General features: G+C 41.3%; 3 protein-coding genes and 2 long non-coding RNA genes across 8 annotated transcripts; 2 read left to right on the top strand and 3 right to left on the bottom strand.

Moving 5' to 3' along the window:
- Positions 1 to 5616: 5616 nt before the first annotated feature.
- LOC146286408 (uncharacterized) lies at positions 5617 to 6331 on the bottom strand. The gene is made up of 2 exons (XR_014758464.1): positions 5916 to 6331; positions 5617 to 5697 (listed from the first exon to the last, which is right to left on the bottom strand). It is a non-coding gene; the product is annotated as an uncharacterized LOC146286408 (long non-coding RNA).
- Positions 6332 to 31206: 24875 nt separating this feature from the next.
- Positions 31207 to 33578, bottom strand: LOC146286407 (uncharacterized). Its single transcript, XR_014758516.1, has 3 exons — positions 32335 to 33578; positions 32101 to 32206; positions 31207 to 31872 (listed from the first exon to the last, which is right to left on the bottom strand). It is a non-coding gene; the product is annotated as an uncharacterized LOC146286407 (long non-coding RNA).
- Positions 33579 to 39412: 5834 nt separating this feature from the next.
- On the top strand, positions 39413 to 77768 carry enpp1 (ectonucleotide pyrophosphatase/phosphodiesterase 1). Its single transcript, XM_084700209.1, has 25 exons — positions 39413 to 39650; positions 41440 to 41515; positions 41850 to 41975; positions 43189 to 43314; positions 43899 to 43962; positions 44859 to 44956; positions 45065 to 45144; positions 45663 to 45782; positions 46729 to 46838; positions 47021 to 47086; positions 47176 to 47248; positions 47480 to 47588; positions 48565 to 48696; positions 48819 to 48850; positions 49035 to 49162; positions 49670 to 49739; positions 51047 to 51134; positions 51332 to 51516; positions 68753 to 68792; positions 68933 to 69090; positions 69522 to 69657; positions 69940 to 70014; positions 76414 to 76546; positions 76673 to 76808; positions 77157 to 77768. The coding sequence occupies exons 1-25, from the start codon at positions 39516 to 39518 to the stop codon at positions 77307 to 77309; spliced, it is 2649 nt and encodes an 882-aa protein (XP_084556335.1). The 5' UTR covers positions 39413 to 39515; the 3' UTR covers positions 77310 to 77768.
- Positions 77769 to 85848: 8080 nt separating this feature from the next.
- Positions 85849 to 108566, top strand: sytl3 (synaptotagmin-like 3). Of its 3 annotated transcripts, none has more exons than XM_084699586.1 (16): positions 85849 to 85898; positions 96041 to 96507; positions 96777 to 96992; positions 97230 to 97297; positions 103044 to 103095; positions 103205 to 103271; positions 103375 to 103447; positions 104001 to 104110; positions 104334 to 104444; positions 104658 to 104827; positions 104929 to 105031; positions 105367 to 105537; positions 105696 to 105801; positions 105900 to 106005; positions 107401 to 107606; positions 108019 to 108566. In XM_084699586.1, exons 2-16 carry the CDS (start codon positions 96383 to 96385, stop codon positions 108099 to 108101), a joined length of 1767 nt encoding a protein of 588 aa, XP_084555712.1. In that variant the 5' UTR covers positions 85849 to 85898; positions 96041 to 96382; the 3' UTR covers positions 108102 to 108566. The 3 variants fall into 3 exon arrangements, with proteins under 3 accessions (XP_084555712.1, XP_084555710.1, XP_084555711.1); XM_084699584.1 differs by lacking the exon at positions 85849 to 85898 and adding an exon at positions 94764 to 94912; XM_084699585.1 differs by lacking the exon at positions 85849 to 85898 and adding an exon at positions 95859 to 95945.
- Positions 108486 to 143239, bottom strand: ezrb (ezrin b). 2 transcript variants are annotated; one of them, XM_084699588.1, is made up of 14 exons: positions 143124 to 143239; positions 142107 to 142199; positions 138088 to 138171; positions 131690 to 131785; positions 123703 to 123977; positions 122912 to 122995; positions 122438 to 122584; positions 118404 to 118500; positions 113285 to 113448; positions 112330 to 112460; positions 111302 to 111462; positions 110364 to 110456; positions 109858 to 110100; positions 108486 to 109734 (listed from the first exon to the last, which is right to left on the bottom strand). In XM_084699588.1, the coding sequence occupies exons 2-14, from the start codon at positions 142116 to 142118 to the stop codon at positions 109570 to 109572; spliced, it is 1752 nt and encodes a 583-aa protein (XP_084555714.1). In that variant the 5' UTR covers positions 142119 to 142199; positions 143124 to 143239; the 3' UTR covers positions 108486 to 109569. The 2 variants fall into 2 exon arrangements, with proteins under 2 accessions (XP_084555714.1, XP_084555713.1); XM_084699587.1 differs by having other exon boundaries at positions 143080 to 143237.
- Positions 143240 to 144179: the final 940 nt, after the last annotated feature.

Genomic DNA, 144179 nt, shown 5'->3' with positions numbered 1-144179 from the left:
TTTGTAAATGTTGACTGGAGTTAATAGAATAAAAACGACCGGAAGACACGGGAACCTAACCGTAAATGCAATACCACCTACATCCACCAATGGTTGCTTCAAGCCGAGGGGCGAGGAGTGGGGGCGGGGGCTTGGAAATAACATTACATTAACGAAAAAACACATTAACTAAAAACGGAAATGGTTGGTACTGGTACTACACTTCGTCGCTGAATGGATTCAGTAACTAACAAAAAATAAGAAATTGATCGACAGAAGTACAAAATGCAATAGCCTGACAGAGTTACGTGCACTAGGAAATGTATTTGGGTATCGAAGCATGTAGCAAATAGTAGGCTACTTATGCAAAATCATAAATTGCGTGTTAAACGTAAAAATCGAAAGCCAAACAACCAGGGGCGCAAAAAGTGGGTATGCGCTATATGCGGCGCATAGGGGCGCCGCACCATGGGGGCGCCGAAGCAATGGTAAAAATTAATCAATTTAAAAATATTACATCTTTTTTTGGTATTTTCTATTTATAGCTGCTGTTGAGCGTTTCTGCATTTCCTCAATGTTATAAAACATTTTAGAACTGCTAGGGTAGGCGCCCTATCTCATAACATAGAATTTTGACATTGAGAGGGAGCGGGGGCGCCGTGAGCGCTGAGCGAGCAGTTACGAGTATTGAGTTGTCGTCTATGGAAAATGATGGACAAATCAAAACAGTTGTCGGGGGCTAAAAATAGAAAAAAGAAAGAGGGAAAAGGAGATGACATGTCAAGGGATGCAACAGTAGTAGTAAATAAGTGGATGGTTAAAGGCAACAGGTAGGATTTAAAGTGTGACGTTTGTGCTTGAAGGCTTGCAAATATTCATGTTAAGACTAGCTAGCGTTTGCTAACACTGGGAATGTAGCAGCCAAATTTGGGTTTAAGGTTAGTTTAGAATATGCAAAACCGAGGTTGCTGAGCTGAAAACCGGAAAATATATGGTAGCATGTACAATAAATGACAAGAATCTGGAAAGCTTATGCAATAATGTCGCGGGTCATAGGGTGTAAAGGTAATCATTGGGGGAGGGAGTGTTGGGTTGGATAATTGTCACCAGGTGCTGACTCCGGAGGGGGCGTGGTCGCTCGGCGCACAAGCCCAGAAAAGAGGGACGCCGCATGAAGATGGGGGCCGGTAGACGAAGCACGCCACCACACCTGTTGTAACGAGGACTGCGGGACGAAGGGACGTTTCCATCGAGTAAAGCTGGTGTAAAGCATATTAGTTGAGTGGCCTGTATTAACCAAGCTCTGCTTGTATTTTGCTAGTTCCAAAGAGCGACGCGCAGCAGACCGAACCACGTCGGAGGTTCCAGCTGTCGGCTTGGATTAAAGTGGACTGATCGACCCACGAACTGGTGTGGGAGTGCCGACCGGGTGCGGATTACACAGACGCATTATTGGTGACCGACTGCCGGTGCGGGGACAAGGACGCTGGGTCTGAGGTTGGAGGTTGTATCGCAATCGAACTATCAGCGCCATTGACTACCGGGGGGGGGGGGGGGGTATGAACTCAGGAAAGGGTTTCACTACTGGGTAGGGATTTGGGATCGGAATAAATTCTAACTGTGGCCTGACAGACCCCGGTGCCTGGCCTGCGGCCCACCCTGCGCAGAGAGCGTGAAGTGTGGACATTGGTGTTAACGTGTGCGCACGACAGCGGTGCCGTGATATATTCTAGTCTTCAATTGAGTGCTGTGAGCTCCTTAGTCTAGTCCTTGGGTGGGTGTGGCAGTTTGCAGTGCGATTTGAGAGTTTAAATGTGGACGCGCACTTTGTGGGCAGCAGGTGGCTAAGGGCTGCTCGGCTCCTTTGGGCTGGTTCCATCTCAAACCCCGGTCCTATTGTCACATTTGTGTCTACCCCAGTGTTGCATGCCGCCTGAAGTTTTACTGTGTCAATACCTTTTTATTATGAACTTGTTGTACCCAATAAAGTGTAGTGATTTTTGCTACTTCTGTGTGTTCATCTGAGAAGGTTGTTGAAATTACTTCTCGAAACCTTACCTCTCTGCGCGACAATAACTCTGGTTTACATCAATCATGCACAGTGTGCAATCATGCATAGATTTTCTACCAAACTTGGAGACTTGCAAATATTCATGTTAACAGACTGTTTTCAGACTAGCTAGTGTTTGCTAACTTGAGCTTAAGTGGGGTTGCTTACAGATGAAGTCTGATTAGTTCTAATGCCAAATCGAAATGATTTAACATGTTTTGTTATAGGCTAAGCTAATCTTGCCATTGCAAATGAAAAATGCATTTCTATATCAAAACCCTGCATGTGGGAAATATAAACAATTAGCCTATGTCTGACAGTGGGGACGTAGTAAACAAATCAGAACGCAAATTTAAACAATTCCTGCTTCCTTCAACTGCGTTTTAGCGTGCCCATTGGCTACTTATTTAAATATTGTGAAACATTTACAGCATATCTAAGATTATTTCATAGGAATGACCCTGATTAAAATAAACAGTAGTCATGAATAGTTTACACTAATGTTTCTTATTTCCAACCAAAACGTTCAAGTTCATGATAATGACAGTTACGTGGACCAGGATAGTTGTTTGGCTATTGATTTTTATGTTTAACACGCAATTTATGCTTTTGCATAAGTAGCCTACTGTTTCGATACCCAAATAAATGTCCTGGTGCACGACTCTGTCAGGCTATTCATAGATGCCACCAGGGACGGACTGGGAGTAAAAATAGGCCCTGGACTTTGATCCAGACCAGCCTACCAGAACCGGTCCCGTATACGTCACCACAGCGAGCGCCCTGCTAATGCATGCAAATTCTGTGCCTGATGTGATGCTGGGACTTCCACGCTTCATGCAAGCGCGCGTAGCGTGCGAGCGAATTATTTTGGCTGATTTGAGCGAAAAGTAGTTTTTTGAGCTTGATGTAAAACAAACAAACATAGGCTATAGCCTTTTGTGCAATTGGTAAAACATTGTCTAGTGAAGGTAATTACGTTTCCGTTTCTTAACCTGGTTTTCCATCTTCATATTGTCTCTATAGCTAACTTTCGATCTGTCAGTGTCGTTTATAAGCGGCACTAAGGGCTGCATAGACGTTCATTTGGAATAGACCAACCGGCCTGGGGGAAAGGGGGGCCGGCCAACCGTGTCGCTCAATCTTCATCCAACATTATTATTAATAGTAAATAAGTATGGGCCGGCGGGCCATTTGGGAAGCCCAAAAGTGTTTCGGCTTATCGGGAATTCTCCCGATGGCCAGTCCGCTACTGGATGTCACCTACGTCACTTCCAAACAGCCCACCGCCATATGCACCACCGATCTTCCCAGTATGGCCGCCCACACTGCCGATTTCAATGAGTGAGACAGAGATATGTCGAAAAAAAATCAATTTTAAGTTCCGGTCCTTAACCTATTTGTTACCCCTAGTTTTCTTTGGTTCCTTATCATCTGCACCAGGCTTGTCCCAATTGGCTTTCCATGACAGAGCTAACGCTAGCTATAAACATGTATCTTGTGCATAACCCTCCCCATACAGTGGGGATGGCTTGAAGGCTTTCAAGAGTATGGATGCTTATCAATATGCTGTGGCTGGATGGGTGAATGACGTGAAAGTGCGGAACATGGCCACCAAGGACTTATATTTAATCATGGGAAAGTTATTTATTATTTGAAATAAATCAAATGTATGTTTTTGGTGGTAGTTTACTATGTCTAGGTATGCGGGCGACGCTAGCACTCATCTTAGTGCCACTTAGCTCACTGCTAGCTGTCATTAACTTTGACAATGTTCTTTAATGTCAGATGCAGGGCTTGACATAAACTTTTCAGGCACTTACGTCCTATGCACAAAAGTCATTTGTCCGAAACCTTTAAATAGCCTGACCTAATGTAACGGGCAATACTAGCCTGGCTAACCGAGATCGCTTTCTCAGGCAAATGACGAATGAAACCGGCTTGGTTAAAGAGATCCAATATTCTGGCTAATTTCGGTAGGCTCGTATCTACCAAAAGCAGTCCTCCCTGACGTTTGTGGTGTAGAATGGAGTGAAATACAACATTGTGAACACTGCCAGTGACCGCCCGAGTCTGACTGAGGCTAACGTAAAATCCGAGGGACCAAGGCATGGCTGCCGCATACTCCTATGCGGGCGAAGCATTCTCACTCAAATTGCAAGACTTTCGTCACCCAAATCAAAATTCTGATGCGACAGATCAATGGGGAATCGCTTTCTCTCTTAAAGGCTGTCCTCCTCGACCTAAGCAGAATTCACCGAGATGAACTTCACCGAAACAGAGGGAAAAAGCAGGCATATTGCAGGATTTTCTAAGGCCGAGTAGGTAGGTAAGATGGCGGTGCAAAGCTACAGTGATGTCATCTGAATCAAATCAATTGCATTTTGTACTTATGTCGATCAATTTCTTATTTCTTGTTAGTTACTGCATCCATTCAGCGACAAACTGTATTACCAGTAACAACACTTTCCGTTTTGAATTAATGTAATGCGTTTCCCATTTGGGTGAGCGTACCTTTGTATCGGGGGGAGGTAAGCACAAAATCCTATTTGGGGGGATTTGACTAGTATTCGGGGGAGAGTTTTCATTTGGGTGATGCTTTCATGTTAGTGGGTGTCATTTGCACTTCAGGGCCACCGTACCTTTGTAATCTGGTGCACCACACTGTCAATGAGTGAGATTGGAGTGCAAAATCAGACATTTGGCACATTTTTATGGAAGGTAAATATCCAGTATTTAGCTAACATAATCCCTTTGATAACAAACTAGGTGAATTGCACTAGAATTTCGAATTGTAGAATCAGCGCAAATTTTGATTGCAATGCTATACAGCTTGTGTGAATGGGACGTTTTACAAGCTAGCCAACAACTAGCCAGGCTTATAGCTAGCAACAACTGTAGCTAGCGTTTTGGGCCATGTTCCTGTTCTCTGAATTGGCTTAGCAAATTAGTCCTGCCATTTGTTCTTTCTTCCTTCAAATTTTCATCCCTTTGGAATTGCGTTGCTGTTGTATTTCGCAGTAGTGGCCAATGCTCGACTCATTATAGAGTGAGTAGGCCTCTTTGTTGGTTTGGTTAAGGTTAGCCATGTAGCCTAATTTATTACTGATTTAGCCGTTATGTTTGACTTACTTTCTCATCACAGTTTGTTGAATGTGTTCATTCCAAAATACAGAATTTTTGTTTAAATCCTAGGTTTCATCATTGTGCCAAACAAAGAATGTTAAATTCACTCATATTTTGTGCTTTATTCTTTTATGCCAATGTGCATTTTTGCATTATGAAGGATTTTCTTTTACGATTTAATGGAAATCTTCCAGTGCATATAATAAAAATAAAAATAAATTAGACCCAATCACTGCAGTTGTCTTATGTTGTAGTTATTGCAGGGTGACATGTTAGTGAGGTGTTAACATGTTTTTCACTTAGAAATACTGGTCCAGATCACAGTTACTGTGGGATGACAAGGTAAAGCTTGAGTAATTAGTGAAAAGTTGATATGTTTTTCACTTAAAAATAATGGTCCATGTACTGTTTTCTCTACGTGTTGTGCTTCCTAGCGTCAACGTAGATTCAACAGCGAGCCAAACTCCTTTTTCAAGAGCCAGGAAAATGAGCCTCTTGCTCCTTTATTGACTATTAGTCATTGACAACATTGAAATGGAGTGAAACTACAAAATAAAAAGAGAAAGTAGAATAATGCTTAGTTATAAAATACATAGATAACTGATATTACTAGCTCTAAGCTAGAAAACATAACGTAACATATGCGACAGTAGTATTTAGCAATTGTAGCGAGTTTGACTACAACATCCAAATCATCATCAATGTTACAATATAACTCATTGTATTTAACTTAATGTACATATTACGATCGTTTAAAACTTACAGTCATTGCTTTCTTTAAGATTCACACAACGGATTGAAAATACATAAAGTTGTTATTTTGCTCTGTGACAGTTGATAGTTGCTATGTGAACGATGCCTGGTTTGTTTACATTTCAAACATACAAACATTCCAAACTTGCTTTCATATCAAACACATTACATCACGTGAACATACAAACGTTTCAAGTTAGATTAACCCAATACATAAAACACATTATGGACAGAATAAAAACATATTATGGGCAGAACATCCACATCGCTAGTAGTTCCTGAGGGATCACTTGAGTAATTAGTGAGGAGTTAACATGTTTGTCACTTTAAAATAATGGTCCACATCATCAGTAGTTCCTGCGGGATGACAATGTAACGCTTGAGTAGCTAATTAGTGAGGAGTTAACATGTTTGTCACTTTCAATTAATGGTCCACATCACTAGTAGTTCTTGCGGGATGACAAGGTAACGCTTGAGTAACTAGTGAGGATTTAACATGTAATATAAAAAGTCATTTAATTTTATATTTGACACACTAATCCAATCATGAACGTGTCACCATCACTTCCTAATTATTACACAAAATAAAAAAAAGATCATTATTTATATTATTCTATGATTAAGATTGAAATAAACAGCGAACATACGTCCATCCTTTGGTAAGAGTACTGTCACAATCTCAACCTGTAGCTAAAGTATTTGGAAAAGGGATCGGTCGGGATTTGATATTTTCGGAGCTGCAGAAAGAGGTACTAGTAGTCACATCAATATTGCCCGCATAATCATACAGTATGATCAAATATTGGGGGGGACGTGTGTTTTAACTTTAATATATTCATAAACTGGTTTCCACAAAAAAACCATTTGAGGCGCAGGCTTCTGAAATGTTATGACCATGTTAAGAGTAGTGCTGCCACTAACGACTATTTTTCTTTCGATTAATCTGTACACTATTTTATCGATTAGTCGATTAATCTAAACGATTCATTTTCCCCCCCAAAAAAAGAAAAAGTTTTTTTTTTACAATTTTTTTATAAAACATTTTTTTTAAACAAAACTGTAGGTTTAAACTATCAACTCCAACGTTAATTAAAATAATTAGATAAGGTACATAACATATCCCAACATACACGAACACACACCCCTTTTAAACCAAAAATTCCAAGGTGCTGGTTCTGGGCTGGTGCTTATGCCAGTTTGGTAATGATTAGATAGCGATATTCGCCAATTATCTAAGAACCAGGTAGTCTACATTTACCACACTCTAGAGCCGGAGTAGGGCTAATGTCTTTAAATCACTTCATATGCCTTCATTGTCCTAGCAAAGCGTCATGGTTACGGTTAACAAGTTAGCTAAAGAGCAAGAGCTAACCTAGAGAGCCATCTTATCGACCAACGTAGAATAAACCCTGATTCTAACCTACCTAAACATTTATTCAATGGAAACTCTAAGGTAGCAGGCAGACAACTTTATAGCTTTAATAATGCGTGTATTTAGCAGCTACAATGACAACATAGATTAAAAAGGCTATCCCTTATACACATGAATAGACAACACCAGACAACGGTGGTTTTGCCTTTTTTGCGCCTGTATGTTTTCTTTTCAGGTGCTCGTGCATAGCGCAAGTGCTGCTGTGATAAGCCATTGAAACTTTGCACAGTGTACAAACCACCTTATTGTTTGGTGATAGCGTTAAGTCGAAGTATTCCCATACTTTTGAAGCCTCGGGTATTTGAGGACTCGGGTTTCGGAACCAAGTCGGACTCTGCATCTGCCATGATAGCGTTGACTGGAGCCGACCAATGACTTGAGCCAACAACGACCAACGTCATGCAAGCACCAATTACGATGTGATATTGAAGAAGAACACTTGTTATAATGAATTGAAGCGTTTTTTGTATTTTTTATAATAATTGTTTTAAAAGATGCATCAATTTGAAATATTGATGTCGACGCATTTTCAGCGACGTCGACGAATCGCGGCAGCCCTAGTTAAGAGTTAAAAAACCAAATTATTCACTTTTGAGATGTTAGGCCGTGTTCACACTTGACTTATTTTTTCAGAAAAAAAGCACTGCCTTGAGCGCCTTTTTACATGCAACCTTTTGGGAAAAGGAAAAAGGCAGACACCTTTTTAAAAAGCGGCCTCCCTTTAAACATTTTCTCAACTTTTCAGAAAAGCGCTGGGTGACGTCAAGCGCCTTTCTGACAGCTGACCAATCAGGACGAGGAGAGTAGGTATGCGTTTACCTTCCCCAGTAACCTTCTACTAGGACTGGGCGATATGGGTAAAAAATTATCGATATATATACTTATATTTACATTCGATAACTTAAACAATAGACCACGAATCTGTAGTAGCTAAATAAGTCTCCTCCTCAACTTTTTCCCTACACTCAGCATAAGGTTTAGGCAGAGCAGTGTGAGAGAAATGTTTGCGGCCAGGGAGCACGTACCTGGGGTCAAGTAACTTAAGCTTTTTAAAACCTTGCTTTTTATCAATAGCCTACTTATCAATACCTTGGCGCAAACTCACACTTTCTGCATGTTCCAACGAGTGATTTTGCTTCAGGTGGTAAAAAAGGTTTCATATATATTAGTATTATAATTGGACCAAAACGCTGTTCTTATATGTCCAGAGACGTTATAAGAAATCCGCAAAACCGTTTGCGGAGGTCCGCAAACGATTTACAGACCTAGCAAGCGGTTGCCTTGGAGATGTTGACAACATGGCGTCTGCACCAGATTCGTCGTGTTTGATTTGGGATTTTCCTACGTGTTGTTATATTATATAAAAAAACAAATATATAGACTTTCGACAGATCTACCAACACCTTTGTAAGCAGAGATTTGTTAAAACGTTTGTTAACCGAGACCGTAGGTCGAGGTCAAGAAGTCCACATTTGCAGTTTGTCGTATTACCAGACTTGGTAACCACCTGTTTGTTTACTACACCAATTTGCACCAAACATTGCTCTTCTCTTTGTCGGATTTCAAAAAGCCAAACAACTTCCAAATAACTGAACAAGACTAACCCTTTTTATCAACAATTTCTTCATTGGAAGTTGGTCCCTCGCCATGGCTATTGCTGCCACTGTTTTCGGCAATAAGACAAATTTTCCGTGGTTAACATTAGCTACGTACTCCACTCGACGTGCTCAGTATATTTTAGTGAGCGTAGGCTATCATTTCTCCGCAACTTCCTGCTGCATCACAGAAATTAAATGGACTGTTGTTCCTAATTATTCTCTATCGACATTATCGATATTATTGAAAATGAATTAATGTTACGATATCTTTATCGACAAAGTCATTACTTCGATAGTTATTTTTATCGATTTATCGCCCAGCCCTACCTTCTACCTTAATTACCAGGATATGGCTCCTCAAACGCCAAAGCTAAAGCAAGTAATTGCATTTTATTCGCCATAGTAGCTAGCTATCAATAAGTAGGCCTAACTAACGGAAAATAACGTATATTAATGTATCGCTAGAATGTATGATTCCCGTTCAGGTTACAGAATTCTCAAGCTGAAAGCGCGCTCAGAGGGCGCTCAGAGGACGCGCTGAAGGCACCACAAAAAAAAAAAAAAGAAGTCAAGTGTGAACATGGCCTTACTTTTGTGATTAGTAATTAGGATTCCTCCGTAAGGAGGAAACCTATTGTTATTGGTGGTTTTATTATTTGTAATTCTTGTACCATGGGAGTCAATGGCAGCCCCTAGACCCCATCGACAACTTTTTGTGAAATTTGGCACACTCATTAAGGACAGTTTCTTCTATACCTACACCAAGTTTCATGTCTCCCATTAGACCACTCTAGCGCCACCAATGGGTCAAAGTTGGACTTGTGTTTACACACGCAACTTTTGAACCGTATGACTCATTTTCAAAAATGAGGTACCATTGGATTCCCTGGATCAAGCCGAGTTCAACGCACACCATGGCGTTAATTTCCGGTTATATAGATTTCCCGCCATTTCCGGTTTTATCAAAAACCTTTGAAAGCCTACTCCTCCTACAATTTTTGTCATATCTTCTTCAAAATCACCAGAGATGATCTTCAGACCAAGCCTCACAAAAGTTATCAAAGGAATTTTGATCCTCATAACCGTCTGTCCGGTACAGCCAATCAAATTCATCAGAAAAGCCGCCAAACAGGATGTGAAGTCATGTCTCAGCAAATCTTTGAGATATCAACACTAAACTTGGTAGATCGGAGGAAGACACTACAACATGTTACCATGTGCAAAGGCAAATTCATATCTCAAAAAATGATTGATATAAAGCAAATTGAACTTATCGCTAACGCTAAAATTATGCTTTACACATCAGCCATTCAAAAACTGATACTCTGATTCAATCACAAGTTCATATGAAAACTCTTGAGAATGTTCATAACACAAATCTGTGAAAAAGTTGACTGTAAGATGAAAGGTCGATTTTTGGTGAATATTTGAAACATGCTTGCTTGGCTAATTTCTAGGCAAATTTCCAATGAATGTCTCCCTTGCTCCTCCCCGCGCGTGCTCCAAAATCTCACACACACTCAGCCTTCCCTTGACACACGCGCGGCCAAGACGCACACGCAACATTTCAGGAGAGTGTGGGCTGACCAAGCCCCCACTCATTCCTTGGTCTTTAGCAAAGGCCCATGTGGCTCTTGATGGTATTGCATTTCCGATTTTGTATGCAATGGTAAAAAGGTCTCAAATCCTGAAACATTGATAGTGTAGGCCGAGAAACACTTTAACAAAAGCCCATGTGGATCTTGTTGGTATTGCATTTCCGATTTTGTATGCAATGGTAAAAAGTTATAAAAATCCTGAAACATTGATAGTATAGACCAAGAGTAACTACCACACCACAAATGGCCCACCATTACCCATAGGTGGCGCTACAGGCCACGCCAAAAAGCACAAATATACAAGGCTTTCTGGAATGGATAGGCTCACCAAGCCCCCTCCCTTCACTTATTGGCTTGAAAAAAAGGCCCATGTGGCTCTTGATGGTATTGCATTTCCAATTTTGTATGCAATGGTAAAAAGGTCTCAAAATCCTGAAACATAGATAGTATAGGCAAAGAAACACTTTAACAAAAAGCCCATGTGGATCTTGTTGGTATTGCTTTTCCGATTTTGTATACAATGGTAAAAAGTTATAAAAATCCTGAAACATTGATAGTATAGACCAAGAGTAACTACCACACCACAAATGGCCCACTATTACCCATAGGTCTTCCCTTGACACACGCGCGGGCTTGGCAAGACGCACACGCAACATTTCAGGAGAGTGTTCCTTGGTCTTTTGCAATGGCCATGTGGATCTTGATGGTATTGCATTTCAGATTTTGTTTGCCATGGTAAAAAGTTCTCCAAATCCTGAAACATTGATAGTAAAGGCCAAGAGTAACAACAACACTTTAACAAAAGCCCATGTGGATCTTGTTGGTATTGCATTTCCGATTTTGTATGCAATGGTAAAAAGTTAAAAACATCCTGAAACATTGATAGTATAGGCCAAGAGTAACTACCACACCACAAATGGCCCACCATTACCAATAGGTGTCGCTACAGGCCACGCCCTAAAGCACAAAGCACTTCACTTCTTGTGAAGATTAAAGCGCTTCACTTCTTGGCTTGAAATAAAGGCCCTTGTGGATCTTGATGTTATTGCATTTCAGATTTGGTATCCCATTGGAAATTCTGCAGCATTGATTTTTCTATACAGTTACAATTTGTCAAGAATATACATTTTTCAATGGTTCGCAATGCTTTACACGTAAGCCAGTCAAACAAGTTCATATGAAGACTCTTGAGAATGTTTAGTACACAAATCTGAGAAAAAGTTGACTCTAAGATGAAAGGTCGATTTTTGGTGAATCTTTGAAACATGCATGCTTGGCTAATTTCTAGGGAAATTTACAATGAAATGTGTCCCCTGCTCCTCCCCGCGCATGCTCCAAATTCTCAGACACTCATTCTTCCCTTGACACGCGCGGGCTTGGCAAGACACACACGCAACATATCAGGACTGTGTGGGCTGACCAAGCCCCCACTCATTCCTTGAATATCAGCATAGGCCCTTGAGGACCTTGGTGTCATTGCATTTCCTACTTTGTATGCAATAGTAAAAAGGTCTCCAAATCCTGACACATTGACAGTACAGGCCAAGAGTAACTACCACACTTTACCCAAAGCCCATGTGGATCCTGTTGGTATTGCATTTCCGATTTTATATGCAATGGTAAAAAGTTTTTAAAATCCTGAAACATTAATAGTATAGGCCAAGAGTAACTACCACACCACAAATGGCCCACCATTACCCATAGGTGGCGCTACAGGCCACGCCTTAATGCATAAAGATACAAGGCTTTCTGGAATGGATAAGCTCACCAAGCCCCCTTCCTTCACTTACTGGCTTGAAATAAAGGCCCTTGTGGATCTTGATGGTATTGCATTTCAGATTTGGTATGCCATTGGTAATTCTGCAGCATACATTTTTCTATACAGTTACAATTTGTCAAAAATAAACATTTTTCAATGGTTCGCAGTGTTTGGAGGAATCCGCCATTACTGCTTGCAGTTATATTTAATTGGTTATTCTTTCTTAATTGGTCATAGTTCACAAGTAGTTCTCAATGAGGATATATTTATTTAGTAATCATCAAATACCTACCAAGGAACTACCTTTGTACTAAATGTTATATTACTTACGTCTTAGTTAATCTCTCTAATATAGGTTTTATATTAGTTAATTTTATTAAGTCGGGCTTGTAATCAGAATGTTGCTGGATCAATTCCCCGCCGTGCCGAATGACGTTGTGTCCTTGGGCAATGCACTTCACCCTACTTGCCTCAGGGGGAATGTCCCTGTACTTCCTGTAAGTGGCTCTGGATAAGAGCGTCTGCTAAATGTAATGTAAATGTAATGTACTACCTATTACTTCCTGCATAGCTACTCGTTAACAACGGACCATTATTTTAGTGTTACCAAAGAATCTCCTGGCATACTGTGCTCTGTGAAGATAAATGACCCTTTAAGATTTGTACATGAGTAATTGTTTGTTGTTTGTGGTATTTGCTTTGAAGACAACATAAAAGGTCAGGGGTTAGAATAACTAAGGCTTATCTCGAGAGATGCGCCTCATGTTTTAGGTCAATTCTTTCTCTCCAAATTAAGCTAATGCAATTATTCATAAAACTTTGTTGTAACAGTTCTGTATGCACCAAATAAATAAAACGAGCCAGCTGCCTTGACCAGACAACCAGGCTAAAATTTGATTTGTTCTCGCCTTGAATCCTGTTTGGAATTATATCATAGACATAGTCGCAGGTGAGACCTATCATCCAAAACATAAACAAGGGGAGAAAAAGCAGCAGAGCTCTTGTAACCATCTGTCTCTTTCAATGTTCAGTGCAAATGGACACCATGTGTTAAGTCTCCAGCCTGACATGATGGACTATAGGCCCCAATACGGTCAGCGCTAAGATGGTGCTTTGTGACGTGGGAACAGCAGGCTGGTAGGGCCCTTTGGCCGAGGGAGGCTCAGATGTGAAAGTTCCCCCAGAGTTTATCACAACGGCCCCCATGCCAAAAACCCCAGTGATCCAGCAACTCGTAAGGCACTTTTCAGCTTTATGCTTATTTATTCTCCCTTTGCGACATTCCTTCCATGATCGAAACAATCTTTCCCAGGAGATGGTAAGTAAATGGACACCTCCCCCTCTCAGTATGTGGAGAGTGATTGCTGATTGCAACCTTCTCTCCCTCCTCTTCTTTAGACAGCCATTTAGGCTGAGTTATTAGTGCTCACTGGGACCAGTTGTATTCAGGCTGTCGAGGCCGTTTTAATGCAGTGGTGAAATACCATAGATCACACGGGTTACGTTTTTCTGGAAATTGAGTCTTTCCCTAAAAATGTCTTTGGAGATATCACAAAGGTTTACTCAGTAGTTTAAAACTCCTATTTTGGCCAGTTTCTGCCTAGATTTTTGGTAACGCAAAATCCATCTGTGTTCCTGTCAAAGGTTTTGCTGAAACGTCATAGAATTCTGTCAAAGGAATCATGTTTCAAAAGTGCACACAGGCTGCATTTTTTTACCAAACACTAGATGGTCATATTGAAAGCTGAGTCAGGTTTCTGGACGAAGTATGTTAGCTGTAATTAGGCTTGAATTGTAGACCATACTTTTATGATGAGCAGAGGTTTAGGAGGTCTTCTGGTTTGCAAATGTTTTATGGCTGTGTTGCTCAGGAAATCAGGACTGTGTGTGTATATGTGCATGTGTGTGCTGATGTGTGTGTGTGCACATGTTTACATCATCCTGAATGCTGCCTGTGTGTGCAGGGAGGCCAGTGGAACAGAACAGTTCTGGTGTTTGGTGTCATCAATAGTTAATGGTAGAGTGAAAAGCCAAACACAGTGTCGCTCCCAACCTGTGGGCTCACAATTACAGAATGTGGTTACAGCCACCCAGATCAGGTTAGGGTGCAATTAGTGGCCTGCATGTGATAGGGTTACACCTCAGGTCATCAGCAATAACTGTCACCAGTCCCCAATCCAGATGGGAGGTGGGGACAGGTGTGAGAATGGGGGCGTGATTGCGTGCCAATAAGGCACTAGGTTGGGTGGGGTACTTAAATTTGAGGGAACGACTGAAGATAGACTATGGGATTAGAAGGCAGTTTTAGGGTACGAGGGTATGAACGAATAAAGGACGACTAAAGAAAACAGGAGAAGTTGCGAGTGTGGTGCATCTTGATGATGCTGTGTATTCCTCCCCTCTGCCTACCTTCATGGCCAGAATAGAAAGGCTAAAAATGCTATGCAAATGACTAGGATAGCCTCCTCCAGTCCCCCATGGCGCTGTCATCTTCCAGACTGCCTGCTCTGCACTTCTGAAGTGCACATTTACAGTTGACAGGAAACTGAAAATCCACCTAAATTTTGTTCAGCTATATTTATCTCAAATAGGGCTACTGGCAAACAAAAATATAAATGACTCAAAATTAGAATCTCTTTTATAATTCTACTTGTGGCGTTACTGGAATTTTTATCGAATGTTCCCCTGGTTAAACTATAGTGATATTTAGAATAAGAAAATAAGTTTGTGCTGCTTCGGCTGAGTCATTTTATGGAACAAAACTCTGCAGCAATTGTTCGTCGCTTGGAAATGATTATGAGGACAACCTGCTCATGTTCATATTTACTTTGTCTAAACTGTTTGTCCAGCAAGCGTTAGTCCAAACAAGATGAATGTTTGTGCTTCTGTCTCTTTATAAAACGGGTTGCTCTCGTTATTTACGTGTGTGAACTCCATCCAGGCTCTACAAACTGTTTGGCCAAAAAAAAAAAATCGTCTTTTACAAAATGTTATCGAAATGATTCCGTAACCAATTTAACTGTTGTGTATTTCACAAGTCCGATCATAAACCAAGGATATTAAGATAAAGCTTCCTACTATATTCACTGAAGGCTTACACAATCATTATTATTATTATTATCATTACCTACACAACAGCAACGCGGTAGAATATTTTGTAAACAACAACATTCATAAAGAGTTGTGTCACATAGGATGACCTTACCTATTGTCGTGATCACTGTTATAGCGAAGTAGAAAGACCCAGCAAATTTCCACTGTACCCCGCCTTTGTGGGGCTTAAGCTGCAATACAACCCCCTCAAGTTCAGTGAAGTTTTCTTTAGTCAGATTGTACTTGTCCATAAGATCGAGTTTTCTTTCATCCAGTTTAATCTTCTGAGCCTTCTCTTTTTGAGATTCCAAAGCATCGAAAACAGCCGCTCCAACTAACAAGTACGTGAACGTGCAGATGATGAGGGCAAGGGTCCTCACGTTTTGTCTCTTCATGGTCAGGGTGAGTAGATGTTTTCCAAAAGTTTAAACGCAGATTTGGAGGATGGAGAACTTGGCTGGTTCATGGCTAGGCTGGCTCTACTGAGAGGGGCAGTGGGACGCCGAGAGATCTCTGATGACTTTATTTGTCGAGGCGTAAATGTTTCTCTTGGAGCTGTTCGTTCAGCACCACCCCTTTCATGTGCCAGCCCCCATCTTCCGCCACGCGCGCGTGTGTGTGTGTGTGTGCAGGCACCCGAGTATTTTGTGTATGGTTTTACGTGTGTGAGATTTGCATCGCAGTTTTCTAAATTCTAAAGTTGGAACAACGATTTACCTGTTGTAACTTCCATATAATATAACCAGAATTATGCTCTAAATGTAATGTTTGCGACTATGCCTTAATTTTACTGCTACAGCTGCAGTTGTTATTATTCCACGTGATTTTATAACATTTGGGCCCAATCTCTCCTGTTAATGGATCGTATGAGCAAGCAAATGCATTATATAATGAGGATTATAGCTACATCAAATACTCGGATAATGGAATACCTATGTTCACCAGCAGTGTTTTCTTCCAGTTTCCATAGTTCCAATTTTACTAAAGTCAAAGATCTGAAGGCAACATTAGGCTAACAGACACCACACAAACAACAGAGCTAGTCTCTACTTTTAATCAGTTCCTTCAGTCCTGTTTGAGAGCTAATCTGAACACAACACTTCACTATGCTGCTAAGCAAAGCCTAGTTTCTCCTCTCATTTGGGAGTATAGAAGTGACTTATTTTCCATGTGCTCCCACTTACTGAGCTCCTCCACCCCTCATTCCCAAATGCAGATGTTTTACAAAACATACTCATTCAAATCTGTTTATGTCATATATTATCCAGACTGGACCATATGCACATTCTTTGTCAAAATTGATATAAAGAGAAAGTTTATCTTAAGATTGCTTCAGTGGCAAAATATATCCATTAGTCTCATGTCTTTCCGAAGTAGTTGAGGTGTGGTCATTTTGACTACTCCTCAGTAGAGAAAAGCGATAATAATTTGTTTAGAAAGCACCACTCTCTACTCCCCTTATGCTAAATTCTTCACAAAACACTTGCTCGTTTTCCTGTTGCATCACTGGCTTAATCATGTCTCAAGACATTTCATTTGAAATCACAGCAGAGTCTGCAGAAATTCCAAATATGTTGACTGTGTGTTGGACCCACAGTAGGTCCTTCCCTCACTCTGTTAGTGGAGCTATCCAGTATTAAGGTGATCACCACAAGCCATGATAAAAATAGCTTGTTCTTCAATATCCAGGTCAACCAGATTGCACCCAGACTGAGCCCTACATAAATCATTGAACTGTCAATCAAACACCCACATGCATCAAATTAATCAATGTATCAATAAATCAATGGCATAACTGCAACCTTTCATGATCCCAGCAACAGGAATCAATATTATGCAAATATAATATGTAGAGAAGGATATGCAGTAATCTCCATTTCTTGTCAAAAACTGTGGACCCAATGTCGGTACGTATATAGATGTACTCTACCAATGAAATGATCAAGATATTTTAGTTCTTGGCAGAGGTGTTATTACAATGGACGTGTGCAATGGACTCGGAGTAGTGGCTGTTATTCACAAAACTATGGGAAGGCCAGGTGAACTTCTCCCTTGCAACTTCCAGTGGGTGATTCCTAACTCTTCCTTGGTTGGGGCCATGCAGATTAGGCTCCAGAGGAAGCCATTATGTCAATTTGGGAAGAGAGCATGAATCTGAGTCACTGATGCAAAGAGAGAAAGAGAGAGAGAGAAGGACCCAGGGACAGCACTTTAGGGACTGTGCCAAACTACAAGATCAGAAGCGCACTTCTGTGCTTTGAGGACAGTTAAGGAGCTGTTGTTTTATAATGGGAGGGTTTGGAGTCAGATCATAGACTGTCCTCACTGAACTCCAGGGTTCCCTCTAAGGAATTCAAAAGCACGGATATCATTTATGGTCATGAAATCAACAGCGCATGCATCAAACATACTCATTAAACAACGTCCCTTTATCCCATCTGTATTTTTGTGAATTATATGGGAATGCTGTATGCCACATGGAGTTGATCTCATTCTACACATAGTTTTTGCAATAACTTTTTCACCTGTACAAGTTAACAATTTACATTACAGTGATCTTGTTACAATGCACTTAAATAATGTGTATTAGGTAGATAAACTGAATGGAAACTGCAGTACATGGTCAAAAGAATGAGGTAAAAATACACTAGCTCCTGTGAACAGGCAATACAGAGTAAAAAAATAACAGTTGTTGTATTGTATTATCCTTTATCTTATTTCTGTGCTGTTATCTATAGCTTTTTCAAATGGATGTCTCAAAGCCAACCCTACATTTTTGTCAAAAAGCTGATTCATAAATAAAGAGGATCTTTCTAATCTCAAGCCAACAGACCCAAGAGAAACACAATCTGAGGAGAAGACACGTGTGAAATCATGTAAGAATGCACTCATTCAAAACACAAAGCAGTCAACCCCCATCTTTATCCAGCCTCTACGAGCCACCTGAGGCCAATACCCTGAGCACTCTGGAACCTTGTAAAGTACAGAAGACACCAGTCACAATCCATTTCACACTGTATATTTACCACTCATAAATTAAACTGCAATTTAATAGTGATTTATTTCTTTGACATGAGCAGTCAGTTTAATGGGACACTTTTTGAAACATGTTCTTTGAGATATTTCAGTCGGTTTATCCACTGACTGAAATTTTAGGAGCAAAACAACAGACACAGATAGGTCACCAGATGTTACATGTGATCGAAACATATTTTTTGGGGGAAATATTCAAATACAAACCAAACCAAATGTATCTTACAGTGTATGCTTTTGGAACACCAAATCAGTTTTGCTGTCCTACTTTTTCTTCTCAACCAACAATACTTCCCTCTGATGCACAGAAAGCACATCTTTGAGGTGCACTCCAACACCCTCTAAACTTGAAACTCTTCTAAACTTGCCTAAGCTATCATTTGAAATCTGGGAGGTGGAAAATACAGAAAACTGTCCTCACATATCCTCCTCACTAAACCCTAGGTCTCTACTGAATGCATCTTTCATAATCTTTTTGGCAAGATCATTAAGGTTGTCTGTAAAAAATAGTCAATATAGGAATTATGTCATAGAATGAAGTTTTAGGGATTATAAAATAACTGCAATGTAAAAAATCTTTGTGGAGAGTGACATCTTAACTGGGATTTATATACGTACAGTAGTAATACCTTTGATGCAATGTACAGTATTGTCATTATGGCACACTGTAGGTCTGATTTTCAATTCCAGAAGCAGGAAGAAGAATTCCCTATCTCCTCTTGAAGCAATAAAGCACTTTGATATTGTGTCTATCCAGGAACAATTCCTCCACACACACACGCGCGCGGAGTGAGCGGGTCGGCTCTCGTGCTGTGTCCTCCTATTGTTGGTAGGCTCTGGGTGCGAAGATGACTTAACGTTAATGGAGAGCCCATTACATAATCTTCTGGCATAAAGACATCATTAAACCGATGCCAGGCAGAGTGGAGGCTAACATGAAGCACCCCCTATGCCTCGCCCTCTCTCCCCTTACCCTCCACCCCACCAGTCAAGCAGTCTGGGAGGGGTGCCCATCAGCTGGCTGTGTCTCATTACATAAAGTTCATCCTGGCCTCCAGCTTCCCGCCGACATTCAATTAAAGCCTTTCATTTGTCCGTCACTCCCTCCGCCCGCATGGCGTCAGCTGGTGTCAGATCATTATTCCATACGTCCCTGCGATCAGAGAGGAATCTATTTATCAACTTCGGTGCCACAATGGGTGTTACACACCTGGTTGTGTGTGCGTTGTCGAGACAGTGTGACGGTTTAGAGGTGGAGTGGTCACATGTACAGGCTGTGTGAGGGGACTTCTTGGAGGACAGGAAATGCAAGGAAGGAAGGCCCATGCTGCTGGAGTGGAGACCATTCACTTCTGGGTCAAAGTAAACTCGTAAAAAAGTTTGATACTGAATTACTAAACTCATTTTAGAGGCAACGTTCATTTAATGTCTAATGAACCACTTGATTTATGGTAATTTACAGTTGAGAATACTTCTCCAACCTTGTATTAATCAACATTGATTATTATTGTCATAAGCCTTGAAGAAAGCAAGATTATTGAATGTGGAGGAATAAATAACAAATACAGTAACAGTGCAGGTGCAGACCCCAATGGGTAAGTGTGAATCAGTGCAGCAGATCAACTGTAAGACTAAAAACAAGAGTTTCTGACGTAGCTCTATACACCAAGACACACTCCCTGATTGAAACAACAAATTCTTTCGAGAGAAGAGACACTCTACAGAAGAACTCCCTGTCCCCCTGGTTAACATGTTATTTGAAGAAAATCCATTGTTTTGGAATATCACAAAGTCTTATATAACAGTCATCTATCTGTTTCTATATTTTCCCATGTCTATTCTTGATTTCTTAGGTACTTTTCCACACCATAGAATTCCAATGAGCATAGACAGCATGACTCTCATTAATCTCTTCATTGGAAAGGTTATAGCTATTTGTCCTGTGGCTTTAGCCAACAGAGAGTTGTTTGCAAAATTGATGTGTTGGTCAAAGTCAAACCAATTGAAAGTCCTGTGTAGTCGAGTATAACATATAAATAGTAAAGATGGCATAAAAAAATAGAGCCTCAGTCATGAACAAATACTGTGTATTTAATAATAAACATGTCAACATGTAGAACTTTTTCAACCAGAAGCATTTTAAAAGAGCTAAATGTACATTTACAGTAGATTTGGGGAAATATTAAGTATTAGTAAGCAATCATACATTTTTTTTCAGAAGTGCATGGGCTGGTCTGTTAGTCTGAAACAATCTCTTAAACTCATTTCTAAGGCAGCTTGACCTCAGAGTAGTCGTTTAGACGTGGTCTGTCCTGCAATATTGATGCTTGTTAATGAGTGACAGGCTGGGGACTTTCTGTATCCTGCTGTGTGACACGTCTGACTCACGCTAATGAAGCAGTTCCACACATCCTCAGCATCCCAGCTGGGCCCTCACGAACTACAGCTGCCTGTCTACTTGTCTGGCTGGAAAGAAACCTGTCCATATGTCCCCTCTGGTCAATATCCTTTAATCTGCAAAATAAGGTGACTCCCACACTTACACATTCTCTGGTCAGTGGTCATAACATCATACTCAAGTTCACTGACTGCAGATGGGACCAAATGTTTTGATTTACCAAGGGACAATCCCTGCTGGAACTTTTTATGGTTAGGCCTATTAATACTAAATATAAATGAATTTATATGTCCTGGCCGTGGAACAGTGGACCAGCTCTATACCCTCCGCGGAGTCCTGGAGGGTACATGGGAGTTCGCCCAACCAGTCTACACATGTTTTGTGGATTTGGAAAAGGCGTTCGACCGTGTCCCTCGGGGGCTCATGTGGGGCGTGCTCCGAGAGTACGGGGTACCGGATTCCCTGATTGGGGCTGTCCGGTCCCTGTACGACCGGTGCCAGAGTTTGGTCCGCATTGCCGGTAGTAAGTCGAACTTGTTTCCGGTGAGGGTTGGACTCCGCCAGGGCTGCCCTATGTCACCGATTCTGTTCATTACCTATATGGACAGGATTTCTAGGCGCAGCCAGGGTGTTGAGGGGGTCCGGTTTGGTGACCTCAGGATCGGGTCGCTGCTTTTTGCAGATGATGTGGTCCTGTTGGCTTTATCGGGCCGTGACCTTCAGCTCTCACTGGAGCGGTTCGCAACCGAATGTGAAGCGGCTGGGATGCGAATCAGCACCTCCAAATCTGAGGCCATGGTTATCGACCGGAAAAGGGTGGAGTGCCATCTCCGGGTCGGCGAGGAGATCCTGAACCAAGTGGAGGAGTTCAAGTATCTCGGGGTCTTGTTCATGAGTGAGGGAAGAATGGAGCGCGAGGTCGACAGGCGGATCGGTGCGGCGTCCGCAGTGATGCGGGCTCTGCATCGGTCCGTCGTGGTGAAGAAGGAGCTGAGTCGAAAGGCGAAGCTCTCTATTTACCAGTCGATCTACGTTCCTACCCTCACCTATGGTCACGAACTATGGGTAGTGACCGAAAGAACGAGATCGCGAATACAAGCGGCCGAAATGAGCTTTCTCCGCAGGGTGTCCGGGCTCTCCCTTAGAGATAGGGTGAGAAGCTCGGTCATCCGGGAGGGGCTCAGAGTAGAACCGCTGCTCCTCCGCGTCGAGAGGAGCCAGCTGAGGTGGCTCGGGCATCTGATTAGGATGCCTCTGGACGCCTCCCTGGTGAGGTGTTCCGGGCACGTCCCACTGGGAAGAGGCCCCGGGGAAGACCCAGGACACGCTGGAGGGACTATGTTACTCGGCTGGCCTGGGAACGCCTCGGGGTCCCCCAGGAAGAGGTGGTGGAAGTGGCCGGGGAGAGGGAAACCTGGGCCTCCCTGCTTAAGTCGTTGCCCCCGCGACCCGATCCCCGGACAAGCGGTACATGACGAACGAACGATAAATGAATTTAGGAAGTATTAGAAGAATGCATAAAAGTAACTGAAATAAATGGGCAAGCTAAGCATTGTGCTGTGGTGGTTCTGCCATAAACTTAAAACAGAACCAAGCTCAAATAAGCTTAAATCCTTGAAGACTAATCACATTTGTTGGGCTAATAGATGTACGTAACGCCTTTGAAGGATGTTCTATATGTTAACAGGTCTGGAAAAGAGAGACACAAAAAGGAGGAAAATACAGGACAGTGTTTACAATTTTGAGTCAATAGAGAGTCAATGGATAAAGATATGTATATTTCTAAAAATGTGTATACTGTATGTGTATTATGGTGGTCCTGAAGTGTAAAACACACCCAAAAATATGGGTACATCCCCCAAATGAAAACACTCCCCCCAAATACGAGTCAACTCCCCCCAAATAGGATGACTTGCTCACCTCCCCCCAATACAAAGACACGCTCCCCCAAATGGGAAACATTACATTAGCTCAAAACAACATTACATTAACTAAAAGCAGAAAGGCTAGGTACAACACTTTCGTTTAGAAATTGAACAACAGAAGTACGAAATGCAATAATGACAGAGTTAAGTGCACCAGGACAGTTTGACGAAAAAATCGATAGCCAAACAACTATCCTGGTCCACGTAACTCTTTACATTTGGGGGATGTACTCATTAGTGGGTGTGTTTTGCACTTCAGGGCCACACACAAACACAAAAGCCACAAAGAAATGTAAGACAACTCTTTAGTAAGTAGTCTTTAAATCCTTGACAAAGTCAGTGGTTGAAAGTATGGGGTCTACAATGGTCAACAAATTTAAAAGGGACAGCTTGAAGAGAGGGAAATAGGGCAAAAGAATGAAGGGAAGGAGAGGTTCAGTCAGAGAGGGAGACAGTGGAAGCAAACAGAGTGTGAGAGAGTGAGAGAGCGAGAGGAGTGAGAGAGAGGAGTGAGAGAGGTCGAATGCTCAAGGGGAGGAGGTGAGAGCGGCTGACACATTCCTCCCAGCGAGGGGAGAGATGGCTGCACAATCAAATCAGTCAAAGGACAGAGCAAAGCATGCCTCGCCTTTTCAAAACTCCCTCGCTGCCATCTTTCAACAACTTCAAAAGGATTGGTACAGCATTATAATTTGGTAAAGTGAGTGGAACTGAGATCTCTAACTCTGCATTTTCACATTGTTAAGTCTTTAAAGGCTGTATTGGTGTTCCCTTTTGTGGGGGGGTTTCTTCTCCAAACCACCCACAGCAACTTCATGATTAGAGATCAGGCTTCTTATGATTAGCCAGGTCTGCCAACACATCCAGGATGACTGGGACTGACTCACTTGGTTAAAATCTAGGACCGTCAATGGTGAAAAGGAGAATGACTTCAATAGAAGCTGATATGGAAAGTGCTTTTTCAGCTCAATCCACTCAAGCATGACATTTTTTCAGTTTTTACTAGGTGCTACAACTTTGGGGAGTCGATGTGCTCTTTAGTATTTCAGTCAAGACAATCACGTATTTGATTTGAGCATTTATTGTTACATGACATGGACATGTAGATTTACTTTGGCGGAGTGGATGATCTAAGGGAAGCACTCCCTGCCTCCTCGATGCAACACATACATGCCATGACATATGAGGCAGGGAGCAATAGAGATATAATCTCCCTGGTGGACAGAACATACAGACAACATAGGGGAGAAGGGGATGGTGGAGGGTGGCAGCAGCACTGATCATACAACAAATGGCTGAGTGTGTGTGTGTGTGCGTGCCTATCCGCGCGTCTTTTAAAGACGCCTTATTAGACGTGGCCCAATGGATATGCACTGTTAACATGGGTGTGGTAGTGGGCGGAGTAAAGGAAGGTGGAGTAAGACGCCTTACGTCCCCGATAAATGAATGACACTCACAGCCCGATTTCCCTACCTGAACTAGCTGCGCTTATGAGCTGATTAATTTTTAAAGCACACCTACAATACACATTACATTGTACACTCCTTCAATTGCATCTGGAGAGCTTTGATTGCAGTCTCTACAGCCAACCTTAAGGAAATTTGATTTTAACCACACTAAGCACCAAAACAGTCTACCATAGACTCACGATGATGACACCCTCTGGTGTTAGCAGAAAGAGTCCTGGAAAGTCATGTTAATGTCACCTGTTGCAGATGCATTGCTCCTTTTTGAAGGTATAAACTACAACTTTATGTGATCAATTGGAATGGTGTGTGTCTAGAGTTGGTTGTCTTTACCTTTTTTCAGAATGTAGATGGCAAAAAAAGAATTGTAAACTTAATTTAAAAAATAAAGGAACCATTTTAAGAACAAAATGTTTTTCACATATTGGAGGGAGAATGTGCAGCAGGACAGTAAGTACTGGATGTGAGGGTGCAGAGGGAAGGTCAGATTCTAATGGCCAGCTGGGGGAGAACAGCTGGAGGCTCTATGCTGAGACACTCTGCTGAGGGACAAACACTTCACTGAGCATAGGACACACACACTTCTCACTTGCTCTCTCTACTCTCTCCCTCTCTCTCTCTCTCTACTCTCTCCCTCTCTCTCTCTCTATCTCTCTCTTTCTCTCACACGCACACACACCAGTGCACCCCACAAATACACATATACATACCCACACACAAATGTTTAGCCATACACACAGTCATGTATTGCATAGTTTGACTATACACATACCCGTAGACACACACACACACAACCACACACATACACTCACACACACACAAAGATAAACAGTACTGGCAACAATAAAGGCCCGGTTTCTTCTCCATAAGGGGTGCTAAATGTGGGAGAGGTCACACGTTACTGCCACAACAGACGTGATGGTGATTATCACATCATGAGCTCTAATTGGCTCTGAGGGACACCCAACCTCCTCATTGGACACGGACAGATTATTTTCAGACTTGGACTTGGTCTTAAACTGGAACACTGTGGGAAATGGCTGATTATAAAGGGCATCTCATTGTACATACATATACAGTTTTTTACAATCACTATGACACTTTTTTCAATACTTCTAACAAGTTTCCTCCCTTAAAGCGCCAACACACCTACAACACACAATTGGCAAAACAGTTAGGGTTAGGGTTATTTCATACTCAAAATCACACAATGTAAACTCAACTCAAACACTAATTGCACAATATACATTACCCAATATCTACCAAACACTAACACACATTCTTTTTCAGCAGGAACATTTTATCATTCATAGTACCATGTCATAAAAAGCACTAACATCAGATGGAATGACAGAAACTGCATTATTTGATGTGTCAGGTCTCACAGTAAATAGATTGTAGATTGTGTTTGCAATGCAGTTTCTTTTGAAGCCTCTACATTTTGTTTTGTTGAGTTTAGTAAATGCATCAATTTTGTTTCTTTTGCTGCATAAATTCAGAACAAAAAAAGAATGACCGATCTCAGAGTAGCATTATATAATGTATGGTTACTGTATTGAAAAAAGAAGACAGAAACATAATTGCTGCAGTGAAGTCTTCATTTGCAACAGGACATTACTGCAAGAAATATGCAATATAGCTGCCATTTACAGTATTACCCTAGCTCTGGCCCTTTTTGAGCACCACCACACATTCTAACTCCTCTCCCTCATCCCATTCATCTCCCTTGTCCTGGTACTTGTCTCCCTCTCCCTCGTGCAGCATCACTATATTCTTACTTTCTTTGTGTTGCTCTATATTGTTCTTTTTCCACACAAGATCAGCCCAAAGAGGTTCTCTTTACTGTCTGTGCCATATGGTCATGCAATTGAAAGAACCTCAACCCCTGAGTGTTTCCTAGTTGGGAATCAGCTGTGATTTACAGTATTTGCATAACTTCAGCTGTTTCTCAGTAGCGATGGAATAAAATACAGGGGATATATTTGTGTTTCACTTCACAATATAAACAGCTGTTCACTTTGACTTTCGCTAATAATTTAGGTTTTGAACATGATGTTGTCTGTTTTGTTGACAGTATGAAAGCATTGGTAAATTGGGCAATAAAAATTTAGTGTTTTGGTCTTGGTTGAGCTTGTGTGTAAAAGAAGTTCAAGCATTTAAAATTTGTGTTTACTCTATGCATTGTGTGTCAAAGCAACAAGAAATGTGTTAATTGTACAGCCTACACAGACGGATGGTGTGCTAACTGAGTTAAGAGTTTAGGAAACTTGTTAAAGGTATTGAAAACACTGCTGTCATAGCGATTGTACAAAACTGTAAGTCGTTGCAGTCTGCATTTTACTTCATTGTTAAGTGCCACACTACCATCTTGTGGTGGAAAGGAAACCATCTGCAGTCTGCTCAACTTTCTAAGTGGTTTTCAGTTCATTACTTTTCTGTTTTAACAACAACTTCTGCTTTGTTTCAAGGGATAGTGATATCATACAGTACTATATACAATTCTTGTCATAAATGGCAAATGGCTAAATGACTGTTATTACAGAAACAGCTATTTCTAAATTCTAAGTAAGAGAGGTTTTACAATTTTTCACAAATGTTAGCACACAAAAAGCAAAAATTTGGCACCATTTTCACAACCTTAACTTCATGTACCAATTGCTCGACCCAATTTGGCACTACTTCACACTCCCTTATCTGCATTAGACTCTGACTTTCCTTGTTTACACACTGATGTCAATTACACATCACCTTGTTGTCAAAACACTACACACAATGTTCAGTTGTTGCACACACTTCTCAAGTAAAGTCTCAAAGAATCGACCTAAAACACACAAATAATCAAATATCTAAACACTCAGGTCTGGTGAGCAATTTACAATCAGGAATGCAGCATGAAAAGGGCCTTGAGGCTTTGTTTCGTTTGATGAACAATGGAGAACTTAGAACATATCAACAATCAGAGAAGAAGAGGGGTAAGAGTGAGAGGAGGAAGAGGAAGAGGAGGACAAGGAAGAAGAGGAGGACAAGGAAGAAGAGGGAAAGGAGGATAAGGAGGAGGAAGAGGAGGACGACAAGAAGAAGGAGGATGAGGAGGAGGAGAAAGAAGAAGGAGAACGGTGATCTCTAATGAGATTTGGGCCACCGTGGTTGACCATGTGCTCAACCATGGTTTGAGCATGAGGGAGGCTGGCCAGAGGGTCCAAACAAATCTCAGCCGCTTCACAGTTGCTGCCATCATTAGAACCTTTAGAATGGAGAACAGGTATGAATTATATTTGCCTTGTGTACTGAAATACTGCATATAAATAGAATACAGTGTGCTCGCTGTGTTTGTATTTTGCAGGACTGAAAGAGAACCACACCATGGAGTAAGAACATGCACTTTCACAGCCAAACAGGAGGAGACTGACATTGTGAAAATGGTTCGTGAAAACAACACTATCACACTCCGACAGATTCAAACCAGGATCCTGGCTGACCATGCCACATTCAGAAACATCCAGACCGTCAGCCTCTCTACACTGGACCGTGTTCTCCGCAGGAATGCCATGCAGATTACATTTTTTTCTTGATTGCTTTGACCTGTTTACAGTAAAGAAACTGGGATCCACTCGGTTTTCAGAATCACTTTCTCAGCAGAGCAGAGGACACCCCTTGCAAATGTGTTACGTAACACTTTCTCATTGGATTGACACATTTTGCCCACCCTTTTGCAGAACAGTTACTGTAACACGGATGTCATTCAAGCAGTCCAAACTCCATTGTTTTAGCTTTGGTAACCAAACAGAAACCAGCTGTTCTTAACTTTTGGAAACTACCTACATCAGTATGAAAGCACTGAAGCACTGTTTGACACTCAAATAATCTTCCATTAGCAATCAGTCTGCAGGCCTTAAAAGGTGCAGCGTCTGTGTTGTTCTTGCCAACATGGATGGAAGAGGTGTAAGGCAGATGAGAGTGAGAGGAAGAGGTAGAGGGGTCCGAGGAAGAGGAGTCCGAGTGCGAGGCTGAGGTATAGTTGGAAGGGCTCAGGTATCTGGTGACATTCAGGCAACTGTTATTGATCACGTTATCAATCATGGCCTTTCACTTAGAGAGGCTGGACAAAGAGTCCAACCTGTTCTGAACAGAAGCACTGTTGCATTCATTTTCAGAATTTTTTGACAGGAAAACAGGTGATGTTGCTGTACTGTATATACAGAAATATTTTCAGTGATATACTTTATGTAATTGTTCCATCATTCCCATTACATGTATTCTTTATAGAATCCAAAGGACAGAGAGGCGCCAACATAACCATGTGTGCTGCCATCTCCAATGATGGTGTCCTATGCCATATCCCCACTATTGGCCCATACAACACCAAGCACCTCATAATATTCCTGGATGCACATCATGACAGGCTGATCCCACCTGAGGAGAGAGGGCTGTTGAGGCCTGGCATGCCACTCTTCGTCATCATCTGGGACAACATGGCCACCACTCTCGCCTTGTCAATGAGTGGTTTGCAGTACACCCTCGGATGATGATGCAGTTCCTTCCAGCATATGCCCAATTTTTGAATCCCATAGAGGAGTTCTTCAGTGCTTGGAGGTGGAAGGCATGCAAGAAGATTTTCCCTCGGTGCATTGCAAGATAAGATATTGAATGTGATGTGGATGAGGCCATGTGGCCCCATCTTCAAGACAGAAGAGACTGAGTATCAATAGTGGCTATTTCTTATACTCTACAGCAGTGGTTCTCAACCGGGGGTACGTGTACCCCTGGGTGTACGTGAAGGCAGTCCAGGGAGTATGTGAGATTTTTAAAAATTACCATCCATTAGCATCCATTCAAAAATCCTTTAAAAATTGTTATTATACTGCTCCTCAGAATGTTCCAAAAAGTTCTGTTGATTTGTATGGGCCATAGGTAGGTTAAATGTCTGCGTTTGCAGGTCTGTAATTTCATGATATTCATCGCTGCGAAAAGTTTATGACCGCTGTCATTGGCAACGGGTTTTGTGCTTCTAATTCACATCTTTCATATCATTCCGCAAATAGTCCGGTCATTTACAGTTTTTTACAGTCGCTAGGACACATTTCTCAATACTTAAATCACGTTTCACACAGCGAGCACAACAGAAATACATGTGGGCTAAACTGTGGACCATTTATCATTGCTTTGGCACAAAATGCATTCAATGACTACATCTTTCAAATTATATTCATTCTTTTCTCACTTCGACACAACAACTGCCAAAACTCTATGTACCTACAGGCCAATTTGCACATGCTTACATACTGTTTTCCAAACTGTTAAACTTCAGTTCAAAACAATAACATAATACAAAACTGAATAGACAGAAATTTGCTACATTTCTACAGTTATATTGTAATGACATATATTTTGAATCAAAAAATTCAATGCTGTAAAATGATCTCTACGGAAGGGCTGTGCTAGGTGAGGAAAAGGATGCAGAGAGAAGAAAGCCAACATTTGTATGGGACAATGTGGCATTTCAGTCACCGAGTGGTTTGCAGCCCATCCCAGAATGGTGTCACTTTTCTTCCCACCTTACTCTCCATTCCTCAACTCCATAGAATAATTATTTTCCTCATGGAGGTGGAAGGTTTACTGTATGACCACCATCCACATGATCAAATGTCCCTCCTGGACGCAATGAATACTGAATGCCTGGACATTGCCAGGGATGGATCAGGCATGCCAGAAGATTCTTCCCTAGGTGTATTGCCCTAGATGACAGAAGATGTGGATGAGAACCTATAGCCAAATGCAGAAGATTACAGTAGCATTCCTATTGTGTCTGTATCAGTGGATGGTGTGTATACAAATTATTGTATTCTGGAATTAGTGAAAAAAAAGAAAGATATACAACATATTGAAGCATACTGCATCATGTCTGATTCATTCCAGTAACATATATTGCAGTGAATTCTAAACAGTAGAGAGGTGTCCTTGTTTTACACAAGACAACATTGTATAATGCTACCTGTTGTTAGTGATTTTTAGGTCATTGTTTTGTGGATGACAAAGTATGTTTGTTGGCTGTCAACCTTTGCTAGTGTTATGGAAGAATGAGTTGATTTGAGACTTGTATGAAGTGATTTGTTAGTTTTAGTGCATTTTGAATGTGAAATTAACTGCTGTGCCGAGCTGAAAGTTGGTTAGGAGAACTGTGTGAAGAGTTTTGAAAAAGTGACCTAAGTATTGAGAAATGTGTCCTAGCGACTGTAAAAAACTGTAACGTAACAAAAAGTCATTGAAACTTGAAGTCAGAAGCTGGGTTGCTACTAGGGTTTTCACCCGTCCCGTATTGAACAATACAATTTACCGTCCCAGACTGAGTCAATACGGGACGTAATATGTCCTGTATTTTTGTGCTAAACCTACTCTAATGCTTACGTTACGTTTTCACATGCTCCTACATGAGAAATAATATAATAAAACCAAGAGTTTCAAGAGACATGGTAAAAAAGACGTTGAGTGACAGTGACTGCCTGTCATTCTGATAATCAAAATAAGATAGTCCCACGTGTAGCACGGTCGATGATGATTGTAATGACTTGGCATTCTAATAATCAAGTTCCTGCCTCGATCTCTTAAAGGAGCCCTGCTCTTTTACAGTTTTTCACAATTGTTAACACACGTTTCTCAAAACAATAACGTATTTCTCAAAACTGCACACACACAACTGAAAACCTCACACACAAAAGGCAAAACCTGACACTCCCTTTGCAAGATGACTCTTTGCCATATAATCTCTTACCTGTTGGAACTCATGTTCTCATTTGGTACACACAGCCATATTTTCAAATGACACACACACACCACTCATAACAGTACACACAATAAGCATTTGCTGCACACTACCAAGCATTCACAGCACACAGTAGTGCAAAATTGAAAACACAATTCTCGAAATGGAACACACCATATGAATGAGAATGACTCTGGAGAATGAGCCATTTCAACTTTTGTAAAATGTCTCAGTGTGGGCCAAATGTTTTCATAGTCAAACATAAAACAGCACACATATGCAGCAAAAACAGTTGTATTTTTTGAACAGTACAGTACTGTCAACAGGCCTGCTCAACGCATAGCAGCACACAAAGTGATGTTCCCACCACGCTCGTCGGGGACCTCAACAATGGTGCGCTGGCCAATGACATTTCTGCCCTGGCACCTCCTCTTCACCAGGTTGAATCCAACCTCATCAATGAATATGTATTCATGTATTCATATAGATCATTAGCTGTGTCATAGCCTGACGTTGTCATACTCATAATTCTAGTCAGAATATGAATCTGAAAACTCTCCGTTGGGCTGTGACTACGGGGCGTGTTTCAACCAAACTCGTAAAACAAATGCCTCTTCGCTCAATTGGATAGACCTACAACCAATCAGAGCAACGTAATATGTTGTTTGTTGAAAACGAATTCAACCCAAGGGCTCTTTCGTGACGTTGTTGATTACGTTACTGTTGATCATCTGTCCATCATCGTATAAAGCCCGCCCTGGCAATTTCATTGGTCCGTCCAGATCCTGGTTTTATGTAGTTGTTCCCAATACGAAACCCTCCAGACCCAACTTCCCGACCAAATTCTTTTGTGGGCGGGGAGAAGTTGGGCTGGCAACCAGGCTAGCTGTGTCATGCTTCTGGATCTGCTGGAACAGACAGCTGTCAGTGTATTGCTTGTGTTTTATGATTTGGCCACTAGAGGTCCTCATGCCCGGCTTGCTCACTTCTGATTTGTTATTAGGTTCACCTGGGCCTCATTCTGTTAGGGGTATTTAGGGGACTCTGTCTAATGTCACCTTGCTTGTTGTTTAAGTTTTGCTGGTGCCGGTTACCTATGCCGTTCTAAGTTTTGCTACTTTTGTTAATCTTACTTTTGCCGAGCCGATTAAAAGAACTTCAGCCTCTCCGGTTTCAAGTGCGTCTCACTTTTGGGTTCACCCTCCACTTGTGGTTCCAGATCCAAGTTTAGGCCCGGCCCTGACAACAGCATGATAATGCAGGTTACTGTATAGTATGGACACAGATGGGTCAACACAGTGGGGTACAGTGAGACACATTACAGGTGCAATACATGCATGTGTCAGTGCTGAATGTATGGGACTTACAAACTCTTGCCTTAACTCCTTGATGTGGTCTGTGTTCGGGTCGAATAGGACCCTGTGCACTTGTTTCATCCGCATGGCATTTCTGCGGAGAACACTATACAGTGTAGAGATGCTGATGGTCTGGATGTTTCTGAATGTGGCATGGTCAGCCAGGATCCTGGTTTGTATCTTTATTGTATCTTTTTATTGTCCTCTTCCTTGTCCTCTTCCTTGTCCTCCTCTTCTTCCTCTCACTCTTCTGGGGCCTATTCCATAAAGGCCGCTCAAAAAAGCTAGAGTCCTAAACCAGACTTGAATAAGTTTAATTAGTCAAGCGGGGCTTCAGCGGTTCCATAAAGGCCAATTTCAGCTCACGCAGTCCTACTAATTCAAGTCAGATTTACGTAGTCAAGCTAATTGCGCGTGCACCCTATTTTTTTACAGCCCGAGAGGTAAAACATGGATCATACAATCCACCACGGCAAAAGCAATGCACACGGCCACATGACTTCTTCCAGAAAGAACGTCCCCTTTAAATCGTGTACAATGACAGCTCCCTCATCCACCGCTTCAATCAATGTAAAATGACACGCCATGATTGACGTCGTGAACGTAGACCTTCGTTGATTAAAAAATACCCTCTAAACTAATCTAAATGGACTTTTTTGACATTGTTTAAAATAAATAGCCTACTATTAATTAAAACATTATCCAGTAGCCTAGTGCTAACTTTTTAACATGGGTTTTGTGTTGGGGAAATGGGGGGCGGATTTAGGTTCGCTTTGCAATTGTAGGCTACTGTTAACAATTATATTGCTATGATAATTATACTCGGATAATTTAGATTGAGATGTAGGCCTATGCCTGATGCCTAAACATTTGAAATCACAAACTAACATCCATACATTTAACGGCTATGGTGCGTAGCCTATCAAAGCATTATTCATCATTGTTTAATGCATTAGGCTAAATGTTGTAGCCTATGTAAGCTATTTACGTTGATTTTCTATCAATGTTGAACTGATGAGAATAAGAAAATGAGAACATACGTGGTAAATCATCGTCTTCCCGTTGGGTCAGTGTTACATGGACGTCTGGTTAAGCACCAAGTCACGCTAAGCCTGACAGTTAGTCTGACCCTGACCAGACTAGTTTCGTAGCCTAAGTTGCCATAGTAACCGAGTTCGAACTACGTTGAGCTAGCTTTGTGGAACCGAATGAACAAGAAATTAGACCGACTAACTGACATAAGTCTGGCTTATTCGGTAAACTCGCTTTATGGAACAGGCCTTTGGTCTCAAGGCCCTTTTTATTCTGCAGTCCTGATCGCTAATTGCTCACCAGACCTGAGTGTTTAGAATTTGAATATTTGTGTGTTGTAGGTTGATGCTTTGAAACTTTACTCGAGAAGTGTATGCAACAACTGAACATTGTGTGTAGTGTTTTGACAACAAGGTGATGTGTAATTGACATCAGTGTGTAAACAAGGAAAGTCAGAGTCTAATGCAGATAAGGGAGTGTGAAGTAGTGCCAAATTGGGTCGAGCAATTGGTACATGAAGTTAAGGTTGTGAAAATTGTGCCAAAGTTTTGCTTTTTGTGTTAACAATTGTGGAAAAACTGTAATGCATTTATCTTCACAACTAATTTTATTGTTCATTTAATTTCACAAATATATTAAATATCCATCATAGTGGTCTTTGGTGGTCTACCAGGTCATTTGCTATTTCTGATTTTATCAATGGTTTCTTGCTTCTTCCAAACTAAATAGTTGATTTTGACAGACCTAACATATTGCACATGTCCAGGATTTGGTGTTTTAATCCTTAAAGCCCCCATAAAAAATCTAAAGAATGCTTTACTGTGATTCATATTTTGTTCAACAGTAGACTTCCAGTATAGGATTCAGTATAGGATTGTGAAAGAACTCTTCAAATTGCACAGATGTCTGTTTATTTATGTTTAGTCATAACTAAACCGGGGGTCAGATGGCTGAGCAGTTAGGGCGTTGGGCTATTAAACAGAAGGTCGTTGGTTCGTTTCCAGGCCGTGCAAATTGACGTTGTGTCCTTAGGCAAAGAACTCTACTTACTCGGGGGGAATGTCCCTCTACTTACTGTAAGTTGCTCTGGATAAGAGCGTCTGCTAAATGACTAAATGTAAATATAATCAAGATCAAACATTTTAAGGCACATAAATGTATCTAAAATAAAATTTTCCATTTAGGGCATTTTTAATATAATAGATGCAGTTCTGCATTAATTTTATGTTTAGAGTGGCAGAGGAATTTAAGTTGATGCATTAAAAGCACCTGGGGGACAACCCCCAGACCCCCGCTTAAATATTTCCCCCCGACATTGGCCACAGCCAAGGTGTCCCATATTTGACCACATTGGAGGTGGCAACCCAGGTTGCTACACAAAGTTTTACCAATTTAAAAACGGCTTTGTTTATTTTACACAAAGCTCAAAAAATATGTTGCTCTCAAATAAAGGCAAAAAAATTGGATAGCGCGCTACGCGTGCTCGCATTTACTATTGATCTTCCGAACTAGCATCACATCTAACTCAGAATGTGCATGCATTAGCAGGGCAGGGCAGCTGTGGTGGCGTATTTGGGGGCCGGTTCTGGTGGCGGGTCTGGATCAAAGTCCAGGGTTTATTTTTACTCCCACGTATACGTAAACCACCTCCGTGGATGCGGGGGTCGCGAGTCACTGGCACCATTATTTTAGGGGTCGTGGGCTGAAATGTTTGAGAACCCCTGCTTTAGGTGGCACTGTTATCTCCTGTGGATATAGTTTTTTGAAATGTTAACATTAATTTGCTAAATGTTTTCTGGTCAAATTTGAATAGCTCTTGGCTAGTAGTGCGCATTGAACAATGTGATGTAACCCTACATTTTGTATTGCTTGAGGGAAGCTGAGGGGCAAAGAGAGAGAAAATAAGATGGCAATTTGTTGTTTCATTGTTTTCTGCAGGAGCAAATAAATATAAAAACCCACCCATGAGTTGTGCCTGTTCATGCCCTGAACACATCCGTTACAATGGCATAGCGCTGTATATTAGGGCCTACATATTTTTTTCAATCAAAAATGCTCTGCGCTGGTTAGGGGGTACTTGCCTAAAAAATACTTCACAAGGGGTACATCGCTGAAAAAAGGTTGAGAACCACTGCTCCACAGTAATACATATTTATACTTTACTGTAATACATTTCATTTTGTGTAATATTTACAGTACTTCAGTTATCAGCCACAGTTTGAAAATAAGAATCAATGGAATCAATAACATTTTTATCAAAGCATTTCTGTTTCTGGATCCAATTCTTTGCAAGAAGGCAAATTTGACAACAAATGGCACTGGCATGAAAGCTACGTACAGCAATGGGTTGCAATGACAACCAATGGTGCACTGATTCACACTGAGTGCTGTATTTAATATGTTGTTGTTCACTGTGTAATGGTTGATTGGAAGAGCTCATACACTTGTTTGCCAGTTGTGGTGTTTGAAGGCAAAATTTGCTTTTGTTGCATATTTTAAATCTTTTGGCACGGTGAGAGCCCTTTGCAAACAAAACGTGACATTTTGACCATGAGTGCCACTGTTTCGGCCTGTGTGTTAACTGCTTTGAAAATGTGGAGTTTGAGCTGACTGCTGCATCAAAGCAATCAAGAAAAACTGTAAACAAGTGTACAGGGTCCCATTCGACCGGACCACAGACCACATCAAGGAGTTATGGCGAGAGTTTGTGATTGTAAGTCCCATACATTCAGCACTGACACATGCATCAGAATCAGAAGGGATTTTATTCGCCATGAGTGTTTGCACAAACAAGGAATTTACTTTGGCAGGGAAGTGCATACATTAAACATATAGGAATATTGAAACTTAAATATGTGGACTAACTATACAAAAGGAGCAAAGTCTAGCTAATACTAAGGGGGGTCAAGCTAATACTAAGGGGAATAAAAAATAAAAATATAAGTAGCCATAATTTACAATTTAACCTAAAAATACCAAAAAATACAGATAGTGCAAACGATACAATAGTGCAAATTGCAATATGCAGGGTGTCATTGTGCAGATTGTGATTTAAAGTCAGTGTGAGTCCTTGGCCTTGTTAAAGTGGCCAACTTCCCAACAGATGGGAAGAAATTGTTCTTGTGGCGTGAGGTTTTGGTCTTGATGGACTGCAGCCTTCTGCCGGAGGGGAGTAGCTGGAACAGGGAGTGTCCAGGGTGGGAGGGGTCGGCCACAATTTTCCTTGCTCGCTTCAGGGACCTTGAGGTGTGCAGATCCTCGAGGGAAGGCAGATTGCAGCCAATCACCTTCTCAGCAGTGTGGATGATACGCTGCAGTCTGCTCTTGTCCTTGGCAGTGGCAGCAGCGTACCAGATGATAGAAGAAGTGAGGATGGACTCAATGATGGCTGTGTAGAAGTGCACCATCAATGTCTTTGGCAGGTTGAATTTCTTCAGCTGTCGTAGGAAGTACATCCTCTGTTGTGCTTTTTTGGTGAGGGAGCTGATGTTCAGTTCTCACTTGAGGTCCTGGGAGAGGATGGTGCCCAGGAAGCGGAAGGACTCCACAGTGTTGACTGGGGAGTCACTCAGGGTGATGGGGGTGAGTGGGGCTGTGTTCTTCCTGAAGTCCACAACCATCTCCACTGTCTTAAGAGCATTGAGCTCTAAGTTGTTCTGGCTACACCAGGTCACCAGGTTGTCAGCTTCCCACCTGTAGTCAGACTCATTCCCGTCAGAGATTAGCCCAATGAGGGTGGTGTCATCCGCAAACTTCAAGAGTTTGACAGACGGATGACTCGAGGTGCAACTGTTGGTGTACAGGGAGAAGAGCAGAGGAGAAAGGACGCAGCCCTGAGGAGATCCGGTGCTGATGGACCGGGAGTCAGAGACTTGTGTTCCCAGCTTAACGCACTGCTTCCTGTCAGACAGGAAGTCTGTGATCCACCTGCAGGTGGAGTCGGGCACGTTCAGCTGGGAGAGCTTGTCCTGGAGCAGGGCGGGGATGATGGTGTTGAATGTATTGTACATGTAATCCAATATTGTTGCTTTTCTATAGTGTCTCACTGTACCCCACTGTGTTGACCCATCTGTGTCCATACTATAACTTGCATTATCATGCTGTCTGTTTCAGCAGATCGAGGAGCATGACACAGCTAATGAGCTATATGAATACATATTCATTGATAAGGTTGGATTCAACCTGGTGAAGAGGAGGCGCCGGGGCAGAAATGTCATTGGCTCGTGCGCCATTGTTGAGGTCCCCACCGAGCATCGTGGGAACATCACTTTGTGTGCTGCAATGGGTTGAGCAGGCCCGTTGACAGTACTGTACTGTTCAAAAATAAAACTTTTTTTGTGAACAGGTAAGAGATTTGGTAAGAGTCATCTCATAAAGGGAGTGTCAGGTTTAGAATTTTGTGTGTGAGGTTTTCAGTTTTGTGTGTGCAGTTTTGAGAAAGTCGTTATCGTTTTGAGAAACGTGTTAACAATTGTGAAAAACTGTAATAGGCCTATATACATTGTGCTTTGCACATTATTTCTTTAGAAAAGCATAGACTTTGGAGTTCATATTTTTAAAAGGCCTATTTACAGTTTTTTTCAACTGCTTACACACAAAATCCTTGTCACACAATTTCTGAAACCAGAACCACACATCAAATCTGCAAAACCATAGGCACATTTTTGGCCTTTTGATTAGTTTTCAATTTCACACTTTTTGCAAAACACAACACATAATTCTCCACGTAACACACACAATTAATCTTGAAACATCTTGATTTCCTTTTGCAAACACAAACAATCAATATGCCAAACTAATTTACCAGTTCCCCACACTAAATCCTCACATGTGCAAAACGTCATTGCTTTCCTCAACACCAACCAATCATGGCTTTAGAATATGCCTATAAATAGCCTAGGTGAGTCGATTTACAGGGGTGGGTATAATTTGAACCTTTACTGTAGAAATGATTACAGGTATGTAACAATCTACTGTAATGTACACATGTTCTAATGCACACATAATAGCTGTTTCAGCACACACAAACATATATTTTAGCACCCATGCATCCTTTGACTGCAGTGCACTGCATGATTGGTCAGAGTCTTGTGGATTACTGTACCCTACTGTGCAACAGTACAGTGACTGTAAAAATACAGTCTGACAATATTGTACAAAATAGTATATATTACTGTATGCTACAGTACATGGCACACACGCACACACTATTCCGTTATTACTTTTTTCAAAATTAGGTTTGGTTTCTATCCTACTACACTCTTTCTTTCATACGGTGTAATACTGTATTCACAACCACAAATGCTTAGTAAACTAAAAAATCTATCTTCAATCTTGTTTTTGTGTTTACCATGAATTTGTCAACATCTCTGCCATTACAGAAATGTACATACGAGCTCATGAAAGTGAGTTTTAGGTTTTGAAAAACTCTGTTTATATGATATATCCAAAAATGTTATATTATGGCAAAGGTGTTTGTAATGTAAGACATTAATGTTTGCTTTTGAAACGTGTTTGTGATATTTTGAATGCAGTGCTTCATTTTGCAAGACAAGTGAACCATTTTGCATTCTGTGTGTGGAATTCTTGGATTTGTGTGTAAAGTTTTGAAAAAAAGAGGAAGTAAAAAAAAAATTGTGTAAGCAGTTGAAAAAAAAAAGTAATATCACCAGGTGGCGGCAGAATTGCACCAGTATACACTTCATATGCAAGCACCAACTCCAACATGACACTTTGATAGCGTATTATATTGAATGTATAAAATTGTATTCATATGAAGACATGAATGACTGTTTTGTCTCTAATGTAGCCTACAGTATTGTTCTATTGAAGTCCTAAAACGATTTAAAACATACATCTGTAAAATCCTGCATGGAGGAAAAAATAAACACATGCTCAGGAAGGCTGGTGGAGTTATAATTCACACCTCCCTGGCCTGAGGCTGGACTTCGCCGTGGTTTGTCCAATAATTGTACCGCCTATTGTAGGCAGGGTATGGTATCTGCACATGCGGACATAAGATACACGTATTGAGACGTCAATTGAAAAAGAGGCGGTTCTACATTGGCACCAAAGTCCGAAGGCTATAGAGTGTCTGACAAAGCTTTATAGGCAGTGTAATAATTGAACAAATCTTTGCAAGTGCTGTCAGTAGCGACAGTATGGAAATATCCAAAGGGGATGACCATACTACAGAGCATGCAGCTACGTTATTAGGGTCGCCGAGGCTTGATAATCAGATGAGACACAGTGATAAAGTGAATAGGAAGTCCAATAAATGCAAAATCATTCTTGGGGTGAGTTATTTGTATAATCTACAATAATTACGCTAACATTTTACAAGTTAAAGTTAATTGTAAGTTTAAACTACCCGATTCAGCTTGTGTTATCTAGGTATGCCACTTGTAGTCTATATGGCGTTTGAAGTCACGGACATTTACCCAACCAATGTATACATGTGGCCTTGTACACATGTCTATCAGCCTGCCAGTAGGCCTATGGTGTTCTAAATTTCTACTTAAAAGAATGTCGTAAATTGGCGAGTCAGTGTCATCGTCTGGTTTGGACTCTATTGTCGGGACAAAACTCGTTGCCAGACGCAGCTTTCTACATTACTTTGGGATGTTTTGCAACGTCTGGTTCATATTGACACATAAATAAGTTGTAAAATAAAATAACACATCTTGTAGCAAAGTGTACGCTGACCTTGTCGAACTGATGCTTCCCAGGTCTGACAAGACTCTGACACGGTTTAAACAATTTCGCTAGTGTAGGTTTTCGACTTAACCTCGAAATAGACAAGAAGTTATTTATTTGCAATTGATTAAAAATAAATTACGAATTGGATGAATGTTTATTAAAAGCTGTCGTGTTAATTATATACGTTTTACGTAAATTGCCAGTGTTCAATCTTAAAACCTGCATCTCAATAGCTTGCGTTACTAAGATACTCTATTTATTGTATCAACCTCAGTCTTCAGACGTCTGACCACTAACTTGTAGGTTTCCACCAGACACTGTTTGTTTTAATGACCCTCCTGGAGTCCAAAGGCTTTAGACACCAACCAAGAGTGAACAAGCACCAATCTGAAAATAGATACCTGGATGCTGTTATCACACACACACATTGTGTATAGCTATGCTTGTGGGGACCTTAAATCCAGTCCCATTCAAAATCCTGTTTTCTCTAACCCCAAACCTTAATCCTAACCTTAACCTAAAAACCTAATCTGAATGTTAACCCTAAACCTAAAGCTCTAAAGCTAACCCAGAACAAACCGTAACTCCAAACCCCAACCCCTAATGTACTTCTATACCCACTGGAAATTGGACAAGTTTACTATTCTTGTTGGAATATCGGGTCCCCACAATGGTAGTTAAAAAAGCCACACTTACACACAATACAAACCCACTGTGCAATTTAACATACCCTGTTGAAGATTTCGCTATTTCAGTTTCGCTATTTAGACTGTACATCTGAGACATTAAAACAGCTGGATATCCCTCTTTCTAACATGATCTTAGTTCAAATCTGTGCGGAGTACTTTATGTGGCTGGAATTCAGCATTTCTTATTTTCTAAAAGTACGTTTTTTCCCTTTTCTTGTTTTTCAATGTAAGCGTGGGTGATGTGGCACTGGGAAGAAGACTTTGTGCAAAAAATGAAATAAAAAATTGAGATCAAGATGCAGTACTAAGAGCCAAAAGCTCAGTCAGGAAAGTAGCTCTTCTCTTTAAACAATGCTCCTCTTTGGTCTGTGAAGTCCCTCGTCGGCCTTTATATGCTAGTGTTTTGGTAAGGCAGCATGCTTTTCTTGGGAAGCAGAGAGAAAGCTCCAGATAAGGGAAAAGGCGAACTAAACAGAATGATCATCCATCAGAGCAGATTGCAGTATAAGGGTTCAAAGTGTGTCCGACTCGACTCAGACAAGCTGTGATGAGTGTTAAAGAGCAGTGGAAGCGGGTTGCCAAACTAGCATTGATGTACTGTTTTAAAAAAAGCAGATTAAACTTTTTTGTTTTATTTTAGCTGTAGAGATCTAACTGATCAAAACATGTTTTGGTCTTTGTCTATTGTGCTTCTCAGGTGCTGTTGCTGTGCTTGTTGGTGGTACTCATTCTTGCAGTGGTGTTTGTTTTGAGGCAGCGGTGTGACATAGAAGGTAATCTCAACCATAAACAAAACCAGCTGTCTAAATGGTCCATGTCTAACCACTGGCATCTGTGCAAAACAAGTTTACTGGCACAGGAACACAACAGTCCACTGAAACTCCCTGTATTCTCCTGTAGCATGAAAAGTACATCCATTTTAAAGTTGTTTCAGTCTTCTCTCCTGTGAACAATTGTTGAGCTGTGATACCGTTACTTCACACTTGTGGAATTAATCTCCCAGGATGACTTGAATGACTCACTTATGTTCATGCATAACTGTACCACATTATCTCAGGTAACTCATTCACATGTGCAGTATGTCTGTCCCCCAACCTGCCTCTGTAGTGATCAGCTGTAGAAACAGGTGTGTGACCGGGAGCAGGGACAAATCTGCAACATGCCACTGCGATCCCTCCTGTGAGGCGGAGGGAACCTGCTGCCTGGACTACCAGGAAGTGTGTGTAGAGCCTGGTATGTCCTCACTGCCCAACACGCTCTCCCCAGCAACTCTAGGTCAACCTTGCGCTAGATCGATTTACAACTGGCGACAGTAGGCTAGATAAAGATATTATTCATGCTGACCTGGTACAATATTATGTGATTTTGTATTCAAAAAGGGGAAGAGGAGATTTGAGTTTTAATGTTTGCACATTGCATGCCTTCTGTGCTATTGTGCCGAAATGGGTCTCCTGGATGTTTAAGGGCTATACACACTAATCTATAAGCATAGACTATAATACTAACTTTGGGACAGTGTGTTGACTTTGGAGTAGATTGAGTGTGACACAGAACCATCTGGCTAACCCTGGTCAGCCCGCATCAGTGTCTTCACATGGAAATCACAGGACCGAAACATCTTTTTAGGGGCCTCACCCGGTTACTGTGGGCAGGCGTACTAAGTCTGGGAGTGGTGCAAATCTCTGCTGTGTAGTTTCCCAATGCATTGAAGAATCTAAAATCTCTGCCACCCAGTCAGCATGGCAGCCATATGTGCCTCTGGTCCCCTAGAGAGGCCCATGCATGTTCAGGGAAGGCGGGGAAATACTTTTTCTCTTGAGAACTGTACACAGAGACAGTGCAGACCTGTTAGACCATTCACTTGACCACAGTCTGAGAAATGGAGAGAGCGAGCAAAGATGAGTTGGAGTTGGGGGGGGTTCTCTCATAAACATGCTAGAATCCCTCCATCCTCCTAGTTGGCCTAGCTGCTCCATAAGGTGTTCAGTAGATCGAGACTGAAGTGTCTTCTGAATACAAAAGTTCCACTTCCAAAATTACTGTTGGTCAAGCATGTCTCCTAGGATTATAAAAATGATTTATTATAAATAGATTTAACAGTATAATAGTATATTATTATCAGACAATAGTGAGTTGTTGGTGTTTAGTTTGTTGGTTGTAAAAGGCAAGGCCGTGGAAATATTCAGCTCTGAGAAAATATATTTGCATTGGCTTATGTCTTACAGATCAACTGTGCTATGGTTGGGTGATGTGATGAACAGGCAAAACTTTTGCAAAACTGATGAGAATTATTTCAGTTCATTTTGACTACTCATGAATTTGTCCTGATGTGACTTTCTAGCATAGTGCTTTCTTTCTCACACACCCACTGGCTCTCGCTCTCTTTCTCTCTCTCTCCCTTCCTTTCCCCCATCCCTCACTTTGGATGTTGTTTATTTCCCACCAGGTCAGAGTTGGACCTGTTCCAAATTCCGCTGTGGGGAAGAAATGTTGTCCTACAGTCTGTGCTCCTGCTCAGGAGGCTGTGAGGCGGTGGGAGATTGCTGCTCTAACTACTACAGCGTGTGCAAGGGTAGGGGAGCAGGCTCGACCAAGCCCCAGGCCTGTGGTGCAAGATGGCCCACTAACGTACCATAGTCAGTCAGTCTAAGCATGGTCCACTGTAGGAGCTTATTTGCTTAGTTTCAAAGTTGTTTGTACAACAAAAAAACATCAACTGCACAAGATGTCAGAGTGTAGGATGTGTAGTTCCCTGTGAGTGCTTCCTACTTAAATTGTCTATTATGACTGTGCTAAATCATGTTTTATTTAGTTTGGAACACTATCATTATTTGTATTTTCTTTAGATAGATTTGCATGTATTACATGTATGGGGTTGATTGATCTTTCTCTTTTCTAGCTCCCCATTGTGGTAGAAAACCTTGTGCTTCTGTTAGCCATTGCTTTAACTATCTTAAATACCTTTCCTCAGTCTCTGAGCCGTGGTTGTTTACGAAATCATTCATATTCCTTGGATATTGCTAATGTGCTTTTTCAACAAAGTAACTACTGTAATCATTTAGATGATATTGTAGGTTTGATCTGTAGCCAGATTAACACTGAAAATGTGTATAAACTGTGGTGATATTGTAACTGATAGTTGTATGTCTTTTCTAGTGGGTGGGAAGTCGTGGCTGGAGGATGAGTGTGAGGACATCAAAACACCCCAATGTCCTGTCGGGTAATACTCATTCATCACAATATCTGGAGAGCACTTCACAGGGATACATGGTCTTTTAACCGCTCACTGTTTTTAAATGTTGAAACAGAGTAATAGATTCTTGAAATGAATGTAGTACAATGAAGCTGAAGCTGTATGCATGTGAAAGTACTCGAAAAACACAATTATGATATCATCGTTGTATTTTATGACTGTAGACACCAAAGAGAACATCAGTGTCTTCATGGAAACATACACGTTTGACTCCATGAGTGTGTCTGCACTACTGGAAGGGTGTGACCCTAGTTTCATTAGACTATGGAAAACTAAACTAAGAGTTTATTTTAAGACAGTTTTTCCAAACAAGTTCACGTGCACGGTTTACTTTTTCCACAATGTGAGTCAACCACACAAGGTTCCTTTTGGGTGTAATTTTTTGTGAGTGGTTAGTCTTTTTAACACAGGAATGTCCTCTCACACAAACATCTTCACACTAATCCATACCTTATGTTTTAATACCGCTGTTACACAACTACGGAGAGACTAAAATAACTCCCATATCTGGCCTGGCCAGATTTTTCAGTAGGAGCAAGAGTAGTGACTTGCAACCTGAAAATCTGAAATGGGGAATAATATGGCTTTAGATTGTTTGCTTTTCTATTCCAGAAAAAAGACATGAGGAAAACGTTTTTATTTTAAGCGGGTTGGAGGAAACTCCATCCTGTGTCACAATGGATCCAGATTCTCCATTTGGCACCGCCTGTTGACTTCAATCCAGTCAATGACCTCTACCGTACTTTTTACAACAAGCCACTGTAATGCAGAATCATCTTGTGTAGACACTAGTCTATTGTTAGACACAACTCAAATTGGGTTGATAAATGCATTTATGGAATCTCTCTTTGTTCATTCTTCAGTTTCTCCAAACCCCCTCTCATCCTGGTGTCTATGGATGGGTTCCGAGCAGGGTACTTGAAGGCTTACGGCAGCCTCCTTCCTGTCATCAGCAAGTTACGTAAGTTAAAATACTTAGCACATCATTGCTCGGCAAACACTGTTTATGTGGTGGCAACAAGCCATAGGACAGTTGTCTGGGTTAGTTTTGACCAAACCTGTATTCCAGGCAACTGCGGGACATCTACCCCACACATGAGACCTGCCTACCCGACCAAAACCTTTCCAAATCATTACACCATCGTGACTGTGAGTCATTCATTCATCTCAATTTAGTCTCCCCAGTCCCCCAGAGTTAAATACACATTCCCTTGTTTGTTTACTCAGACTTCAATTAGGTGAACCTCAGCGAAGGCCGTACTCTTGTTTTGGCAATCTGACAATCAGATGAGATCCTTTCAAACGGGTACAAACAAAAGGGTAGAATATTAACAACAAAACTGTTTGTATGATGATGGATTACATGTGCGTCCAAGGACAGACAGCTGGTTAGACATCTTTGCCCGTTTAACTCTACCGTTTTAATTAGCAACCACCCTCCTCCTTCAGTACAGGGTGGGTGAACCTGTGGTTTTCTATTTGGGAGGGAGTCTGGGAGACACTAAAGATCAGATAGACAGAGAGATAACCCATGTTAGCCCTTCAGCTGCAAGCACCGCCACATGAGTTCCACACTCAGCTTGGGTGAGTGTGGAATTGTGGAACCTAATTGTGTGTGTGTATCTGTGTGTATATTTGTGTGTATGTGTGTCATCTCCTCTCTGCAGGGCCTTTATCCTGAGTCTCATGGAATTGTGGACAACAAAATGTACGATGTGACCCTGAATGCCAGCTTCAGTCTAAGAGCTGCAGAGAAGTTCAATGCCAAATGGTACCAAGGCGAGCCGGTGAGAGCTTGTGTTCTTGAAATTCTGTAAAGTATTGGCGTTCTTTAGACAATTCCTTAAACAATGATATAGAAAAAAACGATTGGTTTGTTATTCTCTTTTTGTTGTTATGGTTGTTTCCCTGCATGATATTATACACATTGAGGTTCAGGGGAACAGAAACATGATAGAACATGCCTCAGAATTTTTCGTTTGTTGTTCTTACTCAAAAATTCCCCTAAACTCGAAAGTATCATTGAGAAACATCCCAGAACTGGAAGTAATATACAATATCTTAGCGTGAAACTCTTAAGATATATGGATTGGGTGGGAACAGAAGTTATTGTGCTTTAATTATTTTACTGTCATTTGCCCTCCACAAACTCCACGAGGGGCTGTTCTGTTGACAGCAGTCAGTTGAATCTCAGTGAGATTGGGGAGGCAGGGTTTCAATCCCACATAATAGGCCTCTTGAAATAAATATGGGTTCTGCCTCCGCAAAATGACAGGCTGCACGAGCTGTGGGCTTCCCTCGTTTGGATGCTCTCTCTATGAAGTTTGAGACTCTCTTTGCATGCCATCCCCCAGCTCAGTGTCACACAAACCCCCACCCAGACCCCCCACCCAACCTCAATTGCCTCCCCACCTCCTTCACACTCCACGTGGCCTATGTCCAGAAGCAGCCTGAGTCTGATTCAGAAAGACAACTACACGTCCCCTGACCACTGATTAGGATTGATGGTCAAACTCTGTATTTACGATATTTCATCAGTGAAATCCAAATGGATTCCTCGATGCATCAAACTATTTGATCGCAATCTTAAGAGTAAACTGTGTTTGCATGGATTTTTTGGCCAAAGCCTTTCCCAGTGATGGAAAAAGACCAAGAGATATCTGATGTTTGAAGATTTATGAGTATATCTATGCATGGGGGTATTTTGAACGTCTAATGTTACTTTGAGCGCAGATCTGGTTGACTGCCATGTACAACAACCTGAAATCAGCCACTTTCTTTTGGCCTGGATCGGATGTAGACATCAAAGGAAGATTCCCAGATTACTACAAAAAGTATGACAGGTAAGGAATTAATAAACTATTAACTTGTTTATAGTTTATATTGAATGTTTATATATGTGTATACTTATATACATGTAATTCTTATAATTACCTTTTGTGTCAATGTATTTTTTTTATAGAAATAGTTTTTTTATATAAGTTGTAATTTCTCAGAAGAATAAATACATTTTGTTTTTATTCAGGGTTATTCCATTTGAGAAGAGAATCACAACCTTATTTGAATGGCTGAGTTTGACTGAGGGGAAAAGGTAGACTTTCTCCTGACAGACATTGCATATCCTCCTTATGCATGCATATCCGTCTGTCCTTCTAACCTCTGGGCTGTTTGTGTTGGCAGGCCTGATTTCTACACTTTGTACTTAGAAGAGCCAGACTCTTCAGGTCATCGCTATGGGCCGATGAGCAGCCAGGTCAGACAATCTGTAACCATTGAACAGCTGAAAATGCTGTACTGAATAACAGGCAACAAGCAGACAACACATATACAGTAACACATATCCATATACAGTATAAATCCATATTTGCAATGGCTGAAATGCCAAAAAAACAACAACACGATTACAAGTAATCCTAATAAAAATCCGAATGGAGTTGTAGTCAGGCCAATGCTGGGTGCTGGGTGTAAGTGAACGTGTGTGCAGGTGATCGAGGCTCTGCTGAAGGTGGACAGGCTGCTGGGGCTGCTGATGGACGGGCTCAAACAGAGGAACCTGCACCGCTGTGTCAACATCATCCTCCTGTCTGACCACGGTGAGGACTAGCTACACACACTGTGTTCTACTTGGGATTCCTCAATATTTTTGGTAACAAAAAAACATTACATACTTGGTCTTTGTGGTATACGTTATGTATGAAAAAAGGTATTTTAGCACAGCAATACAGTCGTAAGCAACGTATCCTTCGTCCTACATGACAACACTCGCAAAATTAGGTGGCCTGAATTGTATTTTGCTGCTCTGATACATTATTAAATTATCATGCTACAAAACTCAGTTAGTTTGAAGGGCTCCATTTGTTAGAATTGTACTGTTGTATTGTTGCATTGTTACACTCTCACTTCCAACAGCCCTCCATTGTGAGGGATGTGGAGAGGCTACAGTGACTGTTAGCCCCACTGTTTGTCTTAGATGAGCCATAGTGTAAGTTCTGTATAAGTATAAGTTATTATATGCTTGTCTTAACAGCCTAATGGGAGAGCAGTTCACCACAGTCAAAGGAAATGCTTTCAACATCAGCACTGCATGTGTGTCTGTGAAATGTTTAGCATTAGGGAATTTAAACAAATGTGGTTCAGGCCACCACTTAACAGGCTTTGGAATAAGCTCTGCATCAGGCTGTTGATCAACAAGGTTTTTAGTCTAGTGAAATTAGTTTATAGTTTGTGAATGGTGATGGAATAGTCATGGAACTACTTGTACAGTATGCATATGGATAAGTAAGTATGTATGCTGGCCATTGAATTATGTCAGTTGGTTTCTATATTTCTGCATATTATCTATGAATTCTGGTTTATTAATTAACATTTACAGAATTGTGCAATGATGGGCATACAGATCATAGTTTCTCTAGCAATAGTAGTCAGGATTTAAAATTTGACAAACTAAATATGGATATCATTAACTTTTTTCTACAAGTTCTCTTACTGTTGGTGAGAACAGATGTGAAATCTGTTTTGTGCAATTTGAAGTGTCAGCAGTAACAGTGACTGTGTTTCCTGTGAGCGCAGGAATGGAGGAGGCTTCCTGTCAGAAGGCCGCCTATGTCTCATCTTACCAAGAAAATATCCAGGACTTCACCGTCATCCAGGGCCCTGCGGCCAGAATCAGACCTGTGCGCTTGCCCGAAGACTTCTTCTCCTGTAAGATAACCAGGTCATTTCCTGTCCCCTTCTTCATCCACTTCCTCCCATGAGCACATCCCTGTCCTTCACTTGAATTCTCAGTGTGACATTTTTGCTTTGTCTTTGTGTCCCTCCTACAGTTGACTATGAGGGGCTGGTGAAGAACATATCGGTATGCGAGGCATTTTTCTCCAGTGCTCCGCTTAACATGTAGTATACAGACGATGAATGAGACAATTATCCACTTGGCTGACCAGATGTCAAACAAAGCACCACCCCCAATCACCCTTCCCACACTCTTTCCTCCACACAACTGTCTATATCACTCCCTGTCTGTCTGTCTGTCTGTCTTTCAGTGTAAGATCCCAGACCAGCCCATGAGGCCCTTCCTGAAGGAGCACCTACCAAAACGGATGCACTTTGCCAACAATGTGCGGATTGAAAGGGCCCATCTCTACATGAAGCCTGCCTGGCAGGCAGCACTGTAAGACACCCTCACATAACCCTACTGCTGACAGATACTGGCATAGTAATGGCCATCGATGTACTGGAAAGCCTGTTTATTTAGAGAATGTGATCAAATTTGAATTTTGTTTGTTAAGCATGATGTTTTTATTTTTTTACAATAATTTAACTATTATAAACTATTACAGCAGCAATGATTTTAGACCTGTACAAAAAAACATAATGTAATACATTTTAATCAATAAGTACAGTACAATAAAAACATGTATCGTACTACGGTGGCCCTGATTCATCTCTAAACTTAACTTGAACCTTAAATATACAAGTATCCCCAACTCGTCCTTGGGATTGAGCAGTAATATTAGAAATACAAAAATACAGAATACTGAAGTATCTACAGTGGGCACTGTTTGTACGTGTGTGTGTGTGTGTGTGTGCGTGTGTGTGTGTGCGTGCGTGTGTGTACATGTCCACGTGTCGGTGTATAGACTTTGATATTATTGTTTTTTTCTCTTCTCTTCCACAGTCAGCCTAAGGAAATCAAGTACTGCACTGGTGGATTCCATGGCTCGGATAACATTTTCAAAAACATGCAGGTTAGTGTCTAGTCTGTCAACCAATACCCTGTATGACACCATACATTACACATTTACATTTATTCATTTAGCAGACACTTTTATCCAAAGAAACTTCCAAGAGAGAGCTTTACAAAGTGCATACCTCACTAATAATAACAACAAGATAGCCCCAAAACATTGCGAGTAGCCAAAACATGAAGCACATATTATGAACAACTAAAATAAGTGCCAAAGGTAAGAAGCATACAGTTGTATGCCAAAAATACACACCCCAGTAAACACAAGGGAAGAAAAAACGTCAAATTGGCTTCACCAGCCTAAGCAGCAGTCACACAAAGTGAAATACATACAGTACTGTAGCACATATATACCGTCCTATCTAAGTATTTTCTTGTCATCTCTGAGGGTTTAGGTTGGTTATTGGTGGGCAACAGTGAAGCATTTATTGACATTGTAAAAAGGGCTAAACCAATACAGTTTCATTCGATTGGATTTGTGTACTGCATTCCATAACCCATAGTAAGTTTTTGGGGTGTGGTGGGCTACAGAAGAACAATAGTTGCCATGGTTCCTAACAATCATCCCCTCAAGCCCAGACTCAACCTCTGAGCTTGAGGAAGAGTAAAGACTGGCTCCTCTCAGACTAAGGCAGACTAAATCTCTCATCTCTCAAATGGAGACGAAGTAGGCCAGCAGCTTTTCAGTACAGCTTTTGGATATGTGCTGTTTGTGCAGTACTTGACAGTACTTCTTACTGCCATCTACATGTTAGTCTTGTGGTAGGTTAGATTGTGGTTTGCTTTGGTATAATTATCCATGGAATTTACTCACTGCTTAAAAAAAAAACAGGTGCATGAAAGTCTGTATTAAAACGTTGTTTTCTTAAGAGTCTTTGCAGACAGCGAGGGATTTTTTTAGACAACACAGCAGACAGTTACCTTACCATCTTATGTAATAGCAGCCCACTTGCGAAATCAGATTTAATCGTATAATTATTTTGGTGTCTGTTGGCTGACTATTGCACACTCATGTATGGTGGTTAAATTCCTTCCAAAACACTTCCATGCTGTTTACTTTATTATGCTACTGATAAAGAAGTATGTACACAAGGCCCATTTCTAGGTTTAAATGATACTGTTTGGGTGGGGGTTCAAGTAAAAGCCAGAGGTTCTGAAGGTGGACCTCTGTTCTCCTCAACAATGCACATTATTATAACAAGATCCTGTTGCAATGTAAAAACAATCTGTGTTGTATCATGTTCAATCATGTGTAATGATTAATGTAATACGGTGTTTCTCTCAGCATATTAAATGTGTCTTTTTCAGACTATTTTCATGGGTTATGGCCCAGGGCTGAAGTACAAAACCTCTGTTCCACCTTTCGAAAATATTGAAGTTTACAACCTTCTGTGCGGTAAGATCTCTGTTCACGAACATGCATCTGTTTGCTGAGGGAAATGAATCTGAAACTTTTATTTCTGTCATATTGTGATAGGACTTTTAGGGGATTTAGCTGTGCAAACCAGGGCTGAAGCATATCACAGTCCTGCACCCAAACATCCCGAACAGCTACATTGGAGCAATATCTGAAATCTCCATATTCCTTGTCAGATTTGTTAGGCATCCCCCCTGCCCCCAACAACGGGACTCATGGGAGTCTCAACCACCTCCTCCGAAACCCTACTTTCTTGCCTGTCTACCCTGCTGAACTTTCCCATGACTCACCTTGTGAGGGCAGAAGCCTCGCCCCCACAGACAACCTGGGCTGCTCCTGCAGCTCCCGCACCAAGCTACAGGTACGACCAGTACCCACAATGTCTGTACAGTGTCTGTAAAAAGTATTCACCCCATGGACTTTTTAGTTTTTTGTTTTATAGAATTAAATTACAGTGGATTTAATAAAGCTTTTTTGACGCTGATTAACAATAAATCTGGTCCCAAGTCACAGTTCTCTTGCAAGACTGTAGCAGGTTGTCCTCCTGGATTTCTGTGTACTTTGCTGAATTAATTTTACTCTCTACCTTCACAAGCCTTCCAAGCCCTGATGCAGAGAAGTATCCCCTCAGCATGATGCTATCACCACCAAGCTTCTCTGCTTCTACGCCAAACATAAAGTTTAGTGTTATGACCAAAAAGCTCAACTTTGGTCTCATCAAACCATAGAACCTTCTTCCACTTTGTTTCATAGTCTTCCACATGTCTCTTGGCAAACACAAGCCGAGATGTCAAAAGTGGCTTTCTCTTTGCCACTCTCACATAAAGCTGAAACTGGTGAAACACCAGGGAAACTGTTGTAGTATCCACAGACCCTGTATTCTCAGCCAAGGAAGCCTTTAACTCTTTCAGTGGAACTACTTCATTTATAATTGACGTTATTATTTTATAATTGACGTTATCATTTTATAATTGACTTAACTGCATCCCAAGGGATATTTGGTGCCATGGAAATACTATTGCATCCTATACTTATACCAAAACATATTTAGTGTATACATTTCAGATCAAATCCAGATTGGTTTTCAATTTGACATTAAGATTCATTTTCCGTTGATCAGTATTGTGATTCAATGTTTTAAATCAACAAAACATGAAAAAGGCCATGGGGTGGGTGAATACTTTTTACAGGCACTGTATACCAGGGCTGTCCAACCCTGTACCTGGAGAGTATTTCATCCTCTTGGTTACTTGTAGCTTTATCAGTCATATGTGACACGCTCTGGTGAAAAGGGGTCGTTGTTGGCATTCCGTATTTTCCGCTAGAAACCGTTTTTTTTATTTTATTATTACAGTTTTCCTTTTCTTTCACATTACAAAAGTTAAAATGTTGAAGAAGTCACTCAATATAATAAACAATATGCTTAGGATCACTAAATACTAAATACGACTTTGTTCATTATTACCTAAGCTTCCAGTTGAGTTGTGGGCACGTCATGCGTGATGTGATTTTATTTGCAGACGGTTTTCCCTAGGCTACTTTTAGTGCGGATAGGGGGTCAATGGTCCCCAAATGATTGCTAGATGGTGCTTTTTGCCTGCAGCCAAGACAAGGGTGGAAACTTTAGGTGACATTATGTAACCCAGTTTCTTGATTATTATTATAATAAGTGAGTGAGGAATGAGTGAGGTATCTCGCTATGGGAAGCGCCACTGGGCGTGCCCAACCACAGAAGCTCAAATTCTGTCATTGACAGACAGGTCATGACAGTGACCCCTAGGGTAACACCCCCCTTTAAAAGTCACTGTTAGACCCTCATAAGTCATGACGGTAATGGGCAGGCCCAGGGGCGCTTCCCATAGTGAGGTACCAAGCAAATATTAGAAAAAAAAACTGATTGTCTCATCGTCATTCATTTCCATGTTGATAGTCGGACTATTTCATTAGAACAATTGTTGTCTAGCCTTTCGATCATTCAGCAAAATATTATTTATTGTAAAAAATGTCACATGTTGAGGGTTAGATTGCAGTTGGTCTATAAATGAGTAGCCCGACATTATCAACATTCTATTGTAGGAGGACAATGATCACGCTGTCATCCTAAGTCAAACACACAAGGACACCATTAAGATTCAATGGTCTGATGGATCCAGTTATCCTGGCAAAACATTTGCTGTTCATCATTTATTGTATTTATTGCCTGAATTTATTACAGTAACTTTGGAACTCCAGTGGCAAAATGTATCAAACGCTGTGTAAATTAACCATAAGTGTGCATACGGAGAAAACTGTACGCAACGCTTATCTCAGATTTATGAACACTAGGTACGCAACCGATATCACACGTTTGTCTTCATAGATTCCACTTATCTTGTAATTGTCGGCACGTGAACGAGGTTGTTGTCAACACCCCATCAACTACCATATTTTACCTTACATGATTGTTGAAACACCCATATTTTGTCATGGTTTCTCAAAAACGTATCAATTAATCCATTGTGAACAATAAATCTCTCAAATAATGTCAGAGGCCTGTTCCATAAAGCAAGTTTACCGAACAAGCCAGGCTTATGTCAGTTAGTCAGACTAATTTCTAGTTCATTTGGTTCCATAAAGCCAGTTCGAACTCAGCTACTATGGCAACTTATGCTGCGAAACTAGCCTGGGGCCAATTGCATAAACTTAGTTTAAGACTAGTTTTAGCCTTACCCTGCGTTCACACTGCAGCGACGCGAATCGCTTGCCATCGCTCGCCTTCCCACAGTTCACCACGCTCGGGGGCGTTTCAAACAGATTCATGTAGAATGTAGTTCTCTAAAGTCACTATTGTAGTTATAATGGCCAAGTGTGCTGACTTGGGTTTACGTAGTTGCAACATCGATCAAAATACAACTTGTATACAAAATACAAAACTGCTTAATAGACATACACGTTGACATGTGTAAAAAACATTTTACTATATTCCTCAGTCTCTGCTAATCTGTCGATACGATAGTGAGTTCCAGCCGGGCTAGCTAGCTAGCTAGTTACTACAGAACGAAGTTACATAATGTCACTAGACTGAATTAGAAAGTACAAGCACCAACAACTTCGGCAACCTTGTGCCATGCATCGTTTTTTTAATTATGAACATCTCTGTACAAATACAGCTATGTATTGTACTGGACTGGGTAAGCAGCCACACAAACGATTAGTTTCTCCTCCACCTTGAAACCTAGAAAGCTAGAAATGTTTACCATAGTTGCTACGTTACGAGAAACAAGAAAACACTCCGATTGGCCATCGCTCCTCATTTGCATAAAGTTGAGAAAATCTCAACTCTGTCGCGTCGCTACCCACAATGCACCATGCAAGGGATTTGCCTGGCTTCATAGAAAATGAATGGAAAACATGCTGTCGCTCGCATCCCGTCGCTGCAGTGGACACGCACTGTTACGGGCGTTGACGCTGGTGTATGGCATTGTGGGAAGGAGAGCGGGGTGTCGACGCTCGCGTAGGGTATTGTGGGAAGGCGAGCGTCGAAAGTAAGTGGATTTTCTCAACTTTATGTAAATGAGGAGAGTGAAAATGCTAGCGTTGGCCAATCGGGGTTGGTTTCTTGTAATGTAGCAACTGTTCGTCGTGGTAAACATTTCTAGGTTTGACAATTTCAAGATGGAAGAGCAACTCATCGTATGTGTGTCTACACACTCAGTCTTGTTTTATACGCCTCTGTACGATTAAAGAGAAGTTAACAATAAATGTATACCTGGTGCAGGGTTGCCGAGGTTGTCGGTGTCCCGGGTGTGTTAAATTCAGTCTTGTCACTTTAGCTAGCTACAGTACGTAACCTAGCTCTAACTTTCTTCTGTGCTAGCTGCATACTGTACTAGTCTAGCTACAGTAGTCTAGTTTACCCGGCACACGATTGACATTCATCGTTGAAATGCTGGTTGGCAGTCACTCGCTAGCCATACAGTAAATGTGTAGTGGCCATAACCTAGCGAATGTCACTGGAAACATGTTTGAAGTGCTGTACAGTACTGTAGCCTATAGACCACCCTACGTCACACAACTGTCAAGCAGGCTCAAATGCGCATGTCGGTTGCAAAAGACGAACTTCTCCCCGGTCTATTACACTTGGAGTGTCAAAAAGGTCATCATATATCTCTGGCCACTGGATTGTAGGGCTTGATATTAACTTTTTGAGACTCTTGGCCTTTGGACAAATACATTTACGTTTCACTTGTCTATGCACAAAAGTCACTGGACCCCGATACCCTTAAATAACCTGACCAAGTGATCAGGCAAAACTAGCCTGGCTAACGGAGGTCGCCTTCTCAGGCAAATGACGAATGAAACAGGCTCGGTTAAAGAAATTCGAGATTCTGGCTATCTTCATCAGACTCGTAGCTACATTAGGCAGTCCTCCCTGACGTTTCTGGTGTTGTATGGAGTGAAATACAACATTGTGCACACTGCCAGTGAGCGAGTCTGACTGAGGCAAACGTCAAAACAGTGTAACGGGGACGCAGTCTCACTCAGATTGCCAGTTTAAACAAATAATTGGACCAGCTGGCTAAAAGCAGAATTCCCATATCTCTTGAAAGCTGCCCTGCTCGACTTTTTAATGTAGAATTGACTGTAAAACTGTAAATTATTAACTTTGTGACATATGTCACACGACGTGAAGACATGGTGCCGCTCGACTATGCGATCTGTACCGGGCAACATTCTCACTCAAATTTCAAGAGTTTCGTGACCCAAATCAAAATTCTGATGCGACAGATCAATGGATAATTGCTTTCTCTCTTAAAGGCTGTCCTCCTAGACCTTTTAGGTCTTTTTGAATCTAACTATTTGTATTATCCGTGTGGTCCTTTTGCCATTTCAAAATCCTATCCAAAATGCTATCCTTTCCCGGTTTTCTGCAGCCACATTGCGCGTGCATCCCGAATGTTTTCAAACAAATAATTGGTCTATAGCGTAGTTGTTGACAAGATCATGCAACATCTAGTCAGCGTATCTGATTTCTTGCATCATGCAGTGTAAAAGCTGTATTTTGATCGAGACAGGAGCACCTATATTTATATCAATAATGATTGATATTGTATGTACATGAACCCAAGTCTGCACACTTGTCCATGACACCGTTTTACACAAACTCCAACAGTGACCTTAGAGAACTACAAATCTGTATTAACTTTTCTAACACGCCACCGAGCGTGGAGCACTGTGGGAAGGCAAGCGGTGCAGAGCGTTAAATAACGCTGTAGTGGACACGCACCGTTAGACTCTCTTAAATTGTCAGGTTAGGGACAAGTCAGTCAGGACTAGTCTAACTGAGCCTGTCTGTTGCATAAATAGTAAGACAGACTTAATTTTTGGTACAAAAGTTAGCCACCTCTCCCCCTGGCTAAACCTTGCGCTAAGGGCTTAGTTGCTATGCCAACAATCTTTTAGTAGGCTATGTCATTATCTTAGCATAATTTATTACGAAAGGAATTAAGTTTCCCTCGCCAGCTCTCCACTGGTGTCCCACAGGGTTCCGTCCTTGGACCCCTCCTCTTCTCTCTGTACACCACCTCGTTTGGACCAATCATCACCTCCCATGGCTTCTCCTACCACTGCTAAAAGCGTCTGCTAAATGAATAAATGTAAATGTAAGTTTGGCAGAAACTGTTGACTGGGTTTCGTTTTTCCGCTAAAATTTCATTTTATTAAACAAGTGAGTAGATGACAACATAACTCACTCTATTGACGCTAGCGCCAGCCATCTGCGTTGGAGTTTTTGATAAATGGAAGTAGTGTTGGGGTTACGATGTTTTCATCAGGTTTAAATGTACAATTTCGCCGTTAAGTGTCGCTGTTTCGTCCGCCATCTTTTCTTTTTTCGTGAAGTGTCTTATTTTACCCATAATGCAAAGAGCAACAGGCTATCTAAGGCCGAATCCTAATACTCTGTTTTACCCCTACCCCTTACCCCTAGCCCTTAGTTTTGCACGTTCCCGTGAGAGTAAGTGGTGTCCCAATGCTCTTTGATTAAGGGCTAGGGCTAAGACAAGGGGTATACACCCCTTAAAACCAAGTGAGCTCAGGAGATTACTTGAAACCAAGGGATGTTCGCTACCTGCAACAATGGCGGATAGATCATCCAGAGAGTCTCATAAATGTAATATTTTAATTAATATTAAATACAATTAATATTTTAATTGATTAAAAGAGTATTGTTTTGTGGTCTACACAGTCCTGTAACTACATATGTATTTGCAACCATGTTCTTAATTAAAACTTTTTTTTTGTCACTAGTTTGCTAATTGCTGATTAGCACAACAGTCCTGCATTTCTCTGATTAGCCTTGAATGGAGTACACGCATGTCTAGCCTTTAGTTTTAATTAAACTCAATTAGCAGCACATTTCAAACTAATTTTGTTTGATATCAGTGCATAACACTACTTGCTCTGGAGACAACGATATACGTAACCGTAACCAAGTGGTGTCTCATTTCATAGGGCTATGCAGCCCTTAACCCTCCGTTTCGAGACACAAGGGCTAGGGGTAAACTAGGGCTAGGGGTAGCAGACATCCCAAGTCTCCCGGAAGGTCCGGGAGACTGTGAAAAAGTCATTTATGTTAGATGGTGCATATTGCGCGTCATGAGAGCGTTTCGGGGGGGGGTAATATAATAATAAAGCTTTATGCAACAGGTAAATGGAAGTGTCTATGGCAAGTCGGACGTAAAGTTACATTTAAGTCTAAAGACTTGGTCTATTTTTATGCAACTGGCCCCTGGTCTAGGTCAGGCCTAGCCCATGTTGTTGCTTAACCACACGTTCCTGTAACACTGAGACAACTGGAAAACGATGATTTACCACAGACATAGAAAAAAAACCTTGTGTTATGTTCAGGTCATTGTGACCCTTCAGTCATTGTCAACTTGAAGTGTGACACTTCAGTCAACTTTACCTCATACTAAAATAAAGTGAAGCATTTTCTTTTAACCGTTGGGCTGCTTCTCACCCCTCACAGCGCAAAGGTTATAAGAAAATGCTTTTTATTTGTTTTTGTATTGGGTAAAGTTGTCGCAGCACAACGATGGGTCGTTGTGAACCTTCGGGTCATTGTGTCCCGAAGGCAGCACAAGGGTTAAATACATTAGTCTACAACATTTAGCCTAATACATTAAACAATGATGACTATGATTTCAGAATGATACAAATCTACATAGCCTAGCTAAGTCAAACGTAGTTTGTGATTTCAAGTGTTTAGGCAACAGGCATAAGCCTATATCTCAATCTAAATTAACCTAAATCCATCTATTCTCAATTCTCCCAACACAAAAACAATTTTAAAAAGTTAGGCTATTAGATAATGTATTGATTAATAGTAGGCTATTTATTTAAAACAATGTCAAAAAAGTCATTTTAGATGTGTTGAGGGTGTCTGTTTTTTTAATCAATTAAGTAAAGGTCTTTAAAAAAGTACCTTGACCAACCGTAGCCTTTCGTTCATGTCAATCATGGCGTGTTTTCCCCGGGTGCTGTTCTATGAGCCCTGATGCATCCGGTAAAATAGCTCTAAGAAAAAAACAAGAGGTTTACTCCTTTTATGGTATGCTCATAAATATATATAGATGAGCTGCGCGCTGATTGGTTGGTTTACGAGTGAAGCTGCGGAGCAAAGACTCAACACGGCCAACAGCACTCACTGAAACATTGAAGGTGGACACTTGAAATAAAAATGTACAAATAAATCTATTGTGTCTACACAACACTGTTTTCAACTTTTTGACTAGATATAATTTAAAATTATTAGTTGTTTCCACTTCAGTTGTCAAAGCAAACGGGATCAACTTAGGTGGGTAACGTTAGCGCTACAGCTTAGCAAACCAACTATTGTGATTCAACTCGGCTTCAGTTAGCTCCAGCTATCTTGCTGAAATATAGATCTGGACAAACATGCATCTTGAATTGTAGATTTACATGACAACACAGGTTATTTATTTGAATGAAACAGTCAGGAACATGAAATAACGCCCCATTTCCAATAAACTAAATCACACATTCTACCGATGCTAGATACAGGCAGGATACGTTAGCATTACTAATAACTGGGGCTGTGAAAAATAACGCGTTAACGCGTTATGATTAAATTACAGGATTAATTTGTTATTTTTGTTTAACACATTTAACGTAATATACCCACAATTCCATCCAATCTGCAACTTCTGGAGAAGTTTGTGTTCCAAAAAAACTAAGATGCAACATCAAATAAAACCAAAGTGATATGTGCACTCTGCGGGAAGACGTTATCGCTCTGGATAAGAGCGTCTGCTAAATGACTAAATGTTATTGTTTCGCCAAAGCAATACCAGCCTAAAGTAACCTATACCACCTCAACACGAAGGATGCATTAGTCGGTGAGGGGAGTTCAAGTAGAATGCGGCAAACCACCCTCACTGAACAGCGCAGGGCCCTCACTTAGTCTGCCTGTCACAAGGTGACTAGCACAGTTGCCAAATGTATTGCAAAAAGCTGTAGACCGATTGATATGGTTGAGGAAGAGAGGTTCACCAAAGTTTTGTGAGTGGCAACGGGTGACTCGAGCATCAAGGTACCACAAAATCAAAGACGCAGACTAATGACAAAAATTCGGAAAATCGGTAATATGTCATTAATCATGATTATTCCACAGAAATCTGTGATTAATTGGATTAAACATGTTAATCATTTCACAGCCCTACTAATAACTGTTAACGACAATATCATACTACAGCTTGCGGTTGTGATGAACATAAGGTCGGAACAGCACTTCTTTTCAGCTACAGCTTAATAGCAAATCCTGCTTTACATTGTCCCAGGTTTTAAAAACTGTCCTCAGTGAAATGGTTCGAGCAAATGTGTAATTGAGGGTCAAACTGCACAGGGATCTTCTCATAGACAAACATCACAGCCTGTCGAGTGTTTGGTTCCTTAGGAAGACTCTGAAAAGTGTCAGCATTCCCTGTAAATCCTGGAACACTGCATTTACGATGGTCCATTTTCAATATCCTTTAAAAACTTCCAAACTTTCTCCTTTGTAATTCCTGTGGAAGTACACAGAGCAGCGCGCAGCTAAACTAGTGTCTGAGATCCTGGGCCAGAACACCAGAGGGCTGGTCTGTATGTAAATGTTGGGGTATGACAAAGGTGATGCTACATTTGTGATTTGTGACAAATTCAGCTTTTTCAAAACAGATCGTTTTACAGCTGCAGTTTCAAGTTGTGAGATTTAGATAGGAAAGAGGTGTCAATGGACTTTGAGGTTAACTGTATGTCCATTTAACTGTCGTTATTCAACTATAATAAGGTTTTGCAATCGATGACCCCTTTTAGAATAGGGTGCATGTTCAATTATCGTTTCGGTTGGCCAATTGTTGGCCAATAAATCGGTCCCTGAACTCTCGCTTGCCTTAATCTACCATTGGCGATGTCTTCCAAAAGCACTAAAGCACTGCACATCGATAGTGTGACAAATATATATCACATTTGGTATAGCGTAAGTCATTTGTGGCTTAAATTCACAGGTTTTCTTTCTGGCTAAATAGGCTAAAGATTGTATATAGCCTATACAATTACTCCTATTGTAGATCAAGTAAAACATTTGTTATGCGTGCACTTTCTCTCTACCTTTCGGTCACTCTGTGTTGCCGTATCACATCTCAAAACATAGCATGGGTTCTTAAGTGCGCAGAGGTACGCAAGATCTCATGCCACATGTTTTTTCATGAATCTGAAACTCTGTAGAAACACCCGCACTAAGCAGTAGCCTACCGCATTGTGTGCGCAAACAACATTTGCATTTGATTAATCAAGTTGGCAGCCAATCTACAACAACTAGATGGATCGATAATAGACAGTTAACATTGTCATAACAGAAGCAAACTTTATCCTTATTTCTCAACTCCATATATTTCTAGAGCAGTTCCAATAGTCTATCAGCCTATAATAGCTATAGCTCCTCATCACCAAGTGAATCGGCAGATTTGGTCTTTAGTCAAGTATCCTTAAATATAGTGTTTCATTATAGTTTTGTCAACTTTCAAGCATGCCTTTCGCGTGTTTAGCTTACATTTTTGTTATACGTTCGTCTTAGCCTACATCTACTGACTAAATAGAATGAAAAGGCTTATCTCAGGCATGAATTATTAACTGTTTGACCTGGTAAACCGTGAATACATATTTCAGGCTATTTGGAAGGTGCGGTATCCCATCCCATCCTAAAGGCAATCGCTTTATTGTATCAACGCGCTATAGAATATTTTGTTATGGTTACTTATTTGTATCAACGCAAATGTTTCATCGCGGAGTGATTTATTATTGGAGTGAAAAGTCAGAGTTGGGTTGTTGTGGGATAATTCAACTTATGGAACGTCTCTCGTCCAATCAGAAACAGCTAAATAAGTTGATAAAACCCAATTGTTTTATAAATATTTTTATACCATGGTCTGGGTGAATACTCAATTCTGATCTGGCTGTGGGGTGTCCATTATTGGGTGATAACGGACACCTACTGCGTCATTGCAGCAAAACTGTCTTTCCACCATTCTAAATTATTCCACTGGCTACACAGGGGCCTGTACAAAATATCTGAAATAAGTAACCATAACAACAGTGACGTAGTCAAAGCCTCCATTTACAATTTTGAAAGACTTCAACAACAAGCTAACTTGTATTTACAACAATGAATAACTACAATATTTATTTTAACTTTTTTGAAAAATGTTTCTTTTCTGAATGTAGTGTGTCAGTGTCACGTAACTGCTCATCTCACATTCCATTCGCTATTCACCTCGCTAGTCAATCTACTTCCGACAGGCTGCGGCCAACTCTACACATGGCTTATTACTTTCTTTTTTAATCTTGATTTTATATGGGAACAATGACATGACTCGATAGCTGGCTAGTCTTGTTGTTAAACATACTGTCAAATTATAATCACTGTTTGGAGAATATGTCAACTTTGATGCGGTCATCTCACATCCATGTGCTATTCAACTCGCTCCACAGGCTGCGGCTATTCTGTAGCTTAGTAGTATATGGCCGATATTGTTCGTAAAAATCTTGATATTGATTTTGGGACAGTGACATGGCTGGTTAGCTAGCTAATCTTCTTGTTGAACAAACTGTAAAATTATATTTACTACTTGTCAACCGTACACAATGTTATTGCCTCTGAATCTTGCTAGCATAACTTTAGCTTTCGGGCTAATAGCTCAGCCAAGGGAAAGCTGGTTTTGGCTCTATGAGCTGAGCGGACTATTAAAGAGTTGGCTAACATTAAAAAACGTTAGTTTTCTTTTGCAAAATGCCTGAAAACAAATTAATGTTGGTAAAAGAAAATTGTTGGCTAGTAACCATGGTATAAGCTGCATAATGCCCTTCGAGGTGTCCAATATCACCTGATAATGGACCCGCTGCACGTCAGACGGTTCATGCCTCTGCATCGTCCATTATCAGGTGATATTGGACACCTCGTCGGGCATTATCCCTTACGTGACTGAAGGGGCTGTTGTCTGCCAACAACTTTTTACAGATTGTGAAAGTGCAAATTGTCAGCTTTCAAATGATATGGCGTACAATGAAATCTGACATGAAACATCATATTTAAGCGTACTTGGTCTCTCAGAGTCATTTAGCCTGTCTCACCACCCTTGATTGTCTATCCGTCCGTTGATTAAACACGCCACACTGCTGACGCACTGCCGATTTGAGCTTCAATTCGAGAGAGGTGTCACACTTTGGTAATTTCTATCGATTATACCGAATGCCACCCAAGAAAAACCAACAGAATGAAGAAGGGATGGAAGAGATCAAACAGTCTCTCCACTTCATGTCTGGCGATATTAGCAAGGTGGCTACTCAGCAGTCAAAATTGGTGGGACTAATGGAGGAAGTAGGCCTAACGGAGCGTTCACACTGCAGCGGGTCGGGCAGAGCGGGGCGTCCCATTCATTTTTAATGAAACCAGGTGTTGACGCCCGCGTAGCGTGAATACGCTAGCGTTGGACAAATCGGGTTGGTTTCTTGTTTCTTGTAACGTAGCAATTGTTGGTCATGGTAAACATTTCTAGGTTTGACAATTTCAAGATGGAAGAGCAACTCATCGTATGTGTGTCACTCAGTCTTGTTTTATACGCCTCTGTACGATTAAAGAGACATTAACAAAAAATGTATACCTGGCGCAGGGTTGCCGAGGTTGACGGTGTCCCTGGTGTGTTAAATTCAGTCTCGTCACTTTAGCTTGCTACAGTAGGTAACCTGGCTCTAACTTTCTTCTGTGCTCGCTGCATACTGTACTAGTCTAGCTACAGTAGTCTAGTTTACCCGGCACACAATTGACATTCAACGTTGAAATGCTGGTTGGCAGTCATTTGCTAGCCATACAGTAAATGTGTAGTGGCCATGACCTAGCGAATGTTACTGGAAAAATGTTTGTGCTATACAGTACTGTACCCAGCTAACACATGACGTTGCGCCATGTTGCCAGTAGGTGCTCAGTTGGTAACCCGCAACGTTACCTTCTGGCAACGTCGTGGCAACGTTGTGGCAACGTTAAAAAGGGAATGTTGCCAGTTGGTCCCATGGACAACGGTGCTACGACGTCGTACCTTGGTCGGCTGGTTACGTTATTTTTAGGCCTGTGGGCAACGTTGCCGCGACGTCGTCCCTTGGTCGGCTGGTAACGTCATTTTTAGGTCCGTGTGCAACGTTGCCACGACGTCGTCCCTTGGTCGGCTGGTAACGTCATTTTTAGGTCTGTGGGCAACGTTGCCACGACGTCATAGCCTATAGCCTAGTTGACAAGATCCTGCAACATCTAGTCAGCGGATCTGATTCCTTGCATCATGCTGTGTAAAAGCTGTATTTTGATCAAAGACAGGAGCACCTATAGCCTATATCAATAATGATCGCTATTGTAAATACATGAACCCAAGTCTGAACACTTGTCCATGACACCGTTTTACACAAACTACAACAGTGACCTTAGAAAACTACAACTCTGTATTAACTACAACTCTGTATTACCTTTTTTAACTCTCCCCCGAGCGTGGTGCACTGTGGGAAGGCCAGCGGTGCAGAGCGGTAAAAAAGGCTGCAGTGTGAACGCACCGTAAGAGAGCTGAAAGTAGCGAACAAGGAGAAGGACAAAGGAATCGGTGATCTAGAGAGACGCGTCAATGATTTTTTTCTCCAAAATTTGCTGAAAAACCGTGGTTAACAAAGGGAAAAATGCATTATATAAGCTCTTTATTAAAAAAAGAACTAAAGTAGCAGAGCAAGCATACAAGTTAAATAAAAACAAACTGACTAATATTATTTGAAATAGTAAGAGAGAGTATTATAGTAAAACATTGGATTTTAATAGAAATAACATAGCAAAAACTAATAGAAATAGTAGGAAACAACGTTGGAAGGACAGGATGCCCAACCCAATTTATGACAGAGAAAAGTATAATTATAATGGATAAGCAGCAAATTGCTAATGAATTTAATGATTATTTTGTCAATGTTGGTCCCAGTCTGGCTGGGGAGATTCTAGGAACTGAAAGGAAAAGTAGAACAGAAAGGGAAACGGGTAGTGTAAATAAGAAATCGATGTTTATAAGAGGAACAGATGGAAAATAAATAATTGATGTTGTTAAATCACTTAAAAATAAGAAGTCAACTGATATGTCTGTGGTAGAACAAATTAGCAAATTTGCAGAAGGTTTGGTGTGCGCCTCGCTAAGCTCGCACGCATGTCAAGTAGGATGACCACCTGCCCCTCTTTCGCTGAATCACACAGCATTTTCAATATGTGACGTGCCGAACAAGGGGTCAAAATGCTGTGCGACACAACGCAAAGCGAGACAGGTGGTCACCCTCCTGTCAAGGGGCAGGATGAGTCTGGGAGAATTTGGAGCGCGCTGTGGAGCAATTCAATTGAATTCAATCATATATTGACATAGCAAGGTGAAATTGTTTATGGTACTTCAGAGTGATGTCGTCTTGAACCCTATTATCAGTCAAAATCATATTCAATTTATTGACACATAGATATTGAGGCAATGTGGACATTTACATAAATACACTCATTTCAGCCATTTTGTATTGCATTTCTTATTCAATTTGACCCTTTATAAAAACATGTATTCTACACATCTGTAACAAATTTCAAGTCGATTGGATCTATGGTTCATGAGGAGAAGGGTTTTGAAGGTTGTACCAAAATTGTAAAGTACAGCTAAATTTATCATGGCGGACCTTATGGGTTCTTGAGGCTTTTTTGTTCCCCATGAGAATAAGGCATGCATTACAATTTTCAGACATTTTGGAGTAATGGGGTGCTGGGGAAATCACGTAGACTTTGGGCGTGGCTTACAGCGCCACCTGTGGGCGTACATGGGCCACTAGCCGCCTGGGAGTAATGAGTGACCTGTTGTATACATTGACTTAAATATTAATAGACACAGCTACTTCTGTCTTCTAAGATGGCGTTCCCATTCATTTCTATGAAAAGTGCTCAGTAGCGCAGTGAGAAAAATTATTGGGGGAGATAGCTTTGTAAATGTTGACTGGAGTTAATAGAATAAAAACGACCGGAAGAGTCGGAAGTCACACGAAATGCAATAGCACCTACATCCACCGGGGCCGATGCTTCAAGCCGAGGGGCGAGGGGTGGGGGCTTGGTTGTATCATTGGGCCAAATTTTTCAAAAATCGGGTCCAGGACTTTTTTTAACTATTCAGCCATTTAGCGGAGAAGAAGAAAAATAAGAATAATAAGAATACTAACAAAAACAATAGGGAAAACCGGAGGAACCCTAATTAAATGTATTGTATTTAGTAATTGTGCATCGAATACAATAGGTAAATTCATGATTAATCAAGTTGAAGTAGAAAGTGGCTATTAAATTTCTTGGAGTAATTAGAGATAATAACTTACATTGGAAGCCCCGTATATATCTCATCCTAAGAACAAGATTTCCAAATCAATTGCAATATTATACAAGGTTAAAGTTTTCTTAAATGAAAAGTCATTATACACTCTGTATTGTTCCCTTGTGCTACCATACATTACTTATTGTGTGGAAGTATGGGGATACAAAACAAACACCAATCCAATCTTTATGCTTCAAAAGAGAGCCATACGAATAGTAAAGAAAACCACCTATAGGGAGCCAACAAACTCTCTTTTTATTGAATTAAAGGCTCTAAAATTTAAAGAATTAGTAGAACTAAAAACATCACAAATCATGTACAGAGCAAAACAATATCAGTTGCCAGAAAGTATCCAAGAGTTGTTCACAGAAAGAGAATGCCAACATGACTTAAAGGTGACATGACATGAAAACTTCATTTTATGAGGTTATTTAACATTAATATGAGTTCCCCCTAGCCTGCCTTTGGTCCCCCAGTGGCTAGAATTTTCGATAAGTGTAAACCAAGCCCTGCGTGTTCTTCTCCTCCTTTGACAAAATGAAGGCTCAATTGCGCTGTTTGAAAATCTCCCCCTAGTGACGCAGATAGGGGGAAGGTTACCTCCCCTCTCTCTGCTTTGCCCGACCAGATCATCTAGCTCGCCCATGAGAAACTGAGCTACCACCGTGCAAGGGCGAGTGCGATATCGGTTTTTCGTGGAGAGACATCATGGCGAGCAAACAAACGAAGCATAACAGTTGCTCAGTGCTTGGATATACAAATGCAAGCACACATCTTTTTTTCTGTTCCTTCATCTGAGCCTCTGCACAACCCGTATCTTAATTGTATTTTCGCTGGAAATGCGCCGACACAACTTCCAAAAGTGTTGTATGTCTGCTCCACACATTTCCTCAACTTGAGCCAACTCAAAGCTGGCCTTGCTGAAATTAAATTCTGGATCATTACTAAATCTCCTTGGTCAAGCTACAAACCTTGGACAAGTAAGTTAACTAACGCTACATCATTTTGTTGCTTTACTGTATATGGTTACCTAGCTTGCTACTCTTAGAATGTGGCTGTAACATTAGCTCTGCAGCTAACAGCTGAGTTACTGTTGCTAACGTAAAGATAAATGGCATCAAGTGTGTGTGTGAATACAAACGCTGTAACGCGAGTGTTGTACACTTCTTTGTTATTTGGATAACCGTTCTGCTGTTGGTGTTATGGCTCGCGATATCCGCCTTTCTCCACATTGAAATGACTGAGTGTGCACCTCTGCAAACCAGGGTGATCAGAGGAGAATGGCTAAATTCGAGGCATTTTACAGCAACGGGGGCAACGAGCCATTGCGATACATCCTGTAAACATTAGCGCATGTTGCCGCCCCTCTCCTCCTCATTAGCATTTAAAGCTACAGACACAGAAACAGCGCGTTCTGAGGAAAGCTGATTGTGGGACTACTTGTAGTGGCTATAATTCTGCACCATGGCTGAATTTCGGGAAAGTGACTTCAGATACAGTATTAGGGGACAACTAAGGCCTATATAAAAGCATCCAAAAACAGCATGTCATGTCACCTTTAAGGGGATCTTGTATATTCAAAAATAACCAAGTGATGACCAATGCTAAAAACCATTGTATTTCCGTTAAAGGTGTACATTTATGGAACAGCTCTCATGCGGAACAAAAAATATGTGGGACCTTTAGTAAATTAAAGAAACTATTTAAAAATAAAGCAATTAAATTATGAAACTATTTAATAAAGAGTAATAGATGAACAAGCTGTTTTTGTTGTATTTGGACAGTGCAACTCTATTGCATAAGAAATATTAATGTTTTTTGTATTCTTTACAGATCTGGTTGTCAACATAATGATGTAAGATAATAATTATTGATATTTATTTTTAAGATATGAGATGTTTTCATAAAGGGAAGGCATTATAAGCATGAGCTTCAGCCTACACCTGTTTCAGACTGATGTAAATATGCTTTTGTTTGTTAGCTCAACTGTATGAAACGAAGTTGTTTGTCTGAAATTAACCAAACTAAACTTGACTCAAGAGCAAATCGCGGCCTTAAAAGAAAGGGAAAAAATGCTTGATTGCGCAGCCAGCAGCAATTGAACAGAAACAGGAGGAAAATAGCTTTAAACTAGCTTTTTCAACATTTAAAAAGACTGGGTGATGAAACGCGTATCTTGGAAAAGTCAAGAAAGCAGGGTCCTAGCATTGGATTGAGGGCGAAGATACATATATTTTTCTCTTCACTGTGGTGAAATGACCAACACTCAGGGCAAACCCTGTCTGAAGGCGTGAAAAGGTCTAGAATCTTTCAAGGGGGATTTCTCTACTAGAGCATTCCAGGTTGACAAACATTCAAATATGCGCATCTTCTTCAACTACTTTCAGATTTCAATGTATGACACATAATTTGAAAGCTTACAATCTGCACTTCCACAATATTTAAAAACTGAGAAATTACAACAGCCCCTTCTCACCAGAGCATGTCACAAATGGGATTAGAGTGGAAAATTACTATACAGGACAAGAGATCTCCAGGAACAGGATTGGACAGCCTTGTTTTACACAGTGTAAATTGGTATATGGCAAGTGTTCCATTGACAATACAGCAAAGCACACCAATTTCATGACAACGTATCAAAATTCTTTGTTTCAGGAGAAGGCTCTGAATAAACAGCTCCTCAAAGCTAATGCTAGTGAGTATAGAGTATGTTGATGTGGTGTTTATGTTTGTCTTGAATCGATGCCATGGATCTCATTGTATAGTACGTTTATTGCCTTAATATGTGTATGTCTTCCTCATGTCTTTCTGGAAACATCTCCTGTCCTTCCACAGGTTCCACAGCGGCACTTCGGTATCACCTCCCATACGGAACCCCCAGAGTTCTCATGGAGAACGCAGACTACTGTCTCCTGCGCCAGACTGACTACATCAATAGCTACAGCAAAGACCTTCGCATGCCCCTCTGGGTGGCATATACCATCCAGCCACTGGTGGGTCCTGTGTACGGGGAACCTTTCATGTTTAAATATAGGCTTGTTCAACTTAAGTCTAGTCGCCTGTGTTTTTGCCGTGGTGAGGGCTTGATTGAGACATCAAAGAGGGTGTTCATTATGTGAAAGGGATGGTTGGTGTTCTCTGGACCCTTCCTTGCTTGTGCTGGCTTTCACTGCTCGTCGCACTCATTGTGGTGAATGTAAATAATGTATTTTGGAATGTTTTTTGTCAGTGTCATTGTGTTGTACTTGCATGTTCTTTTTTTATATCTCTCACAGCTTCTTTTTACATTTCAAATGTGATTTGAACAAATTTGACCTTAGGGTTACGGAAGTACAGTACAGAGTCAACAGAACCTGCTCTGATGACCAAGGCTCTCTCTCTTTCTGGCCTTGTCAGTCTCAGAGTACTTCTTTCCATCTGTCAGGACCATGTCCACGCTCTGAGCCCAGAGTGGCTGGCGTGCGTGCGTGCTGACGTACGTGTCCCAGCGACAGCGAGCCAGACGTGCACGCGCTACAGTGATGACCCAGGCCTGTCCTTCGGCCTGCTCCACCCTCCCAGTGAGTGTGTGGGAGGCCTTCCTCCCCCCACCACCCATCAGGCTGAAATTAAAACGATGAGCTAAAACCACATGAAAACACCCCCACACACACACAGATGTCCCAACGGTGAAACACCCCAGCTTCATCTTCTACTGAATGGTTATGACCTGAGACTGTATATACTTGATATGTTCTCTTTCATGTCCAGGAGTATTCATTATTTCAAACTAAATACAAATTAATTTTGACAATTTAAAAAACTCGCAGCATACATATTTGCTCCTTGGTTTCAATCCGCAGATCTGAGTACTAATGGTTCAGAAGCAGATTCCCTCATCACCAGCAACATGGCACCTATGTTCCCTGCTTTCCAAGGTAAGTTGTGTTGTGAACAATGTACAATATGTGCTAGCAGCAAATCTAGATCACTTAAATGTAGTGGATAAGATATTTATTGAGTTTTGTAGAGTCTGTAGATAGTTTGGGGCGAACACTAACCCATTTAGGTCATGGACCAAACATGATTTCATGCCATGCCTTCTGTACATTTACATTTATGCATTTTGCAGATGCTTTTATCCAAAGCAACTTCCAAGAGAGAGCTTTACAAAAGAGCATAGGTCACTGATCATAACAACGAGGTAGTCCCAAGCATTGCAAGCAGCCAAAACATGACACATACATTGTGAAAAACTAAACAAGTGCCAAGGGAAGACCCATAAGAGCATGCAGTTATACAAGTTACAAATTAAAACGACATGAATGCCAAAAAGTGCAAGACTGTACCTGTAAAAGAACAATCAACAGAAAAAAATTTCACAGCGAGTACAAGAGTTAACTTCGTTATAACTAACCTACAAGAGCAACAAGTCTCTCAATAAGAGTCATTGTGAGGAAACTAACATCAGGTCCAATCAAGCATTCCTAAGTGCCGTTGTACTCCCGGAACAAGTACGTCTTGAGCCTTTTCTTGAAGGTGGGGAGACAGTCAGTGTCCCTGATGGAGGTGGGGAGCTGGTTCCACTAATGGGGGACCAGGCAGGAGAAGAACTTGTGTTGGGACCGGGCGGTCTTGAGCGATAGGACCACCAGGCGGTTGTCTGAAGAAGACCGTAGGTGACGGGTGGGGGTTTAAGACTGCAGGAGAGACTTGATGTAGTCGGGTGCAGTCCCGTTCACTGCTCTACACGACCGGGAGACTGCAGCAATGTGGGCCGTGAGGGAGAGCTCGTCATCCATGGTAAACCCAAGGTTACTGGCAGAGAATGAAGGGGTCACCGTCGCAGATCCCAGGGTGATTGACAGATCGTGGGAGATGGAGGGTTTAGCCGGGATGATGAGAAGTTCTGTTTTGGCGAGGTTCAGCTGGAGGTGGTGCTCGGTCATTCAGGCGGAGATGTCTGCGAGGCAGGCCTCAATCCTAGCTGAGATCCCCGGATCAGTCGGGGGGAACGACAGGGACAGCGGCGTGTCGTCAGCGTAGCAGTGGTAGGAGAAGCCATGGAGGAGGGGTCCAAGGACGGAGCCCTGTGGGACACCAGTGGAGAGCTGGCGAGGGCCTGACAGTTTGCCTCCCCAGGAGACCTGGTAGGATCTTCCCGACAGGTAGGATGAGATCCACTGGAGTGCAGTGCCAGTGATGCCCATCTCAGAAAGTCTGGAGAGCAGGATCTGGTGGTTAACCATATCAAACGCTGCAGAAAGGTCCAGCAGAATGATGACGGATGACCTGGAAGCCGCTCTGGCGGACTGGAGGGCAGTGGTGACTGAAAGGAGTCTCTGTTGAGTGGCCAGTCTTGAAGCCCGATTGGTTGGGGTCAAGCAGGTTGTTATGAGTGAGAAAGTTTGACAGTTGGTTAGATACAGCACGTTCAATTGTTTTTGAAAAGAAGGGTAGCAATGATACTGGTCTGTAGTTCAGGAGGACGGCAGAGTTAAGGGAGGGTTTTTTGCAGTGGCGAACCGTGAGTACTACAGCTGGGCCTTCACCTCGGCCATCACCCCCGAAAAAAAAATCATAGCGGAAAAAAGCCACAATACGATTAATTAAAAGGGTTAAACAAGTGCAATGCTTTATTTAGCTAACGATGACACGGAATAGACCATAACGTCAATAACATCTGTTCAGGTACACCGAGTACAACGCTCCACTTCTGCGTAGGAGTAACGCGTATCTATTAAGTGATAATACTTGTATCTGAAGTTGTACACTAACTAAACTGGTAAATAAATTATAGAGATGGAGCAGCGTATTTTTTTCACCTTCCATGTTCATCTTGACATTAGCTATAGAGCGCAAGCTAACCCCTGTTCCTACACAGATGTTTTGTCTTAAACAAGGTTTTGTTTAATGAGTCGGCACACTCCAACCTAACTTGATTCCCAAAACAGGCTGTTTTCATCTAGCGGGGGGACGAGGGTTGCAGACATTCTAGATGTTACTACAGATGGTCTCCACATTAATGTTTTTGCATTACATTAATGCAATTGACTTTGTCAACGACGCAAGTATCATTCCTAGTTTCCACTCGACGCAAAGCAGACTTTTCCCTCCACAGACCAAGTCTGTAAATTATGGAATGACCTTGCACTCCAGGGGGTGGTTCAGCGAAAAAAGGAGGCGTGTTCCGGCACAAACGTTGCCTGGTGCTATTTTGCAGTTTCAGAAAAACAATTGTCACAGATTAAGAAGATTTTCATGAGAAATCTCGATGTATGTGAAAATGATTTGTAACAATTGTGGCAATTTCCTCCCACACTTGTTTAACCGAAGCTAATTTGGGTGTGTTTCTTCTCCCATCCCAATCAGAATCCGGTTTATTCACCATGTAAGTTACACAAACACGGAATTTACTGTGGCAGGAAGGTGCAAACAATAAACATATACAGGGTCTTAAATTAAGTAAAAAAGTACAATGGTTAAACTAATTCTAAGAACTAAACAATTTAAAAAATAAAGCTGCTAGCTGCAATGAGGTGGCCAAGCAGTCAAATGACCCATAAAACATTTTACACATCCTCAGAAGAAGGTAACAAGTACACGCAGCAAGCTTGTTGTGAATCCATCAAAGATTTGCTGAGATACGACCCAACTTCCTGTTTGCTGGCTTAACGGCACATTTTGATACCGGGCAAACGGTTCTGAAAATCAAAATACTATGTGATGGCTTTTGTGACGCTTGGTCTGAAGATAATCTTTGCCAAGTTTGTTGAAGATTGGACACTGTGTAGGAGGAGTAGAGAAAAAAAGTTTTTGTTCCCGATTAGCAATAAGGCATGCGTACCAACTTTCAGACATCTTGGCCTGATAGGGTCAAAATGCCACCTTTTTGAAAGTGACAACTTTGAGTGTGCTGTCAGGCCACCTGTGCTCTGGTCAGGCCCATCATGCAGAGATCCATTCTTTAAAAGCTGGCGGCCGCATGAGGATTAGAAGTAGCCCAAAAAACATACCCCACACAGTAACACTGTTTTCAGATTTCCCCAAAACTGGTTAAACATCCATGGTTATAGGAACGTTCCCTGAATTGACATCTCTCTAGAGTCTCAGTCATACACAACTGACAAGAGTCATGCAGGGAACTGGACCAAGGTAGAGCTAATGTTCAGCTGTTAGCAGCTGTATCTTGTGATGGTACAGCAGCTTGACAATACTTTATAATGGTCAGACTCACTGATCCCATTAAACTACACAACATTCACAATCAGTGACCAACAGTATTATCTTAACTAAGAAACAATAACATTACACACATTTAAGTGAACGAACACAACAACTGAAATCCCTTGCACAGCTGTTGTAACCAAACTATTTTCCACAACTATTTACATTTTTGGTGTGCACTGCATGCTGGGTACCCAAGGGCGCTGATGCTACAATATTTATCTAGCTGTCTTCCGACTGCATATGACGATGCTAGCAATGCAAACATGAAAGCTTGTCTTGGGGGGTCATGCATGTGATCTCACTACAAGCTTTTGATTAAACGTGAGGACGCTGTCAGCAAGGTATTTCTATTCATGTTTGTTAGTGATTGAATGGTAATGTCAGCTAGCTAAAAACAATGTTAGTTAGCTTGGCTAATATGGTTTTCATAGCAACAGATCAACAAATCAGATCAATTTAGCTTTGTTCAGAAAGGGGGGGGGGGGGAACATATACAGTAAAGGTGAAATGCTTTGTTCTGCCTTGAAGCTGCGTGCACATCCTCATTGTTTATAACCACCAACCCATCTATATGTAAAGATAACATCCAAGCTAGAAATTTGGCAACATTTGACAGCAGCTGTTTTTACACCATGTACTGTTATGGTTTTTGAGTCAAACAACTTGGTAAATGATTAAATGTCTGTTAAATGTCAAATCCAACTTTAAATGTATAAAAGTGAGAATTAAACTTAGAGGTTTAAAAGACTAAGTTTGTCTAATGACATGCACAGACTCAGAGCACTGAGTTTCAACATCCATGTACACATTTTGTCTACATTTTTGACTGTTTAACCTAATGTCAGCACCTCTCTGTCATCAATTGTCTCTGGAGTGGGGGGTGGGGTGTTCTTATCCAACAAAGTACATCCCTGAACTTTTAAAACATATCAATGGCCTACTGCAATTGTAAATATCCTTTGGCCTCATCTGCAATTGGGCCTTGATACAATCTAATCTATAATCCAATATTTGTTGCCCATTCTGCAAATTTTGGGGGAACTTTCCACACCAGCACAATATTCCCTGTTCCTCTATTCTGCTAGCCTGATGTTGTCATACTCATAATTCTAGTCAGAATATGAGTCTGATAACTCTCCGTTGGGCTGTGACTATGGGGCGTGTTTCAACCGTGATCATTTGTCCATCATCGTATAAAGGCCGCCCTGGGAATTTCATTGGTCCGCCCCCGCTCCTGGTTTTATATAGTTTGTCCCCAATACAGCCCCTCCAGACCCAACTTCCCGACCAAATTTTTGTTGTGGGCGGGGTTAAATTGGGCTGGAAGCCAGGCTACTATTCTGCACTAGTACACAATTTCTTTGAAACTAAATGTAGGCTCATTCTAGTATAGCAGTTACACACAACACAGATGAAACTCTGGAGAGTGAATTAGAGATAATGGTATTGGAAGAGTGTTGTACCTTTGTGCTTCTCTTTTTTGCCACTCCTATGAGACATATCTGGGGCACCACTGCTTTTGCCTGTTAATGTTTGCAATGCTGGGATGAAAACTATCGTATTTGTTTGATTAAACGCCGCCCTTAAATAAACGCTGCCCTGGAATAAACACCGCACCAAAAATGAACTTTGTGTAATAAACAGAGCACTCAATTAAACACTGCACCAAAAAGATCAGAAAGGGATTATTTGAGTGGTTAAATTAAAACTAGTGGTGGGCCGTTAAATTAAAACTAGTGGTGGTCCATTATTGGCTAAACGTGCTGCGTTAACGTGAGACTCTTATTGGACGATAAAAAAATATTGCCGTTAATCTATTCTCAAAGTTGGGTTGGGAGCTGGGTCTATACTACCTAGCAGTGTTGGGTGTAACGCGTTACTAAGTAATTAAATTAAATTACTTATCCACTGAAAAAGTAAAGTATGGGATTACTGTTCATTTTTAGGTAATTCAATTACAGTTACTTGTAATGTACTTGCGTTACATACCTACTGTAAATGAGTCAAATAGTTCTGTATAAATCAATATTGAATTAAAATCTAAATGTATCGTTTTAGGGTAAAAGTGAACGCTGCCTCTTTAAAATTGTTAGCTGTAGTGCAGTTGCACGGGAGACGCGAGTTTTTGCTGTATAAGCACTGGCTCTAGTGGTTTGAAGTGGAAGATTTCTGACTTGGTGGAAGCAAGTAGCTCTAGCTGTTTTACCAAATGGAAATATTCCAAGTACTTTACCTTTTTGTCACAGGTTAACAAGAACATTAATGTCAAGTGCAAGCTATGTCCTGGGGAGAAAAAACGATACGCGGCTGCGGCTAGCACAAGTAACCTACTGAAGCACCTCACAAGGCAGCAGCGACGAACAGTTTTGAGTGATCCATGTTCATCAGAATCAGAAAGCGTTTTAATCGCTATGAAAGTTTGCACAGACTAGGAATATACATTGGCATCGACAGATAATACCTCAGCAACACCTGTTAAGCAGGCAAAACTTGATTTTACATTGCCAGTGCAGAAAGTGTTTGAAGGTGAGCTTAAAAAAATTATTGCAAACTAGATTGCAGGAAGAGATGCTACTGCTGCGTACTGTAGAATCCTGTGATGTCATGTTTAACTTAAAGTTAAGCTTTTGTATTATGCACATATTGTTTGGTAACTAAAGATGAAAGGTGACATTTGGTTAGAGGTTACACGTGTTACTAAAATGTTAAGTATTAGTAGGCTATGTTTTAAAAAGCTAAAAGGCTATAGCCTAAACTGTTCCAAGTTTGACTTATATTTAATTATTGAAAGACTTTACTTTCTGTTGTCTATCCAGTCAAGGTTTTTAGGGATTGTAAGAAGTAATGCATTACATTACTTATTGAGTAGTTAAATTACTTTTCAGACAGAGTAATTTCAAAAGTAATTTAACTATAATATTGATGGAGTAATTAGTAATAAATTACTTTTTTGAAGTAACTTACCCAACACTGGCCCTGACTCATCTTCAGTGGTTCAGTGTAGAGACACTGCCCTCTGGTGGTATGGTAGATATTCAGGCCAATGAGGCCATCTCATGTTGGTTTATTGAATATTACTTTATAATAATTGTATCTGATCCTTGCAGGTGTATGGACCTACTTTCATGATGTCATTGTGCCAAAATACTCACAGCAACTGAATGGAGTCAATGTGATGAGTGGGCCTGTCTTTGACAATGACTATGATGGAAACTTTGATGATTTGTCAACAAACTCTGTGTAAGTGTGTTGCGTCTGATTAATAACATCCCATGAGTCATGTATAGCATTTTTCAGTAATTAAGTACAATGTTCCAGTGACCTCAGTCTACCTGGCAGTAATCCCACTCATCCATCCCTGTACAGGAACATGCCCACTCACTACTTTGTGATCTTGACCAGCTGTGGGAACTCATCGTTTCCCCCTGTGGACTGTGAGGGTCCCCTTCAGGCCCGGTCCTTCCTCCTTCCCCACAGGGCCGACCACACAGAGACCTGTGCTGTGAGTAAACCCCCATCTCAAGTCTGGCTGAATGGCTAGCTGTCTGGTTGGCTGACTGTTTTTCCACCTGGTTACCTCGTCTAGCTGCCTAGCTACCCACTCTATCCTTTTGTGGGTCTGCAGTCCACTCTGTGGAAAATTTACTCAAATCTCAGATCTCTCAAAATTACAGATCTCTTGTTTTACGGAAAAAGATTTTCTCTCTAGATTTCTATAAAGTCAACAAATTCGAACCATTCTATAAGTAAAGACAGCTTCTTAATGCATGCAAAAGTTTTAAGGCGGCACTGTAGAAAATGTAATGAGCTCCTATATTACCCTGCTCTTCTTCCGTCTTTTCTCCTGTAGAATGGATCAGACTTCCAGTGGGTCCAAGACTGGGCTCAGTTCCATGCTGCGCGAGTCCGAGACGTAGAACTCCTAACTGGACTGAGCTTTTACCACGACAGGATATCAGTAGCCGAGACGCTCCAATTCAAAACTGTTTTACAAACTGTATAGGATCAGAGACACAAAGAAAGCTATTATGTTAAAGATAAGTAATTCTATGATTTTTCGCATAGTAGATGTGTTACTTAACCCACTGGGTTTTATTTATACTACAGCGCATAAGTTTTGTAAACGTTTTTTTTATTATTGCCAGGGCACTTCAGGAAACCTCAGACATTCTGGAAATGTCTGTTTCTGCCATACTTTGTTATGTCTGACAATGTTTTTGAATCAGATTTGGAAAGTTGTCAGTGACAGCAAGTACAGGCAGCAGTAAGGGGAGTTTAAAGGACCTTTTGGTCTGTAAGCGCATAAAACAAGGAAACCTCATCCTAAAGACATCATTATCAAGAGCCAGTTTTACAAATGTTTTTTTATTTTGTTAGATTGTCCTTTTGTATTTTGATGATAAGTGTTCTGTGTCGCTGCATATCTGTCAATACCAAAAATCTATTAAATATAAAACAAAAACTTAAGTTTTATGGTTTGTGACACACCTCAAAAATAAGGAAATTCCAATGACCACCAAAACCCTAACTCAACTGAAGCACAACAAGGTGTTTTGAAATGTATGTTTGAAATACAAAATAATATTATAGTTGTGCTGTAACAAGTGTGATAATTGCCTATCGAAATGAAAATGTTCAAACAGTCGGTAGAATCCCTTTCACCAAGCTTCTTCTAGCATGATTAGCAAATGACTTCACTGCTTTACAGTTTTTCACAATAGTTAACTTACAAAAAGCGACAATCTGGCACCATTTTCACACCTTAACTTCATGTACCAATTGCTCGACCCAATTTGGCACTACTTCAAACTCCCTTATCTGCATTAGATGTTCCTTCTTTATACTCTGATGTCAATTACACATCACCTGGTTGTCAAAACACTACACACAATGTTCAGTTGTTGCACACACTTCTCAAGTAAAGTCTCAAAGCATCAACCTACAACACACAACTATACAAATCTCTAAACACTCAGGTCTGGTGAGCAATTTGCGATCAGGACTGCAGCATAAAAAGGACCTTGAGCCTCTGTTTTGTTTGGTGAACAATGGAGAACTTAGAACATATCAACAACCAGAGAAGGAGAGGGGTAAGAGTGAGAGGAGGAAGAGGAGGACAAGGACAAGGAAGAGGAGGACGACAAGAAGGAGGTTGAGGAGGAAGAGGAGAAGAAGGAGGAGGAGAAAGAAGGAGAACTGTGATCTCTAATGAGATTCGGGCCACCGTGGTTGACCATGTGCTCAACCATGGTTTGAGCATGAGGGAGGCTGGCCAGAGGGTCCAAACAAATCTCAGCCGCTTCACAGTTGCTGCCATCATTAGAACCTTTAGAATGGAGAACAGGTATGAATTATATTTGCCTTGTGTACTGAAATATTGCATATCAATAGAATACAGTGTGCTCACTGTATTTGCATTTTGTAAGACTGAAAGAGAACCACGACGTGGAGGAAGAACATGCACTTTCACAGCCGAACAGGAGACTGACATTGTGAAAATGGTTAGTGAAAACACTATCACACTCCGACAGATATAAACCAGGATCCTGGCTGACCATGCCACATTCAGAAACATCCAGACCATCAGCCTCTCTACACTGTATAGTGTTCTCCGCAGGAATGCCATGCGGATGAAACAAGTGTACAGGTTCCTATTCGACCGAAACACAGACCACAAGAGTTACGGCAAGAGTTTGTGCTTGTAAGTCCCGGGGCAGAAATGTCATTGGCGAGCGCGCCATTGTTGAGGTCCCCACCAAGCGTGGTGGGAACATCACTTTGTCTGCTGCAATGGGTTGAGCAAGCCCTTTGACAGTACTGTACTGTTCAAAAATAAAACGTTTTTGCTGCATATGTGTGCTGTTGTATGTTTGACTATGAAAAAATTGACCTACACTGAGACATTTTACAAAAGTTGAAATGGCTCATTCTCCAGAGTTATTGTCATTCATATGATGTGGTCCATTTCTAGAATTGTGTTTTCAATTTTGCACTACTGTGTGCTGTGAATGCTTGGTAGTGTGCAGCAGATGCTTATTGTGTGTACTGTTATGAATGGTATGTGTGTGTCATTTGAAAATATGGCGTTGTATACCAAATGAGAACACAAGTTGCATTTTGTGAACAGGAAAGAGATTTGATGGCAGAGTCATCTCGCAAAGGCAGTCAGGTTTAGCATTTTGTGTGTGAGGTTTTCAGTTTTGTGTGTGCAGTTTTGAGAAAGCCGTTCTTTTTTGGAGAAACGTGTGTTAACAATTGTGAAAAACTGTAAGATGTTGGTTATTCAGTGACACACACACATTTCTGGCATTATAGTATGATAGTGGTGACAGATGGTAATTATGATTTTGGTCAGTTGATTCTGTTAGCTTAATTAGAGTTTGTGCTTGTTCACAGCGCATGAATTCACTAACATTTTTTACATTTAGCAGACGCTCTTATCTAGTGCGACTTACAGTGAGTACAGGGACATTCTCCCCAAGGCAATTAGGGTGAAGTGCCTTGCCCAAAGACACAATGTAATTTGGCATGGCCAGGAATCAAACCAACAACTTTCTGATTAATAACCCGATTCAGCTATCTGACCCCCAGTATACTGAACATAAAGTATGCACTTCATGTTGTCTTGCTATTAGTTAGCTAGCCAGTATTTCATCCATAAAGAACTCTTGGGAAGAGTCAGTCAGCATTGCTCACCTGGCCATATTTGCATTGTTACAGGTGAGATGAAAATGTGCTTATGTAACAGAATGCCCCCCCAAAAGTATTTTTGATTTTCCAGTTGAAATGTAAACCCTCATTTGATGATGCCTAGCAAAGCAATGGAAATAAAAAAAAACGTAGGCTACAAAACAACTGGATGGAATGTAAGTTGTTTGTATACCTTTTCCTCATTCTAAGTAAATAATACTGTTATGTATTCAGTAATGCAAAATATCTTACAGTTTTTCACAATTGCTAAAACACATTTCTTGAAACAGTCACCCACTTTCACAAAACCTCATCTTCAAGCACAATTTACAATCTGAATCCTCTGAATCAATCTGAATCCTCTTGCAAAATGAAACTTTTGCCTCAAAACAGATTTACCTGTGCTCAAAATCAAACACTGCTCTCAAATCATAAACAAAGTGATCAACATTATATACACTATATCAATCAGTCAATAAACAATACACCAAAAAATATAAAACACATTTTTACGTCATATCAAAACAAATTTCATATTTATCCGTCATTGTCTTTTGATTAACAAAAACATGTTCTATCATAGTAGCTCAAACTTTGTAACTCTGCTTTGCTGTTTACAATTTGTTTGCTCTTCCTTCTCCTTGTACCCCTATACAGTACTGTACCCTGCATCTCACAACTCACTCTTGTTCTTTGTTGATATGAACCTGCAACCAGTCAAAATCTATTGAGCAGTCAGTACTGTTACTGTACCAAATGGAAAGCACAATGTTCAGGGCCATACAATTTGTTCATTGTACATTATACAGCCTTCAATGCACTGTACTACAGTATACAATACTACAGTAAAAGGGACACAAATCAAAGGAGTAAACATGTGATCAATGTGTTTGGGCTGGCTTAGGCCAGAGCACTTTGTCAACATCACAAGCAATATTTTCCCACCTTCAACAACCTGTTTGCCTTCTGAACATTGGTTGTTTCACATCATTTGAAACAAGTGAAATCAATTTTGAGTGGTTGTGTTTAGTCAATGACATGTTTTCTCTATTTGTACTTGATTGTTGCCATTTGTGTTTACCAGTATGGATGACATAGAATGCAGAATATGATGTTTTAAAAATGAGAATGTGTTTAGAGTTTTACTGAAAATTCTAAGTGAGATCTGCAAATTGTGTTTACCATGTGAAATGGTTTAAGGTATTGACAGCAAACAGGCATAATTAGCTACATGAGTTCAGGCAACTGAGAACTTTGTTCAGCCAATGGGTTTTAGTGTTTTAGCAATTGAGAAAAACTGTAAGGGATGTGTATATATGTTATGCATTATGCTGGATGGTTTTCAAGATGTTTATATATAACATAATGTTATCCAACATAGCATTATCAAAAGGGATTTGTGATTATCAGTTATGTTATGGTTAAAACATTAAATATTTTTGGGGGATTTTGGAATTTAAAGATTCAGGGTGTAAGTCTACAATGTGTGTGTTTACACCATGTATCAGTGAAATATATGCTTATTATAGTGATGTTTGTGTCACATCACAAAAATAACTAGTAGCACAATGGCGTGTGATGTTTTGTCTCCTTGTGGGCCGGCCACAAGAAATAAAGATTTCTTAAACTTGTTCACCGACTGACTGTGCAATGCTTGATAGATGAATATTTCTGACAGTTTTGTGTATTGCTCATGATTGTTAGGTTAAAACTGTAATCATTGTTACTGCACCTGTAATTGTCTAAACCTCCATTGGAAGGCAGTATTGTCACATTGAGGACATTCAATGAGGCCTTTACCATCCTCTCTTTACTTTTACTAGTTGGGTGTATGCCTTTGGCAAGGCACAACTTATATTCTCTCTTATGTATATTTATTTATTGGGTGTGATGCACAACCTATATTTTCTCTCTCATATATATTTATTTGGGTGTGCTTGCGTCAGCAAGGCACAAACTATGTTATCTCACATATATATGTATTTCTTTATTATTTCTATTCCCACCCTAACTCATCCCTCAACTTTTGCACTACACATACAATGTTAGTTTCAAAATGTTCGTCTTGGTCACGATTGCATTGCTTGTATTGGATTTTACATTCCGTAACACGGTTTAGGCTTAAATTACGTTTTTGTATCGAAAAGTGAAGCTAACTAGCTAGCCACAGTCAGAAACGTCACTAGCGTCATGAACACACATGTGATTACCTATAGTAGAACATTAGTTTAACACAGTGGTCTTCACAATTTTTTTCATGAAAGCCACAATGATAGGACAAAGTCAATAGGAGAGTCACTTTTTAGCAGGACTTGACTCTCCACAAAACCCGTCTCCGTTCTCTTCCTGTCGATTTGCGGTTGTTGCATGCTCCGAATCATGGGTTTCCTTGTTTGTCACTGTCACATTGCTTTGTTGCTGTCCACTTGGTTCGCAACTTTGTTTAATATGGAATCTATCAATTTTTTGTCCATATATAACACTATATATATAAGATGGAAATAACCATAGCTAAGCTAGCATTGTTGTTATAATGTGCGTATAAAGTGCCAGGTTGAGCCGGTCTCTGAGCCCTCCCTAGCTCTACAGCGCCTCACAACTTTCCGATGTAAATCCGTGGTGAAAAATTGAACTGCAGCGCGCTCTCATAAAGAGCCATTGGGACAGATTTCTGGCTGCCCCTTACTGCCATAAGAGCCATAAATTAAGGCTTGGCGAGACACAAGAGCCTTGCGAGCCGCGCAATGAGTAACACTGGTTTAGTAGCTTACTAACTTCTGGGAGACTACCTAAAACTGCAAAACAGCTGCAGAAACGCCACAGGCAAAGGCCAGGGTGGTAACTATTTACTCATTTAACATTGTGATAAAAACCACAATTGTGAAATGTAATTTACAATATGATGTACGTTGATATTATTAGTACATTTATTTTCGGAAACAGTTGTCTGCTATTTTACTGAGGTGTTAGCATCATAACATTAGCTTCTGTTGCCCGACACATAGTACAGCAGGAAGCCCAACGGTGACAATAGCCTACATTTTTGGCTCTCCCCTTACTTAAATCAAAAGTCCCAGATTAGTTTTTCAATCAGTGAAACTACTAACCTGAACTTCAATGCCACAGTCTAAACTTTATGTCAACCTGTTCTAGGGCTGGGCAATATATTTAAAAAAAAATATCCCAATATTGTCAAAAAGATTCTGAAATTCGAAATATATCTCGATATGTTGGCATTTGCATTTAAATAATACAAAAAACATGATTTTCCTTTTCCCCTATTAGTAAACAACAAAAACTATTTAGATAGAACAGCTATTGCTACAAAGTACAAAATGTGTAGTGCAAATGTAAGCGGTTGAAATGTGGAACAAAAATGTGGAACTCATATGGAACAATTCATGCAGAGATCCTTTTGTGACAGGACAAAAAGAGAGTGCCTGTGCGAGTGCAATTTTCATCTTTGTTGTTGCTTTCCCAAAGCATTCACGAGTTAACGTGATTAACCTAAATTCAACAGGAAAAGTAACGTTGCAACTCCGTTAGCCCTGCACTTTTCTAATTATTCTTAGTTATTAACAGATCACCTCATTCCTCTGGTGTGGTCTGCTGTCAGTGCCGACGATTGCTTCCTTGCACTGAAGCCTTTTATGGTCAGTTCGGGCCTTCCTTGTGATCAAATGAAAGCAACTTTGGTGGCGGTGTAGGGAATGTGGATGGTGTTGTCTCGTGCTGAATTTACTTGCATGCGGATATAAAAAATTTGCTCTCGCAATTGTCCGATGAGCCACAAATGTTCTTTGTTTTCGAAGCTGCCAACTGGGGTGGCAGCTGAGGTGGCAAGGCTATTTGTAGGGTGGCAGTTGCCACCCCAGTAGATCCGCCCCTGCAACGTGGATAGCCGGTTTCAAAGTGGGTTCGTTATTAATGAATGAATGCAGTATGAGTAAATGCTTAAAAATATCACTAGAAGGGAAAAACTTTGGCAAGACACATACTGGGGACGTTTGTCATATAGGTTAGGACAATCTTTACACAGGATTGTCCAATTTCTTAGTTTTCATGCAACTGTTCCAGCTTTGTGAGGCTGCCACATAGTCTATCACCATCTCTTCATGCAGGGTATGAGAAGAATCTCAGGGAAATGAGAATAGAACACCGTTTCATTCTGCACTTCACTCTTAGTATTTTGAAGTGTAAATGAGCAGCAACAAATGTACTCTTTTTAATCCATGCAATCTTCATAAATAATAAGTATGCATAGGCCTACTTATTTAAAATATAAAGAAATATCTATTGTAAAATGTCAGTAAAAAAACAGACCCATCTGTAACCTATGCAAGCAAACAATTTCCCCAGAAATTGTACCCTCTCTAGTGACTGTAACTATAAATGTCGCCACCAAGCCTGAACATTTCACATTTATTTGCAACCAGCATCTTTCAATTCAAGGGGCACAGTAAAATTAAGTACTTCAAATGTTTTAACCCTGGGTATCAAAGAACAACATATTTGTAGACAGTGTTGGGGGTAACAAGTTACAAAGTAACGGATTACAGTAACGATATTACTATTATAGGTAACGAAGTAAAGTAACGCATTACACTTAAAATATTGGTAACTACACTACTTTACTAGACCTCAGGAATGCACTTTCCTGCATTACCCAAGCAATTTTTGCCGGTTCGAAAAGTTATCTTTTAGTGGCGCTTGCATGCTTGCCTGTGTGCTTGCTTGTCTGGTCACCGTTGCCACAGAGAGTGGCAACGGTGGAGAGATTTGAGATTTGAGTGATTTGAGTGACGTATTTGAGATTTGAGTGATTTGAGTGACGTAGCTGCTGGTGCGTACACATTAGGCGCGTTCGACATGGGCTGACTTCATGGAGCGCCGCAGCCATCTGCAGGCGGTTGCCTTGAATCTGAGAATGCCATTGGCTGCTTCAAGTCAGCCGGGCTGCAGGCGGCTGCAGACGACGCCGGCGTTGCATGAAGTCGAACGCACCTATTGACAACCCAGTATCACATGATGCTTGGTTGGCGTAGGAGGTAAGCAGGAAAATGGATGAGACTGAGACAGGTGGGTTCAGCCAGTGGCGATATTCTCATTATTATAACTTTGTTGCTCGAAAGGACAAAAAAACCACAGTAAAATGCACTCTATTTCCAGGCGAGAGGTGTCTTTCAACTGCTGTCAACTCAATGAGATTTTAAAGTGAGGCATATTTCTTTGGTCAGATAGTGTGGACAGGCTTAATATTCGTTCAAGTGAATGGCTGAGTTTTATATGCCATTTTGTTTCACATGTTTACAATTACAATACATTATGTGGAAAGGCTAAGAGATGCCCTTTATTGAAAAATAAAGTGATGAAAGGGCCATGATGTTTGTCCATGTATCTTTGCGGTAAATTTAGAAATTTGCTTAAAAAATTTGAAAGTAAAGTAACTAGTAGCCTAGTGAAGTTACTTTTCAAATGCAGTAACTAGTAAAGTAATCTAGTTACAATTTTCAGAAGTACTAGTAACTAGTAAGTAAGAACTAGTAAGTAAGAACTAGTTACTTTTTCTGAGTAACCACCCCAACACTGTTTGTAGAGCAATAGCAGCTGTAGTGAGTGCACACAATTTCAAAGGAAGAATAAACAAGAGTGACCTGTGATTTATGATCACATGTTTACAGCACATCTCACGGTGTGATTCAATCAACAGTGAGAAATTTTACTGAATCACAAAACTGCTGTAAGTTGCAAAGAATTCTAGAGAATAGTGACAATTTTACGGTGATTCTGTGGTTGGTGTTGAGACAGGAAGGAAGCTGGAAGTTTAGTATTTCCTGCTGCTCTGTGTGAATATAAAAGTCGCTTTCACAAGGTCGCCACTGGTGCTGAGAACAACACTGAGGTATGTTTTTTTGCTTCTCTGACAACCAAAACACTTTTTGGTTTGATGAACTATGAGGTACAGATTCTTATGCATTTTTAATTTCATGATGCATTTATTAAGTTAAGCATCAACATCTACCTGTATCTTACTTCTTATTGTTTGACATGCCATTTATGATCCTCTTCCTCTACTATGTCTGTGAACTGTAGAAACACATTTCAGCAAGAGAGAATTGTCACTGACCTTCAGTGATAATCACATCTCATTTGGATTCTGAGCAGTTTTTGTGCTGTTATACATTGACTGGGAAGATGTTAAGTAGATGAATGTGACATGGACCTTCAAAAACCTTTAATGTTAGCTACAACTTGCAAGCTAACGTTTAGACTTATTTTCATCCTACCCAAACTGTATTAGAATATTCTGCCATATCCCTTGAAACTAAGGACAGGTAAGCAAGATTGTGTGTTAGCACTATGTGGTTGCATGGAAACTTCATCTGACATTCTCCTATGAACCGGTTTATCTTTGAGTGTTGTCATGCTTCAGCATGACGGGCACACAGTGAGTTTAGCATTTGGCTGGAAAAACACAGTGAGACAGGGCAGTTCACATGTTGAGGGTGGATGGAATCTAAGACGTTAAACGATAGCTTTATTTGGTCTCTGTGGTGGGCTGTGAGGCTTTAGTCAACATGTTAGATGACTATGCAAAGTATGTGTCCGATACGCACTAAGTTAAACCTTCCAGGAAATTACTCTCTGGCTGGGAACTGTGTCATAAAGCCTTGTTTTAAAGGGGTGGTTTCTCACGCCAGTGCAGGGGGGCTCACGCACACACACACCACACACACACACATAAGTCAGGTGTTCTGTCACTGCAGTGGTTAGTTTGTCAGTCATTTCTGGGAAGTCTACATTTATTTATATTTTTTATCATCTGAGTCATGGTGGTCTATCATTGTTGAAATTACATCATCAAATAAGTGGATTTGAAATGTGAACAGGTCAGACTTGATTTTTATCATCACTATACGAAACTAGAGTTAGGTTTGCAGTGCAGAGCATTGTTATATTGTTCACTCACTGTTATAAAAAAATTGGGTTAAAAAATGAAGCTGCATTTGATACTTTAAAAAATAGCTCCTGAAAGTAAAAGCACTGCTTCAACCTCATAACGGAGACCTTTTTTAGGGTTTTATCAATAATCTGTGTTGCTCCATATGTGGAACATGATAAACATTGTGTAAAGTATACCCACCCCGTAGAATCCCACCCATTGTAGCATCTAACCGAACAGTGTTGTCTTGCTCTATGCGATGTGTATTAGCCTACACACCAGGGGCCTGTTTACATAAAGGTTGGACTTAAAGTCCGAAACCAGACTTGAATTAGCTTTACAAATCCAGCGGGACTAAAGCGGTTCCATAAAGGCCAATTTCAGCTCATGCAGTCCTACAAATTCAAGTCAGATTTAAGTAGTCAAGCTAATTGCGCATGCACCCCCCCCCAAATTAATAAATTAACTGCTTTTTACCTGACATCTTTGAAAGGCAGCAATGATTAATGCATCCATGACCAGGATATAATTATAAAATTACATTATTTTAAAAGTGACCTATAACATCGACTATGCAACACACAAATGTATTTAGTGCTAATACAATTATTACGCCTATTTGGAAAGAGATGTTTATAATGTGACAATATGTCAGTCATCGTGTGATAACGAAAATATGACAAGGCCTATTATATGCAGTGTTGGAAATAACGGTTATATAATTGGAATAACAGTTACTGTAACTCCACTACTTTTGGCGGTAACTAGAAATGGAACTAATTACTTTTTTCAATTAAATAACCCAGTTACATTACTGAAATTTAAATGGGCTCATTACTCGTTACTTTTTTCTTGTATGAATTCCCCAATTTCCTGTTTTTAATCTAACTTAAACAAGTTTACGGCGACGCAGTGTATGAATGAACCAATCCGCATTTTAGACTAGCCCACACAATGGCCGACAGTTCGGACCGTGCAAGCTTTTTGTCATGGAAATATCGACATTATTTTTCCCTTGTCCAGATCAAGGATAAAAATATACTGGTCAGTTATAGTTTGTGTGCAGGTGCGAGAACTTTATCCACTGCGAAGAATAGAAATTATAATCTTCACAAGCACCTTGTAAAATAACACGCTTCTACACAGCTAATCGCGAAAGAACCCAGTGCTAGCTCCGCTGATCAAGCAGTCGGAGCCACTTCATCAAAACAGCTGAGGCCGAAGTATTTCCAGTCTCTAAGCCAGGCAGAGTCCGTTGCCTTCAGGCAACTAATTACCAACATACAATGATATAACATTTTACAGTTGTCCTGTCCCACACTGTGCCACTGCAACACTAAAATATAAATATAGCTGCAAGCAGCAATGCAGGTTTCTCCGCAAAATGTAAAATGGACATAATAGATAGTTACACTGGGATTAACCAGAAGACTTAAAACTGTCATTTCTGTCAGAATAAAAAGAAACATGTTTGTATATCTGACTGGATTCGAACCCCCCACCCTTCACACATCAGAACTGCATCTCATTCTACTAAGCCATTCACAGACTTAGACATTAGGTCATTCAGTTTTTGTATCAGAAAATATGACATTTCTCTAATGGCACCCATTGTCAGATTTGGTTAAAGTTGAAACAGCTGTAATTTAGTCCTATTTATTTATGGGACATAAAAACGGGACAACGGGATGACTGGGTTGCTGCTATAATGAATAGCTTACTCGTAATGCTTTAAAAAGGTTGCTTGGGGTGCCATGACTTATCATGTAAGGGAATTTCCAATCATGCCTTGCATCAGTGGCGATTTGTCCTGGTTTAGGTTCCTGAAATGAACAGGCAACAAGCTGAACAATCAATATACTTAATTCAAGCTAATTTGGTTGTGAATCTGACACTACCATGCATAGACTCCAAGTAGCTAGCTAGTGTTGTAAACCTGGCTTGTTTTGCAGTGGTTTACACAGTCTGGCTGAACAGATGATCGGAGTGTTGTTATGGGCTCAAATAAACACTAATTGCTATGTTTTACAACCGGAGGATTGACCGAAAGACTAGAAACCATTCTGTCCAAAATTGTTTTTGCCTTTGACTGGTTTTGAACCTTCAACCCTTTGTTTATCAGCACAATATCTCAGCCAATTGAGCCATTGCCAGATCCGGTCTCTGCCATGTTCAGTCATCAACTGTATAATAAAATAAGAGCTCAAGCTCAAACAGCTGTAATTCAGTCATATTTTCACATATCAAGGTGAAACTTTGCAGGGTACTTCAGGGTGGTGTCATCTTGAAGCTTATTGAAAAACCATCATTCAAAATTACATTCGATTTAGTGACACAAACTTGGCAATGTGGACATTTACATAAATACACCCCTTTCAGACATTTTGTATTTGATTCAACTGTCTTAAGTAAAATTTTTAAATATGTCAATGATACATATCTGTACACAATTTCAAGTCAATTTGACCGTTTAAATAGGAGGATATCTATTTTGAAGGTTTTCCCAAATTATCACTGTCCAGGAAAATCCGTCAAGGCGGACCTTATAGGTCCTTGAGGCTTTTTTGTTCCTCATGAAAAATGAGGAATGCACACCAAGTTTCAGAATAATTGGAGCAATGGGGTGGAAATTGCATCACTTTGAAAATTTGACTTTTGGGCGTGGCCTGTGGCGCCCCCTATGGTCCGATGTGGGCCATATGTGGTGTGGGGGTACCCACTTGGATGTAGTATCAATGTGCCAAATTAGAAAATTTATGACCAGGGACTTTTTGAGATTTTGGGGCGCAAGTAGAAGAAAAATAATCATAACAATACCAACAATAACAATAGGTTCCCTCCTACCGGAGCAACCCTAATAAATATAGCTGCAAGCAGCGATGCAGGTTCCTCCGCAAAATGGCAAAATATTATTAACATGTACACTGTAGAAGATCAAGAGTTGGACAACAAGAGAGAAAAACTACTTCATGTTTGGCCAACAACAGGCTGAATGGGGATTTGAACTAATGAGCATAAGGTTACGAGTCACATGGCTGAGCGGTTAGGGAGTCGGGCCGTGCCAAATGACGTTGTGTCCTTAGGCAAGGCACTTCACCCTACTTGCCTCGGGGGGAATGTCCCTGTACTTACTGTAGGTCGCTCTGGATAAGAGTGTCTGCTAAATGACTAAATGTTAGTCAGTCTCTATCCTCTCTGCAACACACCAACTGTTGAGATTGTATGAATGGAAAGGGCAGAGTGTTAACTTTGGTCAGCTTTGGGACAAAGGTTAAGAAACGGTTGACATTTCTAGGTGAAATTGCATGAGATTGTGCATTATATTTCATCGGGATGCACGATATTGACTTTTAGCCGATATTTGATATGCCGATATTTACAAGCTCATTTTGGCCGATTACCGATGTCGATACCGATATATACACCTCTGCTTTTTAATTATTGGAAAGTCTCTCCTGTACTAGAATTAATCTGTTATTATGATGGGGTACTTGCTGTAGATACGGGACATTAAAAACTTGATTTGTATCATTTTAGAAATAGACATTCACTCATGAAAACTATTGAAATTATTTCAAATAGAGATTTATTTCTATTTTCACGTCACAATTTTCATATTTGAACAGTACCTCTTTGAACTTGAACAACTACAGTTCCTTAAAACTGTGTTGTTGACAATGACACATTCTTGACACATATGCACAGAAATGCAGCTGTAACTCTGTAAACTTCAAATGTATCGCATCACTGACACTTTACAAACTCCACAAATAGCCATGTTGTCATCATCCTTTGATACTATGTAGTCCTGCTGCACAGCCGACATGTTGAATCATGTTGTTGGCGCTCATAGTAGCTTCTAAAACTAATTGTTCAAATCCTTGATTGTGATTGGCTATTTCGCATTCCATGCCGTTTTAAAATCCAGCATAACCTTTCAAGTTGTCCTCATAACATAACATTCCATATTACTGCGCATTGAATATTTCAAATAAAAAAAGACGTTAAAAAGTTACACGGTAGCAAGCAAGCTAGTCGTACAGAGATTGGGAGAATTTGTTGTGAATTTTGATTTGCTGGGTGGGCTGACGTTTGACGAGTGGTGGGAGACTATTGACAGAATGGAGGAGAAAGAGTTTAAAAAGACCAGGCATGCAGAGAAGACAGAGGCTGAAATCGAAGCGTGAGCAAAGGCAAAAAATGAACCTGGCACTGTAAAGACGATATGGGCCGTCCACTGTTTTCAATCTGTTGCGTGGCAACGATTTATGTAGGAACTATACTTTGTAGTGGCGGAAGAATGACGGTTTATTATTAAACTATTTTGTTTCTTAAATGTTATTGTCTTTATTTATGAAACCATATCAAATATTTGTAGTAACAGTTTTAGAAAAGTAATAAGGCCTGCAAGTCTATGTTTTTTGTTGATTTTAGAACAGGTAGGCCTAAGGGGAGTTGTTAGGCACAACGCAATGGGCTTATTGCTTAATAAAACATTTGCTTCGCGTGTGCATAATTTGCATGTTAACCTATCGGCCAAGTACATCGGCAGAGAGTTTCATATCTGCAGATGCCGATAATTAAGTTTTGAAGCTTTTATCTGCCGATACAGATGTCGTGCAGATATAATCGTGCATCCCTACTTTCAGTTATGACCGCAGCAATGCACTCATTAGTGATGTGTCGTTCGTGAACGATTCGTTCATTTTGAACGAATCCTTACAAGGACTCGGGAGTAACGAGTCCTCTCAAAAAGTGATTTGTTCATTTTCTCGTGGCCGTGCATCGGGACTGTTGCATAGGCTCGTCCAAGTAAACAGAAATGATTTGTTCATTCACGAGTCTTTGGATTATTTTTCACGTGACCTGCATAGGCTCTGTAGTTAGAGGAAACGAACGATTCGTTCATTTCCCAACTCGGTCTTTCTACGAGTCTTGGGATCATTTTTCACGTGACCTGCATAGGCTCTGTAGCAAGAGGAAACGAACGATTCGTTCATTTCCCGACTTGGTCTTTCTACGAGTCTTATGATTATTTTTCACGTGACCTGCATAGGCTCTGTGGCAAGAGGAAACGAACGATTCGTTCATTTCCCGACTCGGTCTTTTCTACGAGTCTTTGGATCATTTTTCACGTGACCTGCATAGGCTCTGTAGTACTAGTAGGCTGAACTACAGCGAGCTAGCATCAGTTTCAAACACAGCAGCATCGTCGTTGAGGAACAGTTGTACTGTACTCTATGATGGAGCTGTGCCAAGGTAAGAATGTGTAAGTTCTTAGCCCATTTTCTGGCATCTAGTACATTTACCATTTCAGTATCTTAAAGTGCCGAGATTTGTTGATGCTAGCTAGAAATGTAGAAGCCCAAACGTAGCAAAAACAATGTGCTACGAAGTGAGTGATGACCTGTTTATGTAATGTCAAGTGTAGCTAGCTAATTTAGTGCACTATTATATATTTATTGAGAAACTAATGCCTACATCATTACAGCTTACTGTCTGTTTATGTGTGTGTGTGTGTGTGTGTGTGTGTCTATGGCCCTTGCAGTCTGGCATTGCTACTGAGGTTGATGTGAGCTGAAAAGGAGGCCCAGTGCCTTGGAGGTGGATGTCAGACCACTGTTATATTGAGTTTGCTCCAGTTGACTTTAGCAAACCACCTCTTTCTCCTCTCACTATCAGCTGGGAAGCTGTAGCCTACATCACGACTCCCTATTTGGAGCATGTAATACATCCTCATTCATCACACCCAACCATTATGAAATCCAAGATGCTAGGGTGCAAGACCAAGACAGCGCAGTGTAGACAAAAGCGTTACCTTTATTGTGTCACCCTTTACACTCGTTTCATAGCAGAGACTAAAATAACATGTGTACATATTTGAATAGTCATGTTGACTATCATGTAGTTGTACTGTAGCCTTTCACAACCAAGTCCTTGAGGTTTAATCATTGTGCACTACACATGCATAAAATGTTATTAAACTGTTTCCTATTTCTATCATTACATGGTCATAATAATCACCTTGTGTGCTGTCAGTTATTGATGATTCAACATTATTTCTGTATTTCTTCATCCTTAAGCTAATTAGGGGGCGGGATCGGGGCAGGACGTTCAGCCAAGCATTATGCCATAGCAATTCAGCCCAGATAGATTAGAGAAGTAAAGTCACAGTAAACATGTCTAGACGGGTAAAAGGAGTTACTTAAAGCAGTTGATCAGACTGTTGATATCAGGTCAGATGATGTTTTGAAGTGTAGCCTATATTTTGAAGTGTAGCCTACTTATCGAGTAGGCTACACAACCACAAATTCTGATCAATTTAGCAAGGTCTAGCTAGCAGTGTGTCAGAGTGTGTCAGACGGGTCAAACTAAGGCTCTAATCATTTTTATTTTAATCCAGTGTTGTAACATTACATAAGTAGCCAGGTAACTTCCCTAGCAGGTCACAAATACATCAAAATAAACAAACCTTTCCACAATATTGAAATGTACTGAGGTACACTGATACTCATACTTCAAGCAGTGCATTTGTAAGGGAGCGTGCTGCACATGTCATTATCAACAGGATCTGGAAAATCAACCGATGCAATAGGAGCTGTACTCCAATTTAAGAATCTCTTCATACCCTTCATGTGTTTTCATGAAATGTAACTTGCAAACAAGTAGTTTGTTCTGCATCTTTATTTAATCTTGCTGTACTTATTCCTTTTTATTGAATCATCAATAACTGACAGCACACAAGGTGATTATGACCAAGTAATAATAGTAATAGGAAACAGTTTAATAACATTTTATGCATGTGTAGTGTACAATGATTAAACCTCAAGGACTTGGTTGTGAAAGGCTACAGTACAACTACATGATAGTCAACATGACTATTCAAATATTTACACGTTATTTTGTCTACACTGCGCTGTCTTGGTCTTGCACCTAGCATCTTGGATTTCATAATGGTTGGGTGTGATGAATGGGGATGTATTGCATGCTCCAAATAGGGAGTCGTGATGTAGGCTACAGCTTCCCAGCTGATAGTGAGAGGAGAAAGAGGTGGTTTGCTAAAGTCAACAGGAGCAAACCCAATAACTCAATAACAACCACAATTAAAAGCATAGTAATGACAAAAATACTGTGGTTTAAATATAAGACAGCCCCAGCTCACATTTCCCCTCATCCAGCTCTCTCTCATCCAGTGTTCTCCCATCCAGCGCTCCTTCAACTAGTGGTCTGACATCCACCTCCAAGGCACTGGGCCTCCTTTTCAGCTCACATCAACCTCAGTAGCAATGCCAGACTGCAAAGGCCATAGACACACACACACACACATAAACAGACAGTAAGCTGTAATGATAATCACATGATGGACTGAATGTTACAATGGTCTCTAACTTATAAGTTTGCCTAGTAAACATACACTTTATGAATAGATTAACCATGTTGTACTCTGTTCTTTGATGGTTCCTTGACACTGTATAATATCATCCAATTTCTTACTGTACCAATTCCCAGACTTTGAAGCAAATAAGCGACCACAGTTATGGATTTATAATTAAATACAGCTTTCCTCTCACACAAACTTGTTTGTAGGCATTAGTTTCTCAATAAATATAAATAGGGCACTAAATTAGCTAGCTACACTTAACATTACATAAACAGGTCATCACTCACTTCGTAGCACATTGTTTTTGCTACGTTCGCGCTTCTACATTTCTAGCTAGCATCAACAAATCTCGGCACTTTAAGATACTAAATGTTAAATGTACTAGATGCCAGAAAATGGGCCAAGAACTTACACATTCTTACCTTGGCACAGCTCCATCATACAGTACAGTACAACTGTTCCTCAACGATGATGCTGCTGTGTTTGAAACTGATGCTAGCTCGCTGTAGTTCAGCCTACAGTACAGTACCATGAACGTAAAGGCAATCAATTGACGGAACTCTTTCTCTTTGACTCTGCATGCAGATAAATGGTACAAATTGGAAATACAGAAATAAATGTACACAGAAATAAATAAATATAGAAATAAATGTACACATAAATGAATAAATAAAAAAATAAAAAAATGGGCATGTAAATAAATAAATACGTTATTAATATTTGTTCATAGCCTACATTTATTTTTATATGTTTTCATTTTTGTATGTACAAATACATTTATTTATACATTTTTTTGAATGTATAAATAAATGCAAACTTGTTGCTTTTCGGCAACAATCGCCGTTTTCTGGGTCATTTACGTAGAACCCAAGAGTTTTTTTTGGGGGGGGGGGGGGGGGGGGGTAGACTGCCCTTCTTCTGCATGCCATCCAGGCTTATAATTGCAAAACATTATTGTATAATTCTTATAATTGACATTTCTCTGGGCCAATTGGAATCTTTTTTTTTTATATCACTTTTTCTATTGGCCAACGGAATCTTAGCACTTGCGTCAGAATCTTTGAGCACACAGCGTCAACTGTAGCTTGCACTGAATGAACTAGAAATGAGTCCGACTAACTGACATAAGTCTGGCTTATTCCGTAAACTCGCTTTATGGACAGGCCTCAGGCCTCTACAGTGAAGCCAAATCAAATTTCACCCTAGCTGTCAGCTGTGGCCCACAGCAGGTCTGGATAATAGCAGGGACGGCCCTTTATCTGTTCTCACAGGGTGGCCTCCAGACTCTGATAAGGACGCTTCCTCTTTCTCTTCATCTCCCATCCTCTTAAACAAAAATACATTCACTGGGTTTAAAAAAAGAGCTCAAAAACGATACATCCATCAATAATGCAAGGGTTTGGCATTTGGTGTCTTCTGACGCATTTCTGCAACTGAAGCAGAAGCACAAACAACCTGCAGGGTGGGGGAAGGAGGAGGGGCTGTGTGGCTGTGGCTGGGGGGGATGAACGGGGGTTGTTTCACTATTCAGAGTAAAGGCTGGTGATGCTGGTGTGGGAGAGGATGCTGAGAGCACCATAAATGGGCTGGAGGCGGGGCAGCATGACTGATCTATGTAACCCACAGTAAGAAGACGACAGTGACAGGACTTTAAAGCTTAGGCATCAGGCCTGTGACGTGCTGAACTTGTAGAGCTTCAAACCTTTCTGTCTCCCGTCAGGGCCAGAACACGACAGTTTCCAGTGACCAAACGTCGGATCTTCTCTGGTCACAGGAAACATCACCTCAGGGCTTTCACAGGAGAGGAGAGGATCTCTATGGCAACCAAATCGGCCTCTTGAACAGCTCTTTTTGAACAGCTCCGTCCAGGAAGAAACATCCGGAACAATCGATATCCGGTTGCGGCGGTACTGTGAGGATAGTGACCTGGAGTATGGGATATTGATCCCAGTTTAGATCAGTCTGCTTTGACTGAAGACTCTGACAACAGTCCTCTTCTAGAAGGATTTTGTATCACAGATACAAAAGAGGGCAGAAGAAGACAACAGAATAAATATTATCTATGAGAGAGAAAGAGAGAGAAACACCAATGGATCTGAGCGTGCTCCAAGCCCTGGAGAGAGAGAAGGTGCTGGAAGTTCTTCAGAGGGACAAACTTCTGCGGAGCAGAGAGGAGGACAGAATCAGGTAAACAGCACCTGTGTGCAATGCCTCATATCTTGATAAGGGGCTGTTCTGTGTAGAGACTTTTGAAAACACTGAATAATCATAACCCCTGACACTGCACATTGTATTTTAATTCAATATTTGCATCACACAGTAGTGTCTGCTTTGTAGAGTTTGACACAAATGCCCTGAACTAGTGACTTGACGACACTGACAGAGATGAGGAGCTTTCTTAGTCTGGTAGTTAAAAAGCGCCTCTGTGATTTACTGCCTACCTCCTATGTTCCCAGGAGACTGAAGTCGGAGCTCCAGGAAATCAAAAGGAAGGGTGCCAAGAGCTTCTCCAGGCAGTACAGCGAGAAGACCTGTGCCCGCTGCCAAAGGCCCCTGGGAAAGTTCTGGAACTCAGGTTCTGTGTGCCGAGGCTGCAGCCACCGGATCTGCAGCAAGTGCCGTGTGGGCAGGTCAGCCATGGATTGGAAGTGTACCGTCTGCCATGCCTACAGGTGAGCTCTGGGGGGAGACGAGCCAGGAACTCAATATGGCTGTCTGGTCCAAATTAGAACGTTTCCCTAAGAGATTGTGTGGCACACATTATATACTCAGTAAATTCAGACTCCAGCGATGTTTTAATGATGGAGGGGTAGGAATGACTTTCTCCTGATAAATGGGGTACTCATCTTGAATCCTGGTGGATGCTTGTGCAAGATCGTTTTCATTGAATACAGGTCTGCTCCTCACAGGGAAGTCAAGATAAGGTCTGGTGAGTGGTTCCTGGAGGAAAGGGCAAAGAAATATCCAGCTGAACCAGGTTTGTTTCACTGTGTTTGCTCTGTGCATCCATTATTCACTATCCCCATCCATCTATGAACATAGCAACATGGACCTTACAGCTGAGATCAGGGATAGGTATAGCTCTAGCTATAGAACATTTTACTTCAGATCGGGAAGACGTTGGTTCAAATCTCCCTCGCTATGACAAACTGGTTAAAAGCGTCTTCACAGATCAGGGGTCTCATTTATAAAGCTTGCGTACGCACAAAACGGGGCTGAAAATGTGCGTACGCCACTTTCCACGCAAAGGTTGTGATTTATAAAAAAACTAACTTGACGGGAGAATGTGCGGTCCTCCACGCAAACTCTGACCCTCCCGTAGGCCTACGCACATTTTGAAAACAGTTCGAATTGGCGACACAGATGACCGTACTGTAGTCAGACTGGAGAAATTGAATGTGGGAAGAACATTACTCCTAATATTTATATATTTTGTTTTCCTCACACACGTTTTTTTCATTCAATTTCATGATTATCATGAAGATTACATCCAGCAGTGTTATTTGCGCTTCTACTGAGTTATTCTTGTTCCATAAACACCTTGCACAATCCAACTCAAAAAAAAGTTTGGAATTCAGAGCTTCCTCACCATCAGATTGTCCACTACGGGATTTCAGGAGGGGGAGATTCCCCGACTGCATGGAATACAGTATAACATCACATATCCTACCTTTACATAACTGCAGAACACAGTGTATAACTAAATACATTTATTTAATACTGTGCAAATATCCTCATATGTCAAAAACTGGAAATACAGTCGTTAAGCTCCCGTGCAATCGCTACACTCTACGTCCTCGTTATCAGTCCAGACTTTAATAGATTACTGTTCATAACAAAACGCTTTTGTTTTCAAATTGTATCTCGACTCGCATATCACTGGCACAGTTGACCACTCGCACAGTTTTTTTAAATTGGCGATCTACCGGCCACCACATTTTCTGAGTTTTCGGGCTCCACCAATAAGCTAACAGTGTCTGAGAAGTTGTCATGCGCTGTGATTCACCGTAAAGAACAATCGTATGCCAGGGTCATGATGAGATACTAGATTAGCATTCATGAGGTGCTTTGCATTGACTATTTATGGTTAAAAATGGGCGTGTTCAGGGCGGGGTACAATGCAGATTCACGTACGCACACTTGTGGGTAATCTGTGATTTATAAAGGGAACATTGCGTACAGGTGTGCGTATAAATCTGAATTTTTGTGTGCGTACGCCATTTTAGGCTTTTGGGCGTACGTACACTTTTAGTAAGAATCCTACGCACAGTTTTATAAATGAGACCCCTGGTACTTACAGCTTGACTTGTACTTGTGTAAAATTACATAAATTGATATTTGCCATGGGCAGAACAACTATACATGATACAGTTTTTCACAATTGTTAACACATATTTCTCAAAACAATAACAGCTTTTTCAAAACTGCACACACTAAACTGAAAACCTCACACAAAATGCTAAACCTGACACTTCCTTTGCAAGATGAATATTTGCCTTCAAATCTCTTACTTTTTTAAAATTTAAAGGCTTACACAATTTTTTTTTACTTGTCACACGCAAATCCAACAATTCTACACACAAATTGCTAAATGCCTCGCTTCTCTTGCAAAATGAAGCACTGCATTCAAAATATCACAAACACGTTTCAAAAGCACACATTTGTGAGGAGTTAGTGTAAGGCACTGATGAATTAGTGTGTCATTAGGGTTCCTCCGTCAGGAGGAACCTATTGTAATTGTTGGTATTATTATTATTATTATTCTTGTAATTTATCTCATGAACACACGGGTAAAAAGTTTTGAAATTTGGCATATTGATACAACATGCCACAACTACGGCCCAAACACAGACGCCACAGGCGACGCCAAAATGTCCACTTTTCAGAGTGGTTGCATTTCCACCCCATTGCTCCAATTCTTCTGAAACTTGGTGTGCATGCCTCATTTTTCATGAGGAACAAAAAAGCCTCAAGGACCCATAAGGTCCGCCATGATGGATTTTCCTGTACAGTGATAATTTGGGAAAACATTAAAAATTCCTCTTCTCTTGAACCAAAGGTCTAAATGACTTTTGGTACATATATGTATCATTGACGTATTAAAAAATGTTACTTAAGGCAATTGAATCAAGTACAAAATGGCTGAAAGGGTTGGATTTATGTAAATTTCCACATTAACTCAATATGTTTGTCACTAAATCAAATGTCATTTTCAATGATGGTTTCTCAAACCTAATAGGCTTTAAGGTGACATTACTCTGACGTACCGTACACAATTTCACCTTGGTATGTCAAAATATGATTGAATTAGAGCTGTTTCAACTGTCGCTTACCACAGGAGAAACAACTTACTTTTTTTATACAGTAACTGAACATACAAATATTCAACATTGAGATTAGCTCACTGGGCTGGTTCGGCAAAAGTATAAGGTTGTAGGTTCGAATCCAGCCACACTGAGTCTGTCTTAAATTTGAATGTATGTTTAGTTAAACAGGATGACATCGTTCTGAAGTAACATGCGCAATTTCACCTTGATATGTCAAAAGATCATTGAATTACAGCTGTTTAAACTTGGTCCGAACCGAACAATCCATGCTGCAGGAGAAAAGGCTTCCTTTTTTGATACAGTAACTGACCAGCATTGGTCAGCCTTGCAGGTAGTTCAATGGGTTGAAACGTTATACTGCAAAACATAAGGTCAGAGGTTTGAATCCAATCACAGTCTTTTGGCCTGGAATAATTTTGATTACTTGTTTAGTTAAACTGGCAGACATCATTCTGAAATACCATGCACAATTTCATGCAATTTAACCTTGAAATGTCAACCGTTTCTTAACCTTTGTCCCAAAACTGACAAAAAACTAATACTCATATCACGCAGTCGGAGCACTGCTAGATAATCAACGTCAGATCCCTTGGGTACCCAGCATGCAGTGCGGCATGTCCAAAAACGTGAAGACTTGTGTAAAATAGTTTGGTTACAACAGCCTTGCGAGGGATTTCATTTGTGGTGTTCGTTCAATTCGATGTTTGTAATGGTATTGTTGGTTAGTTAATATAATCTTGTTGGTCACCTTGATTGTGTATGTTGTGTAGTTTAATTCGACCAAAGTCTGCTGTACAATTGTTCGAGGTTTGCCTTGCAAGGAGCTATATACGAATAATGCCCTAGCCCAGTTATCCACATGACTGTATTTAGTTGTGCGTTGACCTAAAGTCTGAAATTATTTACGGCCAAACATTCAGTCTTTTTGCTCTTTTACAGTTTTTCACAATTGCTAAAACACATTCTTGAAACAGTCACCCATTTTCTCAAAACTGTAAACACAAAACCTCATCTTCAAGCACTATTTACAAAACCTCGAATTTTCTTGCAAAATGAAACTTTCGCCTCAAAACAGTTTTACCTGTCCTCAAAATCAAACTTTCACCTCAAAACAGTTTTACCTGTCCTCAAAATCAAACACTGCTCTCAAATCATAAACAAAGTGATCAAAATGATATACACTATCAAGCAGTCAGTAAACAATACACCAAAAAATTGAAAACACATTGTTCAAAACATATAGTTCTCAAGGAGAAGTACATTTTTACGTAATCTCAAAACTAATTTCATATGTATCCATCATTGTCTTTTGATGAAAGAAAACATGTTCTATCATAGTAGCTCAACATTTATCAGAAATTACTACTCTGCTTTGCTCTTTGCAATTGTTCTTGTTCTTTCTCCTCCTTGTACCCCTATACAGTACTATACTGGCCTTGCATAGTTTGTCACCAAAGGGCACTCTACAACGTCCCTGTTGGCAACACGAGTGGGGCAGAATGTTAGGGAAATCTGTTTGTTTTGTTATTCGTTTCTGGATTTTTTATTTCATTACAGTAATTTTCTATATCGGCCGATATATCAGAGTACTATACCCTGCATCTCACTACCCACAACTCACTCTTGTTCTTTGTTGATATAAACCTGCAACCAGTCTAAATCTATTGAGCATTCAGTACTGTTACTGTAACAAATGGAAAGTGCAATGTTCAGGGCCATACCATTTGTTACGTACGTAATTGTACAGTATAGAGCTTACAATGCACTGTACTACAGTATACAATACTATACAGTAAAAGGGACAAAAATCAAAGGTGTGAACATGTGATCAATATGCTTCATTACTGGGTCATTGACATTACAAGGAATATTTTCCCACCTTCAACAACCTGTTTGCTCTCTGAACTGGCTTATATTGGTTGTGTCACATCATTTAAAAACAAGTGAAATCAATTTTGAGTGGTTGTGTTTAGTCAATGACATGTTTTTTCTATTTGTATTTGATTGTTGCCATTTGTGTTTACCAGTATGGATGACATGTCCATTAGAGTGCAGAATGTGTTTTGAGAATGAGAATGTGTTTAGAGTTTTGCTGAAAAGTCTATGTGAGATTTGCAAATTGTGTTTTACCATGTGAAATGGTTTAAGGTATTGACAACAGACTGCACAATTAGCTACATGAGTTTAGGCAACTGATAACTTTGTTCAGCCAATGGGTTTTAGTGTTTTAGCAATTCAGAAAAACTGTAATGTCCAAATCTCTATCTTCTACAGCGTACATGTTTAAAATATGTTGCCGTTTTGCGGAGGAACCTGCATTGCTATATTTTCAATTGGTTGTGTTTTAGAAAGGAAATCAAGATGCTTCCTGTTAAAATTGTGTGTTTTAAGTGGAGAATTGTGTGTTGTGTTTTGCAAAAAGTGTTTTATGAAATTGAAAACTGAGTCAAAGGCCCAAAATGTGCATATGATTTTGCAGATTTGAGGTGTGGTTCTGTTGTTTGAGTGTCAGGTTACAGAAATTGTGTGAAAAGTAACAAATTCTGTCTACCATAGTGGCCCAAATCTCATCAGAGACGACCATTCTCCTTTTTTCTCCTCCTCCTTCTTCTTCTCCTTGTCCTTGTCCTCCTCTTCCTCCTTGTCCTCCTCCTTGTACTTCTCCTCCTCCTTGTCCTCCTCTTCATCCTTGTACTCCTCCTCCTACTCTTCCTCCTCTTCATTCTATGTCCTCCTACTCCTCTATCTGCTACTCCTCCTCCCCTTGTCCCCCTCTTTCTTGTCCTCCTCATCCTCCTCTCACTCTCACCCCTCTCCTTCTCTGGTTGTCGATCTCATCAAAGTTCTCCATTGTTCAAACAAAACAGAGGCTCAAGGCACTTTTATGCTGCAGTCCTGATTGAAAATTGCTCACCAGACCTGAGTGTTTAGAGATTTGAATATTTGCGTGTTGTAGGTTGATGCTTTGAGATTTTACTTGAGAAGTGTGAGAGAACAAGAGAACAACTGAACATTGTGTGTAGTGTTTTGACAACAATGTTATGTGTAATTGACATCAGAGTGTAAAGAAGGAAAGTCAGAGTCTAAAGCAGATAAGAGAGTGTGAAGTGGTGCCAAATTGGGTTGAGCGATTGGTAAATGAAGTGAAGAGTGTGCAAATTGTGCAGAATTTGTGCTTTTTGTGTGTTAACAACTGAGAAAAGCTGTAATAAGGTTGAATTTTGCTCACAGCATAACACTTCAATCCACGAGTTAACTGCTATAAAACAGTTTGACTGAATAATACATTACTGCTGTCTGTGGAACACTGCCCACAAGCTTTCAGAGCAGTAATATTTTATAGTGTATTGGTAAAGCACGCGGTTTTGTCAACAACTGTTCTCTTTTACATTACAGATAGACATGAGACTGTTGGGGAGAAACTACTCAAGTCTTATCAAAGGTTGAGGTGAGTCTTGGGATCTTGTCTCTTTTTATTTTATGTCATAAAAATGGTCACAGTCATGACCTGTTTTAATTTAAATTAATTATTAGGTATTTTGTGTATTGTCTTTCAGTCATATTTCAGTTGTGCCACCAACCCCTCCACCCTATTATGACGGCCCATCTTTTAGCAGATATGGGGTAAGCGAAAACCAAATTCGAATTATTAACAGTATTTGAAATATACAGCTCATTTTTGTTTTATGATTTTTTATGATAGTGGTTATATGAATTCAATGTCTAGATGCTGAAGAACTCTAAACCCTTCACCAAGTCCATGGAAGACCTGATGGCTTCCTTCACAAGTCATATAAAAAGTATGTAATCCATTCTATTGATTAAGTGTCAAGCCATCTCAGACTTCAGACTAAACGTTAAGTCTCTAATGTAATGAGGGCCTTCTCTCTACTAAGTGGTCAGATAACTAAATTGCATTATAAGGCAAAATAGTGGTTACAAAAGAGGAAGCAGATGTTCATTTCCTTTGAGCCGAGGACATTATCATAATTGATTTATAGCAGAACACTGTATCTACCTCTAAGTCATCAGTGCTGAGAAAAGCACAGCTACTGCTTTGTTGATAAGATATCTCTCCTGATAAGCATGCAGCAGCAGCAAGTCAAGTTTATTTATCTACATTTAAAAACAACAAACGTTGACCAAAGAGCTATACAGTCAGAGTAGCGAAATCCATTAAACAACACAATATATTCACAAAACACGTTTTAACAGAAAAACGAAAGAAAGGTAATTGTCATATGACTGTCAACAAGCCTTCTCTCCTTTTCGAAGGTGTCTGCAGCCTTATCAGTTATTAGGAGAGAGATTGTTTAATGAGTGGAGCTGACTGCTTCTGGTTTTTCCCGGCAGAGATCTCCAAGTCTCAGACTGATGTGCGAGACTCGGGGCTCCAGGACCTTCTCACGGTGACCAGCCGGCGCCAGAGCTTTTCTGACACAGACATCAACAAAACAAACAAAGTACGATCCACCAATCAACCATGTCACCAGCAAAGCTACAAAATACAATCTAACATTTTGTCACACAGCACCACATAGCGTATTATAATGTATAGAAGCTTTGCGTTGCTTTAGGAAGTAAGGAAGTACTTTCAAGTATTAGTAAGTCGAAGTGTAAGTAAATAAATCATAAACCATAGTTGGTTACATGTAGCACTTTGTTGATTCATTTCTTATCAAACAGTTAACCAAAGGCCCCAGTCTGCCCAGCCTGTTCAAGAAGAGCAAGGACAGTGATCTGTCAGGGCCAGAGGAGGACACGTCCCTGGAGTCAGAATACTCAGGCCAGAAAAGAGTAAGACAATTTTTGAAAATTATGGGGAAACGTTCATACTGTGCAATATTCACATCCTGTGACTGATTCTGATAAGATTGTGTCAACTGCAACATGTGAAAATGAACGAAGTGCATTGCAAACACATAATATAGACTATCAGGATGGAACTGTCATGCTTATGTTGGTGCCTGGGTGAGGGTGTGTCCAGTAATGTGGGATGTGTGTCTGTAGGGAAGCACCAGCAGCACCAGCACAGACTGCAGTCTGTTTGAACATGCCCATGTGACTGGAGACTTGGAGCTCGCCATCGCTTTCAATGACATCACTTCCTGCCTAGAGATTACCGTAAGAGCGTGTAGAAACCTGACCTTCGGGGATATCAAGAGAAAGAAGTGTCATCCGTAAGCATGGGAACAAGACATTGACTACCATTTGAAATTGTAATTGAATTGTATAAGCTTTTAATAACTTCCTTTTCCTGTACCATGGCCTGCATGCACAGGTATGTCAAGATTTACCTGTTACCTGACAAATCTAGTAGTAGTAAGATGAAGACAACCATCAAGAGGAACACCACAGATCCTGTCTATGATGAAGTTTTGCAGGTAAGGGAAGACAAGAACTGAGCATGTGTGTAGCCCTGGTACTGATTGAGTGTAACTGGGCACATTGCCATAGGGTCCCCAAACCACCAAGGGGCCCAAAGAGAAACTTTGAAATGTCCTCCTATCCTGTCACCCAAAGGATCACATTGGTTGTGCAACAGCAATGACTGTCTATTAAAAATGGTTTGCTGTGCAGCAGTAATTCTGATAAAGTACATCACATATCTTGGTCAATGTCATGTGATCATATGACAGAATATGTCAATTCACTGTTGCACTATTCCTATGTACCTCCTTGTCATCCATGAACACTGTCTCCTTTGTGCTTCAAATAGTGCCAGATAGAGCGCCCCCAGTTGTCTGGGAGGACACTGCAGGCATCTGTGTGGCACTCGGGTACTCTGAAGAAGAAGGTGTTTCTGGGAGAGGTCCTGATCCCTCTGGAGGGCTGGATGTTTGAGGACAGGGCTCATTCGAGCTCTGTCTGCTACCCCTTGTGCCCCAAGGTAAAACTGTGGAGATTGCAGGTGTTCTCCAAACACCTGTTGACCCTACAGTTACACCAACTAATAACCACTAGAAGAAAAGCGCTGTGCGTTTTGCTCAAGTGGATGTCTATCTGTTTTTTCTTTCTCAATTCCTTTTTTGTCTCTCTCTTCAACAGCCTGAGGGTTCAGAAGGCGGCGTCCTAGAGCAGAGCCCGAGAGAAATCCTTGTCCGAATCAAGTTCAGCTCCTTGTCCCAGCCTTCCTGGGTTTGCAAAACAGATGGTATGATGGTCAAAAGTCACGCTCTCTATGCAGTTCCACATTCCAGCAGTAGGGGTCAGACCTGGTCTGCTGACCTTATGTTTCCTTGTTCCCCTCAGTGGTTCAGATTGGACTACATGATGATGGTCAACTGACTGTTGTCATCACCGGGGCCAAAAACCTACCCACAAAAACAAACAGTAGCCAGAACACCTATGTGAAAGGGTAAACCATGAATGGGTTTCTGGGGTGTGATAATGTCTGTGCTAGGTGTGTTGTGTGTATTTAGGTGTGTATGATTCTGTTTACAGTAGATGTGCTCCTATTCAGTTAGAGTGAGGGTTTGATATTGAGTGTGGGATTTAAATGTGCTGTGTGTTTTGATATGGAGTTTCTGTGTGTGTGAGAGGAATGAAGACACCATGTAATCAGTTGGTTGTATGTGAGTGTGAGCAAGAGGAAAAGAAATGCGGCAAAAACTGTGTATTTAGTAATGGTGGGCCGTTATCGGCGTTAACGTGCTGCGTGAACGTGAGACTCTTATCGGGCAATAAAAAATATATCGCCGTTAATCTATTCTCAAAGTTGGGTTGGGAGCTGGGTCTATACTACGCAAGCTATGATGACTTTCACCTTGATATTTTAGCGCGGATGTATACCTAGCCGAATTGCACTGTAGAGGGCGAGAACAAGTCTTCGAACCTGTGCCTTGTGTATGAAATGTGCTAACATGGATGCAGCTATGAAACCGCCTGGTTTGCTTCAGGGAAAATGTATTTTTAAGAAGCTTCCCAATGGAATCCTCGACAAGACTAAGGTTGTTTGCACCTTGTGCTATGCGGAATTAGTTTACTGTAGGAGTTCTTCCAGTCTCAAATACCACCTGAACGCGAAGCATCCCCACGAACTATGGGTAGTGACCGAAAGAACGAGATCGCGAATACAAGCGGCCGAAATGAGCTTTCTCCGCAGGGTGTCCGGGCTCTCCCTTAGAGATAGGGTGAGAAGCTCGGTCATCCGTGAGGGGCTCAGAGTAGAACCGCTGCTCCTCCGCGTCGAGAGGAGCCAGCTGAAGTGGCTCGGGCATCTGATTAGGATGCCTCCTGGACGCCTCCCAGGTGAGGTGTTCCGGGCACGTCCCACTGGGAAGAGGCCCCGGGGAAGACCCAGGACACGCTGGAGGGACTATGTCTCTCGGCTGGCCTGGGAACACCTCGGGGTCCCCCAGGAAGAGCTGGTGGAAGTGGCCGGGGAGAGGGAAGTCTGGGCCTCCCTGCTTAGGTCGCTGCCCCCGCGACCCGATCCCCAGACAAGCGGCAGATGATGGATGGATGGATGGATTTGGGTAGCACACATTCTGAATGCCTTTTGCGGAATTCAAATGAGCCATATTAATCTAGATTAACGACAAGATTACAGTGAGATTAATCTAGATCAAAAAAAATTATGCCCACCACTAGTATTTATGTTTGGTGTTTGTGTGTGTGTGTGTGAAAGAGAGAGTGTAAACACGTGTGGTGTGTCAGTGTGCGCATGTGTGTGAGAGAGAGAGATAGTGTCTATTTGTGTATATGTGAAAAAGAGTGTTCACACAAGTATTCACTTGTGTGTGTGTGTCAGGTGCCTGGCCCTCCCCAGGTCCAGTGGCTTGCTCCAGAGGACACATGTCATAAAGGTGAAGCCCAGAGCAGGGTGGTCTCATCAGCTGGTCTTCAGCCGAGTCACGCCCTCTGACCTCCTGGACTCCACTCTGCACATGGAACTCTGGAGCCAATCCCCCTTCAGCCTCCCAGACCGCCCAATAGGTGTGGTCAGAATGGAGCCAGGTAAACTAGTTACTTTCTGTTACTATCGTTAAAACGTAAAAGAAAATATATTTTATTCAAGATGTGTTTTTTTTAGCTTATCTAACAACAGTAAACACACTGAAATACAAGGTGAACATCAATGAAAATTGAATAGGTAGGAAAGGTTCGTTTCACATGGATTACTTCAAGAACTAAGTCCTTTGACTCATGAGCTACGGTTTTAGATGCACACCACATCACAGGAAGTGGTTTCACTGGATTGATAGCATGGTATCCAGGGCACGGATGTCAACACTTCCTTCCTATCTAGAAACACTCTCTCAGCTGTGTGAAAAACACAAAACCAAAGAATGCTTGTGAGATGGAGGAGGGGGGGCAGAGGGTGATGTCACTGACCTCACAGTCTCTGTTAACCCACTGTATTCTGCAGGGTCGCCATGGCAACTGGCATTGCAAATGCCCAACATGTGGCATGACTTCTATCTGCCCATCCAAGCCAACATCAACGTCTAGCAGAACACAGTGATGTCCGAGTCTACGGACGCTCAAGCCCTGGTCCCCACTATGTTTCTCTCTCTCTGTCCCTCTTTTTTACTGTCTCTCTCCCCTAAATCACTGAGGCCCTAACCCTCAACCAGTCTCTCCTCTCAGCTCGTCATGTTCCAGCTACAGAATATGTGCACACTTCCCTAAATGTCATTTCTGACAATTATTGTTGTAAAGTACTGTGCATATGCAAAACAAATATGTACCAATATGTAAAAAAGTGAACACTGTCTTTCTGTAATAACATAACAGTTTTTATAATTTGTTAAATGATAAAGTAAAATCCATTAGACCTGTTATATTTCACAGTTTACACAGCCAAGAGAGGAAATGCTAAAACACAGCACAATGTAATCATAGGAGATCTTTATTGCCAATAATGTTGAACACCTCATCCTCATTACAACGTTTAAATAAACGAGGAGCACAACAGCAGCTGTGTTGTCATTCCAGTGTGTGACGTGTGTGTGACGTGACCAAAGTGGAGTTGGATAAAAAAAATTGCTTGACTGCATGACAAAATCAAAAGTATCAATGGATCTCCTTATCCAATTTGATGTCACACAGCTAAATATTTTCTTAAGTAAAAAATAAAGTAATAATTTACAAATACACCTTTAATTTAGTGATCTAAAGTCACTGTATGGAACAAACTACCATTATTTCATAGTCAATAAAGATTCCTAAAATAGAATATGGAATAATAAATGCTCTTAGTAGAATTGCAAAAATATACAAACCAAGATGAAATTCCCTCTTAATGACCCATATACAGTATAAATATTCAACTATTTATGATTTCCAGCTACTGTAGCAATATTCAACATAAATGGAAGTGTTTGAATAAAATGAAAAACAAAATAACCGAATATACACTTTTATGCAAGTTGTAGTAAGGTATCATACGTTTCCCCTTTCCGAGTGGTCCTGGTGGAAAAAACAGACATTGGCATTGTCTTTCAACACATACAGGAAACAATCCACGTTCAAAATAGCTAGGCTCTGATTGGCTGAACTTTGTTTACTATGTGCGTATCATGGTATTACTGTAATTTCGCTATTCCCTCCTTTAGTCACAGCGCTGGTTAAAAAAAGATTTGATCATATCTGATCAAATGACTCGCAATCAAAGCATAATCAGAACTAAATTCATTACACTAGAAAGAAAGAAGGAATAAAGTTTTTGGCACTAGTATGTTTTTTCTTACAAGATTTTGGACAAGCCGTCTTGCCCCAATAACATGGTTACAGGAGACGTACACTCTTAATAGAATAAAACATGGTAATAACTTTCTATCACTGTGTACCGTTATATCGCTCTGTGTGGTGAGGGGTACTGTATTGTGTGTGAAACTGTGCATGTGTGTGAGTGCGTCAGAGGGGTTTGCCCAGTGACCATTCAGAAAGGGTGTGTGCTTGCAGACCACTGCTGCTTTTATAAGGCCTCAAACTCATCAATCCTCTGCTTGGTGTTGCCTTGTCGGATCTGGCGCAGCGTCTTGTACTTGTCCCGGCCAGCGCGCACGTTCTCCGAGTGCAGCAGGTCGTTCTGGGTCTTCTTGGTGTCATCGCGTGCCTGGGCCAGCTCAGAGCTCAGTGCCTGGAGGAGGGTGGGAGAGCAGACAATGAGAATAGAGAACCTGTTTAAATAGCCACCGTATGATGTGTTTTGGTGCGACACGGAGAGCGCAAACATGGACTCCCCCGTCCTTCCATCCCTCACCATCAGCTGCTTCTGCACTCGCTCGTTCTTCTCCGCTTCGGTGATGCGCTCCTCCTCATTGCGGTGGTCGTTGATGCCCTCGGTGGGCAGGTCGGCGCTGTGCATGCTGGCGTTCTCCTCGCTGTCGCTGTTGTCGTCCAGCAGTGGCTCGTACATGGGGGGAGGGGGGGGCGGTGGGGGGGCCGTCATCACCATGTGGAGCTCCTCCTTGGTCTTCAGCAGGTCATCCTGGGCTTCTCTGGCCTATAGGGGGACGGAGCAGACACCAAGAGCTCAGTGCATTTAACATGTATGTGTTGGTGTGCAAGATTCATACGTCTATATATATGTATATATGTACGTGTATGTGTGTATATATGTATACATGCAAATGTAATGTGTTTGTAAGTGTGTGTGTCTTATATACAGGCATACTGTTTTTCTTGTACAGAGATGTGTAAGTGCATGAATGAGTGTGTGTGAGTGTGTTAGAGGGTGTGTGTTAGAAGGTGTGTGTTTAGACTCACCCTGTGCTGCCACGTGTCTGCCTCCTCCTCCTTGCGCCTCCTGGCCTCCTCCAGCAGGGCGATCTTAGCTGTGTGTTCAGCTAGTTCTGCAGCCTGACACAAATGCACACACACAACGGTTAGGATTCAGTAGGAGAGGAGGACAGAGCCAGAAGCTTCTAGAAGAACCTCCTCATCCTGTAGGCTCCAAGGAGATGAGCTGTGTCCACGGCGACAATGTCAACAATTCATCCGTTCTTGAGCAAACCATCCAGAAGTGCCCAGAATGAACTCCAGTCTGCTTTTGTTGTTCACAGCATGTGTGCAGTGTCTGGACTGTAAATACTCAGTACACGCACACACATACACACTCACTCGTACAGACTCACACAAACAGACTAACACAAAAGCCCTGCAAGCAGGGGGATGTTGGGCACAGTAAAATGTGCTTACATAGAAAATTGGGCACTGCAAGATAATGCAGCAAGCAGAAGACAGGTCGTACATTATTGGGCTAGAGCTGTACAATGGAAAGGGAAAATGACCTCACATCAGGACTGATCCTTTTGTATTCGCTGTCTCTGTGAAGGCCATTTAAATTTCACAGTTAGCCCCAGCCTAAAACACACCAAGCATACTTTGTGGCATGTGTGGTGTTGTTTGACCCAAACTTACGGTCCCCACAAGGATAGTAAATGGAAGAAAATCTTGACCTTGTGCAGGACCTTTTCTTCAGCCCTGCAACTTCAAGTGCTCTTTCGAGCACTAGTACTATTTCTAAGTTTAGCGTTAGAATTAGAATTAAGGGATAAGGTTAGAGTTAGGGGTTAGGGATAACATTACTTTTTATGGGAGTGAATTTTCAGTCTTCCCTAAGATAGTAAAAACAACCTGTGTGTGTGAGAGAGTGAGTGAGTGAGAGAGTGAGAGAGAGAGAGAGAGAGAGAGGCTGTTCTGACCAGCTGCTCCTGGCTCTTCATCTGGTCCTCGGCCTGGCGTGCCAGCTCCTCCTTGGCCAGCAGGGCTAACTGGCGCTCTGCCTCCAGACGTGCTGCCTCGTCCTCAGCCCTCCTCCTCTCCTGCTCCAGCTGCATGGCCCTCTGCATCTGCTCCTGCAGCTCTGGAGGGGGCATTTACAAAACACACACACACATGCTTGGTCTAGCTGTGCTAAAGAATTCAAAAGCGCAAAGAACTGAGAAGGAAGGAGAGAAAGAAATGGAGGGAAGATAAGCAAAGGAAAAGAGAAAATCTCCTAAAAACATTCAGACTGCTGCATTTCCAGAAACAAACATCTAAATTCACATGGATCACACTAACAGTTCCGTAATATTACACGTTACCTTTGAGTAACAAAGTCACAAATGCATCGACACTCCAGCTAAATGGGCTACCGAATTATAATGAAACTGAAAATATGTCAGCTCTTCAGTTATAGCACATATTAGACTGAACTGTTAAGTAATCTGTGCTTGGAAACACACAGGTATACACACACACACACAAAGGTTGGTGTGGAAGCCTGAAAGTCAGTAAATGTTGTAACAGCCTGATAGCCAGATCAGATCCATAGAGAGCACCGCCGGACCATCTAAGGTCTACCTAGTCATAAACACACCTTGTCACACATCCACCCCGACCGCCACCAGTGTGCATGTAGTCAAAGCAGACATGTTGTAAACATGCTACTAGAACCACATCTACTTGAAACATAGTATTTTCATGGTTCAGGCTGAATTTTACATTTTTCTGAAAAATTCTAAAAAGAGTAATGAACACTGCGGGCTCAACATGAACACATAAAGACTCTTTCACACACATCACTCGTCTATTTATAGAGCACCTTTAAGAACAACACATCTTTCACACTACACACATGCACTCTTTCTCTGACATAGTACACACACATGCACTCTCACACACACACATGCATTCTATCTCTCTGTCTCTTACACACGCACGCAGGTGTAGGTGAAAATGGGCCTACCTTTTTCTGCCTTCTTGGTCTTCTCCTCAAACTGGTAGAGCCTCATCATCAGCTCCTGCTTCTCTCTCTCCATTTGCTCCTTTTCTCTCTCCATGGCCTCTCTTTTCTTCTTCTCGTTCTCCAGCTGGGCCCTGTAGATAACACAGACACTCAGGGTTGGACACAAAGAGAGGGATGACGAGCGCTGGCTAATGAACCAATACACACACACACACACACACACACACACACTGTCACAGTGGGAAGCAAACACAAGCAAGTGGGCAAATATGCACACACAAACACACACACGTTTACATATGAAGCATTCTTATGTGCATGCATGCGCGCACACACTCAACCACGCACACACAAACACTCGTGCACAGTGTACTAAAAGTACTAAAAGTAGAAGTAATAGGACAGTTTCCAACAGAAATTATACGTTAACGTGGGTAGAGCTTGAAAACCCAGGCAGCCCCTGATAGGGTAACTGTTTATTTTACAATATGTCACATGTCTCTATTTCTGTTTACACCATTCTGGCTGGATAACTAAGTCAGCAGACAGAGCTATCTCCTGCACTAAATAGCGACCTACAGTGGTGGTCATCACACACATCTCACTGGATACCCATGTTCGCTGGAAAACATGGGAAAATCCAACAGGTCAACAGGTTGAGTGTGTTTGGTTACAGTTGTGTGTGTGTGTGTATGCCATTACATCATCGTGTTTGGACAGCTGTGTAGAACATATACATGTCCAAATAACAGCAGCCTTGACCAGCAAAGGAGAGCAAGACAGCTTCCCTCATCATCCAACCACTAACACCATGCAGTGCCTTTGTTTCCATTCAACTTTATTGAACACGCCTCATGTACTGCTGACATACATGTGGAACAATAAACACACGTACACACACATTTGACGACGCACAAACACACATGTGTACACGTGCAAGTGTAAACACACACACCTCTCCATCTGTTTATGGTGCTTCTCCTCGCGAGCCTGAGCCTTCATCTGCTGCACCTCAATAGTGTCAGGCTTGCGTCTGCGCATGTACAGCTCGTGGTTGCCCATGCACAGCTGCAGGATGCGCTTGTTGATGCGCAGGCGAGGGGCATAGAACACAAAGTCCTGGTGGAAGGAGAGGGAGGGAGGGATAAAACTCAGTTGAGACGTTTTTATGGCTTGTCTTTTGTGTTTGGTTGATGTCAATGACAAAGGGCCCACTAACAATGAGCAGGTGCAGAGAGAGAGAAAAAGAGAGGGGGGGAAAGGAGAGGGAAAAATAGGGAGGGAGGGAGATAGGGAAAGAGAAAAATACTGTAGGCAGAGGGTAGGGAGAGAGAAAGAGAGACAGGAGAGAGAGAACCTGACTGTACATAATACATTTGGTTACAGGTATTCTGATTACTGTCAGTAATGTAGAGCACTCTGACAATCTTTGTTGAAGACTTATCCAGCAAGGATACACACAAACACAGCACTCCTGGCTTTGGCACAGATGCTGGAGAAAACAGAGCAAGAGAGATTGTGTGCGTGTTTCTCCCTATCAGTATGGGCCATGTTCTGGTCTGGAGACAGGGTTTTGTTATCAGGTACACCAGGATAGGCCTACGGGTTTTATGGAGACAAGACAACAGAGAGCTCTGGATAATATGGAAGAGGAGGAGAGGGCTCTGTCTATGCATGTGTGTTTGTACAGCAAGCTATGGTACTTTCTTGATGTGGTACCTTCCTAGTTTTCATTGTATGTCTCTGTTGAGTTAGATGTCATTAGACCACAGCATGTTGCTGCAGAGCAGTAGGTAACACATCAGACGTACATTACATGAACTACCATGTAACTATGTTGCAGCACCTAGTGTATAGTCACATCAATGTAAGTACAAAATACCTGCTGTGTGATTACATTAAATTAAGTGTTTAGGTTGGTTGAGGGGCAGTTCTGTGGGCGTATGTGAAGCCCTCTGTGACATGCTTGCGTGTAAAAAGGGCTATACAAATACATTTGATTTGATTTTGATTTGAGTGTTAACGGTTATGGTTATTACAAAAGTGTAAGAAGGCACAATATGGTGTTCAGGGGTAAGTGGATGTTGTAGAAGGGCAGTTGAAGGATATGTTACCCAACCTCCCCCAAACCAAGTTTCACTTGTGTAATATCTTGTTCTGCTTCAGCATAATGAAGCATAACAACTAGCATACCTGCAAACTCTGAACGGCTGAAAAAGCTGACACATTTTATACAGCCCATTTTCATGATCATAAACGTTTATTAAGGCTAACTCCGACTGCATTAAATCAACGTTAAATGATCCGCCAGAGCATGAGTTTCGATCACTCATTAAACCAGACACCAATTGGTCTTGTTTCATTACGTGTTTGTAATGAAATTACGAACGTATTTCTCCAACATTGTAGGTAGGCTACTGCAACACATTTCGCTGATTTTACGTAGCTGAAATCCTGACTAGTCGACAAGCTGACTACTGCAGCCTTTTCAAAGAAGACGCTGCAGTTCACTTGATTGTGATTGGCCAAATGACTCGCCTGACGTATCACCAAAGATGCTTTATTGTGAAGACGACCGCAGTAGGTTTTTGACTCCCCCCCCCCCCCCATAAAAACTCTCTGGATCTACACCAGGGGTGGGGAACGTCCGGCCCGCGCACTTCAGGTACCATATTATTAAGTGCATTATTCGTTGGTCAGGGCCGAGCAGCAGCACTATTTTAATATGTGGAGGAGGACCGTGAAGTCGCGCAGCGTTGCGTAGCAACGTTCGACGCCTTCAAGGTGTTTGCTGAAGTCGCGGAAAGATCCAATCTGACTGCAGTGGGTCTGTCTGGGTTTCACAAAAATGTTGACTGCAAAAAAAAGAAAAGTTGATACAGAATGTCGATCTTTCCAAGATAAATGGACAAAATATTATTTTTTTGTGGAAGTCAAGGCAAACCTGTGTGCCTAGTTTGTGGCTATGTATTAGCAGTAATGAAAAAAGCTAATCTGGAGCGTCATTGCAGCTCAAAACATGCTAAACTCAACGAATTGGGAGGCCAATTGCAGCTGGATAAAATAAATGCACTTCAGCGGAGTTTGGAATCACAATAAGCCACTTTCAGTAAGCCTCGTTGTGACAGAGACAACGTTATCAAGACAAGTTATGTAGTGAGCGAGCTAATCGCAAAGAAACTCAGGCCTCATGTTGAGGGAGAGTTTGTGAAAGAGTGTATGCAGTGCCGCTGCTAGCCATTTGGGTGCCCTACGCATAATTCCTTTATGATACCCCCCACCACCACCACCACAGCTGCCCTGTCAATGCATCCACATTCTGTGTTTGATATGCTGCTGGTTACGGAGTTAATGCGAGCGCGCAAAGCGCGCGAGCGAAATTTGGGGGGCGTTATTTGAGTGCATGATGTATTTTTGTCTCTTAATTTATCAGCCCCACCCTTACGTTTCTTAGCATGTTTTTCCAAATAAATTATAAACATTTAAAACTGAAACCATGCAGCCAAGGAGCTTTATTACTCATTTAAAAACAATTTGATCAATCGAATATAAAAGCATCATAGAACGTACAGTAAAGTAACATCTAGCTGGCGTCAGTTATTTCAAATGCATAGATAATGTTTAACAGTAAAATCGAAATTTAGTTTGCACCTAACATATTTGAGTGTGCTAAAATTAGCAATAACGTCAGCTAATTCGAGTTGTATGCATAGGCTAACTATAAGTTAGCAGCATATTTCCCGTATTTAACAATAATTAAACATGGACTTACCTGAAAGTGATGCACGGGCATCATCTTGCAGTTTATTTCTTTTTCTGGCCCTGACTCCTGTTGTCTTTTTGAGGCCATTTTCGAAAAGTTTGCCTAGCATATTGTCAAAGTTCGTCAGGCCACTGAGATAGAAAAGGGCACCCACGGCGAGCTTGGAAAGTTGAGTGTGTATTTGTTTTTGTGGGGTGGGGGGGCACCATCGTAACGTTTTTTGAGCAATTAAATATATCTCTTGTTTTGCCTGTTTTGTGATAAACATGCCTAAAAGGTGCGTAATATTTATATAGGTCTACTGAAATAATATAGTCATTATAATTATAATAACTATGATGATTTTTCAGTTGGCAAATTTTTGGTGCCCCCTCAGGACTTGGTGCCCTACGCACAGCACGTAGTGCGCGTTATGGGAGCGGCGGCACTAAGTGTATGGTTGCTGCTGCGGAGTCGTTAGCACCAGAGAAAGTCAAATTGTTTCAGGATGTTAGTTTGTCTCGGCGAACCGTGTCAGATCGGATTACTGATTTAGCACAAGACAGCACAAAAAACACTGAAGGATTCTGCAGGAGATTTTCAAACTTTCTCTCTGGCTTGTGATGAGACAACGGACATAACAAATAGTGCTCAACTGGCCGTTTTTGTTCGCGGGATAACTGCCGAGTTTGACACACGAGAAGGAACTGCTTTCACTGGAAGCCATGCAAGGCACTACAAGAGGTGAGGACTTGTTCGAGAGACTTGTTTTATCAATGAAAAAACTTGAGCTAACATTTGAAAGTAAGTGGTCTTACTACAGATGGAGCTCCAGCCATGGTTGGCTTGCAAAAGGGGTTAGTTGCATTTGTCAAGAAAGAACTGAATCGTCTCAGTCTTGATCCAAATGATTTAATTATATGCCACTGCATCGTACACCAGGAAAGTCTCTGTGCACAGTCGTTGCGCCTCAACAATGTGATGTCAACCGTAGTGTTGTGCATAAACTTTATCAAAGCCAGAGGTCTTAACAGCCGCCAGTTTAAGGAGTTACTGAATGATCTTGACTCTGAGTACAGTGATCTTGTTTATCACTGTGAAGTGCGATGGATGAGCCGCAAGAAGATGCTCAGGAGATTTTACGAACTGCAGGATGAAGTCAAGCAGTTCATGGAGATGAAGGGAAAACCTGTCATGGAACTCAATGATAGCAAGTGGCTGTGTGATCTAGCATTCATGGTGGACATTACCAAGTACCTCTCAGAGCTGAACGTCAAGACGCAGGGCCCCAACCAGCTTCTCAGCTCACTGCTTTCAAACGTGAAATCATTTGAAGCTAAATTAAGGCTGTGGAAAGTGCAACTCGAGAAGAATAACACGGTGCATTTCCCCACTCTGGAAGTACAAAAGCCTTCTACAACACTAGAATATGCTGATGAATGTGCAAAATTAATTGAGGCATTTAATGAAAGATTCAAGGATGTGAAAAGTAAACAAATGGAATTGAACATCTTTGCTACACCTTTCAATGTGGAACCAGCTGATGTGCCTGGTAACCTACAACACGAAATGATTCAGCTGCAATGCGATGATGTTCTGAAAGCTAGGTACAACAACCTTCCACTGCTTGAGTTCTACAAACGTCACATAAGTAAGGATGAATTTCCCACTTTGAGAAGACATGCATTGAAATATGCATCTGTGTTTGGAACAACTTACTGCTGCGAGCAGTTCTTTTCAAAACTGACCTTAGCAAAGAGTCGACTGCGCTCCAAGCTGACTGACGCAAACCTGGAAAACCAGTTGCGAGTAGCAACATCATCAATACCAGCTAACATCACAAACCTCTCCAAAGAGAAGCAGTTCCAACCATCGCATTAGGGGTGAGTTAATGTTTGAATAATAAATAATAAATAAAGCAGGCTGATTTCTAAGTTGATAATTCTGTACGGCCCCCGAATGATGTTATAAATATCCAAATGGCCCTTGGCAGAAAAAAGGTTCCCCACCCCTGATCTACACGATTCACGTGGATGACATTTTTTTCATTCAAAACTGCTATTTTCACCGAAAAGTGACAAGTTTGCAGGTATGAACTAGGCACTAGGCTAGTAAAACAGTCAGCATGTTGGCAATCTTCATATTGTGCTAAGACACAAAAAATGTTTAGGCGCATTCCTTTTTTCATATTACAAAAGAAAGGTGGGGTTGGTTAGGAAGGTGGATGGTGAGGTTGGTAGGGAGGTGAAAGATGGAGTTGGTAGGGAGGGTGGGTGGGTGATGGGGAGGGTGAGGAGAGTGACTGGTAGGTTGGTGGAGAGAGCTTACATACCGGGGCCTTCTTGTCGATGGGTTTGATGATGAACTTCTTGTCGTTGAAGGAGATGTTCCTGATCTCGCTCCAGGGGAAGCCAATCTTTGGGGTCAGTCTGGTGGAGCGAGTGGCAAGATGAGGTCAACATGAACACACCAATGTGTTGTTTGTTTCTAATTGAAATATCTATATTAATATGCTGGGGTATTTTCAAAGGACATTTCATTTGAATACACTGTACTGTAACAAACATGTAACCAATGCCAAAAAAAGGATAACATATATTTTATTGGTCAGTTGCCATTCTCCAGGATGATCGTTTGAGACAGGACAGTATGCTGTTCCACAGTGTTAAATGCCTCAGCACTACGTGACAACAGGACCTGTGTGTCTCCACAGTCAGGGCTGTCAGGAGTCTGGGGAGTGCCATTGGCAGCCATGACACACCGCCTGAACTGGAATTTCAATTACACTCCTTGGCATCTACGCAAAGGAATTGTGTTTGGAATGTGGACCCCATTTGAGCAATTTGCTGTTTAGTTTCAAATGCACACTAATGGATTTTTTAAGGAAATGACGTGTTTGGGTTAGCACGCCTGTTTTGGGGAGTATTTTGGCCGATAAAGAGAAGATAGAAGATTTTGGTTGGCACAGGGTTAAGTCAGACAACAGTCCACTTGACTGCGTGTCTTGTGTGAGGGCGTTGACCACTCAGTCAGGGCTGACTTGGCTGCTCTCAGAAGCCATGGTGGCGTGTTTGTACAGGGGCAGACGAAGGACATATTTAGAGGTAGATTAAGATTAGGCTTCACACAGTCTACAATGTTACAACAGAGGGTTGTTCAGGTTGTTGTCTTTAACCCAGCTTGGGAAAGTTGTAATGTACAATAAATCTAATAGACACTGTTAACCTGTTATGTAAATTAACTATAGCATACTACAGGAGCTTTTTTTTTTACTAAGTTAGTAAGTACTAAGGTTTACATCTAAGATGAATCTCTTAAAAGCCCTTTCAGCCAGCAAGTGTGTATGTTGCACAAGTCTACATAAAAATCTGTGTCGCTATCTCTAGAATCTAGTGTGTGTGTGGCTTCAGAGGAGTTTGGAGGCTGCACTGGGCTGTCTCTGGGAGGGCTAGGCTGCAGGTGTATTGTCTGGCGACTCCCAAGCCGACTCGCGAGGCCTGTGTTAGAGTCGAGCATTGTTAAGTGCAGCGCAGCTTGAAAAACCAGTTGGTGTCACTATGGTTACGGAGGAGGGCCCTGTGGGAGAGAGGCATTTCTGAAGCCAAACCCAAACAATTACCACAGAGGCACGTAGCGTGAACACACACATACACACACAGACAAGCATTGACACACAATTATATTACCTGGCCCTCTTACCTAATTTCTTTTTTTCAATAATAGCAGAGTGAGAGAACAAGTATCAAATTACACCACAGTCCAAATAAATACTTTATTATTAACTGTAGCAGAGTAAACAAAAGAAGCATTGATTTAACACTGGATTTAATATATCCCACTCAGCTGGTGCTTGGTGGGAACTGAGAAAGAATTGAATGTTTTCTATACTTTGGCATCAGCTTATAAAAGTGAGTAAGGAACAAAGCCAGGGTCCAAAAGAGGCCAATTCAGATTCCAGCCTGACCATCTGTGGCCTCAGTCCTGAGGGGGCTGAGCTCATCCGCTTTCTCATTAACCCTGACATGGATATGGGATCCGGCTTCCACTCGGCCTGCCACCAAGCTTGGCTTCGAGAGATCAAACAGGGAGCTGAGAGTGTGTGGCAGAGTGACGGCTATCATCAACGACACAGGCAGCTCTGTGTGAAGGTTGCTGTCTGGAGAGACGGTAAGTGACTAGGTGGTAGTTCAACCAGCGGAGTGTCTCTTCACATACTCTCCTTAAACCCAGTTATCCCAGAGATCTAAATCTCGCTACGTCTGTTTTGCACGCTGCACGGTTGCCGCTAGCGATGGTCTCGTAAGACATCTTTAGAACTGTCTCTTGGGAGTGTAGCCGGGGTGAATTGGTAAACTCACTCCTCACGAGAAAAGCTAGCTTGTTCGGTGGTGTAACTGGTTAGTTATCACGCTCGTGGGTCAGAGGGCCTGATTTCGAAGCCTGGTGTGGGTACAGATTGGCAGGAAGACTACAGCTGTTACAGGAGCATTTAGCGTGTCAATTGTGTCAGTTGGCAGAGCAGCCTTAGCTGAAATGGAGCTAGGTGGATCTGCGGACATTAGTCATTGTGGGGATGACCTCCGCAGGGTAGCGATTAACCTGGGACCTGGTCTGCCTCACTGTGACACACCTGTCAAATCAGTCAGACAAGAGCCAAACAGGACAGCAGCACATGCCTCAACCTTCAGCAAGATCTGAGTTCTGGAAGGCTGCCAGTCTGGACACAGTTAGGGTTAGCCTGGGCACCCAGTTCTATACAGGTGTTGGATTAAACCTAATGTAGCCCACTTCAGTGAGGGACTGGTCCGGTTCTGTGAGAGTGTATGTAACATGATTAATAATGCTTCCACTTGCCATTGTACCAGAAGTGTATATGTTTATTTTGGCTTAGTGCTCTGTCACTTAAAAACTTTTCAGTGTTTTCCTTTAAGGGAATGACACACTTTGTGCTGCTTTTAATGTTTTTAATATACCTCTGTACAGTGTGCTTGAGTGCCGAGAAAGGCACTTTGGAAAATAAAAAGTATTATTATTATTATGTTCTCCCTAGTTTAACCTCTCCAGGTTCTGGAGCAGATGGGTGACTGTGTTTGTCCATTGTCAGGAAAACTACAATAAATGAACTCTGGGAATCCTGAGCTGTGATTTATTTAAAAGTCACATGATATGCTGTTTTTGGATGCTTTTATATAGGCCTTAGTGGTCCACTAATACTGTATCTGAAGTCTCTTTCCCGAAATTCAGCCTTGGTGCATAATTACAGACACAACGAGCAGTCCCACAATGAGCTTTCCTCAAGACATGCTGTTTCTGTACCTATTGCTTTCAATTCTAATGAGGAGGAGAGAGGCGGCACCAATGCGCTAATGTTTACAATGGATGTATCGCAATGGCTAGTAGCCCCATTGCTGTAAGATGCCTCGAATTTACCGTTTCTCATCTGATCACCCTGGTTTGCAGAGGTGCACACTCATAGTAATTTCAATGAAGGGAAAGGCTATCGCGAGCGCCATAACACCAACAGCAGAATGGTTAACCAAATAACATTGAAGTGTACAACACTCGCGTTACAGCATGTGTATTCCCACACATACTTGATGCTATCTACCTTTACATTAGCGACAGTAACTCAGCTGTTTGCTGCAGAGATAATGTTACAGCCACATTCTAAGGGTAGCAAGCTCGGTAACCATATACAGTGAAGCAACAAAATGATATAGCATTAGTTAACTTGTCTAAGGTTTGTAGCTGCACCAAGGAGAGATAGTACTGATCCAGAATTTTTATTTGAGCAAGGCCTGCTTTGTATTAGCTCAAGTTGAGGAAACAGTCATGGATGAAATGTTTGGCGCAGACATACAACATTTTGGGAAGTTGTGTCGGTGCATTTCCAGAGAAAAAAATAATATAACGACACTGGGTCTTCAGAGGCTTGGATGAAGGAACTGTAAAAATACTTTTGTTTTCCTTTGTACATCCAAACTGAGCAAATGTAATGTTTCATTCGTTTGCAAGCCATGATGTCTCTCGAGGTTAAAAACACTTGCACGGTCGTAGCTCAGGTTCTTATGGGTGGGCCAGATTCTCTGGTTGGGCAAAGCAGAGAGGGGAGGTAACCTTCCTCCTTGTGACGTCACAAGGAGGAGAAAACCGAACGTTTGAGCTTTAATTTTCTCAAAGGCAGAGAAGAATACCCAGGGCTTGGTTTACACCTATAAAAATTTCTAGCAACTGGGGGACCAAAGGCAGGCTAGGGGAGCTCATATTAATGTTAAATAACCTCCTGAAGGGAAGTTTTCATGTCATGTGACCTTTAAAACAACGCAGGATCCTGTCAGTTCCCTGTGCGTGAGCAGCAGCGCTTACTTGTCATCCTTCTCGTAGATGTTGAGCCCCAGGGCGTCCACACCCAGCCACAACTCGGTCCCCTTCTTGTTCTTGATGTCAAAGTAGTTGACCCCATACATCTCCAGGTCCTGGGCAATCTTCAGGTACTCCAGCATAGCGTCTTCCCTATGGAACCGATAGAAGGACAGAGAGAGCGAGAGAGAGGGGTGGAAAGAATAATAATAATACAAAATAAAGTATTTGCATTTATCAAAAGAGAAGTGATGGGAGAGAAAAAGAGAAAGATAGAGAACTATTGATTTACTGCCACATTCAACAAACTGGAAATAACAGAGACAAAGACAAACAGATTGACAGGCTGACAATAACACACACACACACACACGCACATGAACACACACACATGCACACACACCAACACATAAAAATGACATGCAGTCACACACACACATAAACGCACATTCAAATGTCCACACGTGCACACAGACTCACTTGAGCATGCCGCGATGCTCCTCATGCCACACCTGGATCCTCTCCTCCCACTGCTCTCTGGAGAGCTTGTGTTGCTCCAGAACCCTGAGGAGGGGATAGAGACCAGGTCGTCATGACACACTCTCTACTACCAGGTTAGGCTTTGTGTAGCATTAGGTCATGTCATCCTTTTTGATGTTATGGTGTATTTTTGTTCTTTTTTTTTATTAGCAAGGATACTTACAAACATACATACTACACAAAATACATTAGAAAAGAAAACCGTATTTTTCTGAAAATAATCTGCATTTTCTATAAACCGCACCCCACCAGAATGGGAGCTTTGTGTTTGTAAATCTGAGTGTAAACCGCACTGGAATAAATGCCGCACTTAATACGGGAACAATGATACCAAGCAATGCACGAGTATAGGCATGCCGTTGTGTAACACACTTTGAAAACATAAGTGCGTAATATATGTTTTCTATTGCCCGGGAATTAACTAATATTTACCTTTAGACACGTGAGTTCTAAATATTTCTGACGGTCCCCAAAGCGCAAGTTATTTTTCCGCAACGGGCTAAGTTAGCTAGCATAATAGCTAGCGAAAAAAGTGTTTATACTGATCTTTTGTTCTAACATTCTATAAGCCGCATCGAAATATAAGCCTCACAAACACAAGAACAATTTGAAATCGGGGTATAAACCACGGCTTTATTTCCGAAAAAACACGGTACTGGCAAGTTTTTTATCCCCAACTGTTTGCTCAGCCTGTATCTGGCCTGGTATTGGTTGAGTTCCTGGCTCCTTACCTCTGGGGCAGCAGGCGGTCAGACGTGAGGTAGCCAGGCCGGTGGACGTCCTTGGAGAAGTCTCCAAACTTGGCCTGGACGGAGTAGGAGGCCAGCAACACTGCGGTCTCTGGGGGGCAGTACACTTCGTCACTCAGGATGCCGTCCTTCACCTGCAGGAAGAACATCTTCTGGGTGATCTCCTGGATCAGCTCCTCAGACACATCCTCTGGGAAGAACTTGGCCCGGAACTTGAACTGGAGCGGGTTCTCCTTCTTCACGTCCTGGGACGACACCTGGGTGGGAGGGAGGTAGTGAAGTGTTGTTTGTGAACGATTAGCACCAACTGACATTGTGTCCTTGGGCAAGGCACTTCACCCAACTTGCCTCGGGGGAATGTCCCTGTACTTACTGTAAGTCGCTCTAGATAAGAGCGTCTGCTAAATGACTAAACGTAAATGTAAATGAATCATTTGTATGACTCAGGAGTAATGAGTAGTCTCAGAGAGTGATTCGTTGATTTTCTCGTGGCCAATAAAAAAAAAGTAAAAATAACTAAACCTTAATTATCAGTTGAGAACAAATCTCATTCACGTCTTACTATTACTAAACCTAGCAGTCACGCGAAAGTGAATGAGGTAAACAAATCCTTTCTGTTTCCTCTTCTGAGCCTATGCAGGTCACGTGAAAAATGATCCAAAAGGTGTTTGACTTCATGCACCACCGGCAGCGCCAACAGATGGCTGCAGCCGGCTGCCTTGAAGCTGAAAATGCCATTGGCTGCTTCAAGTCAGCCGGGCTGCAGGCGATGCCGGCGCTGCATGAAGTCGAACGCACCTAAAAGCTTGTACCCGAAGAACCAGTTGGGAAATTAACAAATAATTTGTTTCCTCTCGCTACCATTTATGAGCCTATGCAGGTCACCTGAAAAATTATCCAAACACTCGTACCCGAAGACCCAGTCGGGAAATGAACGAATAATTTCTGTTTCCTCTAGCTACCACTACAGAGCCTATGCAGGCAGGGCCGGTCCTTCCTTTAGGCGACATAGGCAGCCGCCTAGGGCGGCATGAAGAGGGGGGCGGCATTTTCCGAAGTGCATCCATTAAATAACCCTCCCACACTACCAACAAAGGGCACCAACCGCGCCACGTCATATGTCCGTGTTGTGGTTGGGGGGGCGGCACCCCGATTTGCGGGGTGAGGACCATTTTTTTGTGTGGGCGGGGCTAAGTTCGAATTTAGCCCCGCCCACACAAAAAATTGGTCGGGAAGTTCGGTCTGGAGTTGATCTGTCCGGGAAAAACTTATGCTAATGTTAAGGAAGAGTGCCCGGCAGAACTAGCATTATCCTTGTGCTATTGCATAGCACAGGCATGATGCTCTAAAGCCCCTTTCCCCCACTACTCACGTCTATATCAAATGCGACAGAGCTTACAGAAAGCATGATATTGATCTTGCTGCTAAGTGGCAAAGTGGAGTTCTGAACTCCACGTAGGAAAGCCTGAAAGCCTACCCGAGTGGTAAATTGCGACGGTGGGCAAGAATGGTCAAAAAGGAGGACAAAAGGGCATAAAGGGGGACACGCAACAGAGGTCCAGACAACGGGCTGGAAAACCGGACTGTCCAGATGAAATCCGGACGTCTGGTCACCCTAAATCAGAGACATGATGCAAACTTTACGGAAATGTATGTTGTCACTGTATAGTATTCCTTTCACTTGGTTTTTAGAAATACGCAATAGGGCTAAATATAGGACTATTGTAGATGGAATTCATCACATATTTTCTTAGTGATTTTAGTATGATTTCCAACGCATTATTGGATTAAATAAACTGTTAACCTAAACACCTAGCTGTTCTCGCCAGGCAAAGAAAGCTTCATAGTTATTTTGGTAACAGAAATCTTCCATAATGCAGACTTACCATAGCTTACTGTCAACTTTATATTCAAACGAAGTGCCACGAAATTCACACTGCCTTCAATTTAACATCAGTAGAAATATGGCCTGAGTTTTTTTATGTTCAACCTACCAAACAAAACGCCTATTAATGGATAAACGTGATCTAACAAGACTTGGTAATAATGTAATAAATAAAAGCTTGAGAAGTGTGTCTAAAATATATTTTATTGAACATTTGCCTTTGAAAGGGGCATATTAACAGAACTATATTTAAGACGTTTCCATCAGATATAAGTGTGGGTAAAACATAGTCACTGACGACCTTTATTGTCCCTTAAAAGCAGTCTGCCTTGATGACACGATAAAAAAGAATAATGGGTGTGTTTAACAAAAGCTTCTGAAGGCAAGACTAATATTATTTAAATATATATCATTTCATATTGTGGCTATCAGTTAAAGTATTAATCTTTGTCTTTGCTCCAGATAGACATGTCAACAATCTATGCTTACGCTTAACATATTTAAATATTTGCCATCATGAAAAAACAAACACAGAAATGAAAAATCAAATCCGTTTTAAAATAACGGGAATACGCAACTATATTAACAACATTTCATGTGTGTCAACCATTTGCTAAACTTGCTACAACAGGGGGGGCAACTCAAGCCATTTCTCCCTGTGCTCATTCAATATAAGTCTATGGCTCATTCAGCTCCAGGTAAATCGGCAATCGGCCAATGTGAACTTTTGTGCTCGTGCCAGGTTCGTATCCGCAAGCACATTTGCAGGCAACTTTTATTGATGTAAGCAAATAAATGGGGTGCTAGTTTACCCATTTCGGATTGGTTTCAAATTTAGCAAAAAATTATTCTATGAAAAAGCTAGTTGTATGAGCCAGGTTCAAGAATCTAACAAAAATTATTGAGGAAGATGGGCATAGATTATGTTTTTAAATCTAGATTAATCTCACTGTAATCTTGTAATTAATCTAGATTAATCTAGATTAAAATGGCTCATTTGAGTTCCGCCGAAGGCATTCAGAATATGTGTAGGCCTACTACCCAAATAATGACGTAAGTAAGTCTTTGAGAACGGGTTTCTCAAGCCAGGTGATCAAGGAGATTAGTAAACTTGGCTGATAGAGCTGTGTTGACGGGCTCGGTTGCACTCAAACAGTAGCCTAGTTTGACGACGACTCTTCCCCTGCGCTACATCAGTGCTTGGCCCGGCATCTTCCGCATTAGCTAAGGGATGCTTTGCATTAAGGTGGTATTTGAGACTGGAATAACTCGTACAGTAATCTAATTCCGCATCGCACAAGGTGCAAACAACCTTAGTCTTGTCGAGGTTTCCATTGGGAAGCTTCTTAAAAATGCATTTTTCCTGAAGCAAACCCGGCGGTTTAATAGCTGCATCCATGTTAGCACGTCACGTTTGATGTGATAATTGCATACACACAGGTTCAAAGACTCGTTCTCGCCCCCTACCAGTAGCGGACTGGCCATCGGGAGAATCGGGAGAATTCCCGATGGGCCGAAGCACTTTTGGACCGGAGGGCCGCCGGGAGGGCTGCCGGCCCTGCTCCAACCCATAATTTTTTACTACTAATAAAAATGTTGGAAGAAGATTGAGCAACACGGTTTGCCGGCCCCCCTTTCCCCCAGGCCTGTTGGTCTATTCCAAATGAACGCCTATGCAGCCTTGGTGCCGCTTATACACAACAGTGACACTGACATATCGAAAGTTAGCTATAGAGACAATATGAAGATGGAAAACCAGGTGAAGAAACGTAAACGTAATTACCTTCACTAGACAATGTTTTACCAATTGGACTAAAGGCTATGTTTGTGTGTTTTACGTCAAGCTAAAAAAACTACTTTTTGCTCAAATCAGCCAAAATAAATCGCTTGCGCGCTATGCGCGCTCGCATTAAGCGTGGAAGTCCCAAAGCATCACATCAGGCACAGAATTTGCATGCATTAGCAGGGCGCTCGCTGTGTGGCGTATACGGGACCGGTTCTGGTAGGCTGGTCTGGATCAAAGTCCAGGGCCTATTTTTACTCCCAGTCCGTCCCTGCCCCCTACAGTGCAATTTGGCTAGGTATACATCCGTGCTAAAATATCAAGGTGAAAGTTCAGTGCAGTGTAATTGTTTGCCGTGATAATTAAATGCTAGTGTGATAATAAATGACCATTTTAAATCATACAAACGCTGTATGCCGCGCCTCTCTACATACAGCGCATCGGCTTGTGGAATGGAGATCATGCTTCAGATGGTTTTCTGTCTTAGGAATGTAATTTGAGAGTCATTTAAACCTCTTCCAACCCTAACCTCACAGATTTTAAAAAGGGATCTAAAAATGGCTGTGATTGAAATCCAGAAGGGAAATGCCTTCGGCAATGTTTTGACTCAGCGCACCTCTCCCCCCAGTGCTCAAAACAATAACCAGCAGGTCTTGGTGAAGTGAATGGAGTATTCCTACTGGACAGAGGCATTATGCTGACCAGCATCAAGCTGTAATACAGCGCAGAGTCAGCACATAGCTTACTGGAACTGGAATAAAGGGAAACAAGACTGCTACCATGTGCTAATGTATGCAAGCTGTTTGCAAACTTTGAGCAACCATGATCAAAGTTTTAACAAGCTAGTGTGTCTGTTAAGCAAATGTGAAATATCACAGAGAAAATGGCCAATGATAAAACAGCCAATTCTGCAATTAAAAGGACACATTTTTCAAAAGAAAATCGACTACTCCCAAATGTAAAAGTATCTCAAAGTAATCCTCAATATTTTTCTAAAGTATCTGTAATCCGATTTAAAAAAAAAGCCAAAAAAGTAACAGATTACAGTTACAATTATTTTGTAATCAGATGACAGTAATCCGATTACTTGTAATCCGTTATTCCCCAACCCTGCCTGTTTGTAGATGGACTGTGCAGGAGAGCACATTAGCAGGTTTTGAAAAAATCTACTTGATGATGCTCAAACTGACTGTCCCGATACCTCCTAACCAGGCCCGTAACGGAAACACATGAGGCCCCCCTGCAGAATAAGCCTGAGACCCCCCCCCCCCCCCCTCAGCTTGGAAAATGACCTTTCAGCGCTTGCGACAGTCACGGGTATTGTCAGAAATAATTTGATGGCCGTGGCTACACCAGACACACTTGATAGTATGGAGTTGTGTTTTATTATTAGCGTGTTCGCTAAATCATAAATGGAGCCATTTTTTGTCGTGTGAATCTTATAGAAAACAATGACTGTACGTTTTACACGATCATAACATGTATATAACTGAAATACAATGACTTATTGTAACTTTGATTATGTTTTTTTATGTTTAAATAGTCAAACGCAATCGCTGCAACTGCACAATACTGTCGCATACGGTATCATGTTTGCTAATAATGTCAGTTATGTATATATTTTATAATTAAGCACTAATATAATAATATAATATAATTAAAAACTTTTTAAAAATTCTACTTTCTCTTTTTTCTGTAGTTTCACTCCATTTCAATGTTGTCAGCTTGATAGGAAGTCAATAAAGGACTAAGGCTAATTTTCCTGGGTCTTGGAAAGGAGGCTCTGTTAACGCTAGGAAGCACAACACAGAGCAGTACAGCTGTCATAGTATAGGCTAACGTTAGCTACGTGGTACAGTAATGTTAGCTATAGCAAACAGTACAATACCTGTCTCTTCTGGCAGATGAGGGCATCCTTCACCGGCTGGTCGAAAAAGAAATTTGTAATTTTGGGAAGTTTGGCATTTAGCTAATTCAGAAATGTTCAGTTTTGAATGCCGCTTTTGGGCATCACTTTTAAATGTGCGTTTCATTTTTCCTACGCTACGCTACAGTTAGCTACCTATTTGCAGCGGGCTCGCCGGTCTGTGTGACGATCTGACCTACTTCGTCATGCTAGTTACCTAGTTAACAAAGAAAGCACAATTAAATATACTTTCCTTTATTTTTATATCAACTCTGGAAACACAGACAAGACAATAAGACATCCCATGTAATTCAAATTGGATACAAAAAAAAAAAAACGGGGGGCCTGCCCCCATCCCTGCGAGGCCCCCCCGCAGTGAGGGGGCTGCAGGGGTAATCTTTACGGGACTGCTCCCAACTGGTTATTGAATTGTACACAAAAGACAAAGCAACCTTTTTGGGCAACTTGATCATAGAATGTTGCAGTTACGTTTGGGTTTCAATAGCAGTGTAAAAGTTCCAAACTGTCATTTCTGAAGTTTCATTGGCAGCCTCATTGACTTGCTCCCATACGTAATGTAGCCTTCACTCACAAAACATCTGTCATGCATGTTTCATGCCACACGGACTTGTCAATGACAAGAACTATGCTTGGTGGTTGCGGAGGGTGGGGGGTTGGGGGAGTTGGGGGTGGGGATATAATGTATGACATTATTGAAGCAGAAAACCATCTGAAGCATTCCGTATTATTTCCATCAACAGCACAGGCCAAACTCCATTCCATGTTCTGTACCATAGGGAGGTACAGTATACAGTTTAGGTTGAATGCAACCAACGCAGGCCTCCAAGTTAATGAAGGCTGAACCATCTCTATTTCAGCAGGAAGAAAAAAAAGCCCCAAGATGATACCTGGCCTGGCAAAGTCTGGCGGATTGGTGGAACAGACCGGAAATAAGAAGCTTAACAATTAGCTACCGCAGAGCAAGCTTAATTTGGAATACAGTACCTCCTGGCTACTGACTAACTAAGTGGATGGCAAATACTGTTTTAAAAAAGAAAATGTACTATGCATTCACAAGAATGTTATGTTTTCTCTGTGGTTGAAGAGGCACCGTATTGCAGAAATTAGGGTGGGGGTGTCAGAGTACTTTACAAACTAAAACAGGGCAACATACAACTTCCTGTCTGCCATACAAGGCAACATGATCAGGGTTTTTCCTGGGTCAAAATGGGTCTTCGGTGCTCAAAAAAAAAAAAAGTATATATATATCCTTTTTTTTCTAATCAATGTATTTATTCCCAGGGGTTTTACATCCCCCCCCCACACACACACGTATATGTTTGTCTTATTTCCCCTACAGCAATAACATTTAACTACTTAAAGACACCTTACACTCATAAAGTATGTTCTAAATGCCATAAATGTTGCCAATTAATAATTGACATAACTTATTGTAAAAAGTCAGTAGCCTAGCTAGCCTATTGATTAAGGTAGGCCACTCTGAAGCATGCACTGCTTGCTTCATTTGATCTTGATAGGCTAAGCATTCTGCAGCAAATATTAACAATAAACCCACTTTTCATTCATAAAAATTACTTCAGCATAATAATGCACCTAAAATACAAACCTGAGCAAGGGTAGCAATCGCTATAGACATGTGCAATTTAGCTAGCAGGGGAAGAATACAAACAACTGAATGAACTTACAACATAAGTTATATGACTTAGACTTTCTCAAGGACGCACATACGCAATCTCAACTGCAGTGTGAAGCGCGTGTCTGTGCAATTCTCCGACATGCACTAACAATCACTGCTGATAGACGGCCTAAAATTTTGTACAGCCTGATTTCTGATACCGTGGCGGCAGAAATTTAGCCATAGAAGAAACACTGCACTATATATTATCATTCCAGGTTAAGAACACCAATGGAGGCTGTGTTGGAAATCGTAAATCAAACTTTTGTCAGCATTTTGAGTGGAAATTTCATTTGCATTTGTACAGGTGTATTCAGGGGCGGCCTTAAGCATCTGGGGGCCCGTTTCAATAACTAATATGGGGCCCTACCCACATAAAACATAATAGAGCAGAAAAAGTAAGGATTCCTGTTGTTTGCATCAACATCATTTTATTGCGTGCACTTTCAGCTAACAGGCAGCTCAACATATAAATAATCCAACCTTATTTGATTAAAACTAAGTTATATACAATTATACAGCGTTTTACGTTTGAATTTATTTGGGGGCCTTTTTTTGGCTTTGGCGCTCGGGATTTGTCATTGGCGCTCGGGAAAACAGCTATGGCGCGTGCCAAAATGTTCTCAATGCAGGAAAAACCCTGCATGATGATGAAACTAGCATTAGTGACCACTATGGGTTTTTTTCCCCTTAGCTTACCTTTTTATCAAGTTTCAGCCAAGTGTGATATCCTTTGCCGTCCAAATACTGGAGCCCAAAGTACCAAACTTCTCGTAAGCCAATGGTCTTCACTACCTGTGGAAAGAAAGTGACTATTGAAGTTGGTGTAGAGCAGTCATATGCATTGTGTGCTGAAATCACCAAGATGTGTGCGATCTACTGTACAACTAAATAGCCATTCCTCTTTCAGTCTTAAACGTATACAAACATGCATCACAATTAACCATTCTAAACACAATCTAGCATTAAACACAAATCTGTCTCATTCAGGATATACCTTTTTTTTTTATTCTTAAATGGGTGACGCCACAATTATCAACACAATAGGTAGTTGAGACCCTCAGGCACATCGTTTCACACAGGAAACAAACTGCTAAGAAATTCAGCATCGCTATAAACTGGCCATGTTGCACAGCCTAAGGAACAGAATGGGCTTGCAGAAACAGGGCTCTGAGGTTGGCTGGCTCAGCTGTCAGTGCCTGTTCTTAAGATGACATACTCAGGTGACGGTCTACTCTGGGAGACCCTCATACGGTTACAGTTTCCCAGGCCTGCACACAGGGCTGGCACCGTCTCCACATCCCATCAGAACTCACTAGAACTGACTAAGACGGAGCACCTGGAGCAGTAAACAGTGACCTCCAGTAAAGCTCAGAATCAAGTCTTTAGAATCAAGTCAAAAGTTTAGTTGAACGTTTTGTAGGAATAGGAAGTAAAGACCACTTACAAAAGTTTAGTTGAACGTTTTGTCCAATGGGAGAGACAAAACGTTCAACTAAACTTTCGTAAGTGGTCTCTTCTTCCTATTCTGGAAGTCTCTCTCTTTCTGTTTGTGTTTGCTCTTGTTATCACTCTCACTGTGTGCCAAAGTTTGCCATAGTACACAGGGGAACAATTAGAAGGGTTTGCATGTTGAATTACTTCTTGTTTGATGTTTGAGGCCTAGGGCCCTATCTTGCACCCAGCGCAATTGACTTTGTCAATGACGCAAGTATCATTCCTAGTTTGTACTTGACTCAAAGCGCACTTTTCCCTCCACAGACGCACGTCGGTAAATTAGGTATGACTTTGCGTTCCCGGGGGCAGTTCAGCAAAAAAAGGAGGCGTGTTGCGGCGCAAGCGTTCCCTGGTGCTATTTTGCAGTTTCAGAAAAACGACCAGTCTAAAGTCAATGGCATGTTATTTAGATGCTATTTTAAGGATGCAAGCTTGGTCCGTGCGCACTGCTGGCGAGGCCGGGGGATTCTTTCTGCAAGCTACGTTACATTGTTTTGATTTATGGCGTGTTACATTTCTTCAATGATATATATATATATATATAAAGATTCTCATGAGAAATCTCTATGTATGTAAACTTGATTTGTAACAATTGTGGCAATTTCCTCCCACGCCTGTTCAATCAAAGCTAATTTGGGTGGGTTTCTTCTCCCATCTCCATCAGAATCTGAATTAGGTTTATTTGCCAATAAACAATAAACATATACAGGTCTTAAATTAAGTAAAAAAGTACAATAGTTAAATGATAGTTAATTGATAGTTAAATGATAGTTAAAGAACTAAACAATTTTAAAATATAACAATTTAAAAAATATATATAAGAATAAGAATTTGAATGAGCAGCATGAGCGGGCAATTTAGTGCAATGAGAAAACTGCTCTGCCTTTTCCATACAATGTCACTTCTCTATCTGTTATGGCCCTGACTAGAACGTCTGTCTCCTCGACTGTGAACCGCTCCTGGCGTGTACCTGGCAAATCCGCTATTATAATAGTAATCCGCCATGGAACAAGCGCTGCTCTGAAAGGGAATGTGAGATGACGCTCTGATTGATTTATTGCACGTTACGCCAAACCACACCCATTAGTAATGTAGCTACTTTGGACCAACCCATTTTAGATTTGCTCCAGGCGCAAAGTCATTTATCCCGCCGGCAAAATAGTAATTGCGCCGGAGTCCCGCCCACAAGTTACTTGCGCTTTGCGTTTTGATACTTGCGTTTCAGATCGTTAAAATAGGGCCCCTAGTGACATACTATGCGACTAATGTGTGCCTGTAGCATTGACCCGAAACAGAGGCTGGAGTCGGAGCATGCCACAATTTTCTATCTGGAAAAGCACTTCTGTGTTAAGGTAAGGGTAGCTGCCGTTTTCCAATCCTTCACTAAACTCCTCATCAAAGCCTCAAAAGACGTAATGTGTGATGATTTTCCAATATGACGGAACACACAATTAAATGCAGAAGAGAGAACTTAATCTTTTGGGAGGAGACACTCTCCGGCAGGGTTCTTTCTGGTGAGCCTCAGCCAAATTCCCCACCCAGTGACCAAGTGGGGTGCCAAGCTGCTTCGGTGAAGTCTGAGTCAACACACAGGAACTCCGGGCCAAGCCCATTCCAATCCGATAAGCAGTTGCCAAGGTTAAAATGAAATCAACCCCCCACCACCTTTAGCTCCAGCTATCCTGTGCAGCACAGGCTAAACTTTAGGTTGAGGGGGGATGAATGACTTTGATTCAGAGAACTCTTCAGGTGGGATTTTACTTTGCCCAACAACAAACACTGGCCAAGGGCTGTAACAAGAGAGCACTTCTGACTGGGTCTGACCTGAAATGGAACTCCTAAGGCTTTCAGTATACAATCAGCTCCTTTCATGATGCTTTTGCACTCTGGGATTCATAGAATGGGACGGTGGGAGAGAGAAATAGAGAGGGAGGAAGAGAAGAGAAGAAGGGGGGTAGAGACTGATGAGGCCTTTTAATTAGGGATTGGTTTTTGTTCAGAGGATCAACTACAGGGGTTATTAAAGTCCTCCGTCTATTTGCTAAAGTGATAATTTCCCTCTAGAAATAGGTTAAACGGATTATGTGACCTACTCACTGTTGAATGAGGATGTAAAGGAAAAATATATGTACTCTCCCTACAAATACATTAGAAATAATACCTACAAATACATGACAGATCAAACTTGGAAGTCTTGTATATATTACAGTAATATAATATTTAACTCACAGTACATTACAGCTGATGTAGAATGCATCTAATCAAAAGCACTTGGACCAAAGAGTCAAAGAGCTGGGTGTGCCAGTGCACTTCACTACCACTAATCATCAAACAATTTTGGCAAAGTCAAACATTTGCGACTATTGAAGTAGTTGACGTTGAGGCTGTTGCTGACCAGTTGTTACAGGTTAGGGTCTAGTGCTCCAGGTTAGGGTCTAACTCTCCAGGGTATGGTCTAAGCCTCCAGGGTAGGGTGTAACTGCAAGGTAGGGTATAGTGCTCCAGGGTAGGGTCTAACACTCCAGGGTACGGTCTAACTGCAAGGTAGAGTCTCGTGCTCCAGGGTAGTCTCTAGTCCTCCAGGGTAGGGTCTAGTGCTCCAGGGTAGGCCCTAGTCTTCCAGGGTAGGTTCTAACACTCCAGGGTAGAGTCTAGTCCTCCAAGGTAGGGTCTAACACTCCAGGGTAGTGTCTAAAACTCCAGGGTAGGGTCTAGTGCTCCAGCTAATGACTGGATCGCAAATTGAAAGAAAGTTCCTCGGCCTTTGGTTAACGAGAGCTGGGCCGGCAGTCTGTGGTAAGAGAGAGGAATGCTACCTCTCGAAAACTCCACTACTCACTGAATTAGCTGACTAACATCAAGGTCCAGAAGCTCCAGGGAGGTGGTGGGTGGGGGAGGGGGGGCACACCCGGACACAGACACACAGCCGTTGGGAGGAAGAACCAGGTATTGTACTTATGTATACAACCAGGAAGACGCACATTAATAGAATTAATGGAAATTATATTCTGTCTGCAGCAATGCTCCAACACAGAGCTCACTTCAGCCTGTCTTTTATATAATTATGCAGTAGACAGAGCCCTGTGTGCACATTAGACTGGCCATTTGGACAGATGAGAGCATTACATACAGTCGGATCACACTTTTTCAAGCTCTAGCATGTAGCATGAAGCTTTTTTCATGTTACAAAAGTTTAATTTAAAACTAAAAGGAAACTATTTTTGGTGCTGGGTTACAGTAAGGATTACGGTTAGGGTTAGCTCACCCTATTCCTTATGCTAACCCTTTTTTATTTTCAATTCAGTCAATATTTTATTGTTGTTTTTTTTATTGTTTAGCCAAGCATAGATCCAGTGAGTTGTGCATATTGAAATGCTGCACATTTTTCACAATTGTTAAAACAAATTTCTTGAAACCATGAAGTCACCCATGTTCTCAAAACTGTAAACACAAAACCAAATCTTCAAACTCAATTACAAAAATCCCTGACTCAAAATAATCCAACACTCGCTCCTAAACCATTTAACCTTTGCTCAAAATCAAACAATGCTTTCTAATCATAAACACAGCAAATCAATATATAAACAGCATGGAGCAATCATTAGACACAACACAAAAAATGGAGAACACAGCATCCAGGGCATGTAGTTACATGTAAAGACAGCTGTGTTAATGTATACACAGTAAATACATTTAGCAATAAATAAAATGGCTTTTGAAACACTGGATTTTGGTGTTTCAACACCCATTGACACTTTCCTGATGTATGACTCTGTTTAGCCTGTGTTCTGCACCTCTCTTTCGCTAACGGTGTCTGGAGGAGGGGATCCCTCATTGAATTGCTCCACCCAAGGTTTCTTTCATTTTCCCCCCTTTAGTGATGTTTTCTGGGAGTTTTTTTCTTGTCTTCCTTGAGGGTTGAGGTGGCTGAGGGGCAGTTCTATGGGCGCATGTGAAGCCCTCTGTGACATTGCTTGTAAAGGGCTATACAGATAGTGTAAATGTGATTTGATTTTGTTAATATTTATTTAAATATTACAGTAACCATCACAACTTAGTACTGTCAACAAAGAACAAAGAAAAAAAATGGGGTTAAAACCCTCTGGTGTGCTGGATCCAACCTTCAAAACACTCCACACCTATGTCACCACAGGCCAATTCCATTGCCTTTAGGAAATGTACCCTGATATATGGGTTTAGGTTGTTTTTATTGAATAAGAATGTGTTTAGAGTTTTGCCAAAAGAGAGTCTGATTCTATCAACGGATTTAGGCCACTGAACATTTGATTCAGAGAATGGGGTTTAGTGTTTTAGCAATTGCGAAAAACTGTAATGCTTATTTAGCAGATCTAACCACCGTCCCAGCCTTACACAGCCCAGTCCAGTCTAGCCTGGCCAAGCCTAGCGTAACTTACCCCCAGCCCAGCCCAGCCACCAGCCTAGTCCAGCTCTCCCACCCACTCACCCTACCAGGAACACCCTCAGGATGAGCTCACCACGGTTACTCAGCATTTCCCCAGAAACAGACTGTGTGTGTGTGTGTGTGTCTCAGAGTGTCCCTGTTTTCACAGATGGGGGAATATCTGTCTCAGGCCAAGTTAAAACTAAATCAAGCCATAGACCTCTGAGACTGTGGTAGCAGTAGCTGGTGGTCATCATATGACATCAGAGCTACCACCTGAAAACCTCTACTAGACATCAAACAGGAGCTGAATAGAGTCTGAACGGTGTCTGTTACTGAGAATAACAAAGCATCTACATTGATATGAGCTGACTGTTTATTGCATTGAACAGCAGTATGTGACACACCCCACGGTGAGGTATTTTAGCATGTAGGTGGAGGAATTTGAGTGGAAGTTAACTGACATACAATGCTGCTATCCTTTAGTTTTGGTTTCCTTGAGAGGTCAGGCAGACTGAAGGTGAAACACCATTCACATACACATACATGCACAAACACACACACACACACACACACACACACACACAGACAGACAGACAGACAGACAAACTAGTTATTCAGGAAGTGATTACACCTCTCTCTGTGATGGAATCAAGGTACATTTCCCTTGGTATCTTGGGAGTCTAAACTCTGTACAGAACTGGCCTCCACCATTACATTGCTGATAGGAAAGCCATAGAGTACATTCCAAAATCTCCTGTTAACGCGCTGTGCAGTAACTAAAATAAACAAACAAATTCCATTCCTCAGCAAGTCTTTTAAAACAAGCATGTGTATAATTCTATCCGTTCTATGTTTTTGTAAGCTGTTTACTGTTGAATCTAATTTCAGAAACATAACTTTATGGTTAGCTAAAACTCTTCAATATCCACATTGTTCTTATTCAAATCAAACAGGCAAAAACATTCATGTAATGAATCTTTCCGTAGAATAGCTCTAACACAGGAAGTGGGAGTTAGTCAATGAACAGACAGCTTTCATAGGTCCTAAACAGATCTGACTGTTGTCAGTAACTATGACCTGGAGGAAGTCGACTGTGCAACATAATTCACAATGGCCTCTGGGTGGAGTTCAACAAGCTGGTTGCCTGTGTGAGTGTGAGCAAGTCTGCGTGTATGTGTGTGTACGGTATACAGACCTGGTCAAACAGCTGTTTGCCCGTGGTGCTGGGCTGGACGGCAAACTCCAGCTCAGCGTCCATGGTAGTGACGCGTACATTGACCTGCAGAGGCGACACAACAGAGAAAAACTAGATTTTTCACAATACACAATGGGAGCAACAGAGATGGCTCGAAGAAATAGAAAAGGTTGAAAACTTTAATCATGAGCAGAGAGAATTATGTGTCAAACTGCCGAGCATTAAAGGGGAAGGGGGTGTTTGCAGAGTAAACATGAGGAACTGTGTGTTTATATGAGCTCCCTCTCTTCTGAGAAGGAGCTCTGACTGAAATAACCCTGACAGGCAACATCTTGAGGGAGTTTTCTAACTGAAACATTTGACTCTTGTGGCTCCTTGTTACTGTGTTTTCTGTGACAAAACATTCTTTTAAACAGATCCCCCAATACACAATTAGACATATGATTGATTGTCAGAGCCAAATGTGCCATGGCCAAGAAAGCAGCTGGAAAAAAAGAGCTTGTTAGGGTGTAAGATACGAGAACACGCATACTGTAGGTGTACAGAACGAGGGAGGGAGGGAATGCTGAGTGTAAGAGCCCCGGACACAGAACAGCCATTGAGGACGGAGGGGGTGGGGGAAAGGTATGCTAGGGCCATTTACAGAAGACAGAGGAAAGGCATGCCTATCCATTCACTGGTTAATGATTGATATGACTGACCTATGCGCACAAACAAGGTAGTCCATCTCGCTGGCCGGCTTGATGAGGTGAGTGTCCGCTCACAGAGGTCCGACACAGCAATTACTCGTCAAAACAACCAGCCTTCAAACAGGCATATTGTCCAAAGACAAATGATGTCAACCACCATTCACAGTGGACAGACATAAGACAAATCACTGTGGCCTTGTTACAGTATTGTCATAAGTAGTGAAGTTAGCGACAAGGCACAATTTCATTTTTTATTTGGACTCCAGAGTTGTGAGCTACTTGTGAGCCAAGGACATTGGAATTTGCAGGGGTGATAAAAAAAAACCTAGCCATATAAAAGGAGTGTGGATGAGAGAGAGAGAGAGAGAGAGAGAGAGAGAGAGAGAGAGAGAGAGAGAGAGAGAGAGAGAGAGAGAGAGAGAGAGAGAGAGAGAGAGAGAGAGAGAGAGAGAGAGAGAGAGAGAGAGAGAGAGAGAGAGAGAGAGAGAGAGAGAGAGAGAGAGAGAGAGAGGGGTTTTAACGGAGGCTTTGGTGGGATCTTTCATCTCCTGACCATTGAAAATGACATTGAGGCTACAGTGAGCAAACTGAATGACACCCACTGGAGAGGCTCTGTCTCAGACTGGACTCACACAGCTCTCTGAACATACCCCTTCCACAAACAGATAGATCAGGATTATATCACAAACAGATGTTTTACATCCCCTCAGAAAATATGATGGAAAGGAAGAATTGATGAGAATTGCTCAAAATTCAAATTACATATTAATTAGTGCATTGTGCAGACACTGACTGGGTGAGTGTCCTACTACTGTGCCTGTCTGTTTTCTAATGGAGCCAGGGCTTACAAAACACACACACACTTGAATGACTTCAGGTAACACAAAACAAAGAAATACCTTCAGGAAAGACCCACATTTCTACTGTGTGCCGGCCCAGCAAGAAGCAGACTGGAAAGCCACAACCATGATATCAGGCCTCCAAAAACTTGACAACAGTCTTTGTACTATGCAATGAGGATGAACTGAAGTAACTATCTAGAAAACAACAGGTGCTCGTTAACTCTTAACTTTCCAAGAGCCTCTCTCTCAAGGAGACCCTGTGATGTAACTCCTGATCCAGACAGAAGGCCAAATATTTGTAAATACTTAAACTATAGTTCAGGGAAGCTCTTTTCAGTAAAGAGACTTCCTGATTTCCCACAGTGTATTTGTATTGGGGATATCCCATTGATGGGGTTAGAGTCTGGTCAGGCCTGCTTTAAGGTGTTGAGGTTTTCAATCCTGAAGTAGTCTCACTAGGCTGTGCTGCATTCCACGGTACTGGTCTTTCAATATTTAACCATGCGCATGTTTTGGGAGGCTTTACAAGTATTTGGCAATGTGTGTAGTCAGGGGAACAGGGTAGAAATGCTTACAGTGCAAAATAGCCATAAACCGCTGTGCTGCCTGGAGAGTGAGCACTGTAGATCTACGTCCTGTGGGGCACGAACAAGTGCTAATCCCTGCTGTTCACCCCTTTCATTAAAGCCTTTAAAAGTGACACCTTTGATAAGTGGATTACTGAATGCAGCCTGTGATTTAGCTACCACCAATGCTTGGCCCGCTTGTTGGCAAAACACTGTAATATTAAGTATAGGAAAGGTTAGAGTTTTTTTTACCACTTTTCAGGGTTTTTGTTTGGACTAACTTGGCCCAATGGTGTTACAGGCATCATTTAGTTATCAAATTTTATTTAGAGGAACAAATAATAACAATGGTTTGGGACATGAAGCGCAAACACCCATCCATGTTGGTCATGGAGGCCGCGCCTTGTATGGTGTCTGTCACATGGATGTTGGAAGGACCGCACAGAAACAGGATTCTGGGAGAGTCAAGGAACACCGTCATTCACTTCATGACAATGTGTCATACTGACAAGTGTAACATGAGCCAGGGAGAGACCTAACCAGAATAAAAATCTAGTCTGACTTAATCTCCTTGGATTCTTCTCTCCTTTCTCTCTCTCTCTTTCTCTCTCTCTCTCTGTCTTTCTTTACCTTAATCAGCCGCAGTCATTACTGACTGCTTAACGACAACAAATAAAGCACAGACATAAATTGTCACTGGCATGAGAGTCATCTTATTACGGCATAATTACAGATACACTAAATTACAGATTTCAATAAGCATCTACTGTTTGTCACTGAAACTGAACCCCCTACTAACCTAATTTCACAGTGTTCTACAAAATCCTTTCCACTGTCAGTGAAACATAAACCCTTACTTACTAACCAAGACTTTAAAAAAGACAAGCTTTTTGGGGATTTATTGGAACAATACTAAAACAGACTACTGCAGTTCAAGTAATAATTCCTGCCTCGTGAATACAGTACTGTTAGACTTGTAAAAGGTTTAAAAGAACAGGAACATCTTCGATTGGGCAACATCCTAAAAAATAACATCAAATTTTCCATCATTTTCTATAATACAGCAAAATGGAGATAATGCCACTTCCATAGTGACACATAACAACCAATGGGCCATTCTAAACAAATGATCATGCCTTCATTGATATAATAAAGTACTGAACCCTGAAGTCAAAGCAATGGAAATCAATCCATGTTAACACTTGCACCCATTTTTGTGAAACCCTGTGTTGTAATTCCCAAGCATTTCATTGTCCAGATAACCCTGTCACGCCTATACAGTATTTGCAAAATAAAATAAAAAAAAATTAACAGCAACCCCCCAGATCTGACGGAAACTCCTATAAACTAGAAGACTAAAAAAGAAGAGGCTGAATGGCCTGAAATCAGGGCCGGCCCAAGGCATAAGCAAACTAAGCGGCTGCTTAGGGCCCCTGTGGTTACCAGAGGGCCCCCAAGAGCAAATGAAATTACAGTTTAATGTATTATGTAAAAATGTATATATTATTTTTTAATTGGCAACGATAAGCGACTCTGAGGGGACTCTGCTTGGGCCAGCCCTGCCTGAAATAGAGATCTCCCCGATACATTGATAGAAACCTGGGAGAAGAATAAATCTGCTTGGATTGGTCCATTAAGGTATAGTTCAAATACATTTCTGAGAAAACCATTTCAGGGGTTTCTTTTAATTCTCAAAAGAACAGATTCTACACATGTTATAGATGTACTGCCAGGGCTACTTCAGGCATCGTTATTCTCAAGACCTTCTCTCATCAGACACCGTGGCAGTAGGCTTCATCTCTGGTTACTCCCAAATTACAAATCCTTCACTACTCTACTACCACGCGGTTTCACACTAGTTTAATTGATACAACAGTTTTCTATACACTTTAAGTGTCTTAAACAGTCAAATAAATACTTACAGCTTTTGGCATAGTTTGTCCTTTTCGTTGTTCGGGAAGCTATAAAAATGGTTCAAAAATACTTCGGATAGATGACGTTTCCACTCTGCCTTCCTGTTGAGTGAAAGAGGAGAAACGAGTTTCAGCCACCCCCGGTGATATTGAGTCAGACGGGACAAGCCTTCCTTTAAACGCTCATCTGAAATAAGTTTGATTGACGCAGTCCACGTATATGAATCACGATTAAATAAAGAACGTTAGATTAACCAAGCCTCGCCCAAACGCCACGGGTATAGACTAATACAGTTACAGATCAGTCTCCACCCTTCTTGGTCAACACTATCGTTTGTGTGTACTGGAGGGATAGCCTTCTACCAGACATAAACTGTAGTCTTATTGTCAAAAGAAGTAGAAGTCCTGCAAAGGCTACAGCATAAAAGTCACAGACAAGAACCTGGCGACTGTTGTTACGATATACATGCTGCTACGGTTGGAAAGAAATAGACTACAAACTTATCAGCCATCACCCGCGTAGGCTACTTGACGTTTCAGAGTAGGCAATATAACAAATGTAATATAACAAGGCAAGTGTTTTGATTATTTGTTGGCAATTACACGGAAACCCAATCTATGACACTGCTGTTCGTAGCGTTTACATAGTTTGACTTTCAACTGTATCAACATACTGTAGGCTACAATAGAATACAATATATCAAATATATAAAACATATTTAACATTTCCCGGTTTTCCTGTATTCAAGAAAATTGTCGGTTAGCTAACAACTGCAACTGTATAGTTTGTAAAATAAAGTCGCAAGAAACATTATAAGTCTAGCCTACAGTCTGAAACCAAGACACATCCCACTACAATAATCCTAGAGACACCTGTTGTGAGATTCGCCTTTGTGGGAATGAGGCGGCATAAGAGCACCAAGTGAAGAATGAAGTAGGCTAATGAGCAACCCTTTGTATTATCCATGCTCTTTACACTTACTTTAATGTTTGATACCTTTTGTAGTGTTACTTGGTCAATCTTACCGGATCTGTGATTAGAGATAAGACTATAGGCTACTACCGCAGGGCTGCAGCCGCGGATACTCCTCTCCGTCTGCTTACCTCGCAGCGCAGCAATATGGCTGATTCGCTGACTTCATCGCTCTATTCAACTCCTGCCGCCTGGTTTCACTAGAGGCTACTGTGGTTTCTGTTGATTCATGAATCATAATGCTATTCAAAGGCAGGCTACTGTCATTCCAGCTCCCACGGAATGACCTATGTGACAAAATGTGCATCTAAATGATGGGACTATTTCAATTACACTATGCAGTTTTATAAACAGATTTAGTTAGCCTATAAAACATTTTCCTTAATTATTAAGGGACGAGTGCCATCCAGTGTGTTCATTCATTTAGGCATTGACATTCTTAAACATGGAGAATTTGTTGACGAAATTATTATGCGAGTAATTTAAAAAGTAGGCCCCCAACATTGTTTTAAGTTTCAAGTTTGTGCAAGTGCAGGTACATTGGAACTCTTGGGTCCTCCTCTTTGACGTGCACGTGAACGTAGACTCCCGTCTGGCACCCCAATTGAGGCCATATGAATTAGTAGCCAACCTTAATTAGTAGACTAATACACAGGCACCATACCAAAATAGGGGACTAAATGTATGGTGCGTAACACAAGATAAAACAGATTGCCCAAAATTGCTTTTCTGAAAAGAATCTGGTTTAATTGGTCAATGGACTAAAAATGACATTTACAAATATGCGCTCTCTCCAGAGATTGACGGTAAACTTTACTGATCTAAATAGAGGAAAACGTCGTTGTGGCAGCTGGTTCACAACGTTGGCAGCAATTTTTTTAAACTAACGATAAAATACATTTTAATGAAGGTGGCTACAGATTATGTAGATGAAACGCACGTTTCTATTTGCATATGTGACTACTTTCTATTTGTGTAGCCGAGAAAAACGTCACTTTATTGAACAAAGCCTACACTAAGGAAATGCTGCGAAATACGTTGGGGAGGTTTCATAACTGAACCAACCAATAGTTGAGCAGGATTAAAATAGAGCGGTATATATCGGAGGA

The sequence above is a fragment of the Hypomesus nipponensis genome, chromosome 6, assembly GCF_054491055.1.
Source record: "Hypomesus nipponensis isolate SF chromosome 6, ASM5449105v1, whole genome shotgun sequence".
Taxonomy (NCBI): domain Eukaryota; kingdom Metazoa; phylum Chordata; class Actinopteri; order Osmeriformes; family Osmeridae; genus Hypomesus; species Hypomesus nipponensis.
The sequence above is the reverse complement of the archived record's forward strand: the minus strand, read 5'-3'. Positions and strand labels throughout refer to the sequence as shown.

Coding starts and splice junctions, on each gene's coding strand:
- enpp1 (XM_084700209.1), top strand. CDS start 39,516: ATGGAAATATCCAAAGGGGATGACCATACTACAGAGCATGCAGCTACG. Junction 41,516..41,849: donor GCAGCGGTGTGACATAGAAG/GTAATCTCAACC, acceptor CTGCCTCTGTAG/TGATCAGCTGTAGAAACAGG. Junction 49,740..51,046: donor ACATTTTCAAAAACATGCAG/GTTAGTGTCTAG, acceptor TGTCTTTTTCAG/ACTATTTTCATGGGTTATGG.
- ezrb (XM_084699588.1), bottom strand. Junction 122,996..123,702: donor GACCGCCTGCTGCCCCAGAG/GTAAGGAGCCAG, acceptor TCCCCTCCTCAG/GGTTCTGGAGCAACACAAGC. Junction 111,463..112,329: donor GACCAAGAAGGCAGAAAAAG/GTAGGCCCATTT, acceptor TGCCCCCTCCAG/AGCTGCAGGAGCAGATGCAG.
- sytl3 (XM_084699586.1), top strand. CDS start 96,383: ATGAGAGAGAAAGAGAGAGAAACACCAATGGATCTGAGCGTGCTCCAA. Junction 104,111..104,333: donor ACATCAACAAAACAAACAAA/GTACGATCCACC, acceptor CTTATCAAACAG/TTAACCAAAGGCCCCAGTCT. Junction 104,828..104,928: donor AAGAGAAAGAAGTGTCATCC/GTAAGCATGGGA, acceptor CTGCATGCACAG/GTATGTCAAGATTTACCTGT.